This window comes from Chenopodium quinoa, unplaced genomic scaffold (assembly GCF_001683475.1).
Source record: "Chenopodium quinoa cultivar QQ74 unplaced genomic scaffold, ASM168347v1, whole genome shotgun sequence".
NCBI lineage: Eukaryota > Viridiplantae > Streptophyta > Magnoliopsida > Caryophyllales > Amaranthaceae > Chenopodium > Chenopodium quinoa.
This window is the reverse complement of record NW_018743514.1, coordinates 170,979-315,157: the sequence shown is the minus strand read 5'-3', so window position 1 is coordinate 315,157 and position 144,179 is coordinate 170,979. Positions and strand designations below refer to the sequence as shown.

The 144,179-nt window shown below is 36.3% G+C and overlaps 5 protein-coding genes and 2 non-coding genes across 10 annotated transcripts; 3 read left to right on the top strand and 4 right to left on the bottom strand.

Moving 5' to 3' along the window:
- The first annotated feature begins 46,635 nt into the window (after positions 1 to 46,635).
- On the top strand, positions 46,636 to 48,898 carry LOC110739845. Of its 2 annotated transcripts, none has more exons than XM_021920329.1 (2): positions 46,636 to 46,884; positions 47,880 to 48,898. In XM_021920329.1, exon 2 carries the CDS (start codon positions 47,891 to 47,893, stop codon positions 48,719 to 48,721), a length of 831 nt encoding a protein of 276 aa, XP_021776021.1. In that variant the 5' UTR covers positions 46,636 to 46,884; positions 47,880 to 47,890; the 3' UTR covers positions 48,722 to 48,898. The 2 variants fall into 2 exon arrangements, with proteins under 2 accessions (XP_021776021.1, XP_021776020.1); XM_021920328.1 differs by having other exon boundaries at positions 46,637 to 46,894.
- A 1,949-nt stretch (positions 48,899 to 50,847) lies between these two features.
- Positions 50,848 to 50,919, bottom strand: TRNAP-UGG. Its single transcript has one exon. It is a non-coding gene; the product is annotated as a tRNA-Pro (tRNA).
- Positions 50,920 to 51,018: 99 nt separating this feature from the next.
- LOC110739844 (O-methyltransferase MdmC-like) lies at positions 51,019 to 58,500 on the top strand. 2 transcript variants are annotated; one of them, XM_021920326.1, is made up of 3 exons: positions 51,019 to 51,115; positions 56,020 to 56,180; positions 57,531 to 58,500. In XM_021920326.1, exon 3 carries the CDS (start codon positions 57,629 to 57,631, stop codon positions 58,487 to 58,489), a length of 861 nt encoding a protein of 286 aa, XP_021776018.1. In that variant the 5' UTR covers positions 51,019 to 51,115; positions 56,020 to 56,180; positions 57,531 to 57,628; the 3' UTR covers positions 58,490 to 58,500. The 2 variants fall into 2 exon arrangements, with proteins under 2 accessions (XP_021776018.1, XP_021776019.1); XM_021920327.1 differs by lacking the exon at positions 51,019 to 51,115 and having other exon boundaries at positions 55,860 to 56,180.
- A 544-nt stretch (positions 58,501 to 59,044) lies between these two features.
- On the bottom strand, positions 59,045 to 59,117 carry TRNAR-CCU. Its single transcript has one exon. It is a non-coding gene; the product is annotated as a tRNA-Arg (tRNA).
- Positions 59,118 to 59,203: 86 nt separating this feature from the next.
- LOC110739835 lies at positions 59,204 to 62,139 on the top strand. Its single transcript, XM_021920317.1, has 9 exons — positions 59,204 to 59,389; positions 59,531 to 59,734; positions 59,899 to 60,034; positions 60,245 to 60,315; positions 60,437 to 60,473; positions 60,576 to 60,637; positions 60,775 to 60,884; positions 61,175 to 61,280; positions 61,842 to 62,139. Exons 1-9 carry the CDS (start codon positions 59,278 to 59,280, stop codon positions 61,934 to 61,936), a joined length of 933 nt encoding a protein of 310 aa, XP_021776009.1. The 5' UTR covers positions 59,204 to 59,277; the 3' UTR covers positions 61,937 to 62,139.
- An 894-nt stretch (positions 62,140 to 63,033) lies between these two features.
- Positions 63,034 to 90,054, bottom strand: LOC110739843 (ubiquitin carboxyl-terminal hydrolase 13-like). Of its 2 annotated transcripts, none has more exons than XM_021920324.1 (32): positions 89,770 to 90,054; positions 89,451 to 89,517; positions 89,059 to 89,209; positions 88,823 to 88,980; positions 85,909 to 86,174; positions 85,591 to 85,809; positions 85,392 to 85,500; positions 85,186 to 85,301; positions 81,570 to 81,668; positions 80,752 to 80,861; positions 79,807 to 79,881; positions 76,428 to 76,506; positions 76,134 to 76,280; positions 75,944 to 76,024; positions 75,715 to 75,834; positions 74,330 to 74,452; positions 73,420 to 73,497; positions 72,948 to 73,036; positions 72,751 to 72,859; positions 72,583 to 72,651; positions 72,398 to 72,508; positions 70,578 to 70,633; positions 70,311 to 70,488; positions 68,385 to 68,486; positions 68,171 to 68,242; positions 65,834 to 65,899; positions 65,629 to 65,694; positions 65,403 to 65,489; positions 65,179 to 65,295; positions 64,878 to 64,952; positions 63,804 to 63,890; positions 63,034 to 63,670 (listed from the first exon to the last, which is right to left on the bottom strand). In XM_021920324.1, exons 1-32 carry the CDS (start codon positions 89,797 to 89,799, stop codon positions 63,629 to 63,631), a joined length of 3,354 nt encoding a protein of 1,117 aa, XP_021776016.1. In that variant the 5' UTR covers positions 89,800 to 90,054; the 3' UTR covers positions 63,034 to 63,628. The 2 variants fall into 2 exon arrangements, with proteins under 2 accessions (XP_021776016.1, XP_021776017.1); XM_021920325.1 differs by having other exon boundaries at positions 89,059 to 89,206.
- A 29,415-nt stretch (positions 90,055 to 119,469) lies between these two features.
- LOC110739889 lies at positions 119,470 to 141,637 on the bottom strand. Its single transcript, XM_021920370.1, has 3 exons — positions 141,448 to 141,637; positions 122,281 to 122,336; positions 119,470 to 119,700 (listed from the first exon to the last, which is right to left on the bottom strand). The coding sequence occupies exons 1-3, from the start codon at positions 141,635 to 141,637 to the stop codon at positions 119,470 to 119,472; spliced, it is 477 nt and encodes a 158-aa protein (XP_021776062.1).
- Between the last annotated feature and the right edge of the window lie 2,542 nt (positions 141,638 to 144,179).

The following is a 144,179-nucleotide window of genomic DNA, read 5'->3' as shown; positions in this document are numbered from 1 at the left end:
AGAATTATTACGGAGCTAATTTTTCAGTAAGGTCAAGTGATCGGAATGCCTAGGTGGAGGCCGCTTCCGATCAGTAATATCAATGTACAATTGATGTTACAGCTGAATCTTAACTGAGCCCTTCGGGTCGAACCCAATCGAATCACCGATCCGAGACGACGAGTTAATCCGAAAGGATTTAATGAGTCAGCAGAGTTTTATGAATACAGACGTCGGATATCGAGCCTAGGGCGTCGAGATCGAGCGTCGTGAAATCACAAAGCAACAAGTATGAACATAGCCCTAGCACCACACTGGCCTAGCCATGTGGATTCTACGCTAGTTCAGGCTAGCATGCACCTAGCATGGCTAGGCGCAAGCCTAAGCACACTAGGTGTGCTAGGCGCACCATCGCAGCCTAGGTGCACCATCGCAGCCTAGGCGCGCCATGGCAACCTATCGCAGCCCTAGCATCATGCCAAGGTGCTATCGCAATCCTAGCATCATGCCTAGGCGCCATCGCTGCCTATCGCAAGCACCACAAGCGCTAGGAGAACCATCGCAGCTAGCAGTGTGCTAACATGATGCCTAGGCACCATCGCTGCCATCGCAGGCACCAGGCGCACCAAGCAGCCCATCATAGTATGCGTGCTGGCTTGTGTGCTAGCCTTTGCATGGCAGCACCAAGAGCGCACCATGCATGTGCGAGGGCCTTGGCGCCAGCATATTGCTAGGCCACGCACCAAGGCTGCTGTGTGATGCGTGGGTGTGCGTGTGGTGCAAGGTCAATGCACGTTGTGCATGACTAGTGCGCATGGTGCGTAGCTAGTGCATGTGCGAGGGATGCTGCGAGGATAGTGCATGTGGCTTGCGAGGCAAAGGGGCCAGCATGCGTGGCTCGCTAGCAGCACGCATGCTGGGTGTGCGAGCATGTGCGAAGGGGTGCAGCGATGATGCGTGTGGTGCGTGGAATGCGAAGGCCAGCACCAGCGCCAGCATGCACCAGCGCCTAGCATTGGCACGCACCATCACCAAGCATGCGAGGCTGCTGGGCAGTCTGGTGCTAGCTGGCTGGGCTGGCTGGCACTGCTAGCTGGCGTGCTAGCTGGAAGCAGCCCAGCAGCCCTTTTGGGTGAGGCGGTTTTGTGAGGGTGGGGACCAAGGCTTTGGGAAAGCCTTGGGGAGAAAGGCAATGGTCCCCCCACCTCTCCATGGTCCTCACCTAACCTTCTCTCTCCCTTTGACACTTGTTGCATTGTGATTGAATTTAATTATTGATTTATTTTAGAAATAAATTAATTAGAAAATTATTCATTCTCCCACATTGGTTGGGGAATGAAGTTCAAGGGTTCATTTCCCTATAAATACCAAGCTTGGGTATTGGGAAATGAACAACCTTAAGTGGAATTAAAAAGGCAACTCTAAGTAAGAGCAAACCTTTGATTCGTAAAACTCATAGTTATTTTGTCCGGGTGTTGACTAACCTTCAAGACTTAGGAAGCTCGGGTCGGGTCGAGGGTACGATCCGTCGGAGATCTCGTGTTTTCGGGATTTTGAAGTAAGAGCTCTTTGGGAGCGAAGCACGCGACAAAGGTATAATTCTTGTTCTTAATCTTGTTTCATTAAGTTTAATATGCTTGTTAATTGTTTTAATTAAGGGGCGGGTCTTGGTGGGTTTCCTTTCGCGTAGTGTCGGGTCACTACGAAACCCTACAGCGTTGCATCTATTGTGGTGGGCAAGGCCACTACATGAGAGAATGCAAACTCTTCCGGGAGGAGGAAGAGAGGAATGGAGCATCTGCCTCGGGTATCTTCCTTAAACACTTGTGAATTAAGCTTATCATAGGTATTAGATACCAAGTATGACTCACTTTATGTTGTCTTTTCAGGGACAAAGTGAGAAGCTTATCAAGTGTTGGTGCAAGGACAAGTAGACGACGAAGATGGTTTTTCGGTCGTGCTTGCATGCACTATTTTGTCTATGACATGTAATTAAACTAATCTTAGTTTCATCATACTCTTGAACATACTATGATCTATGGTGTTAGACACCTAGTTATTTTGAACGTAAGACTTTAACAATGCTTGTTTCAAAATTGTCTTGCAAACATATGTTTAATGAAAATTGCATGTTTTTTACATGATTAGGCAAATGTTGATACCGCTGACAAAACTAAGACAATTCATAGTAGATATGGCTATGTCTACCTTATGTCGAATAGATCTGAATCCTTTGAGAAATTCAAAGAATTTCAGAAAGAAGTGAGAATCAACTTGGCAAGAAAATTAAAGCACTTCGATCGGATCGAGGTGGCGAATATTTGAGCCATGAATTCGACGATCACTTGAAAGAAAATGGTATTCTTTCAGAGTTGACACCTCCCGTAACTCCTCAATGGAACGGAGTGTCCGAACGGAGGAATCGAACCTTGTTAGACATGGTTCGATCAATGATGGGTCTTAGTGAACTTCCTATCTCTTTCTGGGGACATGCGTTACAAACCGCGGCACTAACACTGAACCGAGCTCTGTCAAAAGCTGTTGAAAAGACTCCATATGAATTATGGACTAAGAAACCTCCTAGGTTGTCTTTTCTCAAGATTTGGGGATGCGAAGCATATGTCAAACGATTAATTTCGGACAAACTTCACCCCAAATCAGACAAGTGTTTCTTTGTGGGATACCCAAAAGAAACCAAAGGGTATTACTTCTACAATAAATCCGAGAACAAAGTGTTTGTTGCTCATGATGGTGTCTTTTTGGAGAAGGAACACCTTTCCAAAATGACAATTGGGAGAAAAATCGAACTCGACGAAATTCGAGAGGACAAGCAACAATGTCAACCTGATAAACTGACAATCTAAGTGCTTTGGAAGCATGCTGAGAAGATTGGTCAGAATCAAACAGACAATGTAAATGCTCAACCCATTACCCTTCGTAGGTCGCGACGGCCAAGATCTCAACCAGACAGATACCTTGGTATTGTCTTAATTGATGATCAGAACATCCTAGTTGTGGATGGTGATGAGCCAACGACATACAAACAAGCTATGACGAGCCCCGACTCTGCTAAATGGAAAGAGGCCATGAAATCCAAGATGGACTCCATGTCTGAAACTCAAGTCTGGGACTTGGTGAATTTGCCCGAGGGTTACACACCTATTGGTTGCAAATGGATCTTCAAACTGAAGACAGACAAAGATGGAAATGTATCAATATACGAAGCTAGACTGGTGGCAAAAGGTTATAGACAAACCCACGGGATTGACTATGATGAAACCTTTTCACCGGTTGCAATGCTAAAGTCTGTCCGGATTATCCTAGCGACTCCTGCATATTACGATTATGAAATATGGCAAATGGATGTCAAAACCGCCTTCCTAAATGGGATTTTGGAAGAAACTGTGTATATGACACAACCATAAGGTTTTGTAGATCCAAGCAACGCTGGAAAGGTATTCAAGCTTAAGAAGTCCATTTATGGACTGAAGCAGGCAAGCAGAAGTTGGAATCTGCGATTTGATGAAGCCATCAGCAAGTTTGGTTTTATCAAGAATCGAGATGAATCTTGTGTCTATAACAAGGTTAGTGGGAGTGACATCGCATTCCTGGTCCTATATGTCGATGACATACTGCTCATTAGAAACAGCACAAAATTACTAGAGTCCGTAAAGGGCTGGTTAGGAAAGTGCTTTTCAATGAAGGACTTAGGAGAGGCACAGTACATATTGGGCATTAAGATCTATAGGGATAGATCTAAGAGGATGATTGGATTGAGCCAGAGTACTTACATTGATAAAATACTGGCACGATTCAACATGGAGAATGCCAAAAGAGGGCATCTACCCATGTCCCATGGCGTAACTCTCAGCAAGAAACAGTGTCCACAGACACCTGTTGAGCGAGAGAGAATGGATCAGATTCCATATGCTTCTCTAATTGGGTCGATCATGTATGCCATGATATGTACCAGGCCAGATGTATCGTATGCTTTAAGCGCTACAAGCCGATACCAATCAAACCCAAGAGAGGCGCATTGGACTGCGGCCAAGAATATCCTGAAGTACCTGAAAAGGAACAAGGATAAATTCCTGGTTTATGGTGGCCACAAAGACCTGGATGTTGAAGGTTACACCGACGCCAGCTTCCAGACTGGCGGAGACGACTTCAGGTCACAGTCAGGGTACATATTTTTCCTAAATGAAGGAGCATTTAGCTGGAAGAGTGCCAAGCAGAGTACCACTGCGGATTCTACAACTGAAGCCGAATACTTGGCAGCTTCAGAAGCCGCTAAGGAGGCTGTTTAGATTCGCAAGTTCGTCAGTGAACTTGGTGTTGTACCCTCCATCAAGGGTCCGATAGATCTCTACTGTGACAACAATGGAGCTATCGCTCAGGCTAGAGAGCCAAGAGAGCACCAGAAGGTCAAACATGTCCAGAGGCAATTTCACATGATAAGGGAATGGAAATCCAAGGGTGAAATCAGAATTTGTAAGATCAGAACGGATGATAATGTAGCTGATCCTTTGACTAAACCTTTGCCTCAAGTGAAACACAACAAGCACATTGAGGCAATGGGAATCAAGCACATTGGAGACTGGCTTTGAAATTCCCTGTACATGTGTTTTAATTAAACTGGTCGTTTTAATGTAAGACAATGTATTGAAACCAATCATTTATGGAGTAATGAATTTTATATTTTATATTCACTCCATTGCTATTTAATTGTGGTTTAGAATTAAATAATGAGTCCATTCGATTTATGGAAATATTCAAAACAAGGTATCAAGACCATGTCTTGGATAAAGAAACACTTGTTAAGTGAACATTGAATATTTAAATCAAAAATTATCCCTAATCCAGGTCATTTAACTGATGGACGATTAATGACCGCTGGAGATTAGTGTGTAGTATGATTTACAGCACCGTTTCTTGTACTGCAAGGAAAAGTAGTCATAAATCATTTGCACAGGTGCCAGTATGGAACTGCACCGAATCGACCTCTATGAGAGTACTTTAAGAGATTTAAAACGTCATAAGTACATTTCTCATTATAGCTATCGGAACTTATTTCCTCGACCATAAGTATTGTGAAGTTTTCTTGTTTGAGTACTGGTCTCTTTGATGTTGCCTAACGTCTGCCGTAACTAGGGATCATAACAGGAACACTCGGGAGATTAGGTCCTCTTAGTAAGAGAAACTTACAGTAAAAGACTGGGAATGTCCCCCTATTAACAATAGGGAACATGTCTTTGTTGTTTACAAGGTCACTCGAAGAGCGAGACTGTGAAAATGCATGGCCGTGCTCAGATGGATTTTAGAAATCATCTGCTTATTGACGGTCGAACTCGAAGATCGAGAAACACTTCTGAACGTAATAAGGATGACGATGAATCTTACCTTATAGTTCACGAAGAGACATTAAGCGACATAAGAAATGGGCTATACACTATATGCACACTTGTCTGGAAGGTTAAGTGGGAAATTGAAAGGAATGGTGTCCTTCCAACAAGTGTATTATTCTGATAAAGGGTTCAGAATTATTACAGAGCTAATTCTTCAGTAAGGTCAAGTGATCAGAATGCCTAGGTAGAGGCCGCTTCCAATAAGTAATATTAAGGTATAATTAATATTACAGCTTAATCTTAGCTGAACCCTTCGGGTCGAATCCAATCGAACAACCGATCCGAGACGACGAATCAATCCGAAGGATTCAATGAGTCATTGGAGTTTTACGAACACGGACGTCGGATATTGAGCCTAGGGCGTCGAGACCGAGCGTCGCAAAAATCACAAGCAACAAGTACGAGCATAACCGTAGCATCACATTGGCCTAGCCATGTGAAGTGCTAGGCTAGGCTAGCTCATCGCAAGCCTAGTTGCGCCATGTGTGTGCTAGGCGCACCATGTGTGTGCTAGGCGCACAAGGCAGCCCATCGCAGCAACATGCTTGTGTGTGTGCGTGCCTTCGCGTGGCACAGCACCACCGCAGCATGTGTGCTTGGGTGCCTAGATGCCATCGCAGCCTTCGCATGGCATAGCATCACTATCGCAGCCCATCGCACAAGCACAGCACCATCGCAGTGCTAGGCACTTGCGTGTGTGTGCGTGTGTGTGTGCCTAGGGCTGTCGCACCATCGCAGCACACAACACAGCCTATCGCATGGCTAGGCCTATGCGTGTGTGTGTGTGCATGCATGGCATCGCAGCATCGCTATCACAGCACCAAGCATCATATGCTTGTGCGCATGGCTGGCGAGGCAATGCCGAGCATGCGTGGCTCGCTAGCAGCACGCATGCTGGCTATGCGAATGTGTGCGAGAAGGGGTGGGCAGCAGCACCACGCACCAGCTAGCATGGCTGTGCGTGTGCGTGTGCATATGCGTTGGCTGGGCAACGGCAGCTCGCTAGCAGCGCCAAGCGCCTAGCAAGTAGCAGCGAAGGCATCACCCAGCACAGCAGCATGCAGCGCGCATGTGCTGGCTGGGGCTGATGCATGTTAGCTGTGCATGCTGGCATTGCTAGCTGGCGTGCTAGCTGGCAGCCAGCCTAGCAGCCCTTGGTAATGCCGGTTTATGAGAGGTGGGGACCAATGCTTGGAGCAAAGCCTTGGGGAGCAAGGCAATGGTCCCCCCATTGGTTTTGGTCCTCACCTAACTCTCTCTGCCTTTTTGCCACTTATTGCATTGTGATTGCTTTGATTAATTATTTAATTTAGAATTAAATAAATTATCACATTTTCTCATTCTCCCACATTGGTTGGAGAATGAAATCCAAGGGTTCATTTCCCTATAAATACCAAGGGTTTGGCATTTGGGAAAGTACACACTTGAGTGGAGCTATAAAGGCATCTCTATTGTTGAGAATACCTTAAGTTCGTAAAACTCCAAAGTTTATATTTTGTTCGGGTCCTGACTAACCTTCGGGACTTAGGACGATCGGATCGGGTTCGAGGGTACGAACCGTCGGAGGCCTTACATTTGCGAGGTTGAAGTAAGAGCTCCTTTAGCGAGTGAAGCACACAGTCTAGGGTATAATTCTTTATCCCTTCTTCTTTTAATTATGTATAAATTATGTTTTGCATGCTTTAATTGCTTTAGTTATCGGGGCGGGTCTTGGGGGGTTTCTTTCCGCGTACTGAGGGTCACTACGAAACCCTACAGTTCCCACCTAGCTTCGGTACCCCAGTGGTTTACCTCACGTGGTTCCGAGCACGTTCGAGGCCTGTCCATCGTCTTAGTTTGGTGGTGGGATGTACGAGGTTGGCTCGTCGTCGCAGCAGCATGCACCTACAGGAGCTTTTAGCAGTATAGCCCTAAGAGAGCTCCACAGTTCACTCAGTGGACTGGTCCCACGCTCGTGATACCCACGACAGGCGGTGCTGATTCTACTCAGGTGGTGATTCCTAGGTCTGCATTTTTCTATGACACGATGGGCATTCCTTGGGAGCCTCGTCGTCCAGTACCCTAGTTGTTCCTGCATTATTTCTTCCCTTTTCTAGACTATTTCGGACTTTTCTTATGTATTATTCATTTTATTGACTTTTACAACATTCATGAACATTAGTCAGACTCATGTGTTATGTACATCTTATCTAGACTATATTCATTTTTACACTATTTTTATATGCGTATAAGTGAGTGATTTTGTGACAAATTTTGCGAAAAAGTTCCGTAATTCTTATTATCATTGGAGGGTATCCGACTTTCCCCCCAAAAGAAAAATGAAAAAAGAAAATGAGGAAACAATAAGTTTATAATTAATTAATTTGAAATTCTTAAAAAGAAGAAATTCCAAATCAATTAGGATTAAATCAAAAAAAGGTTGAAACATCATAAGGAAAAGGTGAATAAAATTTGGATAAGGTAGGAAAAGTGAAAATAAGTTGGGTTAAAATCGAGATAATCAAAGTACGAATTCGAATCAAAATCAAATCAATGAATCAACAAGACGCGCTTTTATATCGCGAGCGTCAAGTTCCATCGCGCCGCGATAGGCTCATCACGGCGCGATGGTTCTGGGAAATCCGGCTCCGAATTGAACTCAATTTCTGCCTAAATTTTGTTTATAAAAAGCCCTCGAATTCGTCATATTCTGCACAATTCGAGTCATTAGCTTCTATATTCTTCTAGCTTTCACAATTTAGTAATCATGTCTAAAAATTTCTATAAAATGACCCGCGAGTGGTGTCGGTCTTTGACCAACAGTGAGAAAAAAGAGCTTGAATACCTCAACATGAATGGTCTATTGGGTATTAAGGGTGTAGATTTCGATAGTGATTTTATTCATACCGCAATAGAATATTGGGACCTCAACACTCACTGTTTCAGGCTAGAAAATTACGAAATAAGCCCCTTGCCGGAAGAATTTAGTGCTATTTTTGTCTTTCCCTCTTTGCATCTTGCCGTAATCCCCACAACATGCAAATATTATTATAAGGATTTTGAGCATTTTTTACAATCTTAGGGACACTTATTTAAAATACATAGTTCCTGGAAAAGAAGTAGATCTAAGAAAATTTGCATCTTTTTTCTTTAATATACCTAAGTCTAATTCTTTTTACATATATAGAAGGAGAGCTTTTATTTTCAGCATGTTTAGCCAATTCTTGCTCACTAGTGGTAGTAGTCATACGGGTCAAGCTATACAAGCATCAGTTATGGAACAAATTGGCGCTGGAAGAAATCCAATTCCTTTAATTGTTGGAGAAACAATGATGAGTTTAGATGAACTAAAAAAGATCCTGAAGCACCAATTCGAGGATCTCCAATATTATTATAGGTAAAAAATCAATACTTTTTAATTGTAGAAATCAAAATATTCAATTTTATAGTAAAATAACAATCAATTTCTATTCTTGCATATTTGGCTGAGAAGATCTATATATCAAAGATCTGAAAATCCCTCTACAACGGGAAAGCCTCTACGCCCTCTTTCTTTGCCTCTGGTTAAGCCCCTTCTTACGTAGGACATCGCAAGCTCCTCGCCTTCCGCCGGAAAGTCTTAGATTAATTAACCCTCCAGATAATATTGAAAAATACACTCCTAATTGCCTTTTGAGAGGGAATAAGCGATTATCCATAAAGATGGGACGTTGGGAGTGGAGCAAAATATTTGAAACTCGCGACTTCTCCATCAAGTGGGTTGTACCTTGGTGGAAAATTGAGAAGATGAATGGAGTTAATACTTAAGCCTTCTGTCGCATCCCAAGCTTGTCAAAGTTAACCTTTTATTTCCCCTCTAGAGTGATGAGACAGTATGGACTTGCTCAAACTATCCTTTCTGGTGATGATCGTCGCCCTTATGAATATTCCATGTCAAAAATGTTTAAAGGTTCAACGATTATTGGTATGGTAGACCCTTATGGACCGTTGTTTCTGATAGAGTCCCTCCTCCATTGTCTAGGGAATATAAACAATGGTTACTTTCCCGAGATCGAAAAGATAATAACAAGGTTCGAAATTCGAGTTCTAAGGTGGAGAGAAGAGCGACATAAAAGATCGCCTAGGGGACAAGAACGCTCCTCCTAAAGATCGTCTAGGTTCAAGAGTTGAATTCAAGACTCCTATCATGCCTAAGAAGAAGAGTGTTGTGGAGGGGAAAGGGAAGAGGAAAGCTACTTTTATAGAGAAGGAAAAGAAGACTTGGGTTGAGAAAAAGGTGGGGGTCTTTGCTAAAGGGAAAATTTCTTCCTCTACGGTTTCAGTTCGCTCATCTAAGGGCTCGCTTTTGGTAAAGGAATTATCGGATGAGGAGGACGGAGACAAGAACTGGAAAAGGGCTCGAAAAGAAAAGGAGGATTAGATTTAGAGCATTGCTTGCCTTTAATTTTATTAGACAACTTTAAGTTCCAAGTTAATTTTATTTTCAAGCCTTTAAATCATCAGTAGTGTAATTTCAATTGCAATTTTTAACTTTCAATTAAATCAACTTTATTTATAATAATCCTTTGTTAGAAATAATTTTCCAAGCAATGAAAACAACTTGCATAATTTCAAAAAATAATCCGAGTATGGAAGTCGGAAAATTTTCGAAATAATTTGAAAATATTATAGTTAATCGCAGTTTGCATCGGCGGGAAAAAATTTATCGCGGCGCGATGGTCCTATCGCAGCGCGTTGGAGTCTAGTTTGATACGATGTTGGAGCTTCGACTTGATTTTTGCAATTCTGTGTAAATTTATTGCGTCTAAATGCAGGATTTTGAAATTTTAAAGTGGACGCACCCTACGAAAGGGTTGCCGACATATCCTTATTACGAAATCAGGCCAAACGTAACTCTCTTGAGTACGAAACTCATTGGATCATGGGTAGAACTTCTTGAGTTGGTCAAGGTTTGTCATATTAGAAAACCCATTGTCGTCCATATCTGTTAACTTAGCTACGCCTCTAGATAGGATGGTTTTGACGATATATGGTCCAGACCAATTAGGCCTGAATTTGCCTCTTGGATCCAGAACATTCTTTCTAAGTGCTTTTAATACCAAGTCTCCTTCCTTGATGTTTCTTGTCTTGACCTTTTTATTGAAGTGTCTAGCCATATGGTTTTGGTAGCATTGAACATGATGTAAGGCTTCTAACCGCTTTTCATCGAGTAGAATTAGCTCTTCATATCGTGCTCTTGTCCATTCAACTTCATCAAGTTTACTTTCCAATGCTATGCACAAGGAAGGTATTTCAAGCTCTACAGGTTGTACGGCGTCCATTCCATAGACTAGGGAGAACGACGTAGTTCCTATAGATGAACAAATTGAAATGCGATAACCCCAAAGAGCAAAGTGGAGTTTGTCAGGCCAATTTTTGTAATTTTCTGTCATCTTCTCGATGACTGTCTTTAAATTTTTATTTGCTGCTTCTACTGCACCATTTTCTTGAGTCTATATGGAGAAGAGTGATGATGTTGAATACCATACTTTTTAAGTAGGTCTTCACACTCTGCTTGAAAGTGAGTACCATTATCACTTATCATTTCATGTGGGACTCCATATTGACATATGATGTTCCTTTCGATGAAGAGTGCCACATGCTTTGCTGTGAGTTTTGCGTACGATGTCGCTTCAACCCATTTAGTGAAGTAATTGATGGCAATGAGGATGTACTCATGGCCTCCTAATCCGGGTGGGGTAATTTTTCGTATGATATATATTCCCCAAGTTGAGAACGGCCATGGAGATGTGTAAGTTTAAAGAAGAGAAGGTGGAACATGTTGCAAATTGGCATATATCTGGCATATTGCACACCTTTTTACATATTGATGGCAATCTCATTCCATGGTAGTCCAATAATAGCCTTGACACATGACCTTCTGGACTAGCATTTTACTATTCATGTGTGTTCCACATGCCCCTTCATGGAGAATTCTCATTGTCTCTCGAGCCTCCTTTTTGCCTATGCACAGAAGAACTCTACCTTTAGGTACCCTTTTGTGAAGTTCACCATTTATGAGTACAAACTGTGAGGCTAAGAGTCTCAAAGCACATTTTTCTCTTTTGTCAACATTAGGTGGATATTCCCCTTTGGTGACGTAATTGAGAATGTTTGTGTACCATGGTTCTTCTTCATCTTCTTGGACTTCTTCTTCACTCTCAAGAGCTTGAACATAGGCAGGCTTATGCCTTTCTCTATGGTTAGAGGTATTTGCTCAATTTCCTTAGGAATTCTAACTGTCGAGGCTAATTTTGCTAAGGCATCAGCAAATTGGTTTTCCTCTCTGGGTAGGTATGTATACTCTACTTTTTTTAGTTGATTAGTGAGAATTTCCAAGTAGGTTTAATATGGAGCAAGACTTTCACTCCTCACCTTCCACCTTCTTGAAATTTGGTTAATGATAAGGGACAAATATTCGAAGCTTTTTAACTCCTAATGCTAACGTTGTTTCAAGGCCTACCACACATGTTTTATACTTTGCAGCATTGTTGGTAACGTCGAAGTCAAGCTTTATTGAAATTGTGACATGCTCTTCCTTAGGTGACACTAATAAGACTCCCACGCCACATCCTTTCTGGTTGGATGCACCATCAAAGTATAGTGTCCAAGTGTCATCCTCAGTGACCATTAACTCTTCATCTGGAAAATCATTTTGTTGGACTAGTGTTGAGTCTTCAATTAGAAAGTCTTAGGTCGAACCTTAGGTCGAATTGAGTTAAGTTGACTATCCATCTCGATATTCTTCCATTAAGCGTGGATTTCTCAAAGAGATACTTGAGAGAATCCATTCGAGACACCACATGGACTGTGTGAACGAGCATGTAATGTCTTAACTTCGTTGTGGCCCACACAAATGCGAGGCACAACTTTTCAAGTGGTGTGTAGAAAACTTCATATTCGAGCATCTTCTTACTTAAACTCTAAGATAATGAAAATCGTGGGAAAGACTTCGGTGAGAAGGGCCTCTTTAAAGATGGCATTCTCTTTGCCTTCCACTTCTTGTGCGAGCATGGCCCCCATTGTTTCTTTGGTGACTGTCAAGTATAGACGAAGAGGAATGTTTGGTAGTGTTGGCGCCAGTATAGGATGATTTGTGAGGTAGGCTTTGATCTTGTCAAAGGCTTCTTGACACTCATCGTCCCATACCACTGTCTTCTTGAGTTTTTTGAATATTAGTTCACACACCCTGGTAAGTTTTGATATGAACTTACTTATGTATTGCAACTGGACAATGAATCCTCGAATTTGCTTCTCGGTCTTGGGCGGTGGCATAGACATGATAGCTTTGATTTTAGTGGGATATATATCAATTCCTCTAGAGCTAATGACATAGCCTAGAAGTTTTCCTAAGGTAACCCCAAATGCATACTTAGCTAGATTTAGCCTCATGTTGTATTTGCAAAGTCTTTTGAAGAATTTTCTCAAGGCTATTTGGTGGCCAGGACGATCCTTAGATTTTACAATCATATCGTCTACGTACACCTCGACTTTTTTCTACATCATGTCATGAAGTAAGGCAGTTGCTGCTCTTTGGTACGTGGCACCCGCGTTTTCAACCCGAATGGCATCACCGTATAGTAGTAAGTGCCCCATGGTGTTATGAAGGTAGTCTTTTCCATGTCTTCTTCTGCCATGAGAATCTGGTTGTAACCTGCGTACCCATCTATAAATGAGAGAAGTGCGTGATTGGTTGTGTTATCTACTAGAATGTCAATGTGTGGTAGAGGAAAATCGTCCTTTGGGCTAGCCTTATTGAGATCCCTATAGTCGACACACATTCTTACTCTACCATCCTTCTAAGGAACCGGTACCACATTGGCGACCCATTCTAGATACTTGGATACCTTGACAAAACCTGCAGTTATTTGTTTTTGAATTTCTTCTTTTATTTTAAGGGCTACGTCGGGTTTCATTCGATGTAACTTTTGCTTTACAGGTTTCATTCCTGTAATTAGTGGTATGGTATGTTGAGCATTTTCTTTGCTTATACCTGACATATCTTTATATGACCAAGCAAAGACATCGATAAACTCAACAAGTAGATTAATTAATTCAGCTCTTTCTTCTTAATTTAAAGTTAAGACAATTTTTACTTCTCTTTTAATGGTCGGATCTTTTGAGATGTTAACGGTTTCAGTTTCTTCAATTACTGGCGTTTTATTCTCAAGTGCTTCCATTGCTTTAATTATTTCTTTGTCATTTTCATTATTAGCAAAGCAATGCTCATCATCTTGGGTGAGGGGATAACATGAGGAGTAAGCGGAAGAAGTCATATTATTGAATTCTGTAATCATTACATCAAAAAGAGAAAGTTCTGTAGGGACCTGGCTACTAACTATTCTAGGGGTAGATACTAAGCTTGGTTTAATGGTAGGGGGTGCAACTACAAGAGACTTGGAAGACTCGGCGATTGAAGACTCAAACTCAAACTCAAACTCAAACTCAAACTCAGACGACTCAGACTCATCCTTAGAGTATTTGCTGGAGTGATGAGCTTGTAGGGGTTAAAGTTTTCACTTTGTAAGGCATTCTGTATAAGTGTGAAGTTGTCGTCGATACACTTAAGCTTATTTTTCTCGTATCCAAAGAGGAGACCCATGACATTAAAGTCAAATCATGGAGGTGCTCGTTCCTTGTGAATAAGAGCGGGAATCTCATCTAGAAAGTTGCAATCTAAGACAATCTCTAACCCAGCTGACGTATTCCATTCCTAACAAGTGGTTTAGGGAATTCGCAACATAGGTAGTCTTCTCCCTCTTTTATATATTGTCCATTCAAAGTGAGAGGGTATGGGTCTATTGGTATTGCATCTTTCTGGGTATGAGTTCTTCTTTGTGCATTGTATTTTTCCAAGGCTAACTTGAGGTCTTCTGGAGTTGGATTGAATCCAAGCCCAAAAGTATCCCTCTTAGGGAGGCTAGGTGATCCCATGTGCTTAGCTATTTCTTTCTTCTTTCCTAAAGTCATTCCAGGAAAGTGTCCTTGTTTTTTAAGAATTGCATTGACAACAAGATTATCTTCTTCGATAAAAGAGACATCTTCAGCGTTGAAGCCCCACAAGTCTTCGTCATGCTCATCGTGCTCCACATGAATGATTGTTTTGTCAATGGCTTTGATTCGCATAGGGGAGGCATCGATTGTAATAGGAATTCCTCCAACTATAGCCTTTACTTGTTGGTGGAGAGATGAAGGAACGGCCTTAAGGTCATGGAGCCAAGGGAGTCCCAACAATAGGTTGAATGAAGCCTTGATGTCTACTAATTGAAAAGTAGTGCTATGTTCAACGACTACTGCAGTGACATTCATGGTGATAGTTCCAAGGGCTTGGCGACGAGTGTTGTCATAAGCCCTTATGCCTTGCGTGGATGGAGTCAGGTCTTCATCCTTTATTCCCAATATTCTGGTTGTGCGAAGTGGGCCTACATTGATTGTTGAACCATTGTCTATGAGGGTCATAGGTACATTCATCCTTTTGCATACCACCGTGAGGTTCAAGGCTATATTGTGCTTATCACCTTCTGGTGGTAGGTCTTTGTCAAAAAAGGTGATCAAGTTATTTGGACTAGGGAGGTAACTTGTAAGGAAGTTGGCCACCTTTGCTAGAGTAGTCATCAGTGCAACTCTATGTTCATGAGATAAGGCTAGAACTTTCCAAACATTCATCTCTACCTTAATCTTTTTGAGTTGCTTGACACTGTCGTTGTCCTCTATGATGGACGTTTGAGCTTGTTGAGTTGCAAGTATAGGCACAATTGTGACTGGTGGTTGCAATCTCCCTGACCTTGTAAGCATAGTGATTGGGGAGCCCCTTACCCCATATGTCATCATTGTCTTCAAGTGGGTAGAGTGCAGCAAGTGGTGATTCAACCATGTCTTTGAGGTATACATCCTCATCATCACTGTCCTAGATTCCATTGATATCGGCATCACTGTCCCAAATTCCACTGATATCCATTCTCAGGATGTTGATGAAAAGTTTCCCATTATCTATAAGTCCTTGAATATATTCCTTGAACTTAAAGAAATTTTTGGTTGTATGACCTCCAGATTAATGATATTTGCAATAGAATTAATCCATTCTTTTAAAGGACTCAAATGGCTTTGGTTCAAGAGGCTTGAGCATACCCCTGTCGAGGAGCATGTCAAAAGCTCTTTCATAATTAGTGCCTATAGGTGTGTAAGCCCTCTTGTTCCTTTTCACTTAAGGCTCAACAACATTGAAGATAAATGGCTTTATTCCAACGACGTTTGGTTTATGAGAGGAAGAAGAGGAGTCACACTTTCTTTTAAGAATAGGCTTATTTTCTAGCTTGTTCACCTTCCTAAAAAGGAGTTGAAGTTCCAGATTTAATTCTTGAAGAGCATCACAAAGGCCGGCCATATCTACGCTGATAAGATTTTGAGAGGGACTAGCAATATCTTTATTGGTAGTCTCATCTTGGAAATAAGTAATGGCATCGAAGAAAATCTTTTCTTCTTCATCAATGGCATGAACTTCTTCCATGAGAACATCTTCAACAGGCTTGATAAGGAGTGATGGATCTAATGGATCTTGATCATCAAAAATTGCCAAGGAATCAGAAAGTGAAGAATTATTGATACTTGGCTTCTTACTGGCAGGAGGCACTGGAAGTTTGTTGTTATCGGTCAAATATTGGATAGCTTCTTTTAGCTTCCAACAAATTTCAGTAGAGTGGCCCCTACTTTGATGGTATTTTCAGTGTGCGTTTGGATTCCAATTGGCTGGTCTCCTTTCAGTTGCAGGATCTTGCATAGGTCCAATGGGAGTAATAAGTCCTTTGGCATGAAGTCGATCAAAGGCGGTGTCATAGCTCATCCCAATAGGGGTGAACTCTTTCCTTAGTTGCCTTCTTGGCCCTTGGTTATCCATGGATAAGACATCATTAAGATTAAAGGTACTAACATTGTTACTAGAGTGGGTGTTCTTGGAAGAAGAAGGATTGTCATTCTTCTTTCCTTTCCATCCACTGTTGTTACTATTGTTAACAGCTTTTAATTTTGCAAGGTCATCTTCAATTTCAATGCCTATGTTGTAGACAGCTTTAAAAGTACTAAGTTGCATTGAAACTTCAAATGCTTTTGATATTTCTCTTGGAGATTCTTAATGAACATTCTTACAGATTCTTTTTCACTTGGAACTTTAATCATTCTAGTGGAAGTTTCCTTCCATCTATTGTAAAATGCAGTGAAGCCTTCATTTTCTTTTTGCTTAAGAATTTCAAACTCTCTATGATCAGTTTCTACTTGGATAGTACATTTGTATCTATCAATAAAGGCATATGTAATATTGTCCCAAGAAGCAATTTTCTCAGCACCTATGGAAAAGAACCATTGTTAACATATTGGTTCAAGTGAAAGAGAGAAAAATGAAGGGAAGATTTTCTTGTCGATACTCTTAATTTCCATGACTGTCTCGAAAGCCTTCAAGTGAAAGTAAGAATTGTCAATGGCCTTGAACTTAGGGATTTCATTGGCAGAGAACTTGTGCAGAAGAAGTTCCTTATCCACTGAGATCCCCTTAGAGCTTATTCCAAGGTATTTGTAGTCATTGGAGATTTGACTTAAGCTATCTTCAATGCGTTTGATTGTCTCAACTGGTACTTGCTTGTTAGGGTCCTCAGCTTTCTCGATTCGGGTGCTAAGTCCCTTGAGCATTTCAGCTAGACCATTTACAGTTTGTTGGAGCTTGTCAAAATCTTCTTGACTAGCTGTCATTCTTATCTTTCTTCTTTTTCGAACTGGACTCTGGAAAAGGAGTACTTGTCTAAAGGTGTTGTCTTTGATTAAACATCCTTCTCTTCTTGACCAAACTCTATAAAATTAAACCATTGACTCTTTTAATGACTTGACTCGTACTTTTTATTGGGTTACAAAAGCAAAAAATGGGTGCATATTTTGGGAATCAAGTGTGGGAATCAAGTATGGGAGACAAGTTTTCAAGCAACATGTTTTAAGTTAGGAGGATAATATCCGACTTACCCCCCTAAAAAATGACGGAAAAAATGCACACAAGACTCTAGACATGGTCATGGTGAAAAGACATAAAGTGTGTGCAAGGACTCGTGAGTGTAAGTGATATTTACAACACTCGTGTGACGACCATGGGACTATATATGTGATTAGACTCAAACAAAGACCAAGTTAAGACCTTATTTATACATTAAACTGGTAATTATGGCGGTAGGACTCGACGGGAAGACTCGGAAAGAAAAAACCAAATCATTGCGTGGAGATGGAACCATCGCGGCGCGATAGGAATATCGTGGCGCGATGGAAACTGGCGTTCTACGTCACAGACCAAATTTACGTGCTGCTATTGGAACGTCAGTCTAATCTGTTTTCAGTGATTCTTTCGAAGGGTTAAACCTATAGTCTGCTAAGTCGAGTATGTTTAAACTTCGTAGGTTCAAATTAATTAACCATTTTAATTAAGAAAAGTCCGTTTTAGTCTTGGTTAGTTCATTAAGGCTTTATTTACAAGAAACAAGTTAACACAAAGGATTAGTTCAATCACAAAGAGGTATGTACAAGTAAGAGATGCACAAGTAGTCAAGTAGTCACAATATGATGCAATGAGTTTGCAACCTAACCATGGCTCTAGTTCTCTAAGGTCAAGGATTATGGTATCCAAGAGGGTCCATGGTAATGATTCCAGACGCATCGTGCGGAAGCCTTACCTTAGAAGGGTTGTCACGATATATGGGACCCCGCAAGTTAAACTCACTTCCATGGTTTGTTGAATTCACAATCTCGGATGCACCCATTGTTGCACGGAGCGTTCATTAGGATGGATGGAGCGTGAATCCCCAAGGGCTAAAACCATATGTAGAACACATATAGGTTCAGAAAAGTCCAAAAAACTCAATCCGGAAGTAAAATAGTCAAAACAGTACTAAAATCAATCAAAACACGAAGCTAAAAGACTAGCGCAATGACGCAAGAACTTGGTGCTAGAAAACAGAGTCTATCGCGCATGGTCACTGTCGTCTTACGACAGTTCTAACGCGTCGCGTCAATTCTAGTATTTGACGTTTTTTCCGATTTTTCGTAGCGTTTATTCGATTTTAGTAGTGAAAGATATTTCCAGCTTTTCCTATGTGTATAATTCCTATGTTTTTGACACATTAGGGATGGTCTTTCCAATGCGAACCTTTTTATGCTTATGTCACAATGTTAATCAAAATTACGCACAATGAATATCTAAAATCTTTCAAGTCTCATCAACTCATTCTAAATCGATTAGCAAAATAAATTTTAGGAATCAAAAATAGAAATCGTCCCCAGTGGAGTCGCTAAAAAACTGTAGGGAATTTTTAAACTCATCCTTTTGAGCCCCACTGTATTCATGCTTTTAGGTATGGCAGCGCTCCAAGGGAAAGAAGCTAGAGATAGATTAGTCGCCAACAAGTTTTAGGAACTTGTAAACCGTTCACGAGTGCGAAGGTTACACCCCATTCACGATAACGGAGATCGCTAACTCCATAGTGGTCCGGAACCATGACTGGATGTTCGGGGATGATGGTAAGAATCCAACCAAAAAGAGATTGAACCCGCCCTAAATCGGCCTCTACTTAATTCTTATGATATTCATGTGCGTTTTTCGATCAACATACATACATCAAATTAGCCTTAAACCTGTTTAATCTACGTTGGTTGATTATTAATGCACAATCAAATCTATTATTGGTGATCACTTGAATTAAAATCATATTAAGCCTAAAATCAAATTATTAATTATCTTATTAGACGTGATTTCAATTACAAATTCCCTTTAAACCTGCAAAAAGAGCGCGAGCAAGCAATAACAATCAATCATGAATAATCAAGAAACATATAATTGACACAACAATCATCATCATAATCAAAATCATCAAAACATGATTAATAGTCAGATCCTAGGCATGATACTAAACAGATTAATAACAAATCCTAGCATGTCACTAATAAAAATCATAATCAAAGATTTAACCTAAACACGATACTAGAAATCATAAAAACATCCTAACATGATACTAGGAATTGAAATAATACTCTACACTTGATTTCTACCCAAAATCAAAGAATAAAGATAGTAATTCTACTCACCTTGATGCTTCGCCTTTCTTGCTATTAAAACAATAAACACGTTAGTAACTTCAAGAAAGATTAAATCAACAAAGTAAATAAATCAAATAATAATTGAAATAAAGATTTGGGACCAAACCCTTATAACTATCAACCTTTCATGTCCAGGATTGATCTTGATGAATTTCCAAGCCCGTCCCTAAGCAAAGCAATGAATAAATAAATCAATACTTCACCCCAAATACAATTTAAATCAATAAATATAATTCAAGGTAAATCTGATAAATATGTATCAAAAGTCAATCCATCAAATTCATCCAATTACCAATCTTCCCTAACGATTGTCAAATAGAGCAAACCACAAGAGCATATAGAATTCAAGACTAGTGCTTACACACTCTTCTCTCATTTATGTGGCGAATAAAAGATGTACTCGATCGCTCTCCAACCACCCCTTTATATGTGAACAATACCCTCCAAACTCACGACACTCGTGTGTTTAAAAGACATACACTCAACCTAATAGTCGAATCGAAATATATCAAATCATTCTTTGAATTGATAAACAACTAATTTCACATTCATACAACTCTATGCACAAAGGTCGAAAGGTCTTCAAAGCTTGTAATGTAAGGCTAGGGTAAAAGGGTGGGAAATATTTGGGAAAATGTGAGAGTAAAACCATGCTTAATAGAGCTAAAATCCTAACAAATAAAACCAAGGTCACAAAACAATAATGACCAAATCATCTCCAACACAACAACCCAACAAAAATTCACCAAAACAACCAATCCAATATTTCACAAATTTTCCAACACTTACAACTTCACTCATACAAATATGATAATATAGAACTTCAGTGAATAAACAAACTTTGAACTCTTTCTTTTTTTCTTGAAACTTATTTTTTTTTCTTTTCTTTTAAACAACCTACAATTTGTAAACTTGAACATTGAAACAATTTTTTTTCTCTTTTGCTCTTTTTTTTCTTTTCATCTCACATTGCAATTTTTTTAATTTTTGAACACCTTTTCAATTTTTTTTCCAATCCACGAAATAAAAACAAACAATTAACTTCTCAAATCCACCCAAATTGTGCAAATTATGTGCACACTACAACTCCCTCACCTCACTCACTATTAGCTACCCCAAGCCAAGCTTGGGAGTAGTAATCAATGGGGCTTAAAAAGGCTTGTAATATGGCTAAATAAACAATAAAAAGGTCAAGGCAACAACATGGGTAGCAAGAAGGGAACAAATGTGTCTAATATCATCTGAAGGTCACCTAAAATAACAAATGCCTTCGTCCTCCTCAATGTGCATAATATTGTGTCATACAAACATTACTCAAAGTTAAAAACCAATACTAAACTACATTGACATACCAGGAACTAACACACATTCCTCACCAAATCAATTAGTCAATCATTATATTCACAAGTAGTTGGGCAAAATTGAGGCATGTTAAGATTTCAAGGCATTCAAACATTAAATCATAATCAAATAATCTACAATATTTATCATCATATACCAAGAATAAAAACAATTTTGAAAAATTTTAATCAAGGGGCACAGGGAAATATGATTCATAATTCATTGGAACGTATTTTTGGATTTTTTTAATTTTTTTGAAAGCAGTAAAAAAAACTAACCTAGAAAGCAATAAAGTCTATACTATGAAAGAAATAAACTAAACTAAGCACACCAAAGAAAATAAAAAGAAAAGAGAAAGAAAGAGTACCTATATATACAAAAACATCCCCCCAAGCTAAATTAGACAATGTCCTCATTGGCTTAAAGGGAAGGTAGTAATCCAAGTGACTACCCCTCATCATCAAACTCATAGCCACCACCATCCCAAGCATCACAATGCATCAATTTAGTACAATTTTGAGCAAGAAGGAAACAAAGTGTTAGTAAGAAAATAAGCAAAAACGAGTCAGGTTCACTATTTTGCTCATAACTTTTTTATATAAATGATAATTCAGTGATTTTAATTTCATTGGAAATTATACTTGAAGAGCTTTCCAATGATAGGTCACACGCAAAATTTCGTTAAGAAACGCAAAAGTTATAGCGTTCTAAAGTGGGCTAGTTTTGCTGTCGCGGTCTCGCGCCCGACCGAGCGAGCATAGCCCGACCGGGCCCTCCCCTAGAGTCTGATTAGGTGGTTCTTCGCTACATGCTATTCAATACTTCTTCTTATACTCGATTTTCTTTGTTTTTCCACAAGATTGGGCATTTATCATCCGATCGGGTGGGACTTTAACTACGCGCTCAATTTCTGCAATTTTTTTCTCTTTCTCCACTTGTTCATCTTCAAACCCGAGCCCTACACAATTTAGAGCTCGTTCTATAGCATCCAATTAATATTTCCATGTATTAGTTTTTCCTGCGGAAGATGCAACACAAAATACCGCCTCCAAGTAGGGCTGGCAAACAAATCAGGTTGGGTCAGGTTCGTGTTCAGGTCAGCTGATTTCGGGTCAGCTACCCCCCAATCCGAACCTGGTCCATTTAAATTTTTAGGTTGAGAATCCCAACCTGAACCTGATATTTTTGGGTTCGGGTCAACCCGAAAGTAACCTGATTTGACCTGATTTTTTTGTTAGGGTTTAAATTAGGTTATTTTGACCCGAAAATGACCTTATATTAACCGGGTTTTGGTCAACTTGGATGTAACCTGATTTGACTTAATTTTTAATTTACATTATCTAGAAACTCTAATTAAAGAATACATACCAAAATATAGTATACTAAATAAATTACAAATCGGAAAATTCAAAAGCTACCAATGTTTTTAATTACTTATACAGACTTTATATAAAGTAGTTCTCAAACAATTTACAAAACTACAAATCCAAATTCAAAAAAAGTTGAAGAACCAAGGGCAACATATGTGGCGTGTAAGGATCCATATCTGCAAAAAAGAATGAAAGCAAACATTAATAAAAAAGGACTCAATCCCTATAATACAAAAATATAACAAACAACAATTAAAGCAAAAAAATACAACACCGTTTAAATTATGGTTTGAATAACAATTAAAGCAACAAACAACATCAAAATTAGGCTTTGATTAGCAGAGAAAACCCAAAGGGGGTAAAAACAATATAAAACAAGTCAAAGAATGCTCAATCTAACAAAAAAAATAAATGCTCACAAACCGAATAACAACATTCTCAAGGTCTAATTAAACAAGTTTAAAAACATCTAACCAAACAACATAAATCCAAATTATATGAACAAGACAACAAGTCAACAACAACAACTGACATGCAAGACTGTATAAAAGAAATTAAATAAAAAATAGAACTTGACCATATAATTTATATAAATAAAACAAAAAATCAACTACATCAAACAAAACGAAAAAAAAACGAAAAAAAAAGGAAAATAAATTAAGAAGCAAAATACCTTGATTAATGAAGGAGAGGATTAGAGGAATGCATCTCGTGGAAGAGAGAAGGATTGAAGGAGAGTTGAGAAACGGTTGAGGAATGAGGAGATTATGAGGGAGAAAGAGAAACCTGAGAAAGTGAGAAACGGCTCTTCAAATTTGAGAAAGAGAATTTGATTATGTGAGGTTTTAGGGTTTTTCTTTTTATATGGTAGCTTAGCTTCTTTGGGCTTGGGCTCCGTTTTTTATTAGGTTTGTTTAATTTTTTTTGTTTTTTTTTTTATAATATAAGTATATTACGTTCGGGTTAACCCAACCTGATTTGATCCGAAAAATATTTTCGGGTTAGATGGGTCATTTTCAGGTTGAAAATTTCAACCTTAACCTAACCCATTTAATTTCCAGGTCGGGTTTGTGTCGACCCATTTAAGTTTTCGGGTCGAAAATCTCAACCCTAACCCGCTATTTTCAAGTCGGGTTCGTGTCGGGTTATCAGGTCGGGTCAGATTTTGCCACCCCTACCTCCAAGGGATATCTAACGAGAGCTTGAGGCTTATTAGAAAAATTATTTACATTGACCACACCAATACTAACGCACTTTTCCTCTAACATGGGACTTTTGAGGACATTATTTAAATTAAAAGTGACATTATCATCCCCTACCGATAGTGTAATTTTACCACTTTTCACATCTATTATTGTCCCTGCAATATGAAAGAACGGTCTACCCAAAATAATCAGAATTTGCAAATCTTCCTCCATATCAAGAACAACAAAATCAACAGGTATATAAAATTTACCTACTCTAACAGGAACATCCTCTAAAACACCTAAAGGGTATTTGACAGAATGGTCGACCATTTGTAGAGTAATATTAGTAGCTTTTAATTTACCCATATTTAATTTAGAGCTCACAGATAATGGCATAACCCTTACACTAGCACACAAATCACATAAAGTTTTATCAATCATCATATTACCAATATGACATGGGATAGAAAAACTACCCGGATCTTTTAATTTAGGTGGAGATTTATTCTGTAATATAGCACTACATTCTGCAATAAAAGCAACAGTCTTTACCTCACTAATCGATCTTTTTCTAGTCAAAATTTCATTCATAAATTTAGAATATGCAGGAACTTGAGTAATTAATTCTGTGAAAGGAATTGTTACCTACAAATTTTTGACAACCTCCAGAAACTTACCAAACTACTTATCTAACTTACTCTTAAGATATCTATTTGGGAATGGAAGTTTGATAGCAGGATTCTGCACATCTCTGATCTTATCTTTATTTTTACCCTGCACATTATCATCAGAAGAGTTAGTTTTACTCTAGGGCCTTGCAGGGCTAGTAACAACAATATTGGTATAACAAAATCAGGATTAGCAATATTTGTAATGATAGGTTCATCATCTTTGGGCATAAAAGGCTCATCGTATTTTGAACCACTTTTTAGGGTAATTGCATTCACGTGATCTGTAGATTGTATTGGCTGTGCTGGAAGGGCTCCCTACTGGAGGGTTTTTCAGAGTAGAGGATATCTACACAATTTGATTATCTATAATTTTATTATGATCTAGCATCGAATCAATTTGTGCATCCCTACTCTGCATGTGCTTCTGCATATTGGCTAACATAGTTTTGATTTCTAATAGGCTAGAATCAAATGGAGGAGTAACAACCTGTTGTGGTCTCTGATGTGGAGGTTGGTAGTACCTCTATTGTGGTTGTTGTACCTGTGGTGGGGGGTTAAGCACATTTGTACTATTGTACGACATATTTTGGTTATTTTTCAACCCTTCATTGTAGGTGTTAGAGTATGGACTAATTTGCTTATAGGCTTGAAAAGCATTAATCTTCTCAAATGAACTCCTACATTCCTGCGCCCAATGACCTACAAGACCACAATTTTCACAAATATTGCAGAGTTAGTACCAACAGCAGAACATTAGCTACGTAAGCAGGAATAGCAGTACTAATATTATCTAATTTCTGACAAATAAAGGTTAATTGAACTTGCATAAAGGATACGGAATCGACATTATGTTTCCCTTTGTTTGTAAAACCTCTAGGATTCCCATATTGGGAATTATGAATTGCCATCTCTTCAGTAACTGTTCCTACTACATCCTCTTGAAGATTCATAAATCTTTCGTTAGCTGCTAAGTCTAGGATTGATCTTGATGAATTTCCAAGCCCGTTGTAGAAGGCTTGGATTATCTGCCACTGTGTTATCCCATGATGGGGGCATTCTCTCTGCAATTCTTTAAATCTTTCCCAAGCTTCATATAAAGCTTCATCCACTTCTTGGGAAAAATTTAGGATCGAACTCCCCAACAAAGTTGTCCTCTCTGCAAAGTAATATTTATTATAGAAATTCATAGCAAGATAATTCTAGTCAATAATACCAAGAGCAGTCCTATTCAATCCATTATACCACAATTTATCTTTACCAGATAAAGAAAAAGGAAAAAGAATCTCCCTTATTTGGTCTTGCGTGGCCCCAGTTTGTCTCATGGTGTTGCAACATTGACAAAAATTCAAAATATGAAGATTTGGATCTTCACTCTTAGCTCGGCTAAATTGCTTTCTTTCGATCATAGTAATAAACTGGGGTTTATTCTCGAATTGTACTCCCTCAAGATTTGGTGTAGGAGCAAGGTGTGGAAAATCCGTCAAGGATGGCTGCAAATAATCGCTGAGCTTGCGAGGTGGTGGTTGTGGCGGATTCGCCATCTCTGATTCTAGTTCCAAAGATACTTCTGTGTCACTAGAATCATATGGGCTAAAGATGTATTACCCTCGGAAGTGGTTCGTACTTGTCTGAAAAGATTCTTCTGTCTATGAAAAGAGCGTTCGATTTCAAGATCGAATGGAATGTAACCTGATCTAAAACTCTTGGGCATAAACACATAACTAAACAAACAAATATGAGAAACTGTCCCAAAGAACTTGTGTTCTCTGAGACGAAAGAAAATAATCTAGACTACAAAAATAATCAGAAATAAAAATAAAACTGTTTCCCAAGCAACGGCGCCAAATTTTGACAGGCTTAAGTCGTATCACCTAACAAAAGTAATTCCTAAAACCACTAACTAAAATAGATAGGGAAATAGGGTCGAATCCACAGGGAAATAATATTCTTTTATTCCTAATTAATTATTATAATCTAAATTATCAAGTAACAAAAATGATTTTATGTGAATTAAAGTAAGGGAAATAATTAAACTAAGCAAATAAAATTTAGAGAATATCAATAAAATAAAAGCCTAGGGCATAGGTTCACCAATAAATAATATTCCAGGATGAAAGACAACAATCAATCATCAATGCATAAATTAACCAGATTATAAAGGGCTTTCGCTACGTATTACAATCACATAATTAACTTAGCGGTATTAAATCGCATCTCTTGAATCTTGACTTAACCATTTATAAATTAGCCTGCCTATTAAAACTAAGCCTTAACATCAATCCTCATATGTCGAATCTCGAATCAATATTGCGTAACTCATACAATTAAAGCAGCGCTAATCTAATTGCATAGTAGTAAATCAATCAATAGGAAATTAATCTAAAACATTAACAATCAACAATAATAAATCATCCCTTCATATTATTCATGGATCCCAAGATCCTAGATAGTAAACTACTCACACATATTTAAATTTAAACTAATCAAAGCAATTAAACATAAAAACAATAATAAAATATTAAATAAAACAAAATAAATAAAGCTAATGAAAGAGTATCATCATCCGATCAAAGCGTGAACAGGTGTAATAAAAACAAAGCATGAAAACTAAAATTACAGTAATAAAGCATTAAAAGAATTTCCAACTAAAACCAAATAACAAAATATGCAAAACCTGACAATTGAAAAGAACTAAAAATCCAAACCTAATAAGTTACGAAACCATAATTAAATTAAAAACTCAAACTAAGCATAAAGAAAAAATCTAACTAAAAATACCTATCCCCTAGCCTGCATACTACTCCCTCATTGTATAGAAAGCTATTGGACTTTTAACAATAAAAACCCAAAAGTCTAAACCATCAAACCGACTTAGCTAGGCCTTGCAGCACACTCGCCCGATCGGGCCATTAGTCCGCCCGGTTAGGCCCGATTTCACTTCGCCCGGCTGACTTCTTTTGGGAATTGGGCTTCTTTGCATCTTTGATTTGTAACCTGTGCTTTTATATGAGTTGGCCCAATTTCCTTCTTCTTTATATCCAAGTATTGGACTTGTAATGAAATTAGTACTCCAAATGAACCAGACCTTTAATCACCGAACCAAATTTAATTAGCTCGACCTTGGACTACAAATATTACGGTCACAAAATACGATCATACTCCAATATTTTCGTAGTGGCTCAATAAGCTCGGGAATTATCATAAATCTGTAAATTCCTAAAAAATAATACCAACTCTACAAAAACACTAGCAATAAAAATAGCTCCGTGGGCTCAAATAAGCATAAATATGACCGTGAGATGGGGAATAAAAATATATATATATAATAGACTCATCAACAAGTCATCCCAAAATGCCACCCATCCTCTAGCATCAACCTTTGCCCTCTCAAGCCTCTTCTATATTCTAGGGCATATGTTTGTTTGTTTCTTCATCATGAAACCTCTTTCTTTTTTTATGTATTTTCTCCATAAGACCCTCTCTAATGTCTTCAAGCATGATTATAATGGGTTTGTGCCTAGATGAGAGGATGTAAGCATTGAAAACTTCATTCATGTTATTGTCTACACTATCACATTGTGATTGACTAGTGTAGAAAGCCCTCACCCATTTTTCATAGTTCATGTTCATCAAATCGTTCCCTACATTAGCATTTACAGCCTTGAATTTGTCCATGTTTTCCTTAAATTCATTCTCAGTTGTACTTTAAGCCACTCTCCAAAAACCACTTCTATACAACAACCCACCTCCAAACTTACTTTTGAAGTTGCAGTAAACATGCCTTGCACAACACCTTATTTCTGCCCTAGGCCACAATTCTGACACAGCTTTAAGGAGTCCTTTCTGCTGGTCGGACATTATAGTGTACCCAAATCCATCATACGTGCCTAGGTCATCAGCAAGGAGCTGTAAAAACCACCCCCAACTGTCGCTGTCTTCTGTTTCCACAAGTGCCCAAGCAATTGGAAACATCTAATTGTTTCCATCCCTACCTACAACAACTATCAATTGGCCACCAAATGGTCCTTTTAAAAAGAAACCATCAACACCAAAACAAGGCCTGCACCCAGCAATAAACCCCTTTTTTATAGATTCAAAACAGATGTATAACCTCTGAAACACATTATTTACCATCTTAAACTTAATTGTGTTAAAATTATTAGATCTCTTGATCTCAGCAGCATATCTGTGTAGAAGGGAGTATTGCTCCTTGTACTCACTAACGATCAACTGTTATGCTTTACTTTTTTCTTTGAGGGCAAGCCATAAACTCACTCTTAAGCCAAACTCACTCCAAATGGTGTCAACTATTTCCTGGCACTTAAGATAAGGGTTCACTTTGAACTTGGAATAATGGTAGGTCTTAGCTATCCAAGATGCCCTTTGTTGGGTTTCGTACTGTTTGACACTACGCGGAATGAAACCCTCCCAAAATACGCACACAAATCAAGGTTACTAAACATGCATATTAATTAATTAACAATCACATAATTAATAAACAAGGAGAGAGAAAGAAGAAAATACGATCTTACCCTTGATGCAAGCTTTGCTCTTTCTAAGAGCTCGTACTTGAAAGCGTAAAGTCCGCAAATGCGCAAGCCTTTGAAGGCTCTCACCCTCGAGACCCGACCCGAACGGCCCCTTCAGTGAAGCTTAGTCGGGGCTAGACCAAAAGAACTTAGAGTATACTAAGGGAGCCCTTGAATTCCAATCTCCCATCAATGAGGGGGAGTTGGTAAAAAATGCATTTTATTCAATTTAATTAAATTCAAAAATCAAATTGAAATGCAAGTGAATCAACAAACGACAAGTGGTGAGCAAGAGGTTAGGTGAGGACCACAAGGGGGGACCACCCTCCCCTTTCTCCCCAAGCAAACCCAAACACACTCCAAGCACACACCCCACATGCATCATCCAGCTGGCGTGGCCTGCCTTAGGCGCCAAGGCCACCTTACTCGCGGCCTGGCCCCTAGGCTAGGCCTACTGGCTGGTAGCATGTGTGTGCAACCCAGCAAGTGTGCCTCGCATGCATGCGGGCTGCTGCTAAGCGTGCTGACGCTGCTACCGCAAGCCCTTGCGGGCTAGCTGATGTTGTGCTGCTATCGCTATCCTTTGCTAGCTAGCTGCTTCTTATGCTAGGCGCTACCCAGCACGCAAGCACGCACAGCCCACAGCACACGCACGCATAGCGCGTTGCAGCTGCTGATGCGATATTCGTGCTAGGCGTAGCCTAGCCGCTGCTATGCTTGCTGTTGAGTGCGAGGTCCAGCACACTAGCACGCATGGCGCACCAACTACTAGTTTGCATGCGACAAGGTGCACCAGCCCCGCAAGCATGCTCGGCAAGCAAGCCTAGCACACACATGCATGCTTGGCTTATGGCACAGCCATGCGATGCGGTTGGTGCCCTATGCTAACCTAGCCTTCGCATGGCTAGGCTAATGCGAAGCTACGGCTTAGCTTAAACTTGTCGTTTTCTAGCTTGATTTCTCGTCTCATCGAATTCTAAATTCGAATCGACTTACGACGCTCGATTTCAACGCTCTAAGCTCGATATCTGACGTCTTTTTTTGTATTACTCTAATGACTCATTAAATCCTTCGGATTAATTCGTCATTTCGATTTGGTTACTCGATTGGGTGTGATGTGAAGGGTTCATTCAAGATTAAGCTGTAATATTAATTATACATTAATATTATTGATCGGAAGCGGCCTCCAGCTAGGCATTCCGATCACTTGATCTCACTGAATAATTAGCTTTCTAATAATTCCGAACCCTCTAGCGGAATAATACACTTGTTCGAAGGACACCAGTCCTTTCAATCTCCCACTTATCCTTCCGGACAAGTGCGCCGTTAGTGTATAGCCCATTTCCTATGTCATTTAATGTCTCTTCATGAACTATAAGGTAAGAATCTTCGTCATCCTTATTACGTCCAGAAGTGTTTCTCGATTTCCGAGTTCGACTGTCAATAAGCAAATGATTTCTAAAATCCATCATAGCACGGCCATGCATTTTCACAGTCTCGCTCTTCGAAAGGCCTTCTAAACAACAAAGACATGTTCCCTATTGTTAATAGGGGTACATTCCCAGTCTTATATTGTTAGCTTCCCTTACTAAGTGGACCTAGCCGCCCGAGTGTTGCTGTTATAATCCCCATTTACGGCAGATGTTTGAAAATATCAAATCGGACTAGTACACAAACAAGAGAACTTACAATACTCATGGTCGAGGAAAGAGGTTCCGATAGCTATAATGAGAAATATACTTATGATGATTTTAAATCTCTTAAAGTATTCTCATAGGTCGATCTGATATAGTTCCAAACAAATACCTGTGCAAATGATTTATGACAATCATGTCCTTGTAGCACAAGAAACGGTGCTATAAATCATACTACACACTAATCTCAAGTGGTCATGTCGTCCACCATTTAAACGACCTTGATTAGGGATAATTTTCGATTAAAATATTCAATGTTCACTTAACAGGTGTTTCTTTATCCAAGACATTGTCTTGATACCCTGTTTTGAATATTCTCAAAATCGAATGGACTCATTATTTAATTCTAAACCACAATTAAATAGACATGGAGTGATGATAATTTGCAGAAAATTAAATTACTCCAAAAACCAAATGGTCAACATAGTGTTTTACATTAAAATCCTCAAAATTTAATTAAAACACAATAACAGGGAAATCAAAGCCAATCTCCAACGTGCTTGATTCCTATTGCCTCAACGTGTTTGTTGTATTTCACTTGAGGCAAAAGTTTAGTGAGTGGATCGGCTACATTGTCGTCCGTTCCAATCTTACAAATTCTGATTTCACCCTCGAACTTCCATTCCCTTATCATGTGAAATCGCCTCTTGACATGTTTGACCTTCTGATGTTCCCTTGGCTCCCTGGCCTGAGCAATAGCTCCATTGTTATCACAATAGAGGTCTATCGAACCCTTGATTGTGGGTACAACATCAATTTCACAAATGAACTTACGAATCCAAACTGCCTCCTTAGCTGCTTCTGAAGCTGCCAAGTATTCGGCTTCAGTTGTAGAATCGGCAATTGTGCTATGCTTAGCACTCTTCCAACTAAACGCTCCTCCATTTAGACAGAATATGTAACCTAACTACGACTTGAAGTCGTTTCTGTCAGTCTGGAAGCTTGCGTCAGTGTAACCTTCAACAACCAAATCATTACTCCCACCATAGACCAGAAATTTATCCTTGTTCCTTTTCAGATACTTTAGGATATTCTTGGCCGCAGTCCAATGCGCCTCTCCTGGGTCTGATTGGTATCGCCTCGTAGCACTCAAGGCATACGATACATCCGGCCTAGTACATATCATGGCATACATGATCGATCTAATAAGCGAAGCATATGGAATCTGATTTATCCTCTCTCGCTCATCAGGTGTCTATGGACACTGCTTCTTGGTGAGAGTTATACCATGTGACATGGGTAGATACCCTCTCTTGGCCTCCTCCATGTTGAATCGTGCTAGTACCTTATCAATATAAGTACTTAGGCTCAATCCAATCATCCTTTTAGATCTATCCCGATAGATCTTAATGCCTAATATGTACTATGCCTCTCCCAAGTCCTTCATTGAAAAGCACTTTCCAAGCCAAGCCTTTACGGACTCTAACATTGGAATGTTGTTTCCAATGAGCAATATGTCGTCGACATATAAGACGAGGAATGTGATGTCACTCCACTAACCTTCTTGTAAACACAAGCCTCATCTGGATTCTTGATAAAACCAAACTTACTAATGGCTTCTTCAAATCGCAGATTCCAACTTTTGCTTGCCTTCTTTAATCCATAAATGGACTTCTTAAGCTTGCATACCTTCCCAGCATTCCTTGGATCAACAAAACCTTTCGGCTGTGTCATGTACACAGTTTCTTACAAAATCCCATTAAGGAAGGCGGTTTTGACATCCATTTTCCATATTTCATAATCATAATATGCGGCAATTGCTAGCATAATCCGGACGGACTTAAGCATGGCGACTGGCAAAAAGGTTTCATCATAATCAATGCCGTGAATTTGCCTATAACCTTTTGCCACCAATCTAGCTTTGTATACATATATATTTCCATCTTTCTCGGTTTTCAAGTTGAAAACCCATTTGCAATCAATAGGTGTATAACCTTCGGGCAAATCAACTAAGTCCCAGACTTGATTTTCAAACATGGAGTCCATCTCGTATTACATAGCCTCTTGCCCTTTTGTAGAGTCGAGACTCGTCATAGCTTATTTGTACGTCACTGGTTCATCTCCATCTATAATTAGGATGTCTTGATCTTTAGTTAAGACAACACCAAGGTATTTGTCTGGTTGAGATCTTGGCCATTGCGACCTACGCAAGGTAATAGGTTGAGCATTTGCATTGTCGGTTTGACTTTGCACATTGTCGGTTTGACTCTGACCAATGTCAATAGTTGCTTCTAAAGCACTTTGATTGTCAGTCTTATCAGGTTGGCTTTGTTACTCGTCCTCTCGAACTTCATCGACTTCAATTTTTCTCCCACTTGTCATTTTGGAAAGGTGCTCCTTCTCCAAAAAGACACCATCACGAGCAAAAAACATTATGCTCTCGGATTTTTTGTAGAATTAATACCCCTTAGTTTCTTTTGGGTATTTCACAAAGAAACACTTGTCTGATTTTGGGTGAAGTTTGTCAAAAATTAATTTCTTGACATATGCTTCACAACCCCAAATCTTAAGAAAAGACAACCATGGAGGTTTCTTTGTCCATAATTCATATGGAGTCTTTTCGACAGCTTTTGACAGAGCTCGATTTAGTGTTAGTGACTCAGTTAGAAGTGTGTGTCCCTAGAAAGAGATAGGAAGATCACTAAGACCCATCATTGATCGGACAACTCATATTTCTCCTCTCGGACACTCCGTTCCATTGTGGAGTTCCGGGAGGTGTCAACTCTGAGAGAATACCATTTTCTTTCAGATGATCGTTGAATTCGTGGCTCAAATACTCGTCACCTCGATCCAATCGAAGTACTTTGATTTTCTTGCCTAGCTGATTTTCCACTTCACTCTGAAACTCTTTGAATTTCTCAAAAGATTCAGATTTGTGCGACATAAGGTAGACATATCCATATCTACTATAGTCGACCGTGAAAGTGATGAAATAGCGATAACCATTCCTTGCGGGTGTACTCATTAGTCCACATACATCCGTGTGTATAAGACCCGATAAGTCACTAGCCCTTTCTCTCAACTTGGAGAATGGTTGCTTTATCATCTTGCCTAATAAACAGCCTTCGCAATTTTTAAACGACTCTAAGTCGAATGAGTCAAGAATACCTTCATGAAGAAGTTTCTTGATGCGTTTGATGTTAATGTGGCCAAGACGACAATGCCACAAGTAGGTTTGATTCGACTCAATTAGTCTTAGCTCTTTTGGTGGTATCATTAACATTTGTCTAGTCACATATAAAATGTGTAATCTAATAGAACATATAAGCAAGACATTCAAAAACAACCATTGTTATAGTCTTGTGATCAAACAATCGGTGTCCAATGCCATAGATCAAAATATGTTCAATAGTAAGCATGATAAACAAGAATTAGTTCATTACAAGCCAAAGACAAATGATGTGCCTACAAGCACGACAGAAAGACCATCTTCATCTTCCGCTCGTAGTTGCACATCCACTTGTGAAGCCCTCTTACTTGGTCCCTGAAAATGGGAGCATAAAGTGAGTTAAAAATGGTATCCAATACCTATGAATGGCTTTATACACAAGTGTTAATAAAGATACCTGAGGTAGATGAAACATTCCTCTCCTCCTCATCCCTTTGGAAGATCTTGCATTCCCTCTTGTAGTGGCCTTGCCCACCACAATAAAAGCATCGCATCTTCGCTTTGTTCTTGAAATCCTTCTTCTTTGCTCTCAAGGGCCTTTTGGTTGCTCCATAGGAGTTGGCTTGGCGAAGTAGCTGCACCACATCTCTTAAAGAGTGTGACTCCTTTCCCACAGCTATATGCATCCTAAGTACATCATAGCCCGAGTGGAGTGAGGCAAGCAAGATATGACCCGCCATCTCATCCTCCAACGGGATTCCAAGAAGCTCCATGTGCTTGAAGAGCCTATTCATTCTAAGCACATGAGTTTGGAGGGGCATACCGGGTCTCAATTTGGTATTGTAGACCCTTGACCAAAGCCGGTAGCTCTCCTTAGCAAGGCAACCCTCTTCCGGTGGCTTTATCTTCATGTTTGAGAGTGACCTAGTCACATCAAATACGAGTCCATCATAGTTGTCATTGAGACTCTTGGTGACTCTCACATTGACAATGTCCTCAAGTGCTTTGAGGAACATGTCTAGAAAATAGGAGGAGAACTTTTCCTTCCAATTTTTCCGGGATGGAATTAGCCATTAGTCATGAGACTTTCTTGTAATCGAAAGACCATGCATCACGAGCTTCATCACTCATGATTCCCTTAGAGAAGAAGCTTGGAATGGGAGTATCAAGAATGTACTCCATGGAACAATTCCGAAGAGTTTTCCGGAGTTCCTCTTCCCATTCCTTGAAGTTGACCAAGTTGAGGATAAAAGCCAACTTGTCGGGGAGTTCCGGGCACATAAAGTTGTTGTTGTTATTAATTGCAGACATGTATCTACAATTGAAAGAATTTGCAATGAAAAACCATTCATAAAACCAATAAGTTTGAAATTTAAAGCATACATGCAAAGTTTCAATCTTATTGAGCATTTTATCCAAGCATTAAAATTTGTCCCTTATAGGCGAGAATAAAACGATTCCAAGATCCCAAAAATAAAAAAGTGATTAAGCATGCTTTGGCTTGTCTTAACACTTAATATTTTAAGGTAATCAATTCAATTGCTAATAGCTCTAAGCTACTCTTGGTTCGATAAAACGTCACATCTAATGCTTTCTTGATGTTTTATCTCCATTGCCACGACATCTAAGGACTTTTTACTGATATCGTTGAGCTTAACCAAAATCAACTTGTATACCTAGTATACCTTACGTTCCTAGGGAGATAGTGATTCCTTGCTTTGGTATAGCCCATCACTATTCACATTAGTTCGGTAAGTGTTATCTTGGAATGGCAATTTGGCTCAATTTTATAGGGACCTAGGGTTTCTATGTTGGTTGATTTAAGTGAACTTAATTAATCATCACAATATTCGAAATCCTAAACATGCATCTAACATATCATTCATATATATAAGCATAATTATATATAGAAAACATAAGTAAAAGATGCATTTGGCAACTAGCATGATCCCTTGAGTCTTCAAGAGTCTTCGTTGCATCCTCTTGGCTTGTCTTCTTGTAAATGCCGTCTTCGAGACATCTCCACCAATTATGCAACTACTAGTAGGACTAGGACTAATCTAAATATTAAGGTACAAAAATACACAACGGTACGCAGACCGTATTTATATTTACAAAAATACATAACGGATCGCAGTCCGTATTTACTATCCTAATCGGGCCCCACTAGTTGTCACTATCACAAAACCTGTGATAAAATAGACATTCCATTCATTCATTCACTATATGTGAATGGCCCATGCATTTTACAACGTAAAATAAGTAACAATGCATAACACGCACAAACTAGTAACTAACTTAGGTAGTTAATCCAATTAACGCGCCTAATTAAAACTAGTCAAAGTTGTTAATCGATTATGTGATTAAAACACAAAAAAATTAGCTCAAGTAATTAATGAAGCTCCCACTAAATTCCGCATCCAACTTAATTAAAACTAATCCAATTAATTTAATTAAGCTAGTTTACCCAAATTTTGCCAAATTATTTTGCAAGTGCCAGCAAAACGAGGCCTAGCCTCGTTAAAATAATTAAATAAAATAATTAAAACGGAAAAAATCGTAGAATCGTATAGCCCCTCGATGCTCGAGTGCCTAGCACCAAGCAACGAAGCTTGGTTTGCTAGGCACCAAGCTAGGGCTGCCTTGCGTGGGTGCTGCCTCGCACAGCCACTGCTGCGCCAAGCAGCCTGTTTGTGGCTGACAGCAACGCACCATGTGTTTTATGCTGGCCACAACAACGCGCTTGCAACGCCAGCCAGTGTAGGCCTCAAAGGCACTTGCTGCTGTGCGGGCTGACGCGCCCTAGTAGCCGCAACACGCCTCGCACAAGCACCTCCCCGCACCATGTGCACCAAGCTCCGCATACACACGCACCACGAGTCTCACATCAATGCACCAGCAGCCCCGCACACCTCGACAACCACATGTGGGCTGCGCAAGCAGCCCGACTGACCGAGGGAGTGCTTAGGGTTTGTGTGCCTCGATTTGCGTGCTCGTGCCCTCGGAATGTTATCCTGATTTTTGTGTGATATTAAAATTAATTCTAAATTAATTTTAGAACCAATATTGAGCAAAAATGAAAATAAAATAAGTCTAACTTTAATAAATTCATTTTTTAGTGCACAAAGCAAAATTAATTCAAGAGTCATTCTTTAAATTATTTTTGGCTCAACTTGATGCTACAAAAATTGAGGTCTCTTCTCACTATTAATTTAACCAAACATGAATTAATAATGAGATTTGACAAAATTAAAGGAGTTGGAAAAATAACCACAATCATCCAATGAAAAATTCCAAACACTAACTTGTGTAAACTTGAAAAATTACATCTTCAAATATGAGATTAATTAAATTTCAATAACAAGTTTTGAACTTTTAAGACTTTAATCAACTAAAAAATGATTAAATCCAAAAATTAGTTCAACATGGAATTTAGAAAGTAAAGTTCCAACCAAATAAACAATTAAAGATTGAATCTTTAACATTTTTAAGGACTTCAAAATTACAAATTCACCATAAACATTCACACTTGAAGCAATTAATTTGCAAAAATGTGAAATTGCAAGTATATGTGAAAAATGAACTCACCAAATTAAGCACTAAATATGACTTCATAAACATGCTTAATAAGGGTTATTATTGCAGTAGATTAATGATGTAACCATACACATAATCTAACATTAATATGCCATAATTAATCAAGGTTTAACGATTTAAAAATTTTCGTCAAAAATGAAAAATCCCTCGGAAAACATGTTTCTGGGTAGATTTTGGCTTTTGGACAGTTCTCAATGAGGATCAAAACTGATTTAGAACATTGATTCCACCCAAAATTAGTATAAATACAAGATTAAAACTAATTAAAACGAGCTTCTCATCTAATTAGAAAGAAAAACCAAAAATTTAAATCCATTTAAATCACCTTAATTAATTATTAATTACAATAATTAAATGAGCGCGGCTCCGATACCGCTATTGGGTTTCGTAGTGTCCGACACTACGCGGAATGAAACCCTCCCAAAATCCGCACACAAATTAAAGTAACTAAGCATGCATATTAATTAATTAACAAGGAGAGAGAAAGTAGAAAAGACGATCCTACCCTTGATGCGTGCTTCGCTCTTTCTAAGAGCTCATACTTGAAAGCGTAAAGCTCCGCAAATGCGCAAGCCTCCGACGGCTCTCACCCTCGAGACCCGACCCGAACGGCCCCTACCCCAAAACTTAGTCGGGGCTAGACCAAAAGAAATTAGAGTATTAGAACTAAGGTATTCTCTTCTTGGAGATCCCTTAAAGTTCACAACTCAAGTGTCCCTTCTCAATGCCAAATGATTGGTATTTATACGAAGGGAGCCCTTGAATTCCAATCTTCCATCAATGTGGGAGAGTTGGTAAAATACATTTTATTCAATATAATACAATTCAAAAATCAAATTGAAATGCAAGTGAATCAACAAACGACAAGTGTCAAGTGGTGAGCAAGAGGTTAGGTGAGGACCACCCTCCCCTTGCTCCCCAAGCAAACCCATACACACTCCATGCACACACCCTACATGCATCATCCAGTTGGCATGGCCTGCCTTGGGCGCCAAGGCTACCTAGCTCGCGACCTGGCCCCTAGGCTAGGTTGTTGGCTGGTAGCGTGCGTATGTATCCCATCAAGTGTGCCTCGCATGCATGCGGGCTTCTCCTAGGCGTGTTGGCGCTGCTACCGCAAGCCCTTGCAGGCTAGCTGATGCTGTGTTGCTATCGCTAGCCTTCGCTAGCTAGCTACTGCTTGTGCTAGGTGCTACCCAGCACGCATAGCCCACAGCACACGCACGCATAGCGCGCTGCTGCTGCTGCTGATGTGATCCTTGTGCTAGGCGCAGCCTAGCTGCTGCTATGCTTACTGCTGAGTGCAAGGTCCAGCACACTAGCACGCTAGCACGCATGGCGCGCCAACTGCTAGTTTGCGTGCAACCAGGTGCACCAGCCTCGCAAGCATGTTCATCCAGCAAGCCTAGCGCGCACATGCATGCTTGGCTTGCAACACAGCCATGCGATGCAGTTGGTGCCCTGTTCTAGCCTAGCCTTCGCATGGCTAGGCCAATGCAAAGCTACGGCTTAGCTTAAACTTGTTGTTTGCTTGATTTCTCGTCTCGTCGAATTCTAAATTCGACTCGACTTACGACGCTCGGTTTCGACGCTCTAAGCTCGATATCCGACGTCTTTGTTCGTAATACTCTAATGACTCATTTAATCCTTCGGATTAATTCGTCGTTTTGGTTTGGTTACTCGATTGGGTGTGACCCGAAGGGTTCAGTCAAGATTAAGCTGTAATATTCATTATACATTAATATTACTGATCAAAAGTGGCCTCCAGTTAGGTATTCCGATCATTTGACCTCACTGAATAATTAGCTTTCTAATAATTTTGAACCCTCTATCGGCGTAACACACTTGTTCGAAGGACACCATTCCTTTCACCCTTACCTTGAGAACCTTTGGTTGCCTGCCACATTTGCGGTGTGGAACTAAGGTCTTCATTATGACGGTTTCTCTCTCCCTCTTTGCAGAAGCCCAAATGTACCAAGGACACCCTCTTTCATGTTCCTTACACCTTGCTCCTAACCTAGTTTTGTCATTTCTAGTGAACACCACATCCCTTCCCTTACTCACACAAAAAATAGTGATTGCTTTCCTAAATTCCTTCACATCCTCAAATTGTTGGCCTAGGAAAAAGTTATGGTCATCTTCTTCCCTTGCATTCAGCACTTGACCAGATTCACATATTGTGTTTGCTCTTTTTTTTTTTTTTTGAACTAGAGACTAGATTACCAAAGTCCTCTCCCTCTAATCCTTGTGGACTCTCTAGACACTCATCACTATCTGACTCATAGTTTTCTTCCCCTAAATTATGCTGACTGCTTCTGCCCCTAAGTCTAACCATTGACTCAATCTCATCGACCAACTCCCTCTCGGCCTTCTTGTCATCAAGTGTGTGCTTCCTTGCCTCTAATACCTCAACATCATCATTATCGGTCCCCTCATCATCATACTCTATGTTAGTTTCTTCATCATAGTAGGTAGGTTGTAACTCAGTTGTCCCCCCTAACAAAGCCGAAAAGGTTCCCCCCTAACACCATTAACCTCATCCTCTGAGTCTAAATCATGCTCGACAAAAACATCCACCACTCTGTATATGTGGAGTAAGCTTATGAACTTCACAAATGTTGCATCATCATAAGCAAGAAATCTCACTCCTACATCACCTATTTTCAAAGTATCGTAGTACTGTAATTTAGCTATGTCCTCATATCCTAAAGAGTCAATCATTTTTCTATAATATGCAGCATTCATGTCCAAAGGCAACTCATCAAAAATCATTGTACTCCCACCCACATATGCTAATGATGGTGTGTATTTCCAATAACCTCCATAATGCACAATAACAGACATAGGTGTGTCTTCCATCTACAATGCAATTGTGACACCTTTAATAATGCTACATTGTAAATTTATCATAACGGTTCAATAAAATAGCTTAAAAAAATTTATTTTTCCCCTTTTTTATCCAGAATTCAACCTGAAAAAAAAAATTAAAAACTCAACCACAATTATCCATTACAACAACTACAAAGTCACACACATGTTTTCACCACCAATTAAGTGATCATAATACACTACAAATCAGTCCAATTTACTTACAAAATTATTGATTTCACACACAATCATCACCATTAAAAAAAAGACTATTGTAGATAAATACGAGTATGAAAAACCATAATTCAAAAATAATATAAAAATTAAAAAAAAATAGATGAAATCCATACCTTGTGAGTTCTTTTCCTTTTTGAGCTAGAAAACAAGAGCAAGCTTTTGGATGAAAATGACATCACATGAACCAATGTGAAAGTTATTTATTTTTATTTTTTTAAAGAAAACCAATGTGAAAGTTAATAAAGAAGGAGCAGTAGAAATTGAAGTGGAGTCAAAGAGAAATGCTTGTGGTCCACTTGTTTTGTGGGAGATGACTCGTTTCGGGTAAGCTACTGTAACACCCTAGAAATTCCTTTCCTTTAAAATACCTGTTTTGTTCTTTTTAAAACGAAATAGGAAAATCAAAGACATTACCGCCACCGTGTAAACGGCTAACGCAATAATCAAAGACATACAGCGGAAGACTCACTTTTAAAACCATTCAAAACCAGTCAACTCAAAAAGTAAAACTAAACGAAAGTAAAGTCAAACCAAAGTCAACCTACACCATTGTAGGCCCTTATCAAACCCAAAACAAATATTAAAACCTTTGTGTTAGTCTCACGAGCAAATATATAATAATCAAAGCAAATAAAACACATCATATTTTTATGGAAACTAAACAGGATTCGCTCTTCACTTATACCCATCATAAATATGCTTCATCACCTGAAAAGTTTCTCTTTACTTTGTCCCCACTACTCGCCATTAGAAATGGGTCGTCGTAGGGCCAAGATAAAAACAAGGTCAAACAAACATACAACACACAATCAACAATGCTGAGTACATAAGCGTAAATAGTACACACTAACATGCTTCAATCCTATCAACACACAATATACCTTGTTACACCTGTTACAAGCATACAACATACTGTACAACCAACCAATAAATGAATGAATTGCTTATTTAATTTGATTACGCATTGAACGGGTTTCCCACCAAATCCCTGCCCCAAATAAATTGAGGTAAACTACACTGCGAGCTAACCGGGTAGGCAAATGTCACATGAAAGTGACGGACGTCCTGCGTATAAAATAAAAGGAAAATACAGCATCTTGTACTCCCAATAGAAGCTATGGTTAAATATAAAACCCCATAACTCCCCCCCCCCCCATATGTTCATACTCAAGGTATATACGTTCCAAGAGTTTTGGTGCGTAATCTCTTTCACTTTACATAGATTACATATTTTTAGACTTGGTGATGACTCTCAAACCATAACACAATCAATCATAATAATCATTCTAGCAATCAAACATACCAATTTAATTCTTGATAATTAGTGACCACATTTAATTTAATGTTGAACCCTTTTTACACTACCTCGGCGTTAAATAACACCTTAAGCGCATAAAGCACCGCAAATCCTATCCCTAGGTGTTTAGAATACCTTAAGTGCACTAGGCACTGCAATATATATTTTATTCTTGTGTACTAAGATACTTAATAGCTCAATTCTCATGCTTAAAGCATTAATAAAAATTATATGAACCATCATAAAATTCCCTTTTTATATTCCAAACCAAATTAAACATTTAGTTTAATTAAACATGCTCTCAATCAAGCCAATAATAAAAGTGTGGTTCATAATCAACATGCCAACATAATTAATTCCAATCATCAATTCACCACAAATAATCCATACTTCACAAATTAATCACCAACATCAATACAATCAACAATTCCAACCAATACCTATCATGATACTACCTTGGAATTAATTAAACAAAGCCTAGCATGCTTCTACACACTTAAATAATTACCAAGTACGTGAACGTACCTCAAATATGATCTCAAAATCGCCACGACTATACAAAATCACTCACTTGGAGGTCTCCTACAACCCAAAATTATAAAGAGACATTAATACCTATTCGTAATAAATTTCCAGCAATATATACACACTTTAAATCACTTTTAAACCTTCTTAAACATGCTGAAAATTAATTTAAAACACCTACTTTTATTCCCAATTACTGGGTAATTAAAAATCTTTTCAAGAAACATAATTTTAGCCTTTATATAAAAAATTCCAACATTATAAAAACTCATAAGCTTTCTGTAATTTTGTTTTAAAAAATTAATTTCAATAGTTTTAATCAACTACAATCAAATTCCATCAATAAACATTTATTTAGAAACCTAGGGTTTTCAATTTAGGGCTTTTTAATTCAAAAACCAAATCTGAAAATTATATATATATTAATCATTATTAAAACATCATAAAATCATCACACACACCCAAAAACAACAATTAATCAAGGTTGGAATAATTTAAAACAAAAGAGAGAGAGTTTTTTTTTTAAACACAACCGCACGCATGGGAGGGGGTTGATGCTGGCGGCGGTGGCCGACCGGTGGGAAGTGGTGGTGGCGGCCGGCCACCTTAATTGTGTGTGCGTGTGAGTGTTGTGAGGGAGATGGGGAAATTAAGGAGAAATAGAAAATAAGAGGAGAGAGAATGAGAGTTTACCTTTGGGTATTTTCCACCTTAGGCAAAGTCTAATTTGCTCATATGATGGGTATTTATACCCTCTCTCAAAACCCTCCTAACTTAAATTCCCTTTTTACCCTTAATGATTCCTTCTCCTATTCAAACTAGTCATTGACTTTCTTTAAAATACCATTGACCTTAAAACTTCCTTTATATAAAATAATTATGCCCCAAAGTTTACAAATAATAAAAATAAAATATTTACAAATTAATTAAATAAATAAAAATGGACTTTTAATTAAAATAAACCTTTTTAATTTATTAAAATACCATATAATTCATTTTGAATTATTTAAATACTTCTTAAAATAATGTTTTAAATTAATATACGTATAAAAATGCAGGGTATTATAGCTACATAAGTAAAATCATCTCCTATACCCACATGCAATCTACATTATTTAATACCAATATACTATCCTTTTTCCCTAAAAAAATTATAAAATAAAATAATAAAATAAAAAAAAACTTCATTTAATGTTAACTAAGAGTACTATGCTTTTTAACCCAAGGTACTAAGTTTTTGGTGATAATTATTTGTTTTGACCGGATTTCACTATTGAGTACAAAAACGGTGAAAAAAAAAAAAAAAAAAAAAAAAAACATGAGTACTCAACCGGTGAAAATGTTAAAACATAGTACCTCTTTGGGGCTTAACTCATGAAGAAAGAAAGGAAAGAAGTAAGGGAAAAAACAAGCGGTTATCTTTGTATGAGTAAAAAACGAAGAAAAGTTTGGAGTTTGAAGGTCTTGGAAGGTCAAATCATCAACACCAAGAACTTGACCGGAAAACTCAAGCAAACGGACGAAATCTTCAAATTACGCGGCGGAGCTCTTGGAGATTAGGGAAGAAAGTTACTTTCTCTCTCTAAAAGTTCTGACTTCTCTCTAGAAAACACAAAAATCCAAATTGTTTTTATGAAGTCAAACCAGTCCTATTTATAGGCAAATTTATGGGGGCAAAATGGTAAAATCACCTTTCCCGCCCAAGAGACCAAACGTCCCTTTTCAAAAGTTGACCTAGAAGCCCAAAAAGTTATATTAAATTATTCCGTCAATAAAGACGGAGAAGACGTACGGTTATCATAACGGCTCGTCAAAATAAACGACCAGGTCAGCGAATTTAAATCGTTGGCCCGAAGAATATGGAAGACAGGTGTCAAACCTGATGTCAGACGGCACCATCTATCTGCCTGATTTCAAGACCTAAGTCCAAATTGAAATCTAGCAGACAACTGAAGGCAAATAGCCCAAAAAATCCTTTCTGGCTTCAGGCGGACAATTAAATCTGCCTTTTCCAGCTGATAATATAAAATACTCAAACGCTCGAATGATGGTGTACGAATGTAATTTCAGAGGAGGCGGCTCAAGAGGTCCAAGCCACCCCCTCTGAGGGGCAAATGTTTAGGGTAAAAATACCTCATCACGTGGTCCAATTCTATAGTGACACGTGGCCCAATGAAAGGGCGGCACGTGTCCTAATAGGAAGACGACACGTCAAAAAATATAAGAGCACCTTAAAAAGAGAAGGCCTCATTACATCAGGATGCCCAATTCCCGAGATAAGCGTTAAATTTAGGATACGTGTCCTAACCTGATTGCGCCGCCAATCAGCACCCACCATTCTAGGTCATCAAACCCTAGAGGGCACACATTCTCACCCCTATAAATACCCAAATCATTAATGATGGAAGGGGTGGATTAAGACATATCATAAGAAAATGCATAAAAGTGCTCTAACTTCTTTCTACTTTCTCTTTCTATATACTTTCATTTTCCAGTTACTAACTTGATCGTCGGAGGTGAATATTCAGTCAACCGGAATATTCGTTGTTTTGCAGGTGTCTACGATTGTCTGGACATATTCACGACCTATATCTCAAGGAATTCCAAAAAACCACGAAACACTACTTATTATAAAGAGATTAAAAGTAGAGGTGATCAAGGGCTGGGTTGAGCCGGGTTCAGGGTGGGCTAAATTAGAAGGCTAAAAAATCAGTTTGTTAAGTTGAGACGAGCCAAACTTTGGGTTGAAAATGCTTATCGAAAATGCGTAAACCTGTCTGTTATCCTCTCTGTCTTATGCTTTCTTCCAGTTTCCTATTGAAGCGCACTCCACGTTTTCCACTGAGGCGCCCTATGATAATTTAATCCTCCATTGAAGTAGCATTAGGTTGTTGATTCTTTTGTAAACATTCATATCTATGTTCCACAAGTTGAAATCTAATGCAATTGAACTAGGGGAATATGTAATCCTTAACTTCTGTTGTGCCCCCTTATTAAGATGACATTTGTGGTGTGAGCTAGCTTAAGGATTTGTTGAAGAATTTTGACACTAACACATTGTTTAGATTGAGAGAATTGGAGGAAAAGGAAGAGAAAAGAAGAAATCCTCCCTTCTTTGAATACCTTTTGAGTTTTGATAGTAGGGAAGAAAAGAGAAATTAAATGATTCATTTTTTCTCTCTCTTTAATAAACCAAATCCTTCCAATATTGGAAAGATTTGGAGGCAAAATGTAGCCTTATTTTCTCCCTCCCCTTCCATTCCTCCCCCTTCCTTCTTCCCCCCCCCCCCCCCTTCCCTTTCTCTTCCGATTTGCTATCCAAACAAACCGTAATGGAAAAGTTTAATGCTTTTCTTATTGTATAATATTATTTTAGCTAATTTGTCTTTCTTTGAGGTTTTAGCTTAAGGTGATAAACTTGTATTTTCTCACGCATTGACAACCACAATCTACAATTACTATATTATGAGAAAATACAAATTTATCTTTGTGATAAACTTGCAAATATATCTAAGGTTTGTTTGTTTTTTTTTTTTTTTTTTTTTGTCACTTCTCAAGTTAAAACAAGGGTATTTTCACCATTTCTAAGAAGAGAAGCTTTAGAATAACTTCGAAAGAGGTCGGAGAATTCAAGATGACAAAGCAGCTCATGAGCATTGTGGCCACCATCAATGGTGAAATTAATATAAGAGGGAAATCACACTAATAGTGAAAAACAAATACCTTCCCTCTATACGTTGTTTGGATTGAAGGAAATGGAGGGAAATGAAGGGAAAAGGAAGGATGAAGTATCTTTCATTTAGATAACAAATGAAGAAGGAAAAAGATTAAAGGAGAGAGAAATACATGGATTAAATTGTAAAAAATTGATCTTTTTAACAATGGGAAGATTTGGAAGGAGAACTTATCACTTTTCCCTCCCCTTCCTTTCCCTTCCCTCCTCTTCTTTTCCTTCCCCTTTGTTCATCCATACATCCCTTAGGGTTAACCGTTCGCTTAATTTCTATACTTTTTCTTAAGGTTTTCGTTGTATTTGGTGACGTAGCTACCAAAAATGGTGGTTTTGGGTTTTGGTGTTCTCCATTGGAGCAACTTGAAATAGAAAACAAAGAAGATGAAGGTGAGCTAGGATTGAAGGAGGAAGGTGTTCTCCATTGGTGGGTGGGGATTGGAAGAAGAAGGAAGAAGAATATGAAACCATGGAGGTGGGTCACGATGGGGGAGGAAGAGGATGAAGATGATTTTTTTTTTAATTTTAAATTTTTAGAATGTTTATCTAGAAACTTAGGCTTTTTCCTGGACTCTCGTTTGTCTAAATCAATAATTACTCTTGTAATCAATGACAATAATAAGTGTCCGTTAATACTTTCAGACCTCATATTGGTACAATATTTTACCAACACGAAATTTAAATATACACAATGGACTATTGTCGATAATTATTATTGTCGATAATCTAAAAATAACTAGTTTTTAGGAACGGACGATGCCCGAGTTACTGCATTATTTCTATGATAAAAATCTTTATTAATATTTAATTTTTATTAAATGTCATGTAATATGGTAATAATTTAATGGCTAACACCTTATAATTTAAACTTAAAACTGTAGGTTTAAATCTTATAAGAACCACATAGAGTGAAAATCGGATTTAAATAAGGGAGTTGCCACATGGCTTAAAAAAAATAAGCAGGTTCCTCCCCTCCTATATTATTCTCCATATCTTCAATGATTCCCAATTACATAATCAAATAACAACAAATCTATTCAAAATTACAAATTGCCAATATTGTGTGAGATATCCAAATTACGCCCAACGACTCCTCTTTTTCTCTCTCAATTAAAGCTACCAGGAAATCACCATTGAAGTTCACCTACAAATCATATTCATATCTCAACCTTGAAGCTCCACCATTGTTCTCTCTTCATCTCTCAGGTTCTTTTATGTAATTCCCTCTCCTTTTAATTCTCATACTTTTCATTTTATTTCTAAATTCATCATTCAGTTTATAATGCCTTTCAGTTAATTTCAATTTGCGATTTCATTCAACATTTTCTTGAATTTTTTGTATAATATATGATTAAACCCTAGTATAAATTATACTTGTATGTCGTAATGTATATTGATTATTGAATCAATCAGGATCATTATCATTATTGTGTATCACATCATCTTTCTTGGTTTATGACTATGTATTTTGGTCTTACTTTGGTAAAGGTTGAGATCTTTGAATTTGATTTCCATATATCATGTTTTCAACGTAGTATTTCATTTGACAACGAAAACTCGAAACACTCAAGAGTCAAGACCCTCTTGTTTAGGTTACTTTCTGCCTGTTGTAGCTGATTTGCAAATTGGGGCTTCTGCAATAGCGTTATGAAGACAATATTCTAGTGTAGGAGCTGCTCGTTTGCCAGACATATCATCATGATATTTTAGTCTAGGTTTACATTGTATCTTCATGGTCAAGCTTCTGCTTGTTCTGAAATTCAATGTTGAAAACTAGATACAATGATATCGATTCTTCTTCTATTTACTTGGCTCTTTTGCTTATTGTATCACACTTCTATTTTCTGATTTGTTTATCACGGGGGCATGGTAAAAATGGGCAAAACCGCTACTTGAAGTAGCGGTTTATCCCAAAACTTGTTTATCATGGAGATTGATTGGGGCGGCCTCCTCCTTTATGCACTCATGGAGTCATGGGTAGTGTACTTTGTATAACTATTAACATGCTTTGCATGTGTTTTGTTTTCCATCTTTTACAAAGATGACTCCTGCTTGTTATTCTTGTGATGACTAATAGTTGCTGGCACTGCTAAATTTTGCAAGCTATAGGTACCTCTTGATTGTTGAATTTGGCGCAACTATGCTACAATTTGTGTTCGTATCAATAACTACTGGTCTGATTATGAAAAATCATTATGCAGCTCTGTAGGATATGTTGGGATCAAAGTGGAAGCACTTGGGAGAACTCAAAAATAATGCTATGGAAAACACTTCTAATATTACAGTTGATTCGGATTTGTGTGGAGAGGATGGTTGGACTATTGTTAAGAAACAGAGAGTTAACATTCTAATACCCCGTCTTCCCAGTACTGAACAGTCTTCAGTGCCTGATCTTGAACAAGGTCAGCTGCGTGGAAGTTTGTCTTGCAATATGACTAATAATCCATCAGAGCTTCCGCTGGAGAAGCCTCTGAAGGCAAATTTTATTGAGGGAAATGATGGATCACTGTCTTTGTCTTCGAAATCAAATACTCAATCTAGTGCAAAAGTTCATTCCCCTGTAGATAATGCAGTAGCAATTCTGAATTCACGAAAGCCAGTTTTGAGGAGACTGGCTTTGGAGGACCAAGTAGGTGCTTCGAGATCCTTTTCTGGAAAGACAGAAAATCATCTGAAATTTCGTAAAACTTCTCCAAAGCTTGTCAGAACTTTCATGCAACCTGAGCTCTCTGTTATTTGCACACCGTCTATTACCATCAAATATTTCAATAAGAAGACGCGGGCATCAAATCTTGAAAGAAACATAATAAGTGCGGGTGGATTGGGCAAGTGGCTTTCTTCTCTTGGACTGGAGCAATTTGAGGGAATTCTCCGTGCTAAAAATGTCAATAAATTTCAGTTGGTAGATCTGTCTATGAAGAAGCTAAAGGATATGGGTGCTCATGCTGTTGGACCTAGAAGAAAGTTGATTCATGCTATAGAGTGTGTTTGTCATCCATACAGTTTTGAACCTTTCAAAAAATTTCAGAGTCAATTGAGATAGTGATAGTAACTCAAAGCTCATGTACTCTACGCGTATGTTGACGTTTCTATTTCCTGGCATATTGTGTAGTTGGGCAAAAAATATGCTCTATGAAGCTGATGTATCCAATGGTGTGTATACAAGTATTACAGTAAGATTTAAGCAAGTTCTACCCAATATGAAGCTTATTTTGTATTACTAGAATCTAAATAGTCTAATTTTGCATTTAACTCCATTTAAAATCAATCAACATTTAGTGCTGTGTTATCATTATACTACTACAATTTTAAGACCATCTTAGCCATACATGGAGTCATTTATATTTAGAAGTACTTGCCACTTTTATGAAGCATATATGGTTATATTATTAGACTATTAGTAGTTTACTACTCATTCTTGCTGCATGGTGCCTTCGGTTTATTTAATCGTTTAGGTGATATTTTGCTCTAAAGCTTTTACTGGTGTGTAGCAATATGTTTACGCACAGTGGACTCTTTAGGTCTCACCTTAGTATAAGGTTGTGGTTGCACCATGTCATTTATTTACAGGTATCTTTTGCGTTACGAATTTCCCCTCCTTGGCTATCAGATTCTGCAGTTTTCAAATGACGATATGCGCTGATGCGCTTGATTAATACTATTGCCTGCTACTTGAGAGCAGCCTGCATAGCATAGGATTGCTCAAGTGCAATCCACTTATTGCACGGTTATGCAGTGATGATGAACTGCATTACTAACAAATCTGAGCAGGACCTCCTGATTTTTAACAGCATTCTATGGAGTTTGTATCAAATGTTATATGTGTACAATCTATTAACAGTAACTTTTGCAGAAATTCTTGGTCAGGCACTCAGGCATATGATACAATTACCTTTTATTTGGCTATCTTATTTATGTTTAGGCTAGATTACCCTGGACCCTGGTAATAAAAAAAGGCTAGAATATAAAAATGTAATAGATGACACAGCAAAAATAGGAGCATTAGGAGAATTGAACTCGGGACCTCTTGCACCTTAAGCGAGAATCATACCACTAGACCATATGCCCAACACGTGACAACAATTTTGTATCACGCATACTGTAAAATTCTAAATCCTTGTTTTTTTTCACTTTTTCTTCCATTTTTGCATCAATGTTCTTGATGTGGTGCCCAAGACATTTATTCAATCTTATAACGCTCTTGAATGACTAGTGTTACTTGTTTTTTGTTCCATTTTTGCACCAATGTTCTTGATGTGGTGCCCGAGATATTTATTCAATCTAATAACACTCTTGAATGACTAGTGTTAATCGTTTGAATTTTAGTTCTAGGTCTTGTAATCTTTGCCTCAAACAAATAGTCTAACTAAAGTAAAAATTAATTTAGTTGTCAGGATTCCGAAAACTCAACTCAACAAAGCTAGTAGCCCTGACTAATCTGGAGTACCATGATATCGAATGATGTATAATGTATTCATTATGCTTATTGCTTACTATACATGGATTGTGTTCTTGCATTACTCAGTCATATCAATCAATAACTATTTATACATAAATTAAAGATTTGATGTATCCTTGACAACTATGTTTGAGTATTTTTATAAAATAATATAGTGTATTAGAAGCTCCCAGAAAATAATATGAATATTAAAAATTACTTAAAATAAAATATTTGATATATTCTTCCACAATAAATATTAACAACTACGGAGTATAAATTTAAGAAAAAAAAATAAAATCGGATTCTTAAATGTGACATATTGAGTGTAACGTACTACGTTTATTACAACACCAATTTACTTTCTACAAAATTTAAAATAGAAATCTATTTACGGATTAAATACGTATTACATAGTTTTAAGAAATTCATTTGGTTAATAAGGAAAAAAAAATACCAATTTGTTGGTGAAATATACAAAAATATATAAACATAGTCAAATGCGTATATTAAAATACCTATCTGACTAAGAGGCTCTTTCATAATAAATTCATTATAATATTTTAGATAATTTATGTTCTTTTTAATTAAATTTAGTTTAAATTTAAGAAAAATTATCGCGCATAGCACGGGACCTAACCTAGTAATCATATAGAATACAGTCCAAAGAAGAAAGTAAAGGAAACACTCGGAAAAAAAACGTTTAAAAATAAATTGGTGAATAAAATAAAGGGGCATTCCGAGAATCGAACTCGGGACCTCTCGCACCCAAAGCGAGAATCATACCACTAGACCAAATGCCCTTATTGTAAAATTATTAATCTTGTAATTCCATAATTTGTATAACACTAACAAAATTTGACAATTTTTTGTTCTATTAGCATTTCTTATCTTTGAATGAAATTAAATTTGAGCAACTGTTATACTCCAACATTCACCGTTTCTTCTCTCTCCTCCCCGAAAACTCACTTCTACGTGGAGACCCGTCGAGAATTTCAAGTAAGTAGTCTTCTTACACTTTTCAGAACTATTTTCTTCGGGTTATTTTTGTTCTTTTTTTAGGTTATAATTTCTCGAATTTTTTTTAGCTAAATTGAATTGCTACTGTATAGTCTCCAACAGAAGTTTGCTCTATCTATCCTTTTCATTTTTTTTCTTTTTTACAAATGATATTTTTGATGATTTATTGCATGTTTAGTTCAAATTATCTTATCTAATTTTGGTGAATGTATTTGTCTTTAATTTGTTGCTTGTAAATTGGTAATTGATTGCATTTTCACTTCGTAAGGTAGTGTTATAGCCGTTTCTAATATTTTGGTGGCCCGGGGCAAAATGATAATACTTTTGTTGAATAAATTATTTATTTTTATAATTATAAATATTTATGTAATTTGTTAATTCATAAATAATGTTAATTACTTCATCAGTTATTTTAATTGCATTATTTACACTTTTCCACTATTCACTCACCTCTTTTGAATTTCTTTTGTGATTTAACCGTTAGAATATTATATTTTTAAATATCATATTTTTAAATTTTTATATGTAATAATTTATTGCATTCACCCCTTAATTTCGTGATTAATCTATTTATTCTACGTTGGAATCCTTCTTTGACTCAACTCATTCTATAAAAGAATATTAAATTTACTTGTCCCAATCTATAAATATGAGTGAGTAATAAATAATAATCATGTTTTATAAATAATAAATTTAGCTCTTTCTTATTAAATTGAATTAAGGTTACATTAATTTTTTTTTGTTACTTATAATTAAATAATTACATGATTCAGTTCACTTTTAATAAATGTATCATGTAATAATTAAATTATCACTTTTTATCATGCTTGTAAACAGGTTATTAAATAGAATTTATCAAACAATCTAAAAATCATAATCTTCTTATAATGATGTCACTTCAATTTTCAAAGTATATAAAATACCTAATATGATACTATGCGAGTATTAAAAAATTCATACATGCATACATACTAAATAAAATTATGGTGAATAGTCACAACCACTAAAAATCATCTCACTCGAATTCTTCTATATCGTAAGAATAATTATTGTTAAAATAAAATTGCATGATTAAAATAATCTAAGCCTAAAACAAGTAAAAAAAACCTTCTCATGTGAGAAATAAAAACTTGTAGGAAAACTTCTGAAACGACTACTATTATCAGTAACACATACACATCTAAATCCCTTCTAATTCAAAGTGGAATCTCGATTTTGATAACTTTGATATAAATAATTACTATAAAAAATAACATTTATTAAGATATCTTTATTTAACTACAATTATAATAAATTATTTTATAATAAATTTAGACATTTAATGCAAGAAAAATAATCCCTCCATTTTTTAAAGTGCGCATCACTTTAATAGGCATAATTTTTAGGAGATTGACTTGAATTCATATGCACAAAACAATTGATACATTGTATAAAATTTCATAGTATCAACTAATTATATTAAATATACGATCAAAATTTTTAAAGGTAAAATAATTTTATATATCAACAAAAATATATATTAAAGTGTTTCAATTACTTTAGGATGTTATTTTTTTTTTGACAAAAACTTTAGGATGATTAATTTTGTAGGGTACCCCTCCGTTTCTTTTTATTGGTTATTATCATATTTTAAATATTATTCTTAATACTTCCTCCGTTTCTTTTTATTGGTTATGTTTAGATTTTAAACATTATTCATAATACTCCCTCCGTCCCAAAATATATGAGACGTTGGACTTTTTTCACTATTCATGTATTAGTTTTGATCATAATTTTTTACTAACATAATAAAAACTTATTTTATCATAAAATATGTTGTTAAATAGTTATATATATAAAGTTTTAAAATATAATTTTTAAAATAACTTTCATTAATATTTAATTATATACAAATAAAGTTAAAGTAGTGCATTGACATGTGTGCAATGCTGACTGTGTCATGTATTCTGAGATAGAGAAAGTATTAGATAATCTTCAAATTTACTCACAAAAGTAAAAGAGTCATGTGAGATTTTGATTCATCTCAACGAATGCTCTATTAATATTCAATCGTTATAATTTTAAAAAGTATGTAATGAATAATAATCAAATAGGTGTATTGACAAACGTGTAAAAGTCAAAATGTATCCAATAAAAGGGACAAAGGGAGTATTATACTTTAGATATAGGGTAATTTTGTGAAAATTTAAGAAAATTTTACCACCAACAACTACCATTAAAATGACTACTTTGAGAACAATAACTACCATTTATTTATTTATTTTTTTTGTAAAAAAAAAAATCTAACAAAATCTACCACAAAAACCTTGAGTAACACAAGTACATTTAATTTCTTGGCAATAATCTCCAATTGAGGGGGCTAAAAAATCGGCCGTTTCGACGATGAGGGAAGGAAAGAGGGGCGGTTTCATTGACCTGAGAAGGGAGGGGCTATTTTGGGATGGGGGAAGGGGGGTGGTTTCGATGGTGTAGGTGGGTCGCCCGAGTGGTTTTAGGGGTAGGGAGGAGCCAACCGGCTGTTATCGGTAGTTAGGGGAGGCGGGCGGTCGAATTTCGGTCGAGCTGAGGGTTAGGGCTAAGAGGAGGAAGGATGGTGGATGGGAAGAGTTTTTAATTTTTTTTTTCTTGTTTTATAAAAAAAAAAAAAAATTGGACCAATTATGTTGTGACACATCACACATGGTTTTTACAAAATAATATTCACCCTTTCTTTAAGTTACTGGTAAATCGACCTAGTGGAAGAAAATCAACCCAAAAGTTCATAGTGCTCCATAATAAATGTAAGTTGGGATTATTGAGAGTAAATCGCTGAAAGTTCGGATTAATAAATTAAAGTGAATTTTTCTAAAAAATAAAACTTAGATTTTGGAAGCACCCAATATAATAGATTGAATAAGCGAAGACAAGTCGAATTCAGGGTTAATTGGAGGATGAAATGGAGTCGTTTGACTCTTGGAATTGCCCTTTTTAATCTTTTTAATTTTAATAAAAATGTGTTCCTTTAATGGAAGTGGTGTTACTTATGTTTGTTGGGAGATGTAGCAAAATTTCAATTTCAGATTTACATAAACCCTTGTTGAAGGAGGATGGTAGTAGGTGTTGTTAAACCCATTTATATGTGATAATGGTAAAAGTCATTACAACATCATAACCTTGTATGAGAATATATACTTCCTACGTCCCACAATATAATTTCTGTTTTCCTATTTTAGAGACCCAAAATATTGTTCCTGTTTCTATTTTTGAATAGTATGTAAAGACCATTATACCCTTATTTTTTTACTTTATTCATTGAACTTCCTAACTTACCCTTAACTTATCCACTTACATTGTAATTTTTTCACTTTCTCTCTCTAACTTTTGTCTATAATTGTACTTTTCACTTTTTTCCCCTTAAATTATCCACTTGCCTTGTACTTTTGTCTAGCTTTTTTTTCCACTTCTCCTCCCATTTCTTAAATATCGTGAAAAAAAACACAATAGGAACTATATTATGGGACGGAGGGAGTATAAGATATGGTTTTGTCAGATCGCAAGAAATGTGATTGACATGTATGAAGCAGATCTCAAGAAAATTTTATCCATTTGAATTATTGGGGTCCCTTAGGGTAAGGCATACTGATTTTGGGTTGTCTCCTTCATTTCAGCAACATTCATAGACTTTTAGTTGTATGTTAGAAAATACCTTGCACAACACGAAACATTATCACCATCTTCCCTTATTTTATCAATTGTCCCATCGCATGTTTAAATGTATATTGGTAAGCCTTATATGCGTTGTCTTCACTCGTTGTAATAGCTTAAAGGAAAATATCGTTAATGACCTTAATTAGTATTGTGTAATAGCTTCTTATGCCAATAGTAACTTATGTTACTTTACTGTCCTTTCGTTTGTTGTAAACTCAGTTTAATTAATGTAAGTTCAGCTTTTTTTTTTTTTTTTTTAAAAAAAAAATCTAAAAAACTTACAATGAATTGATACAAGCTTTGGTGTATGGAAATATTAAAAACTAGGTTAGGTCTCGTGCCATGCATGCCAATTTTAAGAAATTAATATCAACTGTTCAATATAATTGGTTATTATACAATAATAAAACAAAAAATCTAAAAACACTATGGACAATCTTTGATTAAAATATGAAAGATAAGTGGATATATCTAATAAGTATAAATTGAATAATTTGATATTCTTAAATACAAAGTAATAAAATCGTCTATTAAGTAATTGAAATATTGATGTGTAGATATTGTATTCAAATATATAATTATATATAGTATCAACATGTTTTGGATGAGGGCAATAAATAATACTGTAATATTGATCTTCATGAGATTTTTGTGTGTGTTTATATTAACATTATGAAATATAGTCTAACTAATTTTTATATATTAAGGTAGTAAATAGTAATGTTTCTATAAATAAAATGAAATAATTTAATACAGTAACTCATTTTCACTTAGAGAAGGGAAAGATCGGGATTATTATCATTCAAGGGGTAGTAAATGTATATGCACTACTTTATTGTGAATTCTAATCAATAAATAAACAATTGTAGGGGAAAAAAATATAAATACTCTCGTGTAGTAAATCATTATATGTCGCAAATCATATTAATATTTTCTATTATAGTCATAAATGTTTGTGTGAAAAGGTAAAACAAATCTTTTATATTTAAAGTAATTATCTTTGTTATTTAAATATATAATAAATTATTTTCGTATAAGATTTTATTCTATAATTGCAATTTTTAAAAAATAAAATAAAATTAAGGACACACCAAGAAATTACACGTGTTTAAAACATGTTTACTTAAAACCTTTATAAAGTCCACCTCTCTCATAATTTGACGAGCATATAAAAATTCGTCCCATTTATTTATCAGATCCATGTTATAGCTACGGCGGGTCATGGCTTTTAAAGGCCTCATTCCTATTTCCTACCTCTCTGGGTTATTTCATTGAAGCGCACTCAACTCAACGTTCTCCATTGAAGCGTTCTCCGTTGAATCTAATTCTTGTATCCCCCATTGAAGCAGCCTCTAAGGTAAGTTGTTTGTTGTTATTATCATCACATCAATTTCACAATCTAGGGTTTATATTTGATCTAATCTAATTTAATTATCAGTGCTTTAAGTTTAGGGTTCATAAATTCTTAGATTATGAAACATCATATCCAAACGAACAGAAAATTATGAGCGTAATTTGATTATTGAATCAAACATCCCTAAAATTATGTATTTTTCGAGATAATTCAATATGAAATTAAATCTCTTTTCCCTGGGCCTAGGGCGGCCGCCCCTCCTTCCCTGCCTCAGGGACGGGCCTGGGTAGTGTTTGTAGGATTTTTGTAATTTGTTTTTTGGGTTATAGCCTTATTGTATGTTTTGCTCAATCTCTCCCTCTCTTTCCTTTCCATCCCCTTCTTTATACTTCCCTCAATTCAGTTTCCCTTCATAATTGCTATCCAAACATAGGGGTTTGGTTAACATAGGAAGTGAAAATTCTCATGTACTTCTAATATATGGGAATTAAATTCCATAATCAAATTCATGGGAATTTCTTATAATTGTTTGGTTGGTAATGAGAGAAGTAAATTCCCATGGGAATTTCAACTTACGGGGGACTAGGTAAGTAAATTCCTACATTTTGTGAGAATTGAAAATTCCTAGGAAGTTCTACTTCCACCATTTCACCAAATTTTATTCAACCAAACAACTTATCCATTTTGCAATTCCTAGGAACTTCCAATTCCCATGATTTTTTATGTAAACCAAACAGCACCATAGTGTAAGTGTGTGATTGGATAGAGTGATTTAGAGGGAAAGGGAGGGAAGTGAAAGAGAGATTCAAAATCCCTTGTTTTGATATGATTTTGGGGAGAGTTATAGGAAGAAAATGGTGGGATCCAATTTTTTCTTCTCTCGCTCCTTACAATGTTGGAAAGATTTAAAAGGATAGTTTAGCTCTCTTGTTCCCACCTCTCACATTCTTTCTTTACAATCTCCTTCCATTCACAATAGCTATCCTCCTATCCAAACATAGTGTAAGAGTAAAAAAGAACTTTTTGTAACATTTCTAAGTTGATTATATTTGCATGACATCAAAAAAGTTGAAACGAATTAATGATGGAAAGAGGAAAAAAAAAAGAGAAACAGTGGCATTATTATTGTTGACCAATGCTTGGCAAGCACGGTAAAGAAAGTCATAAAATTTTTTTATACTCTTATGTGTTCTTCTGTTTTCTCCTTGCCTATACTTACATTCGACTTATTTACTGATAAATGGCGTGAGGTTGTGATCCTGGATGATGAGGTTGGAATTTTCTGATTGAATCTCTAATACAAAGGAGTAGGAGATAAGTATCTGAAGATGACCTTTAAAATTTTATTGACAGGTGCAAGTTGGCTAGATCCCAATTCCCAAATGAGGATGAAAGATGCAAATGTGAACGTGTAATGTGTTATAATTAGACTTTCCAACTGATAGGTCAGCATGTCATACAGCTGCTGCTGTGTAAAGCCTGTGCCTGCAGCTTCTCTTCCATTGTCTAGGTTTTCTATTCCCCAAAACCTATCTCTTTCACCAACGACAACCAGAAGGAATTGCGTCATCAGATTCAGCCCTGACAAGTCCTTGCACTTTGTCAGATGCTGCTCCACGGATGCCTTTGTCGTTGTGAATGATAACAAGTATGGGAACAAACAAGTTGTTAGCTTGACTCCGAGGCTCTATGATTATGTCCTGAGCAATGTCCGAGAGCCAGAGGTGTTAAGGGAACTACGGGAAGAGACTGCTACAATGCATGGCAGCCAAATGCAGGTCTCTCCTGATCAAGCTCAGCTCCTTGCTATGCTTGTCCAGATTCTCGGGGCAAGAAGGTGCATTGAGGTTGGAGTTTACACCGGTTACTCATCCTTGGCTGTTGCTCTGGCCCTTCCAGAATCTGGTTGTTTAGTCGCCTGTGAGAGAGATGAAAAGGTTCTTAAAGTTGCTAGAAGGTTCTATGAGCGAGCTGGGGTTCTTCATAAGGTGCAGATCAAACATGGTCTTGCCATAGATACTTTAAATGCCATGCTTTTGAACGGAGAAGCTGGCAGCTACGATTTTGCATTCGTCGATGCAGAGAAGAAAATGTATACGACATACTTCGAGCTGTTGTTGAAGCTTGTGAGGGTTGGGGGTGTTATTGTGATTGATAATGTACTTTGGCACGGTAAAGTGGCCGATTCCTTGGTGAATGATTCCAAAACTGCTAGTCTCAGGAGTTTCAATAATGCTTTATTTGAGGATGAACGCGTAAGCATCAGTTTAGTACCAATTGGTGATGGCATGACAATTTGCAGAAAAAGATGATAATTTTCCAACATTTTTACTTATACTCTAGAGTTGCTCTATATTTTGATTCTCCTGATTTTTCTTTCCTGCTGAACTAACCATTATTATTACCGATATAATCATTATGGAAAATCGGTACATTCACCAAATAATTAGAGGAAAATTGATGGGTTGTACTATATATGGAAAGATTTCAAATGAGAAGAACCTTTTGAAACCTTCCTAATTAGGAAATGGGAAGAACACATACGATCAAATGGAGCACAATGTGTAATGAATCAATTACGAGTACGTCAAACCAAGTGTTTAATGAATCAATTACATGAACGTCAAGCCAAAGTGTTAATGAATCAATTACATGTACGTCAAGCCAAGTGTTTAATGAATCAATTACGTGAATGTCAAGCCAAGTGTGTAATGACAGACTAGCTTAAACTAGATGATTTCAATTTTTGGTGATTTTGTCAATATGTCACGATCATATTGATAGAATTTTAATTCATATAGTTTGTCAATTTATGAGAAAAATGGTCAAAGCATTAAAAATAAAAAGTGTCGGAAACAAGCGCAAAACGCGCCAGGTAGGGGTCGAACCTACGACCTTCTGCTTAGGAAACAGACGCTCTATCCACTGAGCTACAGGCGCTCTTAATAATAATTTGATAATATTAATCAAATTTATTCGAAATAAACGATATACTTCTAGATTCCCGCTAAAACAAATTTAAACTTCTTCGATTCAGAGCAACCTTTACGAACTGAAAGAGGAGAGAGAAAGTGAAGAATTCAGAACAGCAACAACAAAAATGGAGGAAAACATTAACAATTTCAATAAAAATCTAGCAAAATTTTGCAATAATCTTCAATCTACTTCTAGTGCTTTCAGACAATCCCTTGATCGTCGTCCAATTCCTCTCGGTATAATACCCATTTTCTCTCTCCTCTTTCTACTGGTTTTACCCTAATTTCTTCAGATTAAGTATTGATTTTATGCTTAAATTGCTAAATTATGCTGTAATTCTTCGATTTTGATGTTTAATTTTTGTGGGTGTTGCTCAGATTCGGCGTCGACCACTTTTATGCAATCCCTAAATCGTAGGGTTTCGGCTTTAACGGGGGATCTTAATTTGCTGGAATCAATGTCATTGGGAACTGTGTCGTTTGAAGAACTTCTGGGTCACTGCAATGAGATTTATAAATTAAATCATTCTCATCTTCTTCACCTTCATTCCCATCTTCAATCTTTGGGCTACATTTCCCAAAGTAATTTGATTATTTTTTTATTGAATATGTGTGTATCTTTGTTTGTTTGTTTTTATGGTGGAATTAGGGTTTTACCCAGATGATTTTTTCAGTTTGTAATGCAGATTGAGTGTTCAGTTGGGTATTAATTGGAATTTTGTTATGTGGGTTGATTTTAATATCAGGTGATGGAGTTGATGACCTTGAAGAGGATTTTATGGCTCAAAGTAGTAGTTGTAGTAATCCTGATCCTGAACCAGAATCACCGTTCCCGGCTTTACGTTATAGGTCTACCGCTAACAATGTGGATGCTGGTTCTTTGTATCCTTTCAATTCATTTTTAGTTTTTGTTTCCTATAGTTATGTGTGTTTTCATGATTGATTTTCGGGCTTGAATGTTTGTGCAATTGTGCAACTATTATCTATCTACGAGCTTTTGAATTTAAATGTAGCTTAAAAACTTTCAATTTGTTTTAATTATTTGTAAATATATATTGTGGTGAAGAATCGTTGTCCTTAACGAGTTTCAAGACTTGAAGGGTCTCCCAGCTTTCGAAACCTTGGATTATCTGAGATTAGTCTGGCTACACTTGCTTCTGGAGGTTAGTGGTCCACCATGCTTATCGTTTTGGAAAATTTGCTAATAGAAAATCTAGCATGTCCAGGCATTTGAATAGAAAGATAATGACGAGTTGCTTGTCTTTGCTTCAAATTTCTGTCCAGGGGTTTGCAAAAGTAGTGTGCCTGATAGTCCACCAAAGTAAGTTTGCTATCTCTTGCTGGCTCGTGTCAACAATTATTGGATTTTTGTCATTTAGCTCAGTAGAAAAATTATGTTCTACTTTATAATTTCAATAAACAGGTTACATCATAGGTTCGAGGTCCAGAACCAAGATAACCCAAACATCCTTAATACAGTTGCTGGTAATGTCTCAAACCTGTCAGATTGCTTCATTCTAACTGTCTTAATAATGCCGTAAATACTTTTCTGGAGAAAGAATTCTAAGGTAAAAACATATTAAAAAATCTTGACAAGTCAAACACCTTTCCTTTCTATACAGAAGAAGAGAGAGATGAACCCAAGTTACGTGAAACTTCAAATATGATACTTGTTTCAAATGAAGACTATGAAAGTCTGCCTTCTTACATGAAAAGTGTGGCTCCGTGGAAGGTATGGTATTTGTTATATACTTCTCATTGCGGATTCTGCTACATTGTGTACCTGACCCTCCATTGAATTGCCTTTGTCATTTGTTTGTGGTGTAGCTTTGAAGCTGAATTTTTTTTTTAATTTTTTTTCCCCCCCCGATAAGGCACTTAGCTAGTTAGCTTTGTCATTTGCTTGTATTGTAACTCCAAGCTTTACATTGCACAAATTTTTATTGATCTCAGGTTGTGTAACTTTTTCTTTAGTCTGGCACACCGTCTCCAAATATATGTAAAGTTTGTCATCTTTTGCAGGATCTACAATCTGCAGTTGATAAAATGAACTCATTCCTAAGCAAGAAGGGAAATAAGAAACAAAACACCTTCTTCCATCCTGAGGAACTTGAATCAATGGGATTAGGTAATTCATTTGATTTTTCTTTGATTTCTTTTCTCAAGAGTACATGTTAATGTCAATCATCCTCTGCTCATATCTATGTTTGGTTATGTCATTCATTACTTTGGTGGAGCTGCAGCAGTTTTGCAAATTCATTCAACCATGTTCTTTTCTTCTCTGCCCCAGCCCTGCATGGTGGTTCAGTGGATTACTTAATAGCTATAGTGTCCCCAATAGTGAAGCTTCACTGAGTGTCATTGGTCTTGAATTGAGTCTTTTGTATGACCTATAAACAAAAGTAAATTCTGAATTAAACTCTTAAATACTTCTGTTATCTACCTTTCATATAAAGCCCTAATGTTAAAAACAGCATGGTCTTTACCCAATCACTTTTCAAGGGATCACTAGCGCAGCTAGTCCTCTAAACTTCTCTCATGATTAGTAAGTTTTGTTCCAAAGCTAGGTCTGTGACAGGATTAAAATACATATAGCTAAAATTGCAGTTGTAGACATTCACAATTGTATGACTAACAAAGTTCAAATTAGGCACTTTGCTTAATCACTTCACCTTTAACCTGATTGCAGGGACTAAAGGAAGATCGTATGTCCTGCTCCTGGTGCGCATGAAGCGGCTGAATGTTGAGACTAATAATGGATTGATATCTTATAGAGTGCTGTAGAAAATCTGTCACACTTAATATATATATATAGGGAGGTGTTACAAGTATAAAACTGAAAAACACTCCAGTGATTGGCCTTCAATGGTTCCATAGCCTGCAACTTGGTGACTTCTGCTGGCTATATTCTGGTTTAATGTTTTCACAGAATTGTAATATCCGCAGAAAACTGTTAATTTCATAAGGTTGCTGCCCTGTTTGCTTCACCTTATTCTCTCTCTTTTTTTTTTTTTTTTTTTTTGATGAATTTACACAAAATAAGAAAATTTTAATTACTTTTGAAGTAAAATTTTACTTCAAAAGTAATTAAAATTTAGGAGTGGTTGATCTATATTTGAAGATTAAATTCTAGTTAAAGTTGAGCAAAAAGACTTATGAAATGTCTGCACCTTCTGTACGCCAATAATAAAAGACCACCTTCCTCCTATGTCCACCCAAAAGCTACTATGTACTACATTTGGGTCCGAATTCCAGAGATGGCATAATGCGCTTAAATTTTCAATCAGGAAAGCTTACCAGTGGAAATGTGAATATAGACTGTCTAATACTAAGGACCAGGACCAGGACCGTGACCATGACCATGACCTTGACCATGAGCATCTTTTTTTCAAATGTACAGAAAACTCTGCCCCAGCCAGTCAGTCCTCGTCTCATCATATGGGTGACTACGATTTCAATCATATGTTCTAGACACAACTCTTTCAAAAGTCTACAGTCAAAATAGGTACGGAGCACTTAGCATATCGAAAGGGAGAGGGTAGAAGATTGAAGGAATGGAAAACGAATATTGATCCATATTTTTTTGAATAGTAGAGTAGATCAAGTTATACACAATACGGTTTAGCGACTTGCAGCCTTTGATTATTTTCTTAGTTTAGTCAACCTGTCTGTATGGCTCAACAAATTTGGGTTCCAAGGGAGCCCTGCTAGAGGGTTTTGTCTGGGACTTTTACATCTTTTGTATTGTTTTTTCGTTTGCAATACAGTTCTCTGACTTGCAAAAAAATATGCTAGTTTCAGTGTTCCACTACAATGTGTACAATTTGTGATAACATACAGGAACAACACTCAAATTTCTTTAGAACACTACAAATAAGATATTCCCGGCAAAAGCAAAACATTTGATTGAAATAATAAGCACTTCATTGGATGTGTAATCAACTTAAACTACAATTCGCCGGTACTGTTCTCTTTACATAATCCTTAAAAATCAGGCATTCTCAGCCATTGCATCCAACCAGCCATTATACAAGACCCATAATATTTATGGCACTAACCCAAGAGTTAGGATTAAAAAAAAAAAAAAAGAAAAAAAAAGAAAAAGAAATGACAATACTATAACCAATTTACAAGCCTTTTCCAAAATCTTATATACTTCTAAAATTACATGAGACTCAATACAGTCACAGCCTCTCCTCTAAGATAACCAATGTCGAACAGGAGATAATCATCAGAAAAGCTCAAACAAGATTGCATGCACCAAGGGGACAGCCCTAAAACTGGGAAAATTCACTTCCATCACGCTGCTTGAAGCTGATTCCCTACAAATACATCATCCAATTGAAAAACAGTTAAAAGCATGCCTCTAATGTAGTTCCAGGTGTGCTATAGCCCATCCCTTTTTGCATATTCCATTTGATCCATTGGCGAAAAGGCATTAAATATGTTTTGCAAGTTTATGGCTAGCTCATCAAATCAGTTGTATATTTTTACTGGCTTCTCATATGCGTGACGATTCTGCAAAAGTAAATATACATAAACAATCACATTTCCACAAGTATCCAAACCAGGATTGAGGAAAACCTCAAGCGAGAAAATGAATTTAGCAGGGCAATACATTAAAAAAAAGGTAATCAAAGGTAAATTTTACCTGATTTGCTGTATAAGCCCTTTTTGGAGTAGTATCAGTATGTTCCAACCCCAAGTACTGCTCCCAGGCACCATAAACATCTCTCCTCTGTCATAATAATAAAAACAAACAAGAGAGAACTTCAGAAAATTTTGAAGCAAAATTAACATTAATGTCATACTCTCCAATATTAGACATACCATAGTACCTATTTTGGGAAAGTTTTTAACAAAATATAAAAAGAAATACTTTTCATCACCAAGGTGACAAAATTCTACCTTCACCCCCTGCCCTTGCATCACTATACCTCCAGCCCACCACTGCTATCTATATCCCACAAGAACCAGGAACTTGGTCGGAAGAGAAGAGATAGAAGAAAGGGCTCAAAAACCTCTACCTTTAATCCCATTGTCATTTAACAACACAATCTATATTCCCATACATATCATCCCTCTTACTATATTTATTCAGCTGACAATTGCTAAGGTGTAAATGGAGGAGTGGTGCTCCAAATGATAAGACTACTCAGTATAAAGATGGTACAATGGAGGGAGTGGTACTAAAAGCCTGGTAGGAGAGAGAGAAAGCTGTGGCGATGCAAGGAGTGCTGGAGTGAAGCTGAAAAGGTGAAGTTTGTTTTTATCATTTTGCGAGTTGATATAGTACATTGGTTATTGCTCCCTCCGTCCCATAATATAGTGCCCAACTCTTTTAGTGCGATCTTCAACACATACCTTTCACCATCATATTAACAAAAATTATGAAAGTTGATATTATCACTTCACATTAAGATGAACCTAACAATATCTCACGACTACATTTATCATACGTAATATTGAGAATTTTTAGTCAGTAAACTTTGGCCACAAATGAAAAAGGCACTATTATGGGACCCAGGGAGTGATAGTAATATTGTCATCGGAATAATTTTCCCAAACTACTTATATTTTTTAAATGATGCTCCAAACTTTCTGTACAAGGTTAAAAATGGAACAGCAGACTAGTTTTCGAGGACTCTCAGCTAACCTATTCTACAAAAAGTGTCAACCTCTGAAGACAATGAGAGAAAACGACAGCAGAGAAAAGATACAAAACCTGAAAACGGCTGGATACAATGTCAGTATCCTGCAAATACTCTGGCCGACCCAGTGACAAAAATGCAAACTTCCACTGCAGATGTAATATGGGAAAAAAGTTAGGCAAGGAACCATCAATGATCAATAATTGAAGAATTTGTTATCTTAAGATGTTCATTCAAAGCCATTAATTAACTTTACAAGGCAACCATTTTTGAATTTTGGAACTAAAAGAGTCTAGAGTAAAATGACTAGAAAGTAAAACTATAGTAGTTCCTCTTACATTGCTCAGTTAGTGGCGCAAAGGAACGACAACATACCTTGGAAAATTCTTCATCAGGAACACGCAACTTCTTCTGTATTCTCACTTTAATTTCAGCTAGTGTTTCACCTTCACGAATGACCAAGAAAAAGGGTTCCCCAAAGTTCTGCACTTGCTGAGACATAAAAAATACATGATCATCAGTATCACAGATGATGGACCAAACAAAAGTACCGAACCAATATATTTAGTATGCCGACCGATTGAGTTTCAAATCCATACCATCTGATTCTGTGCAGTCTCCTTAGTAAAATGGTAGACATGGATCAAACGATCATTAGGTTCAAGGTTCTTTTCATCTTCAGGGATCTGAAACCCAAAAAATCAATAATGTGAATCAGCACTAGAAATACACTCAAAAATGCAAATGTGATTGGTAAAAAGAGAATTAAAATAGCAATTTATGACAGAAGATAAGCAGTAAGATTTCAACAAAGAAAAAAACTACCTCCTCTGCACGCAACGTCCAGTACTGGTCATTTATATTTTCAATCTTTTCATTAGATGGAAAAATCTGCAACAGTAAAGAAGATCAGTTTGCTTTCCATAAGTGTTCATACATAACAAAACCAAAAATACTTTCTACCGTTAATTTCAAATCAAAAAACCAGCCAGATCACAATAGATAAGGCTTGAAATATCACAAGCTATACCTTGTAAATCTTATGGTAGAAAACTTCAAGTAATCTGAGCTCTGCATCAGGATGTGACAAATCCACCTGTTTCGCAAAGGAAAAAAAAAAAAAATATATATATATATATATATATATATATATATACATATGTATAAGTGGCAAAGGAAATCGTCACCTTTTTTTAATTGTCATGACATGCAAATTAATGTCATGCAATGCTCAAAGGAAAACAACTACAACCCCTAAATACATTCCACTTGAGACTAGGTTTGGCAAAGTCAGATGGACGCAATATGAGGACTAACAGTGGAAGTAACTAGCAAGTATTTAAACTGTTATAATGTTCAATATTCTCAAGCCTCCTTAAGTAACAGTCATTGCATGTAAATTAATGTAATAACAGCTCTCAGCAAAACAACTACAGCCGCTGGCTTTAGATTTGGTGAAGTTGCAAGGGGAGGCCATTAAGGTGGGGGGGGGGGGGGGGGGGGGGGGAGGGGGGGGGCTTTTTACAAAAATATTAAAAAATAAATAAACACAAAAAGCCCTCGGTTCCAAAATTATATACTAAGTAGCACTAAAGGTTTAGGATTAATGGAACTACTATGAACTTAACCATAAAGATTCCATAGTAACCTTTTGAGATTTTTTATTATATAAAAATATTATCCACCATCCTTTCCAGCAGCCACCACCACCCATCACATGCACCAACCCCTGGAGGCCAGAGGCTACCACAAGCAAATTTAGCCAAATTTCATCAACCACCACATCTTCCTTCAACTGAGCTTACCCCCGCTGCTGCCTCAAAAGACTGTTAGTTTTCCAACCAAACCTTATGATACATTGTCCATCAATACCCTTAAGATTTCTCCTGAAATCTCTCAGGAAGCATATAAACTTCATGCTCTTTCAGTTTATTATGGAAAGTCAATCCAACATCAGCAGCATTACCATCAGGCATATGATAACCTTTTGTTCCCAAATTCTTCATGATAATTCCAAATATCTCTTCTTGATAGTTCCAACTCTTCCAAGTCCAACAATACACCTCTGACGATTTCAAAGGTAGAGAAAGTAAAGAAATGCGACCAAGTAACAATGAAGTAACATAAAAAGATTGGTCTTTTTATACAATAATTACTTTAACTGACAGTCTGACACCCTGAAAATTGTTGATCCGATAGACCATTCATTTGTCATCAAAAACATCAAAGATATTCAAAGGACTTTTTTTTTTTTTTTTAAGAGGGGGGGGGGTTATGATTCCATAATTAATCTGAAATCCTACCGGCATTATTCTAAAAGTTAATCAAAAGCGCCTATTTAACAACAATAAAGAACCTCAATTCCAAAAAGATGGGGTCAGCCAAGGTCCAAAATGTCAACCCCTATCTGCACTCAATACAACCTGTGTATACAATTTGAGCCTGGGGACCAAAAAGTTTTAAGTCCTGAATCTTTCCACCCAGATCATCTTTTGACATGATTACTTTTGATATCTGCAATATTCCAACTCGCAATTCATCAAACCAGTTCCACCCGATGTTAACGTTGAACATATCCAAACAGTAGTCAGATGCTCACTCCTTCACCTCATTCAACCTTTACTGCGAATCTCTTAATATTCAAGTAGTCAGATGCTCACTCCTTCACCTCACTCAACCTTTACTGCGAATCTCTTCATATTCAATCTCTTTCTGTCATTTACAATTTATCTCTCTTAAAAAACCAGCTATCAAACTTGTATAACAAAACTAGTACAACAGTCCAATATTTTCCCATCACCATCAAAGGACACATTGCATGTAAACAATAAAAATTTCCAAGGCTTTTCACTAGATCATGTAAAAAAACACTTGGTCTCCATTCTTCTAGATGACAGACCCCAAATATCTTAAGAAAATCTAGTCCAACAGTTCCATAAAACTTACCCTTCACCAATCTTGACTGGAATCTTCCTCTGTACCAAATTCATACTCCAATACTCCACCTTACTACATATCAGCGTGAACTCAAGCTTCCATCACTAGTATCCATATTAGTAAAGGTTAAATTCAGTACTACAGGATAATTCATAAGCATTTCACAAAAAAAAAAAAAAAAAAAAAAGAGGCCTTAGTTTTATAGAAATCGGTTAACTCAATCTAACAGTTATTTCAAATTTTCATTTTCCTCGTTTAAAGCATTTATACTGTCAATTCTTCTTTATCGATGTGACAAAAAATCTTCTTTTAACAGAATTACAAAAAGAAACACTATGAATAAGATACATTGTGGCAAAATAAGTAGCCTAACAGCAACTAGGGGCAAAATAAATAGCCTAACAGCAACTAGGGGCAAAAGTGCACTCACCTTTGTCTTCAATTCATCAATTACATCACCAACAGTACTCTGCTTCGGTAATCTAATATTGTGAATTACCACCTATATAACATTGAATACTTTTTAGTTGAGTAAAGTATATAGCATTGAATATTGGCTTGTAATCACATTTATATATCAAATTGGTAATGAATACAATATGAACAATCTGACAACAAATCTTGGTCGTGACATTCAAATGTACCTCATCTTTTGTGGCATGATGAAATGCTACTTTAAGATTTTTTAGTCCTTGTAATTCTGGCAGAGGAATGTCAAGTGTTTCATAATACAACACATCAGAAGTCTGTCCAATAAATAGGACAAAAAAAATATATATTAGATGTCCACTTGACATAGTCCACGTAACAGAATATAAATAGCAAAAAAAAAAAACCTTCAGTTGAGATGTTTACATACAGCCAAGCTGATTATGAGATCCAACAAGAAAGCAATGCCAATTGTTTGATTTTGTCAGGTCAAAAAAAAAAAAAAAAAAAAAAAAAGGTAACGCATAATCATTCTTCTTCCTACATGCACATTTGTTTTTGACCATCTACAGCCCATCTTACTTCTTCAAATTGCATCAACTTTAGCTAAGTTATCGGAAACCTACTTTCTTCATACCAACAAATGTATCCGACCCTTATTTCAAACCTGAATCAGTATCGGGTCGTATCAACCCAGGTGCATGGCCAAAACACCATGTCCAGGTAATATGGTAATTGACTACAGTAATAGGGATACATAGTACAAATGAAGAAAATTCCCTACATCGGATCTTAAAGCATTCAGGAATATAAATAATTTATATTGTCAAGGTTTCAAGATTTTTCTAAATTTCAAATCATCATTAATTCTTGAACTACATCATACACCAACTCCTAGCTCAAATCCATCTTTCCCTTCCTTACCCACAACCAATAAATTTACCCAAGTGACTATGTCAATAGAACATTATACAAAAGAGAATTTAAAATTAATAAGATAAAATAATAATCAAAGACAAAAAAATAATACCATTTATCCCAAATCAGTCAGAATGCTCTGATTGGCAAAGGGTTATAGGAACTTTAAATGACATTATATTTTATTAAGTGATAGTCGATAGTAGGGTGGCTTTTTTTATTGTTATTTTTTTCCTCTCTTTTAATGTCTAAGTAGAAAGCAGTAAATAAAGTGGCCCAAAAGTGATCTAATAAATAAATTGAGCATTCATGCCTTTTATAGAAGTGTTAAAAGCAATTTGGGGCGGCTTTATTTGGAAAGTGATACGAGTAATAGGAGACGGGGGAGTAATTACAAGATCTTCACAATTACTAGGAATGAGGATATGGTAAGCACTAAGCAGCATGGAAAAAGTTTCTACTTCTCAATTATCAGCTATTGTAATTTTCTAACAAAATTGGGCTTATGAAAGACAGTTTCTCCGGCCTTTTCTTCCTGCAGTAAAAATAATTAAAAAAAACAAAACAAAACAAAATAAAAAAAAAAACAAAAACAAACCCTTATTGCAGGTATTCTGAAGATAAAAAATAATTTCTTAATAAGCTGTTGTAATTTGTGTCTATTCTTGTAAGTCTTCGTGGCTTGGAAAAGGATGAAGATAGATTGTCATGCAGAAGTATGGAAAATAATTTCATGTGCAATTTGTGGTCCACTTAGAAGAAAAGAAACCAATGGATTTTTTAGGGTAGAATTTCCCCTCATCCAAGTTGCATGTTCCTTGGAGACTTTGGTTTGGCAGGAGTCCAGTATTAAGTCATGAGTGATAGAGGCATCTTGAGCAAAACATTCGTCAAATTCAAACAAAACAAACTAGGCATTCAGCAGCAAATTCGACTGGTCATAGAGATTTACATGAAATGGAGAAGTGGACCATCAACCTAATTAAACGCTGGATCAATGATGGTATGAGAGGAGTAATTGACATAAGGCAGAGATGGTGGATGATTTGGATCAAATAGATGCCTTGCATATGAGATCTTGTCCAATATAATTTTACTGTTTAAAAACCATTGGTGTGTGCCAACATAAGCATGGGTTTACTACATGCATTATTGCATTAATATAAGTTATATGCAAGCTATAAGTTTGACACAAGACTTCACTTTCAACGACTGACATTTACCTGATTGTAATGAACCAGCATGTCAGACAAATGATCTACTCCTCTATACTTGATAGGTTGAGGTTTAGGCTGCTGAGAGTAGCAATTATGAGATGTCAGCCTAATCTTTGAAGGATCGTCTAGACCAAGTCTCTGAGCAACTCTTTCAACAACTTCGTCATATGTATTTATTTTTGACCTTAATCATACAGCAAAAAAGAGGTCAGATAATTGTCAGTTATAGTACAAACATGCAGAATTATATAACCTCTAGAAACACAAACTCACAATTCAAGGCAGAAATCATCTTCTTTGGGTCTCTCCAGAGATCGAAAATGGACAACCTGATAGGTTAAATCAAGCAAAGGATTGGGTTAAAAAGCATGAAGAGCATGTTCTCACTATAGAGGCCAAAAAAATAAAAAAAAGTTCTCCTTAATTCACACCTATGACAGAAATACGACACCAAACTACATTGAAAATGACTTAAATGAAAAGACAACATGGGCAAAGATAAAGTAACTCTAAATCGAATTTGTAAAAGAATGGTCAAATGCCAATCTACATTGATAAATGCTCCAGAAAACAGACATGGAGCACCAAAATCATATACACAGAAAGTAACTGTGTAAAAGAAATGACTGGAATGAGAAACGACAAAACCAATCATAAACCACCTAGTGGGTGATATACATCCTTTAAACCCTGGAACTTTCCAGCATTGTAAACAATGTCTCAACTTCCACAATCCTAGTGAAAGGAGGCCCAATTTTGGGATATGCCTAGTTGACTCTTGATAGATGCATCACATGACAAATCAACCAATCTCCTCAATTATATCTTACGTTAAAAGGAAATAAAGGGTGCACCAGTACGAAGAGTGCAAGAGTGGGATCATGAAGATGTTAAACGAGGTAGAGGGAGACCGAAAATGACTTGTTTGGAAGGAGTTGGGAAGGATATGAAGCATATCGATGTGCATGAGAATAAGGTATTTGACTGTAAGGGATAGAAGAGAGAGTTTTGTGTGGATGACTATACAGAATAATCACTTTTGGTTCATGTAGCCGACCCCACTTATGGAATTAAGGCTTTGATTGATTGAATCAAGTAGTATAATAATAATAATAATAATAATAATAATAATAATAATAATAATAATAATAATATCTGGAAATTAATTATTCAGATAATTCAAACAATAAATCACAGACGATGGTTAAAGTGGAGTGTGTGAATAGTACAAAAGTAGGAAGAAAGTATATTTTAAAAGAAAAAAGAAAGAAAAAGAAAAAACAGTGTATACGCTAAACAGCTTTAACAACTGATTACCCCAGTCAATATCATAGTTTGATTTTTTACCACACGCTAGTACGCTACATATGACATTCAAAGGGGAGAAACTAAAAAAGAAAAAAAAAATTTAAAATGCATTCCAGAACAGTTTTCACGTCATGGGCAGTTTATCATCTAATTTCATGTAGTCCAAGTCCACCCATCTAAATTCCCTAAATTCTCACAAACATAGGCTTCAAAATTGCAGAAGCACTTTAGAAGTGGAGAGCTTTGTATCTGACTAGTGACACCTCAAAAAAAAAAAAAAATAATAAATAAAAATAAAAAACCATAAACTCCATTTTGAGGGATCATTTTGAAGCCAGAAGCATTATTATACCACATGCATAAATAACATCGTACAAAAACTCATGAATCATGACAAAAAGAAAAAAATATATACCTCTTATGATGCTCAGGGATACAGATTTGGACTCGGATAATCCGAGTATAGGACACCGAAATATGATTAAGTCCAAATTTCAGACATGGACTGGGGATACGAGCAATTATGGGGGAAAAAATTCCAGATTATTTCTTATGACTTTAAAAGTCATTTTTCAATAAGAAAAATAGTTGGTAGAAAATGAAAATAATTAGTAAGAAAAAGAATTTACGAAAAGTTAATGAAGAGTGTAAAAACAAAACTACAAAGACTACACTGGAAATACAAACTTACAAATCAACAATCAGTAGACAGCATAAGATAACTTGAAAAGGCCACAACATGAAAAGTCAAATCAAAATAGTCCTCAGGACAAGTTCCTTTATACCTGACGATTGTGCACATACTCTAAGAACGATGGTACATCAGGATAACAGTATTGCTCCTCACTATCAATGGGAGGAACTTTCTGGTAACAGATAATATCACCATCTTCCAACTGAAATTCACAATAGGAGCATGTCATAATGGCACATAGTAATGCTAAAGAAAGCACAGAGATTGTCGCATTACCTGACTCAACCTAAATGATGTTCTCTTGTCAAGGGGCTCACACATGACACATGGCTCGAACTTTATCTCCTATACATCAAAGATACGAAATTAAAACCCCAAATGACCAAATCAAATTTATAATAAAAAAATGCTAATGTTACATGGAGCAAGCTGCAAAAAACTAACCTCAAAAAGTTCAATATCTTCATCAGGAGCAAAGCCAGCCATCTCATTTAATTTATTCAAAATTTCAGCTGGTTTACCAGTACTTTTGACAAAAATCCTACCTACATATCTGCCAAGATAAAAGTAACTTATTACTGTTAGAACAAGACCAAAACTAACAGTTAGAAGATAAATCATAGAAAGGGAAAACTGACTACCGGAGTTCTTCTTTTTCAGGATCATAAAGCTTGAAAAAGAGCAAGATTTCATCTTTTGTTTTTTCTGGAGGAGTAATTGGTAAAAGATCCTGAGGAAATTAACAAAAAAAAAAAAAAAAAAAAAAAAAGTAGAATAAGTAAACAAAATCTATACTCCCACTGTCTTAGATTTAATCTCTAATAGTTAAGAAAATCCATTTTTTTTAGGGAATATCAACAACTGAGCTTGCATTTAACAAATATAGAAAATATTCCAAATTAATCTTAATAGTAAAATACTCTCATTATAATGCAATTTGAAGCTCTTTCTAGCCAGTGAACTCAACTTTCACAAGTTATAATCATCAATATTGATAGTTGATAAAATTATAAAACACAGATGAAAAAGAGACAACAATTCAAGGATAGTAGTAATACTAGTAGATATTAAAAAAAACAGTACAGACTACCAAAAATTTGCAGGTAAACATACCGGCCCTATCTCTACTTCCAGAAACAGCTTTAGTTCGGCATTGTGCATCTTATTTGATGCCTCTCTCAATTGCCCTACCTGCAGAGTAGTTACAGATACTAAGTTCCTTAAATTCTCAAATATTCATAACAATATGGACTAAACCAAAATTTAATAATAATAATAATAATAGATAATAAATAATAAATAATAATAACATTATTATTACAGAACAAAAAAAATGAGCATCAATCTGACTCATTTCTGTAATCATACATTTCCAAAATGCCAATAACAGCCTAAATGAAGATGAAGCAACAAAAAATAAGATCAAGCGGGGTATAATATAAATTAAAATATGCAACAACCAGTAACAACGGCTTAAGAACATCTCCAAAAACACCTTCACACTTGATAAATTGACTAAAATGACTTCAATTTTTTTTTCCTATCCAGTCTCCAGGATAACCCCCGTAGAAGAGAGGAAAAACCATAAAGAGGCTGAAGAAGGCAAAGGGAAACAAAGGAAAAAGAAATAGGATTCTCTTGCATCTTAAATTTAGGCTTTCATAGAGAGCATTACATCCACATTTCTCTCTCTCCTTACCTCCCAAAAAAGAAGGCCTTGCCAAACCGGAACCACTCACAGGTTAAGCTATTCTAGGGACCCGGGGGGGGGGGGGGGAGTTTAGGGAATCCCCACCACAACCTCATAGTTGTGAGGTATAAACTCTTTCAACTAGGCCTAGCCATGTTTGTTAACAATGCCCAATGGAGAATTGGAGATAGCTCATCATCCAATAAAAAAGAAAGCTTATGTAAGACACATAGTGCCTTTTTCACAATCACTGAGAGTATTGACAAAACCGACTAAACCATAAAAATTGCTTCAATTGATTTTGAAACTTTTGGAACAGAGAAATTTACTCACGGCTTGGGTTTCTTCCTGTGCCGTCAAAGGTCGATTAGGCCGATAAGTGTGGTTTTGGCGCTTTGCCCAGATCCAATATCGCTGAAATTGAACAGGTATACCAAATTCTTTGGCAACCTCCTCCTAGACAAGTAGCATAGAACATCAGCAAGTCATTATAGATAAAGCTTTTTTCTCATAAACAACACAAACAAAACTCAACATACGGAAGAAAAAACAAGACACTATTCACATTGGTCAGATAATGAAGATGCATGATAATATTTATGCCCCACCCTATTGTAGAAGTCCCAAGTCAATTGTTCATGGTATGTTACTCTGACTCTTCAATTAACCTCAAATACCCATCTTAATCACTCTTGGAAAACAATATGACACTGATCCCTTCCATTTTGACCTAAATTTATGCAATACAACCCTTGGACACGTACCTGTCTGACATTATATAGCCGAATAACAGGGTTTAAAAACTGTTAACCCGAGGACGCATTTTGTTATCTGATTCTATAGTATTACAAGTAGCTATAAATGTTAATCACTTCCTTATTATTTAATTTCGAGTGATACTTGGATTATGTCTTACAAAGTTTCTTATTTTCCATGTTAGATTTAAATTATTATAGGACCAATAACTTTCATTGTTATATGTCTCAGTTCATTTAAAAATTCAAATTAAAATTAGTTAAATGATATGGGAGTTCCTCACCTCTATCAGTACACTAACATGCTATACGGCACGGAACTTCACAAGAAATCGCAAAGGCTCATTATCAAAAAAGTAACCACAGCCAATCAGGAGTCAAGACTTCAATTTATTGAAAGGTTCTGTACATATTCTAGAGGCAAAAAATTTAAACAAAAACAATTCAACATGTAATAAAGTGCTGGAATTCAATTAAGAATCTTTTAGCATAGCTATCATCAGATGATAAGAAAGAAGATAAGATACTTCCACTGACCAGGCTAAGGCTGATAAGGGGGTTACACAGATAAATTCCTGTTGTTAATTGACAGAAACTCTCTGACCATGTGACTAAATTTTCTTGTAAGTCGCATCAGATTCTCAATATGTACTTATCACCAACAAACTCATACTATTACCTCAAAGGGCCTAAAATCTGACCACTTAACTTAAAATTACTGATGAAGGCTATTGCTAGTAGTTTTGACTTTTGAGAATAGCTAAATTGGTAGCAAATTATCAAAAAAACAGTTTGCAAATAAGTATTATGGCTAGAAGCAATTTGCAATTAGACTAAGCACACCAATCAGGACCTTGCCAGGGGCAGAGAGAGTAAGAGGCTCATTAAATTCAGACTATAACAAGCCCTTTTATTTTTGGTAGGAGAGGGGGAGACAGTTACAAAGTGAGATCAAGTCATTACCTTGAATTGATTAAATGGCGTCTGCTTTTGAACACGAAAACTGCGAACTTTATCATGATCTACAAGATCAAAATTAATATCCTTTCCAATCTGTTCTGCAAGGTCATCATCTCTAGCAACCTATACGTAATAATCAATTGCTTCAACTATGCACCAATTTAAAAATGACAGTTACAATAAAATGAGCCTTGGAAAGAAGAATTTTTTTTAAAAAAAAAAAAATTATAACCTTTATGATAGTAAATAGATGCGCCTGTGCTTTGTACCTCCTCTTATCTTCTTTCTCTTCTTGCTCCTTCTTCAATCTTGTCTAATAATAATAACAATAAAAATAACAACCCATAGAAATGTCAGTTAACATCATGAGTTCACAAGCATAAACCTAAAATTCTGTCAAGAAACAGAGAAAAATACTTTACCTGAAGGTGTTCAGCAATATCTTTCTCGTCCACATCACAAACCACTTTCTCCTTGTCACTTTCACGTATATACACAAGCATATATGCATTTGAATATTTTGTAAACTTGAAAGGCGCATTATTAAACCCTGGAGTTGCCTGTGGCAACTGGACAACAACAACAACAACAAAAATAAAAAAATAAAAAATAAAAAAAAAACAACTTAGTCTTCAAGCTACTCCACATCTCTACTACAATTAGAAATTAAAGAAGCAGCAGGAATAACTCAGTGGTTTGCACTTTGTAACACATACCTCTTCTTCACCACCATATTGCTCTTCTAATACCCTCTTATTATCCTCTTTAGTTACCCGCTCATCATCAAACTTGAACCTGATTGAACGAATCGGATACATATCTTAAGCAATATTAAGGCTTTTAGTCCAAGTAAAAAGATATGCAACATAATGTAACCAACTGTGTGTCACCAACAAACAAATTATGGTCCAAGGTCAAGAAAACACATACCCTCAAGATATAACATAAAGCAATTCATACATAGAATTAAGAAAAATCAAACACATTTGAGAGGCATATGATATCACAAAGCAATAAATACATAGAATAAGCACATACCCCTGGGTGCACCTACCTTTATGCGCACCCGGGTGTATAGAAAAAGTGTTGCATAATAAAAATGTATCTAGCAAAGCTAGTTGCCGGAAAGCACTAAGCTAAACCTGCAAGAAGATACAAGTAATTGTCTATTTAAAAGGAACCAAGTGATGTCATAAAATCTTGCAACGGGCAGTATAAAAATGTCAACTGTGTTTGAAATTCTATTTTTTCTTAGATTGCATCTAGTGGCAAAGTGAAAAAGAAAAAGACATGCAAGGGGAAACAAATATAATAACCATAATTCTTTATCTGATGAGTCGTCCATTTTTGAATTGTTAATACATGCAACTTCAGTTTCCCCTAAATGACAGCAGACCCCTCCCTAATCCAGGCAATGCATAGTTTTGCAACCTCCTCCGCCAATATACATATCCTTTTCCTCAACCAATTGTAGGCAATATTTTGAAAGACCTCCAAGGCTCCAACCTAAACCCAACAAAAAAGCTGCTTTTAAAAAACTCACCATACTCCCTTGGCAGGGTCTTACCCCAACCCCCCCCCAAAAAAAAAAAAAGGCCGTAAGGTCACTGGAAAACTTGGAAATGCAGCAGACAGAGTCCATAAAATGTCCTCCTTTAACCCCTGTTAGGCAGCCATGATCATCTGTACTCAGCTGTTGCAGGGGCTAGATCTTGGAGTGAAGGATAAACAACATGTGTGCACATATTATAAATACAAACTTGAAGTTCAAAATCCCTTGAGCTTGAAGATTGTGATACTCTATAACTATAGGATCAACTCTAGGATAATGGGTTTATGCAGAAAGACCAATGTATAAGTATCAGTGTGTAAGTAGCAAAAGATAAATGAAGTACCTGGACAAAGCATCAGCTTGGGAAAGAAATAAAGGGGGAAAATTAGCAATATCGTGTCAATTGAGAGTTTCAAGTGATATTTATGGGCCAATACTCTCTAAAATCCTAATTTGTTGTTATGCAATGACCCATATAACCACAAATTTGCCACACTTATGCTAGCCCTATGAATAAAGGCAAGATTGGAAAGCCAACACAACAAAGTGAGATATTCTATTGAGCCTTACCTTGGACATGAAGAGGGTAGAAAGATAGAGTGGAGATGACAGAGTTAGTTAAGGAGAGAGAAGGTGACATCAGCAAGTAGGGTGAGCACGGATAGCATATCCGTATCCGAAAAATCAAATATTTGATATCCGATCCATCTAATAATATGGGTTTTACTCCAAAATTTTAAAAAAAGAAAAATTTTTAAAAAAAAAAAAAAAAAAAACGAAATTTTCGGAAAAGATAGTTCGGATATCCAATATCCGACCCATCTAATAATATGGGTTTTTATCCAAAATTTTAAAAAAAGAAAAATTTAAAAAAAAAAAAAACCCTACTAAATCGAGGAATAATCTAATCAATAATTCAGCTAGAAAATTCAATCAAAAAAACCTCAAACAAATGAATACCGAAGAAAATCTTACCTAATGTCCAATTATCAAAAATCCCCAAAAACATTTCACAAATTCAAAATACGAGTACCCATGTTACACAATTATGGTTTAAAAAACAAAATTATGATTTATAAACATGAAAACATTAAACCAGCATTTTACATTCCAAAAAAAAAAAAAAAAAAAAATTAAAGGTAAGAGAGAGAAGTACAATCGCCAAGCTTGTTGGGAGTGGTGATGGAGAGGATCTGAAGAAACCATGGATTAAGTAAGAGGTCTTCTGGTATTTTGAGTAAAAATGGTGCGATTGTGGTGATGAAAACGGAGGTTTGAGATTATGCTTCGTTTGAAGGTTGATGATGAGAGAGAATAGGCGACTGGTGTTATTTTAACGGTCGACATTTCCTTCTCTGCTGTCTCGCGTTTCGCCTTCACTCCATTTCGCCTTGCCATTTTCTGAGGAGAGAGAAAGCTCGGAAATTGCCGATAATGGCGGCCTACAGAGCAGAAGACGAAGAGGGAGATCAGAGATGAGAGAGGAAGGAGGAGGAGATCTGAGATGAGAGAAGAGGAGGGAGGAGGGAGAAAATAGAGGAGAAAGAGAAAGAGGCAGATTACGGGATTAGGGACTTAGGGTTATCCTTATCCGAATTTTTGTAAAATAAATTTTTTTTTTTGGTAAAAAAAGTGTTTTTTCGGATTTCGGATCGGATACCTGATCCGATATCCGACTTTTTTTTCTGATATTCGGATATCCGAAATCGAAATTTTCAATATCCGATATCCGAAATTTTCGGATCGTTTATCCTAAATTTGCGGATCGGAATTTCGGATTATCAGATAGTTTTGCTCAACCCTATCAGCAACAGCAAGTTGGCAGCACAAGACAGTAGAATTCTTAAACAGGAAACGTAATTGGGAAGGAAATTCAGAAAAGTGATTATTATTTGTTTGAGCATTATACAGGTGATAAAGATACAAATGAGCTCCTCCACTTGGTCTTCTCTTTTTTTTTTTTTTTTTCCTTCTTATTTTTGTTTTCTGTCAGCTCCAAACTTCAAATTTTAATTGCCAATCTATTTGTTTCCTGACATTTAAGCCAAGGAGAAGGAACGTAGAGCAGATAATATGGTAATTTTGAATACTTTCTCCCAAGAAACATGCTCCCTCTGTCCCACAATATTCTTCACATATTCCTTTCTCATCAACAATACTCAATACAATTCTAATTAGAGAAATGACCCCACTAGTACTTTAATGCATCTCTCTTTCCACTACTAAGATGTTGAGTCCCACACTCCCTCTAATTCAAAAAAAAAAAAAAAAAAAAAAAAAAAAAAAAAAAAAAAAGCAGCTAACTTCTATCACATCTACTTTTTCAATAAATAACAATTGATAACCAAACTACTAATTTCATAAATCTATGTGCCATGATAAGTGTCATGAGTATTTTGAGACGAAAGGAGTAAATTTTTTACAGGAAATGATCTAAAAAAACTCAGCATGAGTTAATTTGGTTGAGTATTATAAATGAAACAGGCAAACAGGACAAGACTATTAGGGGAATAAATCAGAATTCTCTTTGCATAAATACTTACCATTGATCAGAAAGAGTTGGCCGGATAAAAGCATAATAATGCCCGCCGTGGACTCCGCCACTATGTACCAAAACACTGTTAATAAAATGAATAGTTAGGACTCAACAGCACTGATGACAAAACAATTAAGAAAGTTGTACGATAAAGGAAGCATGCTCATTGTTACAAGGTATATCATATGACTGAACACAATATTACAATCATCATTCTCAACCCTTCAACCATATGTAATACTTCAATAGTTGAGACAGTCACTGAGAAAAATCCAATGCTTTTAAGAAAATAAAAAATAAATAAATAATAAAAATAATAAATAAAAAATAAAAATAAAAAAAAACCAAAGTAAGAACGCGTATCTGGAAAAAGAACAAGAATATTACTTGTTTTTTAACCTCACCATATAGCAAACAGGTCTGGAGTCTTTAAACTCCCTCTATCCCTAAAAAGTTGGATTGGCATTTTATAAAACTAAAGAAAAGAGTTTGGGGCAATCTTTTAGGGACGAAGGGAGTATTATATGTATGCTTTAAAGTAATCATAATTAACATTAATCACCATGCCAGTACAGTAATACATATATATTAGTAAAGTTAACAGTAGTTTTCAACATCACAAGCACCACACGACCAAAAGAGTTGAGCAATCAGCTCCAGCTTCCAAAGGCTTAACATGATTATAATGCAGAAAATAGTGGAGCAGTCTGACTACTGGTGTCTTAGCATCCTTAGATAGGGGTTATAACAGAATCTTACAACTATACAAGTTCAACATCAGTAACTAAGACTTGAATGCATTTTAAATATATGACAACAAAATTCAACATTCCTACAAGCACAAGCTGAAGAAATAAATGCCTGAATTAACTCAAAAAAAATGACCACAGAAAAACAAAAATTTGAATCATTTAAATAATAAGATATGGAGAATGACATCACAGACTAGCACCTGTGAAGTATATATAGGTTTCGAACACTCTTATCAGCTCCAGGGGCTAAATATTTCCCATTTTCTCTGTCAAGGTCAAGCTGAAGCGGAAACTCATAACGATCGTTGATCTGCATTATAAGCACAAAACATAAATAAAATATCTACATTTTAGCTACTTATGTTGCAAATAAATGCAATTCAATCATATTCAAAATAAATAAATAAATTTCCACTATGCCATCACACCACCCTCCTAACTCGATGGAACAAAAACTTGTCTGTAACAGCAACAGGTGTACTATAAATGAAAAGTTCTCACAATTAAAGTAAACTACCATGATCACATTCCAGGAAATATATTAGCTTATGGTAACAAATCAGGTTTTGGCTTTGCAGCTTTTGTGGCTTATAGCAATACACAAAAGAACAACATTTCAAGTTGTTTGCAAAAGAATATAGCATACTTGACATAGAATGCGTGAAGAATCATACAATTAGGCAGAATGAGAAAACAACAAAAAGTAAATAAGTAGAACAGCAGGAAAGATAAAAAGAACGGACTCATTCGCAAAATTAAAGAGAATAAATGCGCAAATCCTCTCTTCTAGGAATGTTTGGTCACTTATACAACAAGCTAGCTCACTTCATCGTCTTTGCTTCTAAGCTCTAACACCTTCTCACTCTGAGCAATGACTAATATTTTTTATATTTCGGCACAGACAAAAAGCTAAGTTTGAGCACAAACAGAAAATTTGAGCATGAGCAAGCAGCAACAGAAGATGATACTAAAAAGAGCTAAATTGAGCAGGAAGAAATTGCACAAAAAGAATAATTACCTTCACCATAGTATCCCTCATAAAGTCATATTCAAACCTCTTGAGTTGGAGCTGAAGCACTGGAGGGAAATCAAGGAACAGAACACCTTTCTTAGCATCCTGAAACAATTTTAAATCATAATTAAACAACATCAGACTATCACATTCAGTGCAAAGAACTGACCAAAAAAACAGAGTTGGTCTAATGCATTACCAAACCCAGTAAAGTTGAAGGCTGATTCAATGCTTTTTGGATGATTCAGTGTTTAGCCTGATCAAAGTCTAAAACTCATGTCTTAATTATAAGTGTATAACCCTTACATTACACTTTCTTTTTTTATCAATCTCAAATTAGTTTTCACACTTCCATTTTGGGAAAGGCCTCACTATTATCTTAATTCATCTCTCTTCTCACTACAAAAAAACTAGGGTCCCACACCCTCTCACATTCAATAAAATAAATCCTAATATTATCCATCACAACCAGTTTTTCAATTAAAAAAAATACAATATCTCCTTTCACATCTACCTTTTCAATTAAATAAATAAAATTGATAGCCAGACAGCAATTTAGATAGCTTAAAAGCAATGAAGCATTTCAGCATCTCTTTTTTGCATAAATTCTTAGACCCATGAGTCAAGCCAGGCTCAACAAAAATTAAAGAGCTAAGTGGAGATAAATGTTGCTCAAAAACTATCAGCATTGTCCATTTTTTTTTTCAGAAATCCCCAAAACCACATGATTGGCAATTTCAAGCTCAACCCCAAACCTTGTCTTAGATTTAATACTACTAAAATTAGCATCAGGCACTTGAGTATTGGCAAAAGCACAAGATAATAATTTAGACTAGAGCTATGAAATTTTGCCAAAATATAGTGTCTAATGTCTATACCACATTGAAGCAATGAAGCTTCAGGTATTTGTTACAAGTATTTCAGCAAAATTGGTGAGTCCAAGTACTCGAGTCAAAATAAAGGATCCAAAATAAATCTGAATTTATAATTGGGATATATAGGACAAATTTTTAAAGGCAGTAAATAAATGTCACCCGTAAGCAAAGAGAAAGTTATACACAGTAAGAACAAACAGCTGCCTCAAAAGAACTGACAATAAAGGGCAGCCAGAATAGGGAAAAAGAAAGTCACACTAATGATATACTAATGGCCTTAACTACAATATAGCAACAAGCAATGGTCCAATTCAATAAGACAGATTGTAAACTAACAGTGACTCACCGCATTGGAAAGTTTTGTACTCGTTACATCCATTCTTTTATTAAAATTGACCAAAAGTATAATAATAATTAATTATGTGGTTTATAAAAAGCAAGTAATTTTTGTTAACCAAATTTGTTACCCCATCCACATTATGATAAATATAGGTATGTTGGGGAAAAAAATCCACACCGTACTAGTCACGATTCATTCTATTTTTATTAAAAGTCATTCCCTCGAAAACCCGACCATTTCCACAATCGCAATCACATTTGCGATTATTTTCTTTGGCCTGCTCCTACTATAATCTCCGCTTTCACAAGTTTCTCTTGAATCCTAAATATAGATTCAACAATCTTTCTTTTATATCAAATGAGGCCTCACTTCTCATCCTTAAATTCATTGTTTTCACCCCCTTCCCTTCTCAATCTTATTGCGTCCCAATTATTGAGTTCATTTAATTTCTGAAAATTTGGGAGCTTGATGACTGCAAGAGTTATGGAGTTATGTTTGTCATATACTTCCGATGTTTTTTTATAATCACAATATTGGAAAATTTACACTATTCACGCACTCCTTTGGCTGTTTTTGGTGATTTATACATAATGAAAAAAAAAAAAAAAAAAAACTCTTGTTAGATTCGCCTCGGTATATACTTTCACAACATTAACTTTTTATAACTTTTACTAAAATATAATTAAAGATATCAATAGTATAAAATGCGCACTCATAAACGTGAAAACTCCAACGTTGCAATTTACTACAAAAAAAAAAAAAAAAAAAAAAAAAGAAAGAAAGAAAAGAATTCATGTGTTTGAAACCTAATTATTGATAGAAAATAGTTGTTTACCCTTTAAGCAACCAATAATTGACAATATATATTTATAAATAACTATATAGGCTTGTTTCAAACTTCTAAGGATTTCGCTAGTTAAGAGAAATATGTAAAATCGGATAGAATCATAAAATCGAATAGTGTGACATACATAAATCGTAAAATCGTAAGATTCTAAGATTTAAATCAAGATTTTAATAACAATGGTGGGTAAATATGAGTAAAACTTTGTGAAGCAAATTGAAGTTTAGCGATAATGGCCTTATGAGTGATATACCTAAAGAACAATCTGTCATATTGAAAGGTGTGAAAAAGTAAAGAAAGATTCAGTTCAATTTTTAATGTGAGGAAGAAAAGTGCATTAAAGTAAATAATGAAAAAATATTGGAAGGAAAAAAAAACCAATTTTTTGGGGTGTAGTTATCACACAATATTAATGATTTGATTTTGGTTTTGAAAAAAATCAAAACTGAAATTTTTGAGCTTGTTTGGCATCATTTTATATTTTCAGTTTCCTTTTTTATAAAACAAAAAACCAAAAACATGAAACAAGAAAAAAGATTTCCACTTTTCTGATGTCAATTTTCAAAATTATCATGATTTAAATGAATTTGACTAATTTTAGACTGATTATATGACATATATCATATGATTTTGCAACAGAAAACTACAGCAATACCAAATGAACCCTAGTTGTCAAAAACACAAAAAAATTAAAAAATAAATAACAGGCCCTTAGTTAATGATTTCATTACTTCCCCTCCCATCCCAACTTGAACCAATATATTCAAATTCCTTTCCTTTACCCAATTTTTTTTATTTCTTTTCCCTTCCCTTGCTTTAGTAAGAACGAGCCACTAAGTAGAAAGAATTGGTGAAATTTACAGTAAGCTTGACTTTCAAATTGCATACCAACAGTAAAAAGAAAAAGCGAATGATTAGAAGAGAAAGAGAACAAAAGGGGCCAATACTTTGCTCTTGAATTTTTTTAGTCCAATTGATCCTAAAATCCCAATTTAAAGTTGCACCAATAAGTCATGTTCAACCATTAAAGAGAGTGGCAAGAAAAACAGAACAATCCTGACACATACTGATGTCAAATGGGAGCAATCTTCCGGCCCAACAGCAAATTATCCAAAGACAAATTGAAGTTACACAGAAACATTAACACAACACTAAAAAACAAAACATTAAATGCTTAGAACACACTATCTTTATGAAGGTTTGATTTTACTGGATTTCCATTCACATCTATATATACAAAGGTCAATCTAATCACAACATACAAGGACACAAAAGAAATGCAACAGAACTACTGCATGTCAACAACATTCCATTCATAATTCATCCAGCAGGCAGCAGCACTAGTAGATAGTTAAACACAAAATAAAGCAAAAAAAGTTCTAAAAAGTTCAATGTAAGGGGAAAAAAAAATTGCAATAGCAAAAGAAAACATTCCCAACACAAAAGAAAGAAAGTGGTCATAGCAAGATACAGCAGAAATGTGAGACCGCTTGAAACATGAGGAAAAACAGATAGAAGCTCAAATCAACCAGTCTAGTTAGGTGCTTGCAAAACATCCTATACCTGTAAACCGTGTTCCTCGGCATGGTATTTATTATCGCCTTCCAGACACTCGACTTCCACATACTTGTCAAATGAAGCATACACATCCCGACAACCTTTGACATCCAGCTGAAGATCTGACACCAAGAAATTACAAAATAAGAACAGAGGTTGCTACCAATGACCAGAAACTCTCTTCATAGTGCAACCTGAATTCAAGAATATACCATAAAATGATTCCTTCCTCGTGGATTTATAGTCTACATTGACACATTCAATATAGTTCATATGATGCCCTTCAAACAATTTTTGAATAGTTCCCTCCACAACAGTTCCCTGATCCAGTAGCACAAACATAGTATTTTGAGGAGTCAGCAATATCTTTTGCAACAAGATCTAAAAAAATAAGACCTTAAGCCAATTTACCTTCATCTTATCTTCAAGCTTCTCACACAAAACTCTATTGAGTTCCTGTACATCATGTTGCATGAAAGAATCGTATGTGTCCCATCCAAAAGACTTCGTTAATTCTTTAGTTGAGACACTTGTGTCGTTATATTGAAGCTTGTAGAATAAACTTTGCAAAGCCAGAGGGATGCTATTAGTAGGATTATCATTTTCAGTAGTTGGCATGTGGTAGACAGCCTGATACACAAGTACAATTGACTTTTAGTTCCATACAGAACCACCAACTGGTCAGAGGCATGCTAAAAAGAAAGGTGAAAAAAAATAAATGATAAACACCTTTCTGAAATAAGGAATATGATATAGAGTTTGCAGAAGGGAATTCATATAGCAAGTTGCTCCCTGATTTTTGAGTCCAACACAGCCTGTCTCTTTCTTTGAGTCATAAGCCCAATAGTCCATGACACGACGAACAGCAACCTCAGCTTCGATGACTAGAGTATCATTGAGAAGATATCCCCTTGAAGGATCATATACATCACTGAGAGGCATAAAAGATGTGAAACCCCAATCACTCTCTCTAGCGTTGAACTGATGCTGAGTCTCTGGAAAATCCAAAAAAACCAGAAAAGTAATTCATACTAGGTTTTCTCTAATAGTGTAACATGTCTCAAGACTGTGGGGGGGGGGGGGGGGGGGGGGTTAACAAAAGATAAATATATAAAAGAAGAAAATAGAAATGTATCCATTAAAATCAAGAAGCTTTACAATATAGGCAAACCACAAATCTTCTAACTTCCAAGAAATTTAGGTCATCCCATTGTTCTACATTTTCCATGGGGCCTTAAAACCAATATACAAACAGGAAAACTAGAGCTTGACTCACCACATGGTGGCCTATGAAATGCGCTCACAAGCATACTGTTTGTGATTGAGTGGCTATCTCTAAGCTTGTTAGCATGCCACAGGATTAATATCAACCTATCATTAAAAATGCAGTAGCAACTCTCTTTTTTTTCTTTTTTTTTTCTTGTTTTTTTTTTTTTTGGATACATCAGCCTCCTGGCCATCATATAGAACAACGCTACTCAGCATTGTCTATATTAAATACATTAACTCATTTTGATAAGTAGGTCTCTCATATGACATAATGCCTAATTGTTACATCTTCACTACAATACTTTTCATCAGAATCTATGCAGCATAAGTAATTACTATTAGCACACAAGAGGGACTGAGAGAGTGAAGAGTGGAGTCTTCAATTTCTAACTATTGTATATCAAATTGTATCTCAGCAGTCACCATATACAGAATATTAGATGAATTTCCCTAGCAAAATGCATTGAATAAGAGAGATCATAAAATCAATATACATAGAATTGTGCCAATCACTTTCATTCAGTAGCATACAGCAATCATATCATAAAAGTAAATTATCAGGTTCCAATGCCAACATGGATGCATTTATAGAAAGAAAGTAAATGACTATTCCCTGGTTTTCTCTTCAACCATTGCATCACACTCAGGACATGGAAGCAAGCACATCATCCAACAATTCAGAATAATAACATTGGCAATTATAGCGTACACTAGAACATCCATTACCTTAGATAACCAACCAAAGAGCTAAAATCTTCCAGCATTACTTCACAAGGTCCCTCTCACCCACCACTTTACAAGGTAATATATTATAGTATAAATGTATAGCCCTAAGGTTCCATATAGTAATACTTTCAGTAAAAATGTATATTCAGTGACCAGTCATAATTCAGCTTCATAGACAGAGGACTCATAAAGTATGGTTTACTATTCCAACAGAGAAAGTAATATGGAAACGCAGAAGTCTCGTATAATATTTATAAGAAATTTATCATTATCAACATGACATTTTTCATTCAGAAATACACTAGAGGATAATACAGATAATTTAATGAAAGTCATTTTAAAAGTGGAAAAAAGAATTTCTATAGTGCATAAGCATGGAACTTCATACTCTCCTTTACATTTTCCTTATTGTTCTAAAAGGTCAATATTCCACAACTTTGAAATTAATATCTTCTCTTCTTTCTTTCTTAATCGTAGTAATTTGGATCACACTTTCCTTTGTAGAATAAATGAAGAGCTTATCATCTGCAAGTTCCATTGGTCTTGGCTACAATAATTGGTGGCAGGGAAGGTGACAGAAGAGCAATATGTGTAATTTGTAGAATCACATCACATGGCTGGAAATGTGTTTCTTTTCTCATGTTGTTGTTCTAGTTCTGTAAAAACAAAGTTTATAAACAATTAATTATGGCTATTCTTAACAAAATAAATTGTTAATACCTTATCCAATATCTCCTCTACTGGTGAGAGTTATGATTGGGTATTTGGGTTGTAACACAAACTCAACCATACATTTAATGCTGCAATTGACTTTACTACAAACAACTCCTTAAAATGCTTAATACCTCATACAATACCCACCATCTTATTGTGTATTAGCTTATACTCAACAAAACTCCCACCACGTATTATGCTCTCTTAAATCTTTGTACCCAGCAGAAATGGAAAGCAGAGTCTAGATTTTTCCTTTTCTCTCTACAACATAACAACACTTTGCGCTCCATCATAACATGTTAGCTTACTTTTTGTCACATAAAATCCAATACCGATTTTATGCAGAGAAGAGAGTACAAAAGTATCAGCTCCCCTATTCCCTAGAGAATACTCCACTTTCTATTTATGTCCCAGTTGAATATGTTCTTGTTAAAGAAGATAACTACAAAACCAATTACATTACCTAACTAGTATTACAATTGTGTAATAGCAGGCTTAATCCGGTCATTTCCTAGCTCACTCATTTATAGAACTATGTAAACAATTACATAAACTAACTTGTTACTCATAATCTAGAATGCTCAACTGTTAGACATATCAACATAAATATGCCCACTTTTGTGTTTACATATTGACATTCAAGTCAAGGATTAAAAGCAAGTAGCTATATCCATTCAAAGAGTAAAATATGTATCCGCCAAGAGTACAACCAGGCATATACGTTAACAAAGTGAGGCAATACTACAGTACAATAATATAGTCAAACATAGGTCACAACTGTTATGAGCCTCTAAACATCTTTCAAGTGGAATAAACTCAAAATATAAAGACTATAATTATATTAGCATAAACACTGCTGTAAAAAATGTATATAGCTAGATTAGGATAGAGATAAAACATGAAAGCCACAACAAAAAAAATGTCCAGTGAGTACCTTTTCTAACTGAGTACTTTTGATGAGCTTGATTGACCACTAACAAGCTAAAAGCAGCATATCTACTCCAACCATACGGCAAAGCAGCAGCATCCGCAACATCAAGATACATTGACAAAAAATCCACATTATTTCCTTTTGGGAAAATCAAGATCCGCCTATCACAAAGAAGGTGAGTCAAAAGGCATAACAAAACAAACAAAATCGAAACAAAATGATAGGATAGACCAAATTACCATTTATAACCACCAACAACAAAAGGATCTGAGTAGTGCTTCTTAGTGTTTAACCTAGAGAAATTATCAATTGTCCATGTAAATCTTGAAGTTTGAGCTTCCTCCGCTGCCTGATTCTCGGCCACATTATTAGCATCTGCTTGTACAGCTACTAACAAAACCAAAAACAGATGCAATTAAATCCCAAACAACATATAATAATGTTCTAACAAAGCTACTACGAAATCCCAAAATGATACATTTCGATCAACCGTTCCAAATTCTGCAAAACTACAGCATACAAGAAAATCATAACTCATAAACCCGAAACAATAAAGGTAATGGACCGATCCCACAGCCAAGAAAATAACCCAACAATCTAAAGAAAAGCACCAATTTGTCAAACAAGAGACCTTCCATAGGCTGAGGACCTTCAACGACGACATCGGCATGGGGCACAAGCATCTCCTCGTCTTCTTGCTGAAAACCAAAAACACGACTCATCAGAAACCCCTGATCCTACTAAACCCTAGACCCAAAAATTCAAAATTCTCAATCAAATAACAAAATAATCGAAACCCAATTCACAGAAAAACCAAACAAACAAAATGCACAAATACCCAACTCAAATTAAAACGAGATCGAATCATCTAAAATTGCATAAAATGAAAATCAGACCAAAAAATGGGGAAAATTAATAACAAATTAAAATTAAAAAAATTACAAACATACATCCAAAGGAGGCTGGGTCACCATAGTCATGGATTGATGGATGAATGAATCGAAACGAAAGAGAGAGAAAAACTCCGCCGATCAAGGAGGAAGAAGAGAAGAGAAGAAATCAAGATGAAATTTGTTGTAAAAGGGCTTTTGGGTTTTCGCTTCGAAGAGTATATTTTGTGAGTTTTTATTATGGGAGAAACAAACTTTCGACTAGTATTTCATTCATTTTAATTAAAAATCTGTCTTTTTTATTTTTTTTTGGAGTATTTTAATTTCTCATTTCTTCTGATATCTTTCTTGTTTGCGCTTTTTTCTATGCTCATGAGTTTGGATATGATTAATATGACTTTTCTCCGTCCTTTATAAGGTCTCGTTTGGTTGCATACGAAAATTATAATAAATAAAAAATTATAATTCCTACATCTATGAAATATTATAATTGTAATATTTAGGGTTTTTTTGTAGGAATTCCAATTCTCCAATGAATTCAACTTTCCAAATTTTAAATTTTCACAAATTTTTATATGTGGCTAGCAACATGATGTGGTCATATCACATATAAGCAATTAACTAGTAATGGGGATTATGACAAATGATCAAATTAAATGGGGTTATCTTGACGGATAAGGAGTTACCGTTACAAGAAAATGTAAGAACTTTAACAAGCAAGGGCTACTCTAATAAAAAAAAAAAAAGGGGCTACTCTAATAGTCGAATGAACAGAATAGCTTATTGTTATTATGTTACTCATATAAGGTTATCACCATCAGAGCGATTTGTGGGCGGTTGGCCACTTTATGTGGCCGCTTATAAATTAAAGAACAAAGTAATCCCTATAATAGTAACTGGTAACCCTATAAAACTAACGAAATAACTCCTAAAACACTGACGGAATAACCCTATAACACTAATGACTGGTCACATGGTGTGGTCAGCCACATATAAAAGTTAGTGTACCACCATGAATAATTGAGTTATTCATCAAAATAAATAATGATAATGCTAATATGCTATACTTAGTGTTTAAAAACACAAACCATCATGCCACATGTAAAAAAAAAAAATCAACAATACCACATGTCAAATGTCACCTCATTTAACTTTGTTTTAACCCCCTTTCTGATATTTTTATATATATATTAAAAAAAAAAGACACACGCACTAAAATACTAACTAGCCTTAATTCAATACATATATGAATGTTGTTTAGTTCATTTTCCCCCAATTTAATACTCCATATCTTTTACATGTAAATTTAATTTTTACCCCTTCTTCTCCTTTATAAAATATTTGCTTTCCAATAAAAACATATTATAAATTTACATTGTATACCTATAAGTAACCTGAGCATTGCACGGACTAAAAGTGTTTCGGGGTCTTTTCTGTGTCGTGCGGTAGAGTTACAATACCAAGACTGGCCTCCGGACGCCTAGACCTGCAAAACAACGGAGACTCCAGTTGGGTGGAGTTCCGCCTCCGACGATCAATTTAGAACGTGTTCGGATGTAAAAAAAATGCGGAAAGAAAAGGGGATCAAGCTCCACTTAGAAGATAAGTAATCATCCGGCTATCTCAAACAGCCTCGAAATCCGAGCCTTAGCTCTCAAGAAGTGCAATTAAAGCTGGAGTTAATGCTCAGCAATTAATGTACACGTGTGTTTAATAATTTCTGAATGTCGTTCCCCAGGGGAACATCTCCGTTTTATAGGGTCTCGTAATGTGTGTTAATCCTATATTTACAGGAAACCTAAGTTTGACTGGGCTTCCTTGGAGTATGGGCCTTAGAAGGCTGCTTGTCCAATGTTGGCAATCTGTCTACCACGTGTCATATCCTGATTGGTCCACTTCGGACTCTTCATTGAGTGACACGTGGCGGACTCTGGTCGGTCCACGTAGATGACACGTGGAGGGTCCTGACTGGTCCACATGGAGGACACGTGGCAGAACCGGATTGGTCCACGTGGCGGGGTAAAAATCCCCTTATCAAAAAGGCTAGTTTTTATAAACAAATATGGTCATACCATGTGACTAGCCACACACAACACTTACCGAAGAATATTGAATTTGTGATACCCCAACCTCTAATATAATTCAAGTATTAAAGGAATAATAGCAGCGAAATTAACCTAATTCGGTCGGGAAATCACTAGCGTAACTCCCTCTCGGGAATTACAAGGCAATAATCATACTTAACAAACTTAATTAATAAAATATAGAAATCTATTTAATACAGACGTTATTTTTACTTCCGTAATAGAAAATCCTATCTTAACATAAACTTACTAAAGTCTTACTTGCTATTTAAATTAAACAAATTAAAACGGTAAATAACTACGTGAGTAATTGAAAGTAAAAAAATCCTCACCACTACTCGTCTCCTTCATCCCCAACAGTACATAAAAACAGTGAGTCGAAGACTCAGTAACTTGCTAGTCGCTACCCTAGTAGCGTAATATTATTTCAATCATTTTAGTTAACAAAAAAGGAGGATAGGATATCATAAAACATTTAATAAAGTACATACATGACCTTTTTTATTAACATGCTAGTCGTTGACAAGTATGACATAGTGGGACGTTTTCCACAATGGGTCAGTGCCCATAACATAAGAGTAAGTGCTTAATATAATTGGGCTAGTGCCTCATGGGTACATACATGACCGAAACATAGTAACATGTAAACATATATTGCCAAACGAACTAGGTCTTTTACCACTATTTATCATGTTGTGTAACTTTTACATAGATTATTCATATTTTGATAACAAACATTTGTTAGATACAATGATAAATAAAGCATCATATACTCATAAAATCATTTATATAAAATCATCTATCTATGTAAAATGCATAAATAAACATGTTTACACTATCGCAAGTCATAAAATATATAAAATATAAAAATAACTTTCATATGTAACATCATACTTTCATAAATGCATTTCGAAGGGAATTGCGGATAATAGCAATAGTACCAGGCTAAAGTCGTATCACCTAATCAAAAGTAATTCCTAAAACCACTAACTAAAATACGGAGTAGATAGAGAAGTAGGGTCGAATCCATAGGGAAACAATGTTCTTTTCTTCCTAATAAATTATTATAATCTAAACTATCAAAAAACGAATAGGGTTTGTGTGAATTAAATTAAGAGAAATAATTAAACTAAGCGAATTAAACTAAGTAGTATTAATTAAATAAAGCCTAGGGCATAGGTTCACCAATGAATAATATTCTGGGATAACAAACATACATCAACTATCAATGCATAAATTAACCAGATTACAACGGGTTTGTGTGAATTAAATTAAGAGAAATAATTAAACTAAGCGAATTAAACTAAGTAGTATCAATTAAATAAAGCCTAAGGCATAGGTTCACCAATGAATAATATTCTGGGATAACAAACATACATCAACTATCAATGCATAAATTAACCAGATTACAACGGGCTTTCGCTACTTATTATAATCACAGAATTAATCTAGCGATATTAAATCGACATCTCTCGAATCATGACTTAATCATTTATAAATTAATTCCACCTATTGAAACTAACCTTAATATTAATTCTCATCTATCGAATATCGAATCAGTATTGTGTAACTCATACAATTAAACCTGCCAAATCTGATTGCATAACATTATAACAATCAATAGGAAGTTAATCCAAAGCTTTAGCAATCAACAATAATAAATCGTCCCTTCAAATTATTCATGGGTCCCCAAGACCCTAGAAATAAACTACTCGCACATATTTAAAGCTAAACTAATCAAAGCAATTAAATTTAGCATTAAGAAAACAATAATAACTAAACTAAAGTAAAAATAATAACAATAAAATCTAAATTGCAAATAACCATAATGAAGCTAATAATAAGAACATAATATAGAAGGATCTGAAAAAAACTAAAAATAAAAGCTTATAGGAATCCAAAATTCAACTAGATAAAACTCCGTACAAATACAATGTTGTTGCTATCGTGCAAGAATTTGGAGGTAAAATAATAAGCCCAAAATGACACAGCCCAAATAGCAAGAAGTGCTCACTGATCTCGCTGGAGGACATCTCACCTGATCTAGTTCTGGGCCGCCCGATTCGGACCCAGCTAATTTGGTCCGTCCAGCAATAGCTTCTTTATTCTTCTTCTCTTGGATTTGCAAGCTTGGCCCCTATCAAGCTTTGGCCCAATTTCCTTCCTTGGTTGGTCCGTAATAATAATTTGTAAAATCTTGGACCTCCTCATGTATCGAGCCCTTAATCACCGAACTTAATTCATCTAGCTCAGCCTTGGGCTTCTAATATTCGGTTATAAAATATGATTCGACTCCAATGTTTCATACTGGCTTAATAAGCTCGAAAAGTTGCCATAAATCTGCAAATTCCTACAAAACAAAACCAACTCTACAAAATACTAGAAAATGCATATATTAATAGTAAAAATAGCTCCGTAGAGCTCAAATAAGCACAAATATGACCGTGGGACGGGGAATAATAATATAAAATAGACTTGGTTTCAAAAAAAAAAAAATAGACTTATCGAACTCCCCAAGCTAAACTTTTTCTTGTCCCTAAGTAAAGAAATGAATAAATAAATCAATATTTCACCCCAAATACAATTTAAATCAATAAATATAGTTCAAGGGAAATCCGACAAATATGTATCAAAGTCAATCAATCAAATTCATTCGACTACCAATCTTCCCAAACAATTGTCAAATAGAGCAAACCACAAGAGCATATAGAATTCAAGACTAGTGCTCACACACTCAACTCTCATTTATGTGGCGAGTAAAAGATGTACTCGATCGCTCTCCAACCACCCCTTTGTATGTGAACAATGCCCTCCCAAACTCACAATTCTCGTGTGCTTAAAAAGACACACACTCAACCTAGTAGTTGACTCGAAATACATCATATCATTCTTTGCATTGATAAACAACTACTTTCATATTATTACAACTCTATGCACAAAGGTCGAAAGGTTTTCAAAGCTTCTAATGTAAGACTTAGGTAAAAGGTAGGAAATATTTAGGAAAATGTGAGAGTAAAGCTATGCTGTAGGGAGCCAAATCTTAATAAAACCAAGGTAAAAAAATAAACAATGACCAATCATCTCCAACTCAACTCAACTTAACTCTACAAAAATTCAACAAACAAACCAATCCAATATTTCATAAATTTTCCAACACTTACAACATATCACTCACAAAATATATGACATTATAGAACTTGAATGAATATTAAACTTTGAAATTTTTCTTTCCTTTGGATTTGAATTTTTTTTTCTTTTTTTTTCTTTCTTTCTTTTGAATTTTTTTTTCTTTTTTTTCTTTCTTTCTTTTGATTTTTTTTTAGCAACCTTCAATTAGAACATTTGAACATTGATACTTTTTTTCTTTTGCTCTTTTTGTTTTTTCAATTTCGACATGGAAATTTCAACTTTGTGCAACTTTTTCAAATTTATTTTCCAATCACAATACAAGACAAATAACTTCTCAAACCCACATAAATTGTGCAAATTATGTATACATAACAACTCCCTCACCTCACTAACTAATAGCTTCCCCAAGCCAAGCTTGGGACTTGTAACCAATGGGGCTAATTAGGCTTGTAATGTGGCTAGAAACAACAAAAAAAAGGGCACAAGTAACAATGTGGGTAGCAAGAAGGGAACAAATGTATCTAATTAATATCGTTGGAAGGCCACCTAAAATAACAAATTCTTTCGTCCTCCTTAATGTGCATAATATTAAGTTATACAACATAACTTATTGTCAAAAATCAATACTCAAATTCATGACATACCATGAATCAACCCACATTCCTAACCAAATCAATCAAGCACTATATTCAGTGGCGGATATTGAGTAATTTTCTTTTAGGAGCCAAATACATTTAAACTTATGATATAAAGCAAATTCCTACGAAATAATCTAAAACTTATTATGGAGTACGAGTTATATCAAAGGTTTATATTTCTATCGAATTAGTCTATATGAAAGAAAAAATTAATATCTTTTATCATTGTTATAGAAATAGCAATATTTTCCAGTTTTCTCAAAAAAAATTGTGACTAAAAAAGCTAATTATATCTGTTACAACTAAACAATTTACATTAAAAGTTAACATATATAATGAGTAATGATTAAAAATAGACATATTTAACTCGGTCATATAAGAGGTCTCGAGTACTAAATGTTGTAACCATTTTTGTAACAATATGATTTACTGTAAAAAAAAAAACAAAATGGCTTACTGTAGAAATGTAATTCAAGTTATATACGGTCATACGAAACAAATGTAACATGCTTAATTGGCTACTCCATTTTTTTTGTTCCAAATTAAGAAGTAAAATGTGTTAAATTTCTAACAAATTACGGAGTATTTAGAATTTTAGATATTGAAATGTGATGTGGGATTGTGGGTCATGTAATAAGTGGGATCAGCATTTTTTTTTGGGAATGTCAGTTAGTAGTATTGGAAAGTGAAAAGCACTAGGCAATACTGTAATACTCTATAGTCTACACTTCATGTTTCATTTTTGAGTTAGCCTTCAACTAAAATATTTTTGGGCTATATCAGGGACCAGGCCCCAGTAGGCCTCAATGAAGGTCCGCCCCTAACTATATTCACAAGAAGTTGGAAAAAATTGACGCATGTTAAGGTTTCAAGGCAATTAAGTATCAAATCATGACTAACTAATCCTCAAATTTATCATCATACTCAAGAATCAAAATAATTTCAAACAATTTTCATCGAAGGGCACAGAGAAGCATGATTTATAATTCATTGGAATTATTTTTGGATTTTTTTTAAAGCAATAAAAACTAACCTAGAAAGCAACAAAAAAAATATAAAAAAAAAATAAAATAAAAAGAGAGAAAGTGAAAGATATACCACGCGTACACGAGAATCTCCCCCTAAATCTAAATTCAGACATTGTCCTCATTGTCTTAAAGGGAAACTAGGAATCAAGGTGACTACTCCTCATCATCCTCACCACATCAATGTCACCAAAGCCTCGAGGATCGCAATGCATCTCTTTAGAACAAATTTGGGCAAGAATGAAACAAAGTGTTAGTGGGAAAAAGACCAAAATTGAGTCAGTTGCACTCTTTCAATCATAACTTTTGATATACAACTAATAATGCAGTAATTACAATTGGGTTGGAAAGTATACTTAAATAGCTTTCCAACTATAGGTCACATGCAAAATTTCGTTTAGAAACAAGCAAGTAATGACATTTCGAAGTTGAGCAGTTTTGCTAATCCGTACACGCGCCCAATCGAGTCGAGCTCTGCCCGATCGAACCTGTATGCAATTCAACTTTCTTCTCCTTTTAAATCAACACCTTTCTAGATCAAAATCTTCACAAAAAAAAACTTCCATAAGCATAAGATACACTCTCCTTACCTCTTTAAAACACACACACACACACACACACACACACACAAAAATAAGAAAAAACCAAACTAAAAAGCAATAAAATACAAGTTGCCTCCCGCAAAACGCTAGTTTATCAAGGCCATGCACGACCATAATCCCTTTTTTCAATCGAAAGAGTTCAACGCCTTGAGTAATTTATCAAACGCTCCTACAAACATTTCATTAAGCACTAGATATGACTTAACTACAAGAACACTTATCTTTACAAAGAAAAGATTAAGAGTAGGGATAGCAGTGCGTGGATCTGGACTCGACCCGAATTCGTGGATCCAGATCCGTTTTTCACGAATATGGGTCTTCAATAATTGGACCCGACAGATCCGGGTCGGATCTGGATTTGTTTACCCGTTTTATAATTTCCCAAAAAAAAAAAAATTGTTTGTTTCTTTATTAAAAATGTTGACGATGTTAGTAATGATGAAGATTAGACCTTTCAAGAGATGGATTTCAGATGCTCATATCGGATACATCATCATTGTTTTTTCGCTTGCTCATTTGTAACCGTACTTTTTTCATTATTTATAACTTTTTTTTCAAAAGACAAGTGTATAAGTTGGTTGCTTTGTATTTTTGGATTAGTTATATAACTTTAATTTAGGTTAAACTTAATAAACCTCCGGCGGAAGTTTGAAATGCATTTTTTGACCCGAACATTACATTTATTGCAGGCAAAACGTACAGGACCCGGATCTGGTGGACCCGTTGGATCTGGATCCGGATCTCCATTTTCCAAACCCGATGGATCCGGGTCGGATCTGGATCCAAGGTAGAAAAAAGGATCTGGATCCGGGTTCATCTGGACCCGCTTCAGATCCGACCAGTTGCCATCCCTAATTAGGAGCACATGAGGAAAACTCAAGGTAAAAGGAAAAATCAAAAGGAAGAGATGAAAATATACAACTACCTTCTACTTCCTCCGCTAAAAATGTAGAATTAATAGAATGAACATGGAGGTAGCTAGTCTTGTTCTTTATAATCATCCAATAATAACTCTATTATTTTACGCTCACGAATAAGCACATCAACAAAAGAAGAAGAATTTTCAACCACCAATTCTACAACCAATGACTTTTCAACCATAGGTTCTACAACTGATGATTCTTCCTCTACAGATTCTATAACAGACGATTTTTCAACCACCAATTCTATAAGTGATGATTCTTCAACCATTATTCTACAACCAATGATTCTTCCTCCGGCGTATTATACAAATTATAATAATATTCATCATGAACCTTCCACTAAATTTCATTTAAAACCCACCGTCGCTAAAAATCATCATATATAAACGGAAAGACTCTAAAATCATCAGGAGCACGTACAAATATAATCATTTTAAAGACAATTAGGATTTTCATGAAAAAGATAACGACAAGAAGAATGGTCAGGTGCTGCAAGACGTGAAAATTAATCATCCATCTCAAAGACATGTATATTTTCAACTTATAAGAGAATGTAAAAAAATATTAATCCAGACTCTAATAATAATTAGAAATAAAAATAAAATCGTTTCCCCGCCAACGACGCCAAGTTTTATAGGCTAAAGTCGTATCACTTAATCAAAAGTAATTCCTAAAATCACTAACTAAAATACAGAGTAGATAGGAAGTAGGGTCGAATCCACAGGGAAACATTGTTCTTTTATTCCTAATAAATTATTATAATCTAAATTATCAAGAAACAAGTAGGGTTTGTGTGAATTAAACTAAGAGAAATAATTATACTAAGCAAATTAAACTAAGAGAATATCAATTAGTAAAAGCCTAGGGCATAGGTTCACTAATGAATAATATTTCGGGATTACAAACATACATCAACTATCAATGCATAACTTAACTAGATTACAACGGGCTTTCGCAACTTATTATAATCACATAATTAATCTAGCGGTATTAAATCGCGTCTCTCGAATCTTGACTTAACCATTTATAAATTAATTCCACCTATTGAAACCGACCTTAATATTAATTCTCATCCGTTGAATCTCGAATCAATATTGCGTAACTCATACAATTAAACCTGGCCAAATCTAATTGCATAGCATTATAACAATCAATAGGAAGTTAATCCAGATTATTAACAATCAATAATAATAAATCATCCCTTCATATTATTCATGGATCTCCAAGACCCTAGGAATAAACTCCTCACACATATTTAAAGCTAAACTAATCAAAGCAATTAAATTTAGCATTAAGATAATAATAAAAATTTAACTAAAGTAAAAACAATAACAATAAAAGCTAAATTGTAAATAACCATAATGAAACTAAAAATAAGAATGTAATACAGAAGGATCTAAAAAAAATTAAAAATAAAAGCTAATGAGAATCTAACTGAAACCTTTGCTAATGAAGACCTAAGATAGAAATCCTACCTAACATAAAACTCATCTAAACTAAAGTTTTTTATTTTATTTATTTTATTTTATTTTATTTTATTTTTTTTATTGTGAAAGCAACTAAAGTAATAATTTGAGAGCAAATAAAACTACTCTCCAAAACTCAACTAGATAAAACTCCGTACCAAATTAAATATAATGTTGTCGGTGTCGTCCAAGAATTTGGATGTAAAATAATAAGCCCAAAACGACACAACCTAAACAGCAAGAAGTGTTCACTAATCTCGCTGGAGGATAACTCACCTGATCTGGTTCTGGGCCGCCCGATCGGCCTGACTAATTTCATCCGTCCAACAAGAGCTTCTTCTTTTTAAGAAACTAGAGATTGAACCTTGATGTAGTATTTTCAATTCAATTTTTTTTTCTTAAAAGTTTAAGATGTATTCATTCCCTTTTTTTTTTTTTTTTTTTTTTTTTAAGAATCCTTCCATTTTTTTTAACAAGTATTAAGTACATGTAATTGTAATTTTGCATGATCAAAACCCCCAAATTACGATTGTCATCAAACCTTGGTGTAGTATTTTCCATTCACTTTTTTTTAAAGAGGTATTGGCTTAGTTTGCGTTGAAGACATCAAGCTTCATAAGAACTTGGCCAGCGAAGTTCCAGCTAGAAGCTGAAGAATGAAGGACAGCAGGAACTTAGTCCTGGTTTGCGTGAAGCCCAAGTATCCTTGCAATGTAGCGTTTGATGAGATAAACCAGCTATAGAATATAAGTCTTTTTGTTAAATTTATTTTTCTAATTGTAAATATGTTTGGAAAGTTTATGCATGGAATTTATTAGAAGCGTGACAAAGCTTGGCAAGCTTTAAATATGGAAAGTTTATAAAAGATAAGTTTTAATTTTATGAAAAGATTTTTGAAATATTTTATTTTAGAAAATCCGGCTTTACAAAATATTATTCTTTTCATAAATTATATCTTTGATAAGTTTTCTAAAAATATTTACATAAAAGTTGTAATTATGAAAATGGTAGTTTTATAATTTCTATCTTTTGAAAACCCTACTTTACATACGAGTACAGTTTGTATATAAAGTAGAAATCATAATTTGCACAACTTTGTGAGTTTATGCGTGAAGAATATGAAGAGTGCTTAATAGTGTAAGTTTGCCAAGTCTAAACTTTGTCATATTAGTTTCGGATTTTATGTGTAACTTTCCAGTCACATATAAGAGTTGAGAGTTTGTATTGTTTTGGTATTGGGTGAGTGTTAAGCATATTGCATACAGATTGTAGGCTTCAAGGTTAAAGCTGAGTGTGTGAGCATTCAGGGAGTGCCGAGTGAATCTAAGTCAAGGACTTAGGTTGGGTAGAATAGGGTTCTACTGTGTAGCAAGTTCAGTCTGGAAATTGTGAGTAAAAGTCTGATTATAATAGGTTGTAACTTGGAGTGTTTGCCTAATTATAGTGAATTGGTTTGGTGTTTGAAATCCCTTGGAGGGTCGAGGTTTTGCTTCCAATTGGGCCTTGGAAGGTTTCCACGTAAAATCCTGTGTGCATTGCATATTCCTTTTATATTCTATTTTTAATTTCTCAAAAAGAAGTCACTAGGAACTCACATACAATTTCACCCCCTCTCTTGTAGTGTTCGTCTCAACTAACAAGGGGTAACCATTTTTCTAATGTTGATGTGAAATGTCTTGATTCTTCTAACATTATCATGAATTCCTATGATTTCTCATATGATCCCTTTAGTGAACCTAGTGTCGGAAATTTTTCAAACTCAACTTGAGCCCCGCTGTGATCATGCTTTTAGGCATGGTGGCGTCCAAAGGGAAGGAAGCTAGAGATAAAAGAGTCGTCAACAAGTTATAGGAACTTGTAAACCATTCACGGGTGTGAAGTTACACCCCATTCACGATCATGGAGATCGCTAACTCCATAGTGGTCTAAAACCATGACTGGATATTCGGGGATGATGGTACGAATCCAACCTAAAAGAGATTGAACCCGCCCTAAATCGGCCTCTACTTAATTCCTATAATATTCATGTGCGCTATTTGATTAACATACATACAATAAATTAATCCTAAGCATATTTAATCTACGTTGGTTGATTATTAATGCACAAATAAATCTATTATCTGTGATCACTTGAATTTAAATCATATTATCCTAAATCAAATTATTAATTATCTTATTAGGCGTGATTTCAAGTACAAATTCCCTTTAAACCTGCAGAAAGGGCGTGATCAAGCAGTAACAATAAATCATGAATAATCAAACAACATATGATTAACACAACAATCATCAGCATAATGTTATTAGCAAGACATGATTAGTAAGATCCTAGGCATGATACTAAACGGATTAATAACAAACCCTAGCATGTAACTAATAAAAATCATAATCAAAGCTTTATCTTAAACATGATACTAGAAACATGATATTAGAAATAGTAGTTAACATCCTAAACATGATACTAGGAATTAAAATAATATTCTAAGCATGATTTTTGTATCAAATGCCTCGTATCTCTTGCTATCAAAACAATACACTCATTAGTAAACTTCAATAAAGATTAAATCAAATAAATCCATCAAACAATAATTAAAATATAGATTTGGGACCAAACCCTCAGAACTATCAACCTTTCACGTCGAGGTCGAAGGCAACTTCGAGGTCGGCTAGGAGTATTCGAGGCTCGTGAAGGAGGTATGGTATTTGTTAGGAAAAGTATCAAAGGATGTGTGTTGGAAGTGTTGGGATGTGTTTAAGCTAAGGCTAGGCTAAGAAAACAAGAAAGAAGAGAGAGAGAGAGAGAGAGAGAGAGATAGAGATAGAAAGAGAGAGAGAGAGAGAGAAAGAGAGTAAGCTTTAGCTTAGAGGGGATTAGATGATGATCGTTGGTTATCAAGCTTGCTGATGATTGAAAACGGGGTAAAACGATATCTATTTATAAGAAAAAAGAGGGTCGAAAGATCAGAAAAGAGTCAAAAATCAAATCAAAGTAAAATAGGTTCCATCGCGGAACGACATCTTTTTTTCGCGGCTCGACAGGCTTGTCGTGGCGAGACAAGTCCATCGCGGCGCGATAGACAACAATTTTTGCGGTTTTTGTTTTTATCATTATTTTTGATCCAGAAATCGGAATAAAATAAATAGTATATCGTTGGAAAGGTCTTGAAGTCTACTTTCAAACCCAATTATAATCAAATTGTTATCTTTTGTAGAATAAAAGATATGATCGAGATAGTGGGACAATGTCAGTTTTGGATAGAGTTTGGTATTTTAATCATATCTTTTTTGTTATAGCTTGGAATTGAGATTATGATATATCATTGGAATGATAATTTCAAGGGCTATACAACCATATAATATTTGGATAGAAATTATGAGACAAAAAAATCATATCCGAATTCGAATAGAACAAGGACTTTCAAAAGAGGAGATTTATTCAATCTCAAACTGTTTGATCTTTATCTTTCGGAAAGAATAGATTAGAATCTTCTAGAGACTTCTAGAAGTTTATAATGAATCCTAATTGATTTAGGATTGGGATTAAGGTATTGGACCCTCCACATGATCATTGGGTCGTATGTAAGGTGGACCTAGGCTCGGTTTGGGCTTGGTTTAGTATTTTGGCTTATTCATTTTAAGTCGGATTTGGGCTTATAATATATCGTTGGAAAGCTCTTTTCAACCGCCCATCCAACTAAATAATGATTGGACCAGGATTATGGACCAAATTAAACTGGTTTGGACGTTTTTATAAAGAGGACACGAAATGAATGATTTTCAAAGACACGAAATGAATGATTTTGGGTTTAAAGGCACGAAATGAATGATTTTGGATTTAAACTTTTAAGGAAAGATTAGGGGTATGGTCAACGCTTAAGGAAACTTCACGAGACTTTTCAACTTTTCACCGAATTCGTAATCAAAGACGTGAAAGGTACTCATCATTGGGTTTGGTTTTTGAGGAGACACAATCAGGTGTATACAGAAGCCCCCACTTTGACTGAGTTTGGAGAAACGTAAGTTTCGAAAACAAAAGCCAAAGCAAGTCGATAGGGACGGAGAATGATTCAAAATGTTTAGCGATCCTAAATCACTCTTTTTAACGCCAATACCGGTAAAAAAGCTTAACTTTTACAGATAAAGGAGTTAAAAACACATATCTAGCATCGATGCATGGAAACAAACACGTTTGGTAGTTTTCTGCGCCTCGAGAAATCCACTGGATGATAATTTTCTGCGCCTTTGGAATTCTATTGTGAACCACTACGCCTTGAGCGATCCACTGAATGATGTTCTTCCACGCCTTGGGAGTTTTATCATGAACCACTACGCCTCGAGGGATCCACTGGATGATGATCTTCCACGCCTCGGGAAGACTGATATGAGATAGTTTCCACGTCTCAGGACCCTATCTTGAGCCACTACACCTCGAGAAACTCTCTAGTGAAAGATGACAAGTTTCCACGCCTCGGGCAACATGTCGTAGACTCCTACGCCTCGAGCAACCTATTGAATGATGATTTTCCACGCCTCGGGAAGTCTAATATGAGATAGAAACCACGTCTTGGGAGTTCTATTGTGAGCCACTATGCCTCGAGTTGCTCATAAGTGAAATTCCATACTCCAGGACTAACACTAAGTATCCACGCCTTGGGACACAATCGCCGACTTCTACGCCTTGAGAAGTGTGCATCGATCGACAATTTTCCACGCCTCGGGAAAAAATTGTCTAGTAATAAAAATTACAGGTCTCTACACCTCAAGAAACTTGCAACGTGAATCATCCGCGCCTCGGGACACAATCAATTTTGTTGAATCAAAGTTGTTTTGTTTAACAACCTCCACAATCTTAGGGAGTGCTGTTGAAGATCAACTACGCCTCAAGCTGTCCTCTCAAATCAAGGCGACAACCTCCACATCTTAGGGAATGTTGTCAAAGACCACTACGCCTTGAGTCGTCTTCTCAAATCTTCTCGTCTTCACGCCTTGGAAGTGATAATTTCTCACGCCTTGGAAAACCTACCGTAAAACCTTACTTTTCAAGATTTTACCAAGCTCAAATTAATTTTCGTAGAAATCTTCCATCTTAGGAAAATTGTGATTATGATCAATCATTATTCAATCAATGTACTCCACCAATGCTTAGGCGAACTCAACCAATGCTTAGGTGTACTAAAATGTGCTCAACCAATGCTTAGGTGTTACACAGATGTGCTTAGCCAATGCTTAGGCATTCTCAAATATGCTTTGCCAATGCTTAGGCGTTCTCAAATATACTCAGCCAATGCTTAGGCTTGCTCAATCAATCAATAAGTTGATTGTCATCAGGCCGGTCATCAATCTAATGTGATCACAATCGAGCTGATCACTAATCAAAGGTGTGATTTCAAAGGTTTTTACTCAATGTGTAATCAAAATGTGATCATCATCAGGCCGATCACCCATCAAATACGATCGTCATCGGGTCGATCATTAATCAAATCAAGATTTTTGATAAAATGCTCATCACGAGGCTTCACAAAAAAAATCAACTGCTCATCACAAGCCCTAAAGAAGAATCATTTTCTTTGGAAAGAATTGATTGCTCATCACGAGGCTTGAGTAAATGATTGTCGCCCAACAAATCGATCTGCAAGAACTCAAGTCCGACGTGCCATGTCAGGTTTTATCGCGCGACGACCGGCCTATTGCGATACGACACGTTTTATTGCACCGCGATGGTTCTGTCGCGATGCATTGGAATCAGGTAAGAGCCTTTAAACTTTCTTTGCTCGTTTGGCTTCACTATTGTTGCTTGTGCCTTTTTGCTCAATAAAATTGCCTCAAATCTCTAATAAAGTTTGCTCGTCCGTTAGGGACTTAGCGTACATGCATCTATATTTTGGACTATAGGACTTTGCTCATATTTAAAGTTTTCTTGAGGTTGACCCAAGGCTTGGTGTTACTTGACTCAATGGTTGGTTGGCTTGAGGTTGACTCAAGGCTTGGTGTACTCAACTCATTGTGTGACTCAATGTGTTTAAATTAATTCGACTCAATGTGTTTTGACACGTGTGTGCAAACTCAACTCGATGTGATATGACTTGACATAATGTGCATGACTTGCGTGTGCATTGTGATTGTGTTTGTGCGACTCGAAAATGCAGAAAAGCAAAAAATTTCCGTCGTTTTTGTGGAGGGTACTGACTTTCTCCCCAAAAGAAAGGCGTGAAAAGGAATCTAGGGTAGAGTGTTGGTAAAAATGAAGTTTTTGAACTTCCTCGAAATGAAATAAAAAGAATGAATCAAGTGATGGTGCATGTTGAGTGAGCTTAATCGAGTGTATGCATTAATTGTTGTGTCTCATGGTACAAAGATTGATGATCCAATGATGAAAGTATTTAAGTAACTTAGGCGCGGATGCTAAGTACTTCATACATTGTGATGCGATGATGATTTATGAGTGATGAATGATTCTAAGATGACAAGACATGCTTCAAAGTTGTATCAAGATTTCATGACAAAGGGTTCCTAAGGGAAGGATTATTTGGCTATATATTTGTGATGTGTGAAATTGACACTAAAGTTAGGCTGCAAAGGCTGAGGGTGTGAAATTTTTTTTTGAGAAGAGCCAAATAATGGTGACTTTTAGGCTGGGTAGACTAATGATGTAGGGATCAAGCCCCCAAGTCTAGCTCTAAACGGATAGGGATGAACATTGGAGCTCCCTTGATATGATCATGCATGAATGTAAATATGAATGTGAATGTATAATTATTACGACTGCACCCTAATGTGAGGTTGCCTATGTTAGATATTTAGAGTGTTGATGGTTTGCGCGATCGCGACCATGAAAGAGCGCCCGCACAAGTTAGACGTGGCCGCGCAGAGAGCACGCCTAAACCACGCACCTCTCTGGAAATTGGCAAATTGGAAGGGTGAGATGGCGCGCCCGCTCTCTGGTCGCGCCTAAACCACGCCCCTCAATGTCTTCCTTCAGAAATTTCGCAGTTTTCGTGAGGAGCGCCCGCGCCACCTGGCAGTTGCGATTTCGTTTATTCTTTTAATTGCAAAATTAAAAGAAGAACGTAAGTTCTGGTTTTCTGCTCTCTGATTTCCTCTCCAATATTTCACTTTTCTTCACACTTTTCTCTAAGAAACTTGCAATATCTTATAGAAATCTCTTATAGAAAATAAAAATAATTAAGTTAATTTTTGAGAATTTGATCATCTTACTACAATTCTTAGTGCAAAGATTGTAGTGTTGTCTATTGTATCTCAAAGTGACTTTCCGGTTTCAACCCAAGCACCGTGGTGGGGGAAATAATCACTTTAGGAAAGTGTTTACACGCCTTAGACAAGTATCCGGTATTGAAGACTCACGTGGTCCATTGTATTCTCATGTTCTTGGTGATTTCATTGGCTTGGAGTAGAGGCAAGTTTTAGTATCTTTTACATTAGAGTTTTCCTTGTAATTTTTTGATTACTTTGATATTTTGGTGCTTGGATTGTTATACTTTAACTAGTATAGATTATTGTATAATTTGATTGAATTATACACTACATAGGTTTTGTTCCACCAATTTTAAGTAATTCCTATTGTGTAGAATTGCTGAAAACCTAACAGCCTACGTATCCGTTAGGAATCGTAGCTCTAGCCAAACCTTGCACTAGTGTGTGTATACCTCAAGGAGGTCTTTCAAGGGTTGTAACGGGGTTAGGATAACGGTTAAAGAAGAAAGAATAAGGGCTCAAGACCGAAAATAAGCCCCCAAGGTGTGCAACCTTGCGTTTGAATCTTAATATTTGTATACTTGGGTTTTCTCACTTTTGAACTTCTTTTTATTTGTTTTTGTTTTTGCTTTTGATTTTTTTTTTATATTTTTATTTTAATTTCGTTTGGATAAGTGTGGGCAATGCCGATCATTCGGTGTATCACTCACTTGGCATTCATGTTTCTCAGGCATGGTGCCGAGCACTCGATAAGAGACACAATCCGAGACATGTTCATATCAAAGAAATTTTCATATCAAAGACATTGAAACACTTGCCCTTTTTTACACATTTATTTATTTATTTTTTGAACCTTTTTGGGATCAGTTAAGCTTTTACATTTGGCTTTGAAAGTTGCATGAGTTGCACACCATCCCATCCCAAAGTTAGGTAGATGTGGGTTGAAAAAAGAATGGTTAATCGTTAGATGAGGCTCAAAGTGGTTTATCAAGAAAGGATCATATATATTCAAAAAGGGGTAAAGGTGATATGATGTGGCTACAAGGGGGGCCTCAAATCATTTGTATACCTCGTGTTTAGTTCAACTATGATTTTTTTTTAATGCAATGCAATGCAATGATCATATGCAAGAGATAAATGCTTATTTTATTGAAATGGAAAGGGTAAAATTAAACTCATGAAGTAAATCTAAGAAATATGATAGAGGGTGCCTATGCTAGACTTATTGAGGGAAAGGGGAAATAAAAAATAAGAAAATAATCATGAAATCTTATCGTTAAAGCCTACCTCGTGCTTTATGCTTATCATCACTTGGCTATGGATACTTCTTGTCAATTACATGACTCAAACTCGATTCAACATGCATAGATGGGGAAAGATCATAATGTATGAGGTGAATGATATGTATGGGGAAATCATGTAGGAAGATATGTAGGAAGGTATATGTGTATATGGAAAGTGTTATGAGAAGGAAAGTGTAAGGTATGTAATGATGTAAAGGGAAAGAGTGGATTTGTGGAAAGATATGGAAAAATCCGGGAATAGAATGGACCCTTAACTCAAATGATGGAAAGGACGACTCATGCATGGACCTAAGACATGGTCATGGTGTGAAAAAAGTATGTACAAAGTTTGTGCAAACACTCGTGAGTGAAAGTGATATGTTCAAGACTCGTGTAATGACCATGTGACTAGACATGAGAACAGTGTGAAAAAACGAAGGACTCAAGGACCAAATAGCCGGAAGACTAAAAGATAAACAACTAACTTGATTAATTTTGTCCAATTTTAATGTTTGTGCTATTTACTAGGTGAAAGCAGTCCATTGACAAATGTTAGTCATAAATAAGATTAAACCACAATCAAAGACAAAGAACACATGTTAAGGTTAGCACAATAATCACAAAACACTAGGAAGATGGACTAGAATTCTACAAAAGTTAGGACTCATGGGAATAAATAAATAAAAACCTACAATTTTATTTATACGAGTTGACATGGATTAGAGGACTAAGAGAATTATAAGATTGCCTAGGACTAGCTTGACACAAAAAGAAATGAAAAAAGGTTGGACGCTAAAAAGAACTCCTAAACTGGACATACGGTAGTATTTCAGTCATAACTTTTGATCCGTGACTTTGATTGGGACAAAACCAATGCCAAATGAAAGCTAAAATTCCGGGCTATAGATCAATAGATGGCACAACATGTAATCTTTCTAGAACTCCGGTTATAACCAAAACAAAGTGACGCTTGTACAAGATACGGGAATAAAAATCCTGATTGACTCAAAATTAAAAAAAGAATTATGACTCGACTTAATAAAAAAAAAGATGGTTAAGTAAGAGAAACTAGTCCTTGGTTAGTATGTTTAGACATATTTACAAGAAACAAGTCAACACAAAGGGTTAGTTCAATCACAAACAAGCTATGCACAAGTAAGAGATGCACAAATAGTCAAGTAGTCACAACATGATGCAATGAGTTTGCAACCTTACCATGGCTCTAGTTCTCTAAAGTCAAGGATTATGGTGTCAAAAAGGGTCCATGGTTATGAGTCCATATGCATCGTGTGGAAGCCTTAACTTAGAATGTTTGGCACGATGGATGAGACCCCGCAAGTTAGACTTGCTTCCATGGTTTGGTAAATTCACAAACTCGGATGCACCCGTTGTTGCACAGAGCGTTCATTAGGGTGGATGGAGCGTGAATTCCCATGGGCTAAGACCATATGTAAAACACATATGGGTTCAGAAAAGAGGGAAAAACTCAACTAGGAAGTAAATTCGGCAAAACAATACTATAACAGGGCAAAACAAGAAGACAGAATTCTGGCGCAATGTCGCGAGAACTTGGCGCGGGAAAACAAAGGTTGTCGCGCAACAACAAATCTATTGCGTCGCGATAAAGCTGTCGTTCGACGATTCGCTCTGTCGTCTCTCGACAGTTCCAACGCTTCGCGACAGTTTTCTATGTTCAACGTTTTTTCTGATTTTTTGTAGTGTTTATTCGATTTTAGTTGTGAAAGATATTTCCGGCTTTTCCTACGTGTAAATATCCTAATGCGAACCTTTTTATGTTTATGCCACAATGTTAATCAAAATTACGCACAATGAATATCTGGAATCTTTTTAGTCTCATCCACTCATTCTAAATCGATTGCCAAAATAAATTTTAGGAATAAAAATTAGAAATCCTCCCTAGTGGAGTCGCCAAAAACTGTAGGGAATTTTCCAAACTCAACTTTGAGCCCCACTATGATCATTTTTAGGCATGGTGGCGTCCAAAGGGAAGGAAACTAGAGATAAAAGAGTCGCCAACAAGTTTTAGGAACTTGTAAACCGTTCACGGGTGTGAAGGTTACACCCCATTAACGATCACGGAGATCGCTAACTCCATAGTGGTCCGGAACCATGACCGGATATTTGGGGATGATGGTACGAATCCAACCTAAAAGAGATTGAACCCGCCCTAAATCGACCTCTACTTAATTCCTATGATATTCATGTGCACTTTTCGATTAACATACATACAATAAATTAATCCTAAGCATATTTAATCTACGTTGGTTGATTATTAATGCACAAATAAATCTATTATTGGTGATCACTTGAATTAAAATCATATTATCCTAAAATCAAATTATTAATTATCTTATTATGCGTGATTTCAAGTATAAATTCCCGTTAAACCTGCAGAAAGGGCGTGATAAAAAAATAACAATAAATCATGAATAATCAAGCAACATATGATTAACACAACAATCATCATCATAATGTTATTAGCATGCAAGACATTATAGTAAGATCCTAGGCATGATACTAAACGAATTAATAACAAATCCTAACATGTCACTAATAAAAATCATAATCAAAGCTTTATCTTAAACATGATACTAGAAACATGATATTAAGTTAATATCCTAAACATGATACTAGGAATTAAAATAATATTCTAAGCATGATTTTTGTATCAAAAGAATAATTAAGTAATCGAATTACTCACTTTGATGCCTCGTATCTCTTTCTATCAAAACAATACACTCATTAGTAAACTTCAAGAAAGGTTAAATTAAATAAATCCATCAAACAATAATTAAAATATAGATTTGGGACCAAACTCACAGAACTATCAACCTTTCACGTCGAGGTTGAAGGCAACTTCGAGGTCGGCTAGGAGTATTCGAGGCTCGTGAAGGAGGTATAGTGTTTGTTAGGAAAAGTATCAAAGGATGTGTGTTGGAAGTGTTGGGATGTGTTTAGGCTAAGGCTAGGCTATGAAAACAAGAAATAAAAGAGAGAGAGAGAGAGAAAGCTTTAGCTTAGAGGAGATTAGATGATGATCGTTGGTGATCAAGCTTTTTGATGATTGAAAACGGGGTAAAACGACCTATACTTATAATAAAAAGAGGGTCGAAAGATAAAAAAAGAGTCAGAAATCAAATCAAAGTAAAATAGGTTCTATCGTGGAGCGAAATCTTTGTCGCGGCGCCACAAGTCCATCGTGGCGCGATAGTCAACAGTTTTTGCTATTTTTGTTTTTATCATTATTTTTGATCCAGAAATTGGAATAAGATAAATTATATATCGTTGGAAAGATATTTAAGTCTAATTTTCAACCCAATTATAATAAAATTTTTATATATATTTTAGAATAAAAGATATGATCGAAATAGTGGGACATTGTCAGTTTTGGATAGAGTTTGGTATTTTAATCATATCTTTTTCGTTATAGCTCGGAATTGGGATTATGATATATCATTTGAAAGATAATTTCAAGGGCTATCCAACCATATAATATTTGGATAAAATTATGAGACAAAAAAATCATATCCCAATTCGAATAGAACAAGGACTTTCAAAAAGAGGAGTTTTATATAATCTCAAACTCTTTAATCTTTATCTTTCGGAAAGGAAATATTAGAACCTTCTAGAAGTTCCTAATGAATCCTAATTGGTCTAGGATTGGGATTAAGGTATTGGACCCTCCACATTATCATTGGGTCGTAGGTTAGGTGGACATTGGCTCGGTTTGGGCTCGGTTTAGTATTTTGGCCATAACTTATTCGTTTTAAGTCGAATTCAGGCTTATAATATATCGTTGGAAAGCTCTTTTCAAACCCCATCCAAATAAACAATTATTTGACTATGATTATGGACCAAAATAAAATGGTTTTGACGTTTTTATAAAGAGGACACGAAATGAATGATTTTGGGTTTAAAGGCACGAAATGAATGATTTTGGATTAAAACATTTAAGGAAAGGTTAGGGGTATGGTCAAGGCTTAAGGAATCTTCACGAGAATCTTCAACTCTTCACTGAACTTGTAATCAAAGACGTGAAAGATAATCATCACTGGGTTTGGTTTTTAGGGAGACACAATCAGGTGTATACACTTAGGATGAATGATTTCAGCTTAATTTCCCCTATTTCTCACGAGGATAAGGTGCAAGCTCAAATTGATGCTAATATTTTGTTTCAATATTCTTCATTATTTACTATGTCATCTTGTGATTGACCTTTTTCTTCCAATAATGAATCTTACATGCTTGATTGTGCCCCCTCTCCCCATGGTGATGATTGTACTCATCCTTCTAATGTTGATGTTTACAGTCTTTGTTGCGATCCTTCTTCCCTTGTTAACCCTCAATTTTCTTCATCTTGTGAGTCTCCTATTGATTATTTAGAATCTCTTATTAGGCATGTTAAACTTGATTCTAATTTTAGGCCAAGTAAGGAGTTAATTTTAAATTCTATGAGAAGTCAATTGGAGATGATGAAAAGTAGTGAGGAGCGTATTGAGGAGGTAATAAGGAGGAAGGAAGAGCTAGAAGGACAATTGTCATCTTTGTTGCATGCTCTTGAATCTTTCAAATCCCATGTGTGTGTTGAGGATGATGATGATGATATTTTTGTGCATTCAAAAGAGTGTGAGGAAGACATCAGTGAGCTTTTGAGTGAAGGAAAGGGAGTTGAGAATGAATTAAATGATTATTTTGTGAATCTAAATCCCCTAACATATTTTGATGAATCTCAAGTGCATGTTTATGATTCTTTTATGAGTATTTGGAATCATTTAGGGTTGTGTCCCATATATTTTGTGAGGTTCAAATGAAAAACCATAGCCTTTTGAGTAAGTTCATTGAGAATGTTTCATGCGAAAGAGATGAGTTGGAGATAAATTTGCATCCATTCATGCATAGTGTTGAGATCTTAGGCTTTGAGAATATTAAGGGAAATATTATTCATTGTAGTGATGGATATGGTGAAGTTGTTTCTCTTGGAGATTGGATTTTTGAGGGATATAAAGATCATGATTGTCCTTCTTTTGAAGATTCAATGATTGATTTCCACGCTCTTATTAGTGATGCGAGGCAAGGTGGTGAAAAAGAGATCATTTGTGAGACCATTTCTCCTATCCCCCACCTCGTCATATTTCGTTTTCAAGAAAATTTGATCAAATCCCCTCCTATTCAATGTCACTCCCTTCTTTTCTCAAGGAGCCTCTTGGGGACCCTCTTATTATCCATGATTTCCAATCTTCTCATTCATTCATTATTGAGGAAGTAAGCTATGATGCCAACGAAAAAGATTTTTGTGAAGAGAGTTTGCCTCCTTATTTTTCTTTTTCTTCTCCTTCGTCTTTTTCTTCTTTTTCTTCTTCTTCTTCTTATTTTCTTGATTTTTCTTTTGACTCTTCTTCTTAGCATCTCTCTCTTCACTTTCTTGTGCATGATTTATGTTTGTTGCATGACCCTCTCCCCTCATTTGCCTACTTCTTATCCTATGAGATGTGTAGTAGTGCATTTGACAAGCTCTTGCGATCGTTGCAATATTATTTACTAGTCAACCTTGGACCTTAAGCAAGCCTTTCTCGGGAAGTAACCCATGTTTATTGATTTCATTCTCTTTTCTTTTTAGAATAGTTTTTGTCTCATGGAAATATTTGTGTGCTTTTTGCTAGGTACATAACTTACTATACTTTTGTGCTTTGGATTGGATCAAGGTACAAGGAAGATCAATTCCTCTTAGCTAGTGTAGGCGTTGTTCAAAGTGCGCTTACGTAAGCATGTTGTGAATATGCTTGGCACTCATAGGAAGCAGGAATTGACATACGATTAGGGACACGATTAGCGACAAAGAAAAGTAGGGAGCCACCAACATGTTTTTAAGGAACTTGTAAATCGTTCACGGATACTTTAAGGCAACCACGATAAAGGGACAACGATAGGAAACAACGATTGACCCGTGAAGGTTAAACCCCATTCATAATCCATGAGATTACTAACTCCATATGGTTTGGAACCACGAAAGGAGAATCGGGGATGATGGTACAAAGTGAGTCATGGAGTCACATTCGCCCGTATTGGCCTCTTCTCGATTCTTATAGCTAAAAGTGATTCCTGGGATCTCAAAGGCATACAAACAAAGATTCAATTTGCTCAAAACTATTATTAAGCTAAATTGGTTGAATGTTAATGCAACATATAATTCTATAATGTTAGTGATCACTTTAATTAAACAACAAGATTTAAAAGGAACCTAAACCGATCGTCCAAATTATCTTATTCGGCGTCAATTACATATTCCCATTAACATGTAATATGGTGACCATAAATATAATAAAATTAACATAAACATTAACATTGGAAGCAATTTAACAATAATAATGTTAGTCAAATAAAATAATAATAAACTTAATCATGATACTAGCAACAAGAATAATAAAAAGAGTAATTAAGTGAATTAATTACTCACGTTCCGCGTTTCTTTGAATTGCTACATCATGAATAAATTTTTAGTAACTTCAATAAAAATATAAATCAAATTGAATTTAAAATAAAAAAAAATAGAATTGATTTGGTCTAAACCCTGAGTCAAATCTACCTTTCACGCCTTGGTTTAATTATAGAACTTCGGGTGTTGTATGGACTCCGGGGAGTGCTTAAGGAAGGAATGATGTAATTAGGAAAATAGGTTTGAGGCTTAGAATATTGAGAGAGAGAAGAGAATGTGTGTAAGTGCCCCACAACTGAGGAAATCAGCCTCGGATTTATAGAAGAAAGGAACAGGGTGATGCACGAAACCCTAGAATTGAAATGCGCCGCGGAGAAACCCTAGAAAATTGTCATTTCATGGGAGATTTTGCTGTGATGCGGCATACTTTTCCGTGGCGCGACAGATTTTGCCGTGTATCGGCATTTGTGTTTTTCAGAATTCCGTCCAGATTCATTTTATATTTCACTTAAGCATTAAGCACGAGATAATTAGGCACCGTTTCAGCTATTTAGGACTTATTTCAGGCTTAGGGTTTTATTATTTATTAATCGGGCTTAATAAATAAATAACACAAAATGAATTAAAATGGTTTGGGCTGAAATATGGGTTGGACTGTGTTTGAATAAATGTTTGGACTGATTTGTTGACTGAATATGTTTGACTGATTCAAGGACTCCCGAGATTAAATACTTGACCCGACTAATAATGGCGGTGAAAGGTTGTTCATCATCGGGTTTGGTTTTAGGGAGACATTTTTAATTAGGTGTCTACAACTAGCATATGGAGTAAAAGGCACGATCTTTTCTTGGAGGTAGATGGTTTCAAAAGGTTTATTTTGGGTCATTTGCAGGTATTTACACCCACCTAATGTTCGGTAATATCTTTCTTTGCTCTTCCTCTAATGATTTGTGACTTGTAGGATATATGTTGGTTGGTTGGATGACTTTCTTTCTTTTCCCTCCCATGGATTCTTTGGTTTATGGTTTGAGCATGTTGCCTCATTCAAGCTTGGGGGAGGGTATTCTATCATGTTTGGTGGAATTTTGATTCATATATAACATGCACATTTGTATATGCATTTCCATTTTCTATATTTTGAAAATTCCAAATAAGATTTTTGTTTCTATCAAGGCAAATTTGCAATGTGTTTTGTTTTTTTCTTACTTTGGACATAATACTTTTGGACTTGTGTTTTTGAATGTCTTTCTTCCTAAATTTTAGAGGTGTGCATGGTTTGAGAATGTGTTAGGTTGACTCCAGGATATGGTATGCTAAGGTAGTTGGTTAAGAACTTTGGGACCATGAAGCCCTTTTTTACTTGCTTGTGGTAAGATGGACTTGCTCTCTATAGTGGATATGAAACCAAGAGTGAGTTATTGCTATCCTTAGTAAGGTATAATTGTTCAAGCCTTCATCGTACTTTTTTGAGCGGCATATTTGGACCCTTGGCTATTGCATTCTCATATCTAGAACTTAAGTTTTAGCTCCCAAGATCGCGATCGAGCCACTTTAGGGGATGACAAAGGCATTTATCTTTTTATAGGATAGATTTTCTATTTTTGGATTTGGTTTGCATTTGCCCCTCTTGCTAGCCCCTTTGAGCCATATACATTCTTTTCTCTAGCCACAATACAAGTCTTCAAGCCTTGGTTTCACTTTATACCTTTAGTTTTTTGAAACAATTTTGTTTTGGAGCTTGTTTAATTGTTTATGGTGCAAGTTTAGAATTATGAGTTCATTTTCAAAACAAGTATGTGTTGTATATAAGTTTGTACATAAAAGCAAATGCATTTTGAGAAAAATTCGTCCAAAGTTAAAAGAGGCGAGGACATTAAATGAAAAAGCAAAAGCTTGAAAAAAAAAATCGAAAAAAGGTAAAAATGAAGAACGAAAAGCACAAAGAGATTTTGCTATAGTTGTTATTCCCTAATTTTTGTTATTTTGTGTTAAATTAGCTTGGGGAAAATTTTATTTTATGAGCATAGTTGGTACTTTTGTTTTGGATTCGTTTGGATCTTGTGAAAAAAGTTCCACCCGGGCTTCACATGTAGGTTTACTACCAATTTCAAAGGTTTTCCACACCTTTACTTTCCTAGCCTATATGTTACAATCTTGAAAGTCCTTTTGATCCTAGAGGGTTGAGTCATTTATTGGTTGCGTGAGATAGGAATCAAGCCTATAGAGCGAGTTTGCATAGCCAAGCTATCGGGTAACTTTCTCAATGTTTTTTAATTTCTTATTTATATTCTGTCCCTTTGTGGAATCATGAGAAGCTAACTTGAAAGTGGATTTGAAACTAGTAGAGAGGACGTGGTTTATTCGATTGATTGGAACAAAAGGTGGATTGTGTTTCCATTAGTTCTCTATGCTTATCATGTGTTATGTTTCAATCAACCTTGGACATCTTAGAACGTGCATACCTTTATTTTTAAAAAGATTGACATTCATTAGTTCTTGAACCATCATAAAAGTCCATTCAAGAAAGCTTGTAACCTCTTTTTTTCACTTTGATTTTTTTTTTTTTTAAAATTTAATGCTTTGCCTTGATTTTTGTCAAGAGTTATGGGTCAAACTCTTAGAAAACCCTTACGAGAGCATACTCGTCCTCTGGAGCGATCTAAGGGGTTTAAAGTGCTTGATGCATACGCTAAATGTATTCGTAATTCTTATGAAAGTGAGTTAGTGTATATTCTTTCCCTTCTAGTTTTCTTTGAGTAAATGCACTACTTTCCCTTGTGTTCATTTTGTTTGCTTGAGGACGAACAAAAGTTAAGCTTGGGGGAATTTGATAAGTGTCATTTATGTCACTATTTTTAGGAGTTTTCAAATTACTTTTTCATAGTTTTGATATCTTTTTACTTGGTGTTAATAATGTTTTATTACATTTGTCGTGTTTGCGTGTGAAATGTCAATATTGCTCAATTTTGACTTTTCTTGCATAATTTGGTTGCTTCTTGCATTAGATTAAAATTTATTGGTTTATTCTTATGTTTAGGAACACTTGGATACATTCATTGCTCAAGATTGAAGCAATATAAAACATAATTGAAGAAGTAATGAAGAAATGTGCACTTGATTTGCAAAGATCGAGCTTCAAACGCCTATATTTGATCTACAAAACATTTTTTAGTGATTCCAATTGGAGATGAAAGCTTATCTCGAGAGCTTTCCAACAAAAGTTCATATGCCTAATTCCGATGTAAAACGAGGGAGATGTTCGTTTCAAGCTGAGTAGTTTTACTTAGCACGATAGGAGCGAGCACGCAGTCTACAAGGAGCGTCCGATCCAAACTTTCTGGAACGATTATGCCTCCCTCTGCTGTAGCTAGGAGCGTCCATGCATTGAATTTGGAGCGTCCGCTCTTACAACGTTGCTCGACTTTTTTGCGGAGCTCCCTAGACAAAATAATGGAGATATAAATAGATCTTTTGCTCATTTTGGAGAGAGGAATTCATTTTTTCAGTAGTTTTTAGGTTAGATTTAGGTTTTTAGAGAGAGAAACTCTCAATTTTTAGAGAAAGAAAGTGAGAAATATAATGATTTTCATGGATTTTGGATAATCAAAGGAGCAATTTGATGATTTGAAGATCTCCATTTTATATCAATGAGCATTTCTTACTCTCTCTTCTCTTTATTCTTTATCTAATTGCTTTATTCATCATCTTTGAGTAGTTTCCCTTCTACTATAAATTTGATGGTAATTGTGTGATTAAATTGATTGAATTACTGATGACATGTTGTTTGTTTTAGATTAGATTAATCTCCCATGATAGCAAACTTAATTGCATATTGGTTCTAGTTTGACAAAAAATTGTGAATTAGAATTGATATACTTGATTGCATTTTGGGTTAATTTCTTTTATGCACCTAGTCATATAGGGATCTAGGCTAGGAATTTGAGAGATTGCTCTTGAGTGCAATCAATTCCATTTAATTCTTTCTTTGCATTATTGGTTATCAAATGGATTCTCATTAGCTCATTAATTGTTCAAAGTGGATCTTTTCCCCTAGTAGACTTTATAATACATTGTTCTTTATATATGTGTTAGTGTAGTTGTAGTGTCCTCTATCCATAAACCGACTTCGGTTTAGCTTAAGCATTAAATAAAAAACAATCTAACATTACCGTTCCTTGTGGTTCGACTCCAAACTTACCACTAGACTTGTTTAGGGGTTATTTTAGGATTAATAAATTTGTTTGATCGTTAGGAGGTTAGTCAACGACCTAATTTCCCCGCGTTTAGCATCCCCATAGTTGGTCGAGTTCCTTGCTAACTGTTGGGCAATCGTGGCCAACTGTTTTACAACTTCACTTAGCTCACCTCCTCCATCATTATTGTTTCCACTTCCTCATGCCATCTTCCTTCTCCTGAATTGAAATAAGGGGTCTTTATTAATTATGGTCATGGTTAGCTCTCAAGTTAGACACCCATCCTTCTAGCTTATACCAATCATACTTACATATTTAATTTAAGCCACTAAATTGAGGTTGTAAAAATTACAACTCTCTATTTTTGCTGCTTGATCAACACATTTTTTATTGCTAACCAATCATACATTTAAAAAAGCATCAGAATAATAGATAAAAATAATTCCCATGATTTCCCCGAGTTTGGAAATGATTTATTGGAACATTTGAGTAAGAAATGGCTCATTATGAAATGGATAATGTGATTACAAAATTAATTATTTGGCAGTGAAATGGATCATTTGGAAAGGAAATGAATATAAATTTTATTTATGAATAAAGGAATAACTGGAAGATAAAATGAATTCAAATAACCTACGCAAATCAATAGGTTTATTGACTTACTATGGCCATGCCACTTATTACTGTACTGGAAAAGAAATAACTATGGCTGCGGAAAATAAACTAGAAATCGAAGAAGCGAAACTACAAAAATCTAGTCCTTCCGAACATCCTCCTCCTCCTCCATTGGTTTAGGTGTCTCTGGATTTTGCTCTACTTGAATAAACTTTTCATCTTCCTCATCGTCAGATGAAATGTCAATAATGATTGGGGTTGGGGGTGGATTTGGATTTGAGATTTCCATAATGGAACTGTCAACAGTATGGTTACTCTCCTCCATTGATTCTCCTTCCTCTTGCCCTCCAATTGCTCCTGGTTGATTGCCCTATGATGGAGAAGTGTTTCCTAATTGGCTGCTTGTAGAAGGGGAATTATTCCTTGCTAGGTTATCATAATAATAATTTGGATATGGAATCTGTAAGCGTTGCAGTGATATTTCTCAACTCGAATGAGGTAAGAAATCAAGTATCTGTAGTCAGGGTACCATTGTCTATAATAGTCTTATATTTCGAGTAATTGGGAATGTCCCCAGGCAAGTAGAAATAAAAAAACTTTGTCTTGACAGCAAGATATGGGGTTCATCAGAAAGACAATGAATTATCATGGCTGAAACACGATTAGGGAGATCATACTGCTTGTCTCCTAGGACATTACTCAGGTGTGAACAATAAAAGCGGATTTTCTTGACATAGTCAAAGGAATGTTCATAGTCTTTCTTAATTAGGGTTCCAATTAATGAGTTTTTGTTAGGATAGATCGGCATCCTATTAAGGAAAAGGTTTAGAAAAGAATTCCCTTCCTAAAAAAAAAAAGACAGTTCTTGCATGAATTTAGGTTCAGTGTTTAATCCAACAATCTTACTTATTTCTAATCACATAATTACATGCTTCCACACCATCAATTCACATGATCAAACATCGCAACCTAAATACTTAATTCATACAAGAACATAAATAATTCTAACTTATATGCCCAAATTCTTTCCTACCCAAGCTCACAAACATGCTATTAAAACTTTTAATACATACTTCATACCTTAATCCTTCGCTTCCCTACAAAACGGACAAACCAAATTTTTTTTTGACTCCTGTTTATTTTAAAATTTCCAGAAAATTAGCCTAGATAAGGCAAAAAATTTTGGCCAAAATAAAAAAAAATTCGGACACCCCAAAATAAAATAAAAAAAATCGAATTTCTCCAATTTTTTTATAAAAAATTTCGGACCTTTTCCTTATAAAAATAAAATTTCGGTCCTCTTAAAAAAAATAAAGTAAAACAACTCACTTTTTAAAATAACTCATAAAATAAACACTTGGCCAAGTTTAAAACAAAATATTTTAAAACATGTTTTTGGCTTTAGTGGTAATAAAAATCTTAACCAAAGCTCCCAAATACCACTTTGTATTACCCTAGAAATTCCTTTCCGTTAAATACCTATTTTGCCTTTTTTAAAATACGAATCAGGAAATTCTAAGACATTACCGCCACTGTGAAAACGACTAAGACAATTATCAAGACACATAGAGGAAGACTTGTTTTAAAAACCATTAGTCAACCAAACGAAAGTAAAGTCAAACCAAAGTTAAACGAAGTCAACCTACAACTTGGAACCATTGTAGGCTCTTTTAAAAACCAAACAAATACTTAAAACCATTGCGTTAATCTCACAAGCAAATATATATAATAATCAAAGAAAATAAACACATCACATCCTCGTATGAACTAAACAAGATTTACTCTTCACTCATGCCCATCATGAATATGCTTCATCACCTGAAAAGCTTCTCTTTATTTTGTCCCCACTACTCGCCATTAGAAATGGGTCATCGTAGGGCTAAGATAAAGACAAGGCCAAACAAACATACAAACACCCAATCAGCAATGCTGAGTACATAAGCGTAAACGAATCACACTAACATGCTTTCATCTTAGCATCATACAACTTACCTAATTGCACCTGTTTACAAGCATAAAACACACAACACAATCAATGGATAATTGAATTTCTTATTTAGTTTGATTACGCATCGCACGGGTTTCCCACCAAATCCCTACCCCAAATAAATTGAGGTAAACTACACCGGGAGCTAATCGGGTAGGGAAAAATGTCACATGAAGTGACTGGATGTCCTGCTTAAAAAAATAAAAAGGAAATACAACGTCCTATACTCTTAGTAGTAGTTATGATCAAATATAAACTCACATAATTTCCCCCATGTGTTCATACTCGAGGTATATACGTTATAAGAGTTTTGGTGAGCAATCTCTTTCACATTATGTTATTTAAATATTTTAGACTTGGTGATGACTCTCAATCTACAACACAATCAATCAACATAAATCATTCAAGTAATCAAACATTCCAATTTAATTCTTGAACCATTAGTAATCATGAATGATTAAATGTTGAATCCTTTATAAACTACCTCGGCGTTAAATAACACCTTAAGCACATAATGCACCGCAAATCCTATCCCTCGGTGTTTAAAACACCTTAAGTGCACTGAGGCACCGCATTTCATTCCTTTATTTTCTATGTACAAAGACACTTACTAGCTCAATTCCCATGCTTATAGCATCAATAAAAATTATATGAACCATAATAAAATTCCCTTTTTGTATTCCAATCCAAATTAAACATTTACTTTAACCAAGTGAGCCTTTAAACATGCCAACAATAAAAGTATGGTTCAATAAAAATATTCCAATATCACCAATTCAAACAAATAAATACTTCAACCAATCATGCTTCACCAATATTTCCCCAAAATCCATTCCAACTCAATCAATTCAATTCAATTCACTAATTCCAACCAATTCCTAACATGATACTAATTTAGAATCATTAAAAGTAAATCCTAGCATGCTTCTACACGCTTAAATAATATCGAGTACGCGTACATACCTTGAATATGATCTCAAAACCGCCACGACTACATAAATCACTCACTTGGAAGTGTCCTACAACCCACAATTTCATAGAGACATTAATACCCATTCATATTAAATTTCCAACAATATATACAGTCTTTAAAACACTTTAAAACCTTCTAAAACATGCTGAAAATTAATTAAAACCATCTACTTTTATTCCAAATTAATGGGTAATTAAAATCCCTTCAAGAAAACTTTATTCTAGTCTCTACATAAAAATTTCAGCATTATAAAAACTCTTAAAATTGCTGTAATTTAATTTAAAAACACTAAGTTCAATAGTTTTAATCAACCACCATTAAATTCCATCAATAAACATCAATTTAGAAATCTAGGGTTTATCAATTTGGGGCTTTTTCACATAAAAACCAAATCTAAAAATTATGTGAATTAAACATCATCAAAAACATTATAAAATCATCACACAACACCCAAAACAATAATTAATCAAAGCTAATTAAAAATTGAAGCATGATTTTTTTTTATTCGTACTCGCACGCACAAGAGGGAGGCGGCAACACCAACTGCTGCTGCCAGCGTGTGCTGGTGGTGGTGGTGGCTGTCGGCCACCCTTGCGGTGGTTGTGCATGTGTGTGTGTATGTGTCGTGCATAGTGAGAAGGGGAGGGGAAAAATTAAAGGGAAAGAAAATAAGAGAGGAGTGAAAGAGAGTTTACCTTTGGGTATTCTCCACCATGGGCAAAGTCTAATTTGTTGTTAAGGTGGGTATTTATACTCACTCTCAAAACCCTACGAACTATATTTCCCTTTTTCTCCTTAATGATTCCCATTCCCATTCAACTTGGTATTTGACTTTCTTTAAAATTCCATTGACTTTAAAAATTCCCTTATAAATTGAGTATGCCCCAAAGTTTCTAAATAATGAAATAAAATATTACCAAAACCAAATAAATAAACAGAATTGGGTTTTTAATTAAAGTAAACCTTTTAAATTATTACAATACCATAAATAATTCATTTCAAATTATTTAAATACGTCGTTTAATAATATTTAAAATTAATATAACTATAAAAATACGGGGTATTACACAAAACATGGCTAGTAGAGGGGTAAATGCAAATAAAAATACAAAAAGCAATAAAAACAAAAGCTAATCGTAGAGAACAAAATAGTCACCGAAGGAAGAATGCCTTTGTCATCCCTAGATTTAGTTCGGTCATGATCTCGGGTAGCTAGACGTCATGTTCTTGATCTAAGCATGCTTTGGTAAGGATCCTATGCCGCTCATATAAGGAATGTTGGAGGCTTGAACAATAAAGCTCACATCGGGTTAAAACTACCTTTAGGGCTTCAAATCCCCTAATGAGAGCAACACCTTCTTACCACAAACAAGTGAATTTGGGTTCGATGGGCCTTACAAGTTCTAGCACAACTACCTTAGCATAGACATATCTTAAAGTCAACCAATGGCAATCCTGAAGCGTGCAAACTTATAAAACTCAAGAAGATAGGCATTCAAACCCACAAGTTAACTTTTATTATGCTCAAGATGAAAATGAAACAACTAAAATTTACATGATTTGTCTTGAACAAAAGGGAAAATATTTTTCATTTTTCAAATTTTTTTTGCTTTTTTTTAGAAGGAAGAAGTAAAAGAAATCAAAGAGGCAAGTAAACATATAATTCCCAATCGACAAACAAAGATCGTTCGGTATCAATACCAATAATCACCAGATTTCGTGGAATCAAATGCATACAACCTCGAACATTCAACTCCAACCTAGTCTAAGCTAATCTATGCACACAAAAGGAAATAAAAAGAAAGAAAGGAAAGGTCTCACCAAATGTCGCTTGAATTGGAACACAAAGCAAATTTTACGATCTCACCAAGGTTTCCGGAGCTTGAATCGCTCCTTAGCCCATCTCTTTGTGCATTTTATCTTCAAGCTACAAAACAAGGTGAATAAAAGAAAGACACTACAACTATACACAAGAAAGGTTAGTAAACCAAAAATGAAGAAAACTAAAGCTATAAACAAAGAAAAAGGAACTAAACAAAAAGTTATATACAAGTTTGGAGAAAAAGAGGTTTGGATTGAAAGGATTTGGATTTTTCAATGGGAGCATCTCAATCGAACAAGAACCTCAAAAATTATCAAGAATGTCATAGAAATCATCATCAAAAAGCCTCAAAAATTATCAAGAATGTCATAGAAATCATCATAAAAAACCTCAAAAATTATCATGGAGATCATCATCAAAACACCATCATTAAAAAATCATCACACTCATCATCAAAAACATCATCAAACTCATGAAAACAACAACAAATCAAACAACTGGCCAATCATCATCATAAGCAAAAATTGAAACCAACCAACCAAAGCATGTCATTTCCCCACACTAGCATGATACTACCCTCCCCCACACCACACATAGACATCCCTTTGCCCCTTATACCCCCCTCCCACACTAGAAAAAAGCACTGACCTCAGTGCAACATGATAAAAACAATCGAAGGGCGAGACAAAGGGAAAAAAAGAAAGTAAAGGGGGCTAATGGCCATTAGGGCTGACACCATCACTAGGGTCGGCACCACCATCATCCTTATCCTCCTCATAAGAAAAGTTGGCCGGAGGGATGCCATGAGGATCCCATCCCCCGGTGTAGCCAGGTGGCCAACCATAGTGACCTTTGTAAAGGTCTTGTTGCCATTTGCGCAACGGGTTGAAAGGAAGGGCATTTGTAGAGGGGCGGGGTGAGTGGGATCCACTTAAGGGTAGTTAAGATCACCCCTATAATCACACCCACCCGGTTGTTAGTAGTTATATGGTGGGTATTCAAGAAACACCTTTTTTGGCACGGGAAGTCCATGCCAATAAGGCCAAGTTTGCTCACCACTCGACCATTGAGGTATTGGGCCTTGTTATGGTGGCCAATATGGGTAGTTGACCATGGGGGTGACCTCACCCCTACTTACATTGCATCATAGAGAGCTTGAGTTTGGAGGAATATACCTTGTTGGTTTTCGAATAAGCCTTGCATGCCCAATTGCATGCTCCTCATTTGTTGTTAAAGGCTTTGCATGCCTTGATGATGATGATGTTGTTGTTGTTGTTGTTGTTGTTGTTGTTGTTGTTGTACATCTTCTTCTTCTCCTTTTTCCTCCTCAACACCTTCTAAATCTCCTCCCATGTTTGCATTTGGCAACGCCCCATTATCATATGTCACGAACGAAACATTCCTAGCAGGGTTTGGGAGGATACACTGATGCTCATGGCTCACTAGCCAATCATAATAGTTGTTCATATCCTCAGTCTAAGTGATGAAATCCAACTTCTTGAGTTAGGCAATATCAAGAAAAATATCACTCTCATTACCCACCGGGGTACATGCGGGGAGGAGGATCCCATGGCCGAGCTTTGTGGCTAACCTTATAATCATCGCCCCAAGGGCGATCTCATCCATCTTGTTCCCACTAGTGAGGTCCACACAACACCTCATGAATAAGTAACCCATGTTGAGCCGCCCACTCAACTCTTCTCTCGTGGTAATCCAAAGGGTGAAGACTTCTTCCCTCGAAAGCTTACCCAAATCTTGCTTACTAAATACCGCATACCCAAGGAGGCGGTGTAAGATGCGGAGGGCCGGATGAATCGGGTGCTAAACTTAGGGATCCCAGAGATAGTTTTCCACCAATAAAACTCATTGTATTCGGGGAAGGGTTGTGGAGTAGGGGAAAGAAGGTTGGCATCGGGATTAAAGTCCAAATGGACGTTGAATTCCCAGAGGTTCATTGAATGTCTCTTGTTGAAAATTTGGAACGTGATTAGAAAATCATCGGCTCCAATCGGTTGGCTGTGAAATGAGGCTAGGAATAGGAATGGTTTCCTTCGAACAAGTGTATTATTCCGATACAAGGTTCGAAATTAACTAGGAAAGCTAATTATTCAGTGAGGTCAAGTGATCGGAATGTCTAGTTGGAGTCCGCTTCCGATCAGTAATATTAATAAATAATTAATATTACATCTTTCTCTTGACTGAACCCTTCGGGTCACACCCAATTGTGTAACCGAAAAAATGCGACGAATTAATTCGAAGGATTAAATAATTCGATAGAGATTTTATGAACTCAAACGTCGGGTTTCGAGCTTAGAGCGTCAAACCCGAGCATCAAACGTCGAGATAACTTATGCAATCGACGAAACAAGGTTTATCCAAACAACAAGTCAACGCGCACAAAAGTCCTAGCTTAGCAATGGACTAGTGATGCGAGGTCTAGGCGGGCTAGGTTAGCTAGCCGGGCTGCTGGCGCATGGCACATGCTTGGCCGCAAGCCCTACAAGCATCACATGGCTTGGCTAGGCGTGTGCTAGTCGAGTAGGTGCATGCGGGCTAGCAGTATGCCCTCGCTAGCAAGGCTAGCGGCCAGCAAGGCTAGCTGGACCACGCTAGCGAGTGCAGCGCCCAACGCATAGCAGCTCGCACTTACTTGTGAGGGCCGCTGCCTTGCGGGGTTGCCACTGCTGCGTGGGCTGGCTGGTAGGCCCAGACGAGGGACTATGCGCCAGCAAGGCAACCTTGGTGTAGAAGGCAGGTTGCCAGCTGGCGCGCCACAATTGGGGCCGGTTGGTGAGTGTGTTTTGGCTTGGGGAGACAAGGAAGGTGTGGTCCTCCTCTTGTGGTCCCCACCTACCCTCCCTCTCCTCTTGCCACTTGTTGTTTGCTAATTAGTTTGTGTATTTAATTTAATTTAGAATTAAATTAATTACTTATTTTTTCTCACTTATCATATCTCCCACATGGAAAGATGATTGAAGATTTTGGGAGCCTTTGCCTATAAATACCAACCTTGGGAGTTTAGATTATTCACTTGAGTTGAACTCAATAAGGTATCTCCCAAAAGCGTGAGAAAGCCTTTAAGTACGTAATACTCTAGTTTCTTTTGGTCTGGCCTCGTTTAAGTTACGAGGTAGGTACCCATTCGGGCGCGTGGGTGTGCAAAGAAGGAGGATTTGCACTTGCGGGTCTAGAGCTTTCCGTGTTTGTGCTCGGGGTTCATGAGAAGCACGCTTCAAGGGTAAGGAAGTCTTTTCCTTACTTTCTCTCTCACCCTCTTTGTATGTTTATGTGTTTATTGCTTTTGATAATTGCATGTTAGGTTGTTTAGTTGTATTTATTATGCATGTGATCCTTGCGGGTTTTGTTTCCACGCGAAGTCGGACACCACAAAACCCTACAGCAATATAAGAGCCTCTTGCATTTAATTTTTACAACTAAACATTAATTAAGGTGATTTAAAGTGGATTTAAATGTTTGGATTAGCAACCTAATTAGATTAGGTCCTCATTTTTAATTGGATTAAAATCGTATTATTGCAATTTTTTAACTAAGAACTCAGATTTCAAATCAAAAGTAGTGAATTTTGGGTGGAATCGATGTTCTAAATCAACCTTTACCCGCATAGTGTTTAAAATGGCCATCTAGAAGCCAAAATCTGCCAAAAAGTGGTTTTTCGAAGGTTTAAATCTTTAAACCTTGATTAATTATGACATGCAATTGTTGGATTATGTGTTTGATTATACCATTAATCTTCTGCAATTTCATTCCTTATTAAGTATGTTTTTGATGTAATTTGGTTGCTTAATTTAGATAGCTCTTAATTTGGAATTTTTTATTCTTGCAATTAGATTGCTTGTAATGTGTAAGTTTATGTTGAAAATGATTTTTAAACCCTTAAAATAGTTAAAAATTCAATCTTTAATGGTTTAAATGGTTGAATCTTGACTAGCTAAAATCCAAAGTGAACAAATTTTGAGTTTTAGTCATTTTGAAAGTTGATTAAAATAATGAATGTTCATAATTGTGCTTGAAATATTATTCTTCATATTGGAAGGTTGTAATATTCAATTATGCATGAGTAATTGTTGGATAAATTATTTTCATTGGATGATTGATTATTCATTCAACTAATTTTGTCAAATCTTATAATGAATTTTAATTTTTGGTTAAATTAATTATGATACAAGCCCTCAATTTTATTGCATCAATTGAGCCAAAATTATTAAAAGAATAGTTCTTGAATTAATTTTGGCTTGTTCACTAAAATTGATTAATTAAGTTAAACTTGTTTTAATTTCAAAATTGCTCAAATGTTAGTTCTAAAATTCAATTTGGAATTAACTTAGAGTCACACAAAAATTGGAGTAAAATCCCGAGGCACAAAGCAAAAATCGAAGCTCAAGCTTCAAGCATCGACCAGTAGGGCTGCTTGCACAACCCACGATGTTGTTGCCAAGCCAGGTGCATGTGTGTGTGGCTTCAAGCACACTTGGTGCGGAGGGCATGCAAGGAGGGTAGGCATGGCGCGGCAAGCACAGTAGCAACAACTCACATGCGCGCATCATGTGCGTGCTGGTTGCCAGGCAGCTCCCATCAGCAGCTCGGCACACAAGGTCGGGGCTGCTAGGCAGCACCCATCACTCGAGTGCATGCGAGCAGCTGGGGCTGCTAAGCAACATTAGCCCGGGGCCTTAGCTAGCTGCTAGGCCTCGCTCGCAACCTAACAACACCAATTTTCAATGGGAGCTCAGAGCCCGGTTTTTGTGATAGCCGTTATATTTACCTCGTTTTATTTTGCGATTTTGTTAAAAACAAGGCTAAGCCTCGGTTTTTCACGTACTTGCAAAATTTTTGACAAAATTGACTTTATCGGCTTAATTAATATTTAACTGGATTAATTAATTAAGTTGGATGTGGCATTTAGTTGGAGCTTCATTAATCGGTTATGAGCTCGATTAAGCCTTAATTGTGCTTTTTCGTTATTGTGTTAGTTCACATAATTGGATAAACACTTGTCAAGTTTTAATTAGATGTGCTAATCGGATTAACAACCTAACTTAGTAACTAGTACGAGCTTATTTGATACAATGTTTTGTATTGTTGCTTGTGTTATTTGTAAAAATGCTTGGGCCATTCACTTTAGAAGTGAATGGGTGAATGGAATATTATACATGTTCTTATGCAGGTTTTTACAGAAAGGCAACTAGTATGGCCCGACTAAAATAGTAAATACGAACTGCGTTCTGTTACGTATTTTTGTAAATTTAAATAAAGACTACGTGTCGTTCAATATTTTTGTACTTAGATTATTTAGATTACTCCTAGTTACTAGTAGTTGCATGCTTGATGGTGAAGTCTAAAGACGGTGTTTCTAAGAAGACGAAGCCAAAATATGCGATGGTGACCTTGAAGATTGGATGATTCGAGTTTCAAGGGGTCATGCTAGTTTGCCATGCGTCTTTAATTATCTTTTATATATATAATTGCGATATTAGATGCATCTTTAGGATTTCGAATGTTGAATGATTAGTTTATTTCACTTAAATCAACCAACATAGAAACCCTAAGTCTCTATAAAATTGAGTTAAAATTTACCATTCCAAAATAACACTTATAGACTAATGAGAATAGTAATGAGTTATATCAAAGCAAGGCATTACTACTTTCCTAGGGAAGTAAGGTATACTAGGTATACGCGTTAGTTTTAGTCAAACTCAACGATATCTATAAGGAGTCCTTAGATGTCGCGGCAACGAAGATAAATGTCAAGAAAGCATTAGATGCTGCGTTTTATAGAACCAAGGATAGCTTAGATTTATTAGCAATTAGATTGCTTACCTTAAAATATTAAGTGTTAAGACAAGCAAAAACATGCTTAATCACTTATTGATTTTTGGGGTCTTGGAATCGTTTCATTCTCGTTTAAAAGAGACAATTGTAAATGTGTGGATAAACGCTAAATAAGATTGAAAATTTGCATGTATGCTTTAAATTTCAAACTAATTGGTTTTATGAATGGTTTTTCATTGCAAATTCTTTCATTTGTAGCAAAATGTTTGCAGCTAACACCAACAGCAAACAGTTTTCACTCCGCTCAAGAAGAAATTGAGTGGGCAAAACTTCCTTGATTGGCAAAGGAACTTGCGAATAAATCTCATGCAAGAGCTAAAGGAATACGTCCTTGACGAGGAAATGCCTGACGCTCCTAATGAGAAGGTTACACAGGCAACCCTAAACCGATGGCACGCTGCTAATCGGGATGTCAAATGCATTATGTTGGCCACAATGTCTCTGGATCTCCAAAAGACTTTTTATTAGAAGGAGACGACTTTTGAGATCATATCTGAACTTCAAAATATGTTTCAAGAGGATGCCTAAACTGAGAAGTTCGAGACTTATAGGCAAATCCTTGAGAGCAAGTTCAAGAAAGGAGAGCCCGTCAGCCCTCATGTGCTTAAAATGATTGGATTATACGAGAATATGGAGAGGCTTGATGCGGGATACTCAAACAAGATGGCAATTGACATCATTCTCCACTCGCTGCATAAAGGTTATGATCAGTTCAAGATGAACTATAACATGCACAACATGGAGAAAACCCTCACGGAGCTTCACAGGATGTTGAAGCAAGCCGAGCAAACACTCAAAGATAAGAAAGCATAACATGCTTATGGTCAAGAAAGGCAAGCCATTTAAGCGATTGGGAAAGAAGAAGAGCTATAAGGGGAAGGGTAAGAAGACCTTTCCGCCTAAGCCAAAAGCTACCAAGGGCGACAAGCAAAAGAAGGTAGCATCTTCTCAATCCGACTCCGAATGATTCTACAGCAAGAAGAAGGGACATTGGAAGCGGGATTGCCTCAACTCCAAGGAGGATAAGAAGAACGACCCTGTAGCTTTTGGATCAAGTATATATGTTATAGACCTTAACTTTACTAGCAATACTTCATGGGTATTAGATACCGGATGTGGCTCACACCTTTATTCCAATGCTTAGGGACTAAGGAAAAGTAGAAAGCTAGTGAAGGGAGAAGTGGAACTGTGGGTAGGCAATGGAGCAAAGATTGCGACCGTATCCATAGGAACACTCTGTTTGTCTTTGCCCTCGGGGCTTGTTTTAGAACTTGATGAATGTTATCACGTTCCAAACATTACCAAAAACATTATTTCAATTTCGGCGTTGGACGCCAAAGGTTTTGAATTTCGGATAAGGGACAATAGTTGTTCATTTTATCTTGATAACGTTAACAATACCGCCAAAAGGGTCAAGACCAATGGGTCAAATTCAACCTACTTATGGCATTATCGTCTAGGCCATATTAACATCAAACGCATCAAGAAACTTCTTTATAAAGGGATTCTTTATTTATTCGACTTAGAGTCGTTTGAAAACTGTGAAGGATGTTTACTTGGTAAGATGATAAAACAACCTTTCTCCAAGTAAGGAAAAAGGGTTAGTGAGTTATCGGGGCTCATACACACGGATGTATGTGGACCAATGAGCACAACCGCAAGGAACGACTATCGATATTTTATCACATTCAGTACGACTATAGTAGATATGGCTATGTCTACTTAATGTCGCACAAATCTGAATCCTTTTAAAAGTTCAAAGAATTTCAAAGTGAAGTGGAAAATCAGCTTGGCAAGAAAATCAAAGCCCTTCGATCGGATCAAGGTGGCGAGTATTTAAGCTACGAATTCGACGACCATCTGAAAGAACATGGTATTCTCTCAGAATTGACACCTCCCGAAACTCCACAATGGAACGGAGTATCCGAGAGGAGAAATCGAACTCTGTTAGACATGGTTTGATCCATGATGGGTCTTACCGATCTTCCTATCTCTTTTTGAGGACACGCACTTCAAACCGCGACTCTAACACTGAACCGCGCTCCGTTAAAAGCTGTAAAAAGGACTCCATATGAATTATTGACAAAGAAACCTTCATGGTTGTCTTTTCTAAAGATTTGAGGTTGAGAAGCATATGTCAAGAGACTTATGTCTGACAAGCTTGCACCTAAATCTAACAAATGTTTCTTTGTGGGGTATCCAAAAGAAACAAAGGGGTATTATTTCTACAAACAATTTGAGAACAAAGTGTTTGTTGCTCGAGATGGTGTCTTTTTGGAGAAGGAGCACCTTTCCAAAATGACAAGTGTGAGAAAATTCGAACTTGATGAAGTTCGAGTAGATGAGCAACAAAATCTATTTGACAAAATTGACAATCAAAGAGCTTTAGAAGCAGCTATTGATAATAGTCAGAGTTAAACTGACAATGTAAATGCTCAATCTATTACCCTGCGTAGGTCGCAAAGGCCAAGATCTCAACCAGACAGATACCTCGGTGTCGTCTTAATCGAGAATCAAGACATCCTAATTATGGATGAAGATGAGCCAGCGACATACAAACAAGCTATGACGAGCCCCGACTCTGCTAAATGGCTAGAAGCCATGAAATCCAAGATGGAATCCATGTTTGAAAATCAAGTATGGGACTTGGTTGATTTGCCCGAAGGTTATACACCTATTGATTGCAAATTGATTTTTAAGTTGAAATCCGATAAAGATGGAAATGTATATGTATACATAGCTAGACTGGTGGCAAATAGGCAAATTCACGGGGTTGGTTATGATGAAACCTTTTCGTCAGACGCCATGCTTAAGCCCGTCCGGATTATCCCAACAATTGCTGCATATTACAATTACGAAATATGGAAAACGGACGTCCAAACCGCCTTCCTTAATGGGATTTTGGAAGAAACTGTGCACATGACACAACCTGAAGGTTTTGTAGATCCAAATAATGCTGGGAAGGTATACAAGCTTAAGAATCCCATCTATGGATTAAAGTAAGCTAGCAGAAGTTGGAATCTGCGATTTGATGAAGCCATCAACAAGTTTGGTTTTACCAAGAATCCAGATAAGTCTTGTGTATACAAGAAGGTCAATGGGAGTGACATCACATTCCTTGTCTTATATGTTGATGACATATTGCTCATTGGAAAACAACATCCTTATGCTAGAGTTTGTAAAGACTTTGCTTGAGAATTTTTTTTCAATGAAGGACTAGGGAGAGGCATAATACATATTAGGTATTAAGATCTATAGGGATAGATCTAAGAGGATGATCGGATTGAGCCAAAATACTTATATATAGATAAGGTACTGGCCCGATCCAATATGGTGAAAGCCAAGAAAGGCCACCTACCCATGTCTCAAGGCATAACTCTCAGCAAGAAACAGTGTCCGAAGACACCTAATGAGCGAGAGAGAATGAATCAGATTCCATATGCTTCGCTTATTGGATTGATCATGTATGCCATGATACGTACAAGGCCGGATGTGTCGTATGCCTCGAGTGCTACGAGTCGATACCAATCAGACCCAAGAGAGGCGTATTGGACTGCAGCCAAGAATATCCTAAAGTACCTGGAAAGGAACAAGGATAAATTTCTGGTATATCGTGGAAGTAAGGACTTGGTTGTTGAAGGTTATATCGACGCAAGCTTCCAGACTGACAGAGATGACTTCAAGTCACAATCAGGATACGTGTTTTATCTAAATGAAAGAGCGTTCAGTTAGAAGAGTGCTAAGAAAAGCACAACTGCAGATTTACAACTGAAGCCAAATACTTGGCAGCTTCAGAAGCATCTAAGGAGGCAGTTTGGATTCGTAAGTTCATTGGTGTACTTGGTGTTGTTCCCTTAATCAAGGGACCAATAGACCTCTATTGTGATAACAATGGGGCTATTGCTCAGGCCAAGGAGCCATGGGATTAACAGAAGGTCAAATAAGTCATGAGGCGATTTCACATTATAAGGGAATGGAAGACCAAAGGTAAAATCAGAATTTGCAAGATTGTAACGGACGACAATGTAGCTGATCCACTCACTAAACCTTTGCCTCAAGTGAAACACAACAAACACATTGAGGCAATGGGGATAAGGCATCTCAAAGATTAGCTTTAATTTCCATGTTTATGTTTTTTAATTAAGTTTTGGAGATGTTAACATAAAACACTAAGTTAACCCTTCATATATGGAGTATTTTTAATTCTTTGCAAATTATTATTCCATTTCTATTTAATTGTGGTTTAGAATTAAATAATGAGTCTATTCGATTTGAGAATATTCAAAATAGGGTATCAAGACAATGTCTTGGATAAAGTAACACCTATTAAGTGAACATTGAATATCATATTGAAACTATCCCTAATGAAGGTCATTTGAAAGTTGGACGACTAATGACCGCACGAGATTAGTGCGTAGTATGATTTATAGAACCGTTTCTTGTGCTATAAGGACAAGATTGTCATAAATCATTTGCACACGTATTAGTTTGGAACAATACCAGATCGACCTATGAGAATACTTTAAGAGATTTAATAATCGTCATAAGTATATTACTCATTATGGCTATCAGAACATCTTTCCTCAACCATGAGTATTGTAAGTTCTCTTGTTTGAGTACTAGTTCTTTTTAATGTTGTCAAACGTTTGCCATACAAGGGGATTTTAAAGGCAACACTCAGGCGGCTAAGGCCTCTTAGTAAGGGAAGCTAACAACGCAAGATTGGGAATGTCTCCCAATTAATAGTAGGGAACATGTCTTTGTTGTTTACAAGGCCTCTCGAAGAACGAGACTGTGAAAATGCATGGCTGTGCTCAGATAGATTTTAGAAATCATTTGTTTATTGACAGTCGAACTCGGAAATCGAGGAACACTTCTGGACGTAATAAGGATGACGATAAATCTTACCTTATACTTCATGAAGAGGCATTAAGTGACATAGAAAAAAGGCTATACACATACAGCACACTTGTCCGGAAGGACAAGTGGAAGATTTAAAGGAATGGTGTCCTTCGAATTGAACAAGTGTATTATTCCGATAAAGGGTTTAGAATTAACTAGGAAAGCTAATTATTCAGTGAGGTCAAGTGATCGGAATGCCTAGCTGAAGGTTGCTTCTGATCAGTAATATTAATGAACAAATAATATTACAGCTTGCTCTTGACTGAACCCTTCAGGTCACACCCAATCGTGTAACTGAACAAATGCGATGAATTATTCCAAAGGATTAAATAAGTCGATTGAGATTTTACGAACTCAGACGTCGGGTTTCGAGCTTAGAGCATCGAAGTCGAGCGTCGAACGTCGAGACAATTTATGCAATCGATGAAACAAGAAATCAGTCAAACAACAAGTCAACGCGCACAAAAGTCCTAGCCTAGCAATGGCCTAGCCATGCGAGGGTTAGGCGGGCTAGGTTGGCTAGCCAGGCTGCTGCCGCATGGCACATGCTTGACCGCTAGCCCAACAAGCATCACATGGCTTGGCTGGGCGTGTGATGGCCGAGCAGGTTGGTGTGGGCTAGCAGCATGCCCTCGCTAGCAAGGCCAGCAGCCAGCAAGGCTCCCTAGGCCACGCTAGCGAGTGCAGCACCCAACGCATACTAGCCCGCACTTGCTTGTGAGGCCGCTACCTTGCGGGGTTGGTGCTGCTGTGTGGGCTTGCTGGCAGGCCCAACCGAGGGACTAGACGCCAACAAGTAAGGTAGCCTTGGTGCCTAAGGCAGGTCGCCAGCTGGCGCGCCACAATTGGCCCGGTTGGTGAACGTGTTTGGCTTGGGGAGCAAGGGAGGTGTGGTCCTCCTCTTGTGGTCCTCACCTACCCTCCCCACTTGTTGTTTGCTAATTGATTTGTGTATTTGATTTAATTTTGAATTAAATTTATTACTTATTTTTGTCACTTATCATTTGTCTCACATGGAAAGATGATTGAGGTTTTTGGGAGCTTTTGCCTATAAATACCAACCTTGGGAGTTGGGATTATTCACTTGAGCTGAACTCAATAAGGTATCTCCCAAAAGCGTGAGAAAGCCTTTAAGTTCGTAATACTTTAGTTTCTTTTGGTCTAGCCTCATCTAGGCTACGAGGTAAGGACCCGTTCGGGCGCGTGGGTGTGCAAAGAAGGAGGATTTGCACTTGTGAGTCTAGAGCTTTCCATGTTCGGGCTCGGGGTTTGTGAAAAAGCACTCTTCAAAGGTAAGGAAGTCTTTTCCTTACTTTCTCTCTCTCCCTCTTTGTATGTTTATGTGTTTATTGCTTTTGGTAATTTCATGGTAGGTTGTTAAGTTGTATTAATTATGCATGAGATCCTTGCGGGTTTTGTTTTCGCGCGGTGTCGGACACCGTAAAACCCTACAAGGAACTCAAAATTTAGTTCGAGGTAAGTTCGGTAGGCCGTTCCTATGAAATTCCCCAGGCCAACCATTGGTTTTGGAAGAGGTACCTAAGGTCGTCAACAATACCCATCTTAATCATATCAGAACCATGGTAGTGTCTTGAAGGCCGGAGTTTTCTAGATTTGAGGGTATTTTAGACGGGGGTGTGGTGTTTGTTGTGAAATTTCAATTAAGGGAGTGTGGGTGTTTGTGTTTGTATTTGTTCTCGTTGTTAAGGTTCGTTAATTTAAACACGAGGTTCCTTACTACTTTTCCACTTCTTGAACATCTTTACTAATCACCAAACAACCACTCCAATAATCAACACCAATTAATACCACCACAATACCAACAAAACTTGAACACAACTACACCAAAATCAACCAAGCCACAACCAATTACAACAACAACACAACGAATAATACCATTTTTCTTAAAATACAAGTTAGTAACAATAACTAACCACAAACAATAATCCAACATTACCATCCAAGAACACCGATTTTTCGCATAAAAATCACACCATGACTAAAACATTCATAACAATCAAATACTTTGCATAAAAAATAGAAATATTGAAAGAAAGTAGCAAAGAAAGAGATTATACCACACAATTAGTGCTCATACACACCCAAAATAGCCCAAGAACCACCTTCTCCAACAAAGCTTCAAGTGTTCAACAATGGAGGATTTGAGGTTTTTGGAGTGAGAAAGTATGGAACTTGTGGAAATAGGTGTATAATGTGATGAATTTGTGTAAGATTGAAGAGGAATTGATGGATTTGTGTGAATTTGAGAGATTTTGAAAGTTAGGGTTTGAATTTTTTTTCGAGGAGAGAGAAAGAGTGAAATTCGTGGGTAGGAAGATTGTGAATGAAATCGGGAGGAAAAAAGGATTAAAATCTTGATTTTCAGACCTACGTGCCCGCGCATAGAGATGTTGCGCGCCCTCGAGGAGGTTGCACACTCCCCGCGCAGAGCTTCTGATTTGACACTTCGATTTCTTGATTTCCTTGTGCGCGCCCGCTGTAGGCGTTAATCGAAGCGCCCCTACTTAAGCATGTGTTAATATCCTTGGCACTCATAGAAAGCTGTATTTGACATGATACGATTAGGGACAAATAAATTATGGAGCCGCCAACAAGTTTTTAAGGAACTTGTAAACCGTTCACGGATCATTTAAGGCAACCACGAATAAGGGACAACGATAAGCAACAATGATTGACCCGTGAAGGTTACACCCCATTCAAAATCCATGAGATTACTAACTTCACATGGTTCAAAACCACTAAAGGAGGATCAAGAATGATGGTACGAAGTAAGTCATGGAGTTACATTCGCTCTTATTGGCCTCTACTCGATTATCACTGTGAAAAGTTGATAGGCCGTCGTCGAGCCTACCAAAATAAATCCTATCTTTGTCTCACTAACTATTAGCAAGGGTAAGAAAGGATTGAACCCAAGAGAGGCGTTTAATCAACCATCAAGATACTACCGTTCAAATAAGCTAAATGAAGTCGAAATTGGTTTGGTTTTAAGTAACTTCTACTACTTCAAAACAACTAAAAACTAAGGGGAGATTAATAATATTAAGAGGAATCTAGGGCCTGGGTTATACCACTCAACTTCATCATAAATCACAATTAGCATGCAACAATTAAGGTAAAATAGGGGATAATATAGGGGAAGTCATCTAAGGCACCCAACTACTCTCTCAAGCTAGAGGGATTACTTGAATCATGAATACAACCTACTATCGTGGTTACAAAGCATAAAACATGTGTTAAAGCATAATCACGATGACATAAACATTCCCTTGACCATAAATTCCTATTCTCATGGCATTTCAAGTCAATTAAGCATAAGGAAGCTAACTCAAGTTCATCTCTCGATCCTTCGTTGAGGAAGCTTGGATAAATAGTTCTAGCAATGGCCATATACAAGAACTAAACAATTAAACCACTTAAGATCAACTAAATAACATCCCACAATAACCAAATTAACACATGCAACTAGTATTAGTGACTACATTGAGGGTTTTACCCAAACCCTAGAAATTAGACTACTCACAATCCATGGAAATTAAAGCAATAAAAGATTTCAAGTAATTCATGAACAAGTTTAAACTAAGAATTAACATAATTAACAATCTAAGCATACAAGAATCAAGCAAGTAATTAACAACTAAGTAGAGAGAAATGGAAGAGAAGAGTAAGAAATAGTTACTATGAAGCTTTAAAGTGAGCAACAATGGTGGAACTTGTCTTCTACAATGATTGAAGTTGAATATTTCTAAGCTAATAATTAAAATCTAACTAATGATTGAGAGTTTTGATGTTCTAAAATTGAAAAACTAAGAGAAAGCTCTAAAAACTTCGATAATCCTACAAAATGAGCTCAAGGGGGTATATATACCCTTTTCAAAACAAAAAGGACGGAGAAAACGAGGAAAGTGCTCGGAAACAAGCTTGCATGAACGTGCCAAATTTGGCACGGATGTGTCGAGTTTGGCACGGACATGAAGAAGGGTGAAAAAGTGGGCAGTACCTACTACAAAGAATCGCGGGTCTGCACGAACATGCTAATTTTGGCACGGACGTGCCTTTTTGTTGCACGTCCATGCAAAATTCCCTGCCTTGACAGCTTAACTTTGGGAGACTGTAACTTCTTCGTTTCTTGCTAGAAATGGACTTGTGACCTGTCGTTGGAAATCTCTTGAGACCAAATTTAATCTCTAATTTGAATCACTTTAAAAAGTTGTGTAGATCAAAATTTATGGTCAGTTAAAGTTGACGCTTACGTAAACAACCCTTCAAGGCTCTCCAAAAGCTTTTGATTTCTCTTTAAGGCACTCCTCCTTCTTCCTCCACGGCTCTATCAACCAAGATTGCCTTTATCCTTTCTCACTCATGCTTGATGACATCCATAGTGCTAAAAATATCTACATTACATCAAATCCACAAACAACCCGTGAAGCATGGATGGTACAAAATTTGCATAAAAATAGGATAAATAATGAACTTTGATGTCGAGTAATAACAAAAACAAGGTTCAAAAGTACCCTAAAACCATACCATATAACAAGTTATCAAAAGTATTCCTGCGATCTCAAAGGCACACAATACAAAGATTCAATTTGCTCCAAACTAATATTAGGCTAAATTGGTTGAATATTAATGCAACATATAATTCTAAATATCTTGATCACTTCAATTAACAACAATTCATATTAAAAAGGATCCTAAACCGGTCTTCCAAATTATCTTGTTAAGCGTGATTTACAATTACATATTCCCTTTAACATGCAACATGGTGATCAACAAATAATAGAATAATAATAACATTGGAAGCAATTTAACCATAATAAATCTAACAATTAATATATGACAAACATAACAAAAATCGTTAGAAATATAACAGGAACAAAAGGAACATGATTATTTACTTTTATTGCGTTAGCTTGCAACTATAAAACAATAAACACGTTAGTAATTTCAAGGAATATCAATAATAAAAAGGAATTTAATTCAAATGAAAGTAAAGTTGATTTGGGGTCAAACCCTTAAATAGTTTTACCTTTCACGCCTTAGTTTAAGTATAGAACTTTGGGTATTGTACGGACTCTGGGGAGTGCTTAAGGGATGACTTGTGAAATAGGGAAGGCTAATATTTATGTTAGAGCATAAGAGAGTAAGAGAGAATTATTTGTTGCAATTAAGAGAGGTTTAAGGCTTCGAACGTGAGAGAGAGAAATGAGAATGTCTGTTGGTGTCCTGAAACTGTGAAATCAGCCTCGTATTTATAGAGGAAATGTGAGGAGGGAGGTCTCGAACCCTAGAAATGAGGCGCCGTAGCAGAATAAAGTGTCGTGGGACTGCATAGTCTGTCGTGTGACAGCATTTATGTCGTGGCATGGTAATTGTATCGTAGCTTGGCAGTCAATTTTATCATTTCTGAAGGTCAAAACGCGTAACAAGATAAAATCGGGTAAAGAGAATTGCCATGGCACGGCAGAAATTGTCGTGGCACCGCAGAAACTATTGTGGCCTGGCAGAAACTACTGCGGCGCGATAATTGTGTTCCAAGAAAATTCTTTTAAATTCATTTTTATTTTATTTTCTGTAAAAGCCATGACAATAGGGCGTCATTTTAGCTATTCTGGACTCATTTTAGGTTTAGGGTTTTAGTATTTATTAATCAGGCTCAATTAATAAATAAATGAAATGGATTAAAAATGGTTGGGAAAAAAATGAGGATTTGACAATACTTGACTAAACAATTGGACCGAAAATGTGGACTTCTTTGTAAACTGTGTTTGATTGAAAAAGGATTTTAAGCACTCCTGATATTAAATACTCGACCCGACCAATAATAACGGTGAAAGGTTGTCATCATCGGGTTTGGTTTTGGTGAGACATTTATAGATGTCTACACCCGCGAAGGTGGACAGCGCCCGTACACTCCCCACTGTGCGCTTGCACACAGCTCGCACACAAGGCGCACAAACATTCTGCCTCCAACTTGTCTTCTGAGAATTTCCTATACGCGCCCGCGCACAGGGGGTGTGCGCCCGGGCACTGCAAGTTTTCCGATTTTTTTACTTCTTGAACATTTCTTCTCACACTTTCACACTTGAATCATTCAAAGCACTCATTCTCGTGAGGATTCAACTCCTCACATTATAAAAAAATAGTCAAACCAAATGATCAATCCAAAACCTACCAAAACACAAACAAAAACATGATCAAAACATGGAATAAAATGGAAATTGAAGTAAAAGAAAAGAGAAAGGAAAGTAAGAAAGACGGGTTGCCTCCCGGAAGCGCTTTTGGTTTACGTCGTTAGCTCGACGCTACTTGAATGAGATCAAGGAGGATCATAGTCATAATGCACATCGATGAGGGATTAAGAAACAGGTTTGTCAATTGAATGCCCTTCATAATAATGCTTGAGCTGATGACCATTCACTATGAAAGGGGGATACTTATCACTTTTAATTTCAACGGCGCCATGGGGATATACTCTTTCAATCACAAATGGACCAAATCCATCGGGAACTCAATTTTTCGGGAAATAGCTTCAAACGAGAATTGTAGAGGAGGACTTTTTGACCTTCAACAAAGTCCTTCTTCACTATATTAGCATCATGCCAAGCCTTAGTCTTAGCTTTGTATAAGCTATCACTATCATAGGCGTTCATTCGCAATTCCTCCAACTCGTGAAGCTCTAGCAACCGTTGCTCACCCACATTATGGAGATCAAAGTTGATTTGCTTAATGGCCCTAAAAGTCCTATGCTCCATTTCAACCGAAAGGTGGCAACTCTTCCCATAGACTAGCTTGTATGGAATAGTCCCAATCGGAGTCTTGAAAGCGGTACGGTAAGCCCACAAGGCATCAATAAGCTTTGGACCAATCCTTCCGAGTTCGGGCTACCGTTTTCTCTAAGATGAGCTTGATTTCTTGGTTTGTGATCTTTGCTTGACCGCTCGATTGGGGGTGATAAGAAAGTCCCCTCTTGTGAGAAATACTATACTTCGCAAGAAGCTTGTTGAAGGCGTAATGCTTGAAATGAGATCCTTCATCACTAATAATGGCCTTAGTGACTCCAAATCTAAGAAAGATCACCTTCTTGAACAAATTCATCCCCACATTAGAGTCATAAGTGGGAGATGCAACGGCTTCTACCCACATTGAAACATAATCCATCGCCACTAAAATATAATGATTCCCACAAGAAGAAGCAAATGGGCCCATGAAATCAATAGCCCATACAACGAAGATCTCAAGCTCAAGAATTGGGGTTTGAGGAATCTTATCACACTTTGAAATATTCCCCGTTCTTTGGCACCTATCACTACCCTTGACAAAGGACCAAGCATCCTTAAATAAAGTAGGCCAAAAGAACATACATTGTAGAACCTTCGAGGCCGTTTTTTGAGTAGTCATGTGACCATCACATGGTGAAGAGTGGCACATAGAGAGAACACCTTGAACTTCATGATTAGGGACGCACTTCCTTAGAATACCATCAACCCCCCTTTTCAACAATATGGGATCATACCATATATACCTTTTTGCCTCGTGCTTAAGACTTCGATGTTGTTAAGGAGTGAAATCCAGAGGAATAGCGCACAAGCTAAATAATTCATGATGTCGGCGAACCAAGGCTTCGATTTCTCCTCAAGAGCATATAAGACGTCATCCATCAAAGCATCCTCTATTGGCAAGTTGTCTTCATGTATCCTAGAACCTCCCAATCTCGAAAGGTGGTCCACAACCACATTTTCGGCCCCCTTTTTGTCTCTTATTTCATAATCAAAGTCTTGAAGAACCAACACTCATCTCAACAATCAAGGCTTGGCTTCCTTCTTGCTTACCAAATACTTGAGACCCGAGTGGTTGGTATACATTTTTGTCTTGGAGCCAATAAGATAGGCCTAAACCTTCTTAAAGGAATGAATGACCACTAAGAACTCGTTCTCGGTGGTTGTATAATTTCGTTGGGCATCATTGAGAGTTTTAGACAAATAGTGTATGACATGGAGCTTTCCATCCTTCCGTTGCCCTAAGACCAATCCGATCGCCTCGTCACTTGCGTCACACACCAATTCAAATGGTAGGGACCAATCGGGGCCTAGAACTATCGGGGCGGTGCATAAAGCTTCCTTCAACCTACAAAATGCATCATGACAAGTCTCATCAAATACAAACTCCTTATCTTGTTATAAGAGAGATGTGAGGGGCTTAGCAACGGCGATAGAAGCCGGCGTAGCCAAGAAAAGATCTTACCTCCCTCACATTGGTGGGAGGAGGGAGTTTCACTATGACCTCCACCTTGGCCCTATTCACCTCAATGTAGGCTTGGGAAATCTTGTGGCCAAGGATTATGCCACTCTCCACCATGAAGTGGCACTTTTCCCAATTCAACATGAGGTTATCCCTCTCACATCTTTCTAAACAACGAGATAAGTTGGCAAGGCAATCTTCATAGGTGACTCCCCTTACGGAGAAGTCATCCATGAAGACCTCTATATTTTCCTCAATCATATCACTAAAGATAGACATCATGCAATGTTGAATGTTGCGAGGGTAATATAAAGACCGAATGGAATCCTACGGTAAGCAAAAGTATTGTAGGGGCATGTAGAGGTCGTCTTCTCTTGATCTCTTGGGTCTATTGGGATTTGGAAAAATCCTGTATAGCCATCGAGAAAACAAAATAAGGCATGTCTTATAAGCCTTTCAAGCATTTGATCGATATATGGTGGTGGGAAATGATCTTTTGAAGTGCATGTGTTTAGTTAACGTTAGTCAATACACATCCTCCAACCTATGACAAGCCGGGTTGGGATCAATTGATTCTTATCATTTTCCACTACTGTCATCCCTCCTTTTTTTGGCACTATTGAACTAGGGACACCCAATCACTATGAGCTATTGGGTAAATGATCCACGCATCAAGTAGTTTGGAAACTTCTTTCCTCACCACCTCTTGCATGGAGGGGTTAAGTTTCCTTTGCCTTTTCCTACACGGCTTATCACCCTCCTCTAGATCGATTCTATGCATGCAAAGAGCGAGACTAATACCCTTAATGCCATCAATAAAATAGCCCAAAGCTAATTTATGTTTCCTCAAAACATCGATCAATAGAGAAGATTGCTTTTCCGTGAAGGGGGAATTAATGATAACAGGAAATGTGTTGTTAGAGTCAAGGAATACGTACCTCAAGCCTAAAGGTTGAGGTTTCAAGTCTACCTGTGGTGCTTCCTAACCTTGTAAAGCTTCTTGCTTATCATCTTCATGATGGAGGTCAAGTAGGGATGTGTTGCTTTCTTGAATTG

Bases quoted from the DNA above. Each gene is read 5' to 3' on its own strand.
- LOC110739845 (XM_021920329.1), top strand. From the start codon at position 47,891: ATGTTGGGATCAAAGTGGAAGCACTTGGGAGAACTCAAAAATAATGCT.
- LOC110739844 (XM_021920326.1), top strand. From the start codon at position 57,629: ATGTCATACAGCTGCTGCTGTGTAAAGCCTGTGCCTGCAGCTTCTCTT.
- LOC110739835 (XM_021920317.1), top strand. From the start codon at position 59,278: ATGGAGGAAAACATTAACAATTTCAATAAAAATCTAGCAAAATTTTGC. The intron at 60,035-60,244 runs GTATCCTTTCAA...ACGAGTTTCAAG, and splicing joins AATGTGGATGCTGGTTCTTT to ACTTGAAGGGTCTCCCAGCT. The intron at 61,281-61,841 runs GTAATTCATTTG...ACCTGATTGCAG, and splicing joins ACTTGAATCAATGGGATTAG to GGACTAAAGGAAGATCGTAT.
- LOC110739843 (XM_021920324.1), bottom strand. From the start codon at position 89,799: ATGACTATGGTGACCCAGCCTCCTTTGGAT. The intron at 73,498-74,329 runs GTGAGTAAATTT...ACTACTCTGCAG, and splicing joins CACAGGAAGAAACCCAAGCC to GTAGGGCAATTGAGAGAGGC. The intron at 70,634-72,397 runs GTATAAAGGAAC...TTAACCTATCAG, and splicing joins AGTATGTGCACAATCGTCAG to GTTGTCCATTTTCGATCTCT.
- LOC110739889 (XM_021920370.1), bottom strand. From the start codon at position 141,637: ATGGAGCATAGGACTTTTAGGGCCATTAAGCAAATCAACTTTGATCTC. The intron at 122,337-141,447 runs GTCAAAAAGTCC...TGTGGGTTGTAG, and splicing joins GAAGAAGGACTTTGTTGAAG to GACACTTCCAAGTGAGTGAT. The intron at 119,701-122,280 runs GTATGTACGCGT...TCTCCATCATAG, and splicing joins GTTTTGAGATCATATTCAAG to GGCAATCAACCAGGAGCAAT.